This window comes from Heterodontus francisci, chromosome 14 (genome assembly GCF_036365525.1).
Source record: "Heterodontus francisci isolate sHetFra1 chromosome 14, sHetFra1.hap1, whole genome shotgun sequence".
NCBI classification, from domain to species: domain Eukaryota; kingdom Metazoa; phylum Chordata; class Chondrichthyes; order Heterodontiformes; family Heterodontidae; genus Heterodontus; species Heterodontus francisci.
The window spans coordinates 106792022-106936200 of NC_090384.1; the positions used below are offsets into that span (position 1 = coordinate 106792022).

Consider the following 144179-nt stretch of genomic DNA (forward strand, 5'->3'; position numbering starts at 1 on the left):
GAAAGAGAGTGGGGGGGGAAAGAGAGTGGGGGGGGAAAGAGAGTGGGGGGGGAAAGAGAGTGGGGGGGGGAAAGAGAGTGGGGGGGGAAGAGAGTGGGGGGGGAAGAGAGTGGGGGGGGAAGAGAGTGGGGGGGAAGAGAGTGGGGGGGAAGAGAGTGGGGCGGAAAGAGAGTGGGGGGGGAAGGGAGTGGGGGGGGGAAGAGAGTGGGGGGGGGAAAGAGTGGGGGGGGAAGGGAGTGGGGGGGGGAAGAGAGTGGGGGGGGAAAGAGTGGGGGGGGAAAGAGTGGGGGGGGAAAGAGTGGGGGGGGGGAAAGAGTGGGGGGGGGGAAAGAGTGGGGGGGGGGAAAGAGTGGGGGGGGAAAGAGAGTGGGGGGGGGAAAGAGAGTGGGGGGGGGAAAGAGAGTTGGGGGGGAAAGAGAGTGGGGGGGGGAAAGAGAGTGGGGCGGGGGAAAGAGAGTGGGGGGGGGAAAGAGAGTGGGGGGGGGAAAGAGAGTGGGGGGGGGAAAGAGAGTGGGGGGGGGGAAAGAGAGTGGGGGGGGGAAAGAGAGTGGGGGGGGGAAAGAGAGTGGGGGGGAAGAGAGTGGGGGGGGAAGAGAGTGGGGGGGGAAGAGAGTGGGGGGGAAGAGAGTGGGGGGGAAGAGAGTGGGGGGGGGAAGAGAGTGGGGGGGGGGAAGAGAGTGGGGGGGGGAAGAGAGTGGGGGGGGGGAAGAGAGTGGGGGGGGGGAAGAGAGTGGGGGGGGGAAGAGAGTGGGGGGGGGAAGAGAGTGGGGGGGGGAAGAGAGTGGGGGGGGGGAAGAGAGTGCGGGGGAAAGACAGTGGGGGGGAAAGAGAGTGGGGGGAAAGAGTGGGGGGGAAAGAGAGTGGGGGGGGTGAAGAGAGTGGGGGGGGTGAAGAGAGTGGGGGGGGTGAAGAGAGTGGGGGGGGTGAAGAGAGTGGGGGGGTGAAGAGAGTGGGGGGGTGAAGAGAGTGGGGGGGTGAAGAGAGTGGGGGGGTGAAGAGAGTGGGGGGGTGAAGAGAGTGGGGGGGTGAAGAGAGTGGGGGGGTGAAGAGAGTGGGGGGGGGTGAAGTGAGTGGGGGGGGGTGAAGTGAGTGGGGGGGGGGTGAAGAGAGTGGGGGGGGGTGAAGAGAGTGGGGGGGGGTGAAGAGAGTGGGGGGGGGGTGAAGAGAGTGGGGGGGGTGAAGAGAGTGGGGGGGGTGAAGAGAGTGGGGGGGGGTGAAGAGAGTGGGGGGGGGTGAAGAGAGTGGGGGGGGTGAAGGGAGTGGGGGGGGTGAAGAGAGTGGGGGGGTGAAGAGAGTGGGGGGGTGAAGAGAGTGGGGGGGTGAAGAGAGTGGGGGGGGGGTGAAGAGAGTGGGGGGGGTGAAGAGAGTGGGGGGGGTGAAGAGAGTGGGGGGGGGTGAAGAGAGTGGGGGGGGTGAAGAGAGTGGGGGGGGTGAAGAGAGTGGGGGGGGTGAAGAGAGTGGGGGGGGTGAAGAGAGTGGGGGGGGTGAAGAGAGTGGGGCGGGTGAAGAGAGTGGGGGGGTGAAGAGAGTGGGGGGGTTGAAGAGAGTGGGGGGGGTGAAGAGAGTGGGGGGGGATGAAGAGAGTGGGGGGGGTGAAGAGAGTGGGGGGGGTGTGAAGAGAGTGGGGGGGGGTGAAGAGAGTGGGGGGGGTGAAGAGAGTGGGGGGGGTGAAGAGAGTGGGGGGGGTGAAGAGAGTGGGGGGGGTGAAGAGAGTGGGGGGGGGTGAAGAGAGTGGGGGGGTGAAGAGAGTGGGGGGGTGAAGAGAGTGGGGGGGTGAAGAGAGTGGGGGGGTGAAGAGAGTGGGGGGGTGAAGAGAGTGGGGGGGGTGAAGAGAGTGGGGGGGGTGAAGAGAGTGGGGGGGGGGGGTGAAGAGAGTGGGGGGGGTGAAGAGAGTGGGGGGGGTGAAGAGAGTGGGGGGTGAAGAGAGTGGGGGGGGTGAAGAGAGTGGGGGGGGTGAAGAGAGTGGGGGGGGTGAAGAGAGTGGGGGGGGTGAAGAGAGTGGGGGGGGTGAAGAGAGTGGGGGGGGTGAAGAGAGTGGGGGGGGTGAAGAGAGTGGGGGGGGGTGAAGAGAGTGGGGGGGGGTGAAGAGAGTGGGGGGGGAGAAAGTGGGGGGGGGAGAAAGTGGGGGGGGAGAAAGTGGGGGGGAAGAAAGTGGGGGTGGAAGAAAGTGGGGGGGGAAGAAAGTGGGGGGGGGAAAGAAAGTGGGGGGGGAAGAAAGTGGGGGGGAAGAAAGTGGGGGGGAAGAAAGTGGGGGGGGGGAAGAAAGTGGGGGGGGCAAGAAAGTGGGGAAAGAAAGGGGAGAAAGAAAGGGGGGAAAGAAAGGGGGGGAGAGAGTGGTGGAGAAGAGAGTGGGGGAAGAGAGTGGGGGGGGAAGAGAGTGGGGGGGAAAGAGAGTGGGGGGGGAAAAGAGAGTGGGGGGAACGAAAGTGGGGGGAAAGAAAGTGGTGGGGAAAGTGGGGGGGTAAGAAAGTGGGGGGGGGGTAAAGAAAGTGGGGGGGGGGAAAGAGTGGTGGAGAAGAGAGTGGGCGGGAAAGAGAGTGGGGGGGAAAGAGAGTGGGGGGGGTGAAGAGAGTGGGGGGGTGAAGAGAGTGGGGGGGTGAAGAGAGTGGGGGGGGTGAAGAGAGTGGGGGGGTGAAGAGAGTGGGGGGGGTGAAGAGAGTGGGGGGGTGAAGAGAGTGGGGGGGTGAAGAGAGTGGGGGGGAAAGAGAGTGGGGGGGAAAGAGAGTGGGGGGGAAAGAGAGTGGGGGGGAAAGAGAGTGGGGGGGGTGAAGAGAGTGGGGGGGGGTGAAGAGAGTGGGGGGGGTGAAGAGAGTGGGGGGGGGTGAAGAGAGTGGGGGGGAAAGAGAGTGGGGGGGAAAGAGAGTGGGGGGGAAAGAGAGTGGGGGGGGAAAGAGAGTGGGGGGGGAAAGAGAGTGGGGGGGGAAGAGAGTGGGGGGGGGAAGAGAGTGGGGGGGGAAGAGAGTGGGGGGGGAAGAGAGTGGGGGGGGAAGAGAGTGGGGGGAACGAAAGTGGGGGGAAAGAAAGTGGTGGGGAAAGTGGGTGAAAGTGGGGGGGGTAAAGAAAGTGGGGGGGGGGAAAGAGTGTGGGAGTGGTGAAGTGGGGGGGGGGGTGAAGAGAGTGGGAGTGGTAAAGAGAGTGGGGGGGGTAAAGAGAGTGGGAGTGGTGAAGTGGGGGGGGGGGTGAAGAGAGTGGGAGTGGTGAAGAGAGTGGGAGTGGTGAAGAGAGTGGGGGTGGTAATGAGAGTGGGAGTAGTGAAGAGAGTGGGGACGACGACAGTGGGGGGGGGGTGAAGAGAGTGGGGGGGTGAAGAGAGTGGGGGGGGTGAAGAGAGTGGGGGGGGTGAAGAGAGTGGGGGGGTTGAAGAGAGTGGGGGGGTTGAAGAGAGTGGGGGGGTTGAAGAGAGTGGGGGGGTTGAAGAGAGTGGGGGGGTTGAAGAGAGTGGGGGGGTTGAAGAGAGTGGGGGGGGTTGAAGAGAGTGGGGGGGGTTGAAGAGAGTGGGGGGGTTGAAGAGAGTGGGGGGGTTGAAGAGAGTGGGGGGGTTGAAGAGAGTGGGGGGGTTGAAGAGAGTGGGGGGGGTTGAAGAGAGTGGGGGGGGTTGAAGAGAGTGGGGGGGGTTGAAGAGAGTGGGGGGGGGTTGAAGAGAGTGGGGGGGGGTTGAAGAGAGTGGGGGGGGTTGAAGAGAGTGGGGGGGGGTTGAAGAGAGTGGGGGGGTTGAAGAGAGTGGGGGGGTTGAAGAGAGTGGGGGGGTTGAAGAGAGTGGGGGGGTTGAAGAGAGTGGGGGGGTTGAAGAGAGTGGGGGGGGTGAAGAGAGTGGGGGTTGAAGAGAGTGGGGGGGGGTGAAGAGAGTGGGGGGGGTGAAGAGAGTGGGGGGGGGTGAAGAGAGTGGGGGGGTGAAGAGAGTGGGGGGGGTGAAGAGAGTGGGGGGGGTGAAGAGAGTGGGGGGGGTGAAGAGAGTGGGGGGGGTGAAGAGAGTGGGGGGGGGGTGAAGAGAGTGGGGGGGGTGAAGAGAGTGGGGGGGGGTGAAGAGAGTGGGGGGGGTGAAGAGAGTGGGGGGGGGTGAAGAGAGTGGGGGGGGTGAAGAGAGTGGGGGGGGTGAAGAGAGTGGGGGGGGTGAAGAGAGTGGGGGGGTGAAGAGAGTGGGGGGGGTGAAGAGAGTGGGGGGGGTGAAGAGAGTGGGGGGGGTGAAGAGAGTGGGGGGGGTGAAGAGAGTGGGGGGGGTGAAGAGAGTGGGGGGGGTGAAGAGAGTGGGGGGGGGTGAAGAGAGTGGGGGGGGTGAAGAGAGTGGGGGGGGGTGAAGAGAGTGGGGGGGGTGAAGAGAGTGGGGGGGTGAAGAGAGTGGGGGGGTGAAGAGAGTGGGGGGGGTGAAGAGAGTGGGGGGGGTGAAGAGAGTGGGGGGGGTGAAGAGAGTGGGGGGGGTGAAGAGAGTGGGGGGGGGTGAAGAGAGTGGGGGGGGGTGAAGAGAGTGGGGGGGTGAAGAGAGTGGGGGGGGTGAAGAGAGTGGGGGGGTGAAGAGAGTGGGGGGGGTGAAGAGAGTGGGGGGGGTGAAGAGAGTGGGGGGGGTAAGAGAGTGGGGGGGTTAAGAGAGTGGGGGGGTTAAGAGAGTGGGGGGGGGTAAGAGAGTGGGGGGGTAGAGAGTGGGGGGGGTAGAGAGTGGGGGGGGGGAAGAGAGTGGGGGGGAAGAGAGTGGGGGGGAAGAGAGTGGGGGGGAAGAGAGTGGGGGGGAAGAGAGTGGGGGGGGAAGAGAGTGGGGGGGGAAGAGAGTGGGGGGGGGAAGAGAGTGGGGGGGGGAAGAGAGTTGGGGAGCAAGAAAGTGGGGGGGGAAGAAAGTGGGGGGGAAGAAAGTGGGGGGGGGAAGAAAGAGGGGGGGGAAGAAAGAGGGGGGGGAAGAAAGTGGGGGGGGGAAGAAAGTGGGGGGGGAAGAAAGTGGGGGAGGGGAGAAAGTGGGGAAAGAAAGGGGGGAAAGAAAGGGGGGAAAGAAAGGGGGGAAAGAAAGGGGGGGAGAGAGTGGTGGAGAAGAGAGTGGGGGGAAGAGAGTGGGGGGGAAAGAGAGTGGGGCGGGGAAAGAGAGTGGGGGGAACGAAAGTGGGGGGAAAGAAAGTGGTGGGGAAAGTGGGGGGGGGAAAGAGTGGTGGAGAAGAGAGTGGGCGGGAAAGAGAGTGGGGGGGAAAGAGAGTGGGGGGGGAAAGAGAGTGGGGGGAAAGCGAGTGGGGGGAAAGAGAGTGGGGGGGAAAGCGAGTGGGGGGGAAAGAGAGTGGGGGGGAAAGAGAGTGGGGGGGAAAGAGAGTGGGGGGGAAAGAGAGTGGGGGGGAAAGAGAGTGGGGGGGAAAGAGAGTGGGGGGGAAAGAGAGTGGGGGGGAAAGAGAGTGGGGGGGAAAGAGAGTGGGGGGGAAAGAGAGTGGGGGGAAAGAGAGTGGGGGGGAAAGAGAGTGGGGGGGAAAGAGAGTGGGGGGGAAAGAGAGGGGGAAAGAGAGTGGGGGGGAAAGAGAGGGGGGGGAAAGAGAGGGGGGGGAAAGAGAGTGGGGGGGAAGAGAGTGGGGGGGAAAGAGAGTGGGGGGGGAAGAGAGTGGGGGGGGAAGAGAGTGGGGGGAAAGAGAGTGGGGGGAAAGAGAGTGGGGGGAAAGAGAGTGGGGGGGAAAGAGAGTGGGGGGGAAAGAGAGTGGGGGGAAAGAGAGTGGGGGAAAGAGAGTGGGGGAAAGAGAGTGGGGGGAAAGAGAGTGGGGAGGAAAGAGAGTGGGGGGGAAAGAGAGTGGGGGGGAAAGAGAGTGGGGGGGAAAGAGAGTGGGGGGAAAGAGAGTGGGGGGGAAAGAGAGTGGGGGGGAAAGATGTGGGGGGAAAGAGAGTGGGGGGAAAGAGAGTGCGGGGGAAAGAGAGTGCGGGGAAAGAGAGTGGGGGGGAAAGAAAGTGGGGGGGAAGAAAGTGGGGGGGGGAGAGAGTGGGGGGGAAAGAGAATGGGGGAAAGAGAGTGGGGGGGAAAGAGAGTGGGGTGGGGAAGAGAGTGGGGGGGAAGAGAGTGGGGGGGAAGAGAGTGGGGGGGAAGAGAGTGGGGGGAAGAGAGTGGGGGGAAGAGAGTGGGGGGGAAGAGAGTGGGGGGGAAGAGAGGGGGGGAAGAGAGGGGGGGAAGAGAGGGGGGGAAGAGAGGGGGGGGAGAGTGGGGGGGGAAAGAGAGTGGGGAGGGGGAAAGAGAGTGGGGAGGGGGAAAGAGTGGGGGGGGGAAGAGTGTGGGGGGTGAAGAGTGTGGGGGGGGAAGAGTGTGGGGGGGGAAGAGTGTGGGGGGGGGGAAGAGTGTGGGGGGGGGAAAGAGTGTGGGGGGGGAAGAGAGTGTGGGGGGGGGAAGAGAGTGTGGGGGGGGGGAAGAGAGTGTGGGGGGGAAGAGAGTGGGGGGGGGAAAGAGAGTGGGGGGGGGGAAAGAGAGTGGGGGGGGGAAAGAGAGTGGGGGGGGGAAAGAGAGTGGGGGGGGGGAAAGAGAGTGGGGGGAAAAGAGAGTGGGGGGAAAAGAGAGTGGGGGGGAAAAGAGAGTGGGGGGAAAGAGAGTGGGGGGGAAAGAGAGTGGGGTGGGAAAGAGAGTGGGGTGGGAAAGAGAGTGGGGTGGGAAAGAGAGTGGGGTGGGAAAGAGAGTGGGGGGGAAAGAGAGTGGGGGGGGGGAAGAGAGTGGGGGGGGGGAAAGAGAGTGGGGGGGGAAAGAGAGTGGGGGGGGAAAGAGAGTGGGGGGGAAAGAGAGTGGGGGGGAAAGAGAGTGGGGGGGAAAGAGAGTGGGGGGGGGAAAGAGAGTGGGGGGGGGGAAAGAGAGTGGGGGGGGAAGAGAGTGGGGGGGAAGAGAGTGGGGGGGGGAAGAGAGTGGGGGGGGGAAGAGAGTGGGGGGGGAAGAGAGTGGGGGGGGGGAAGAGAGTGGGGGGGGGGAAGAGAGTGGGGGGGGAAAGAGAGTGGGGGGGGGGGAAAGAGACCGGGTGGGTGAAGAGAGTGGGGGGGGGGGGGGCTGAAGAGAGTAGGGGGGGATGAAGAGAGTGGGGGGGGGGTGAAGAGAGTGGGGGGGTGAAGAGAGGGGGGGGGAGAAGAAAGTGGGGGGGGGAAAGTGGGGGGGAAAAGAGAGTGGGGGGGGGAAGAGAGTGGGGGGAAAGAAAGTGGGGGGGGAAGAAAGTGGGGGGGGAAGAAAGTGGGGGGGGAAGAAAGTGGGGGGGGAAGAAAGTGGGGGGGAAGAAAGTGGGGGTTGGAAGAAAGTGGGGGTTGGAAGAAAGTGGGGGGGGAAGAAAGTGGGGGGGGAAGAAAGTGGGGGGGAAGAAAGTGGGGGAAGAGAATGGGGGGTAAGGGAGTGGGGGGTAAGGGAGTGGGGGGTAAGGGAGTGGGGGGTAAGGGAGTGGGGGGGTAAGGGAGTGGGGGGGTAAGGGAGTGGGGGGGAAGGTAGTGGGGGGGAAGGTAGTGGGGGGGAAGGTAGTGGGGGGGAAGGTAGTGGGGGCGAAGGTAGTGTGGGGGGAAGGTAGTGGGGGGGGAAGGTAGTGGGGGGGGAAGGTAGTGGGGGGGGAAGGTAGTGGGGGGGAGAAGGTAGTGGGGGGGAGAAGGTAGTGGGGGGGAGAAGGTAGTGGGGGGGAGAAGGTAGTGGGGGGGAGAAGGTAGTGGGGGGGAGAAGGTAGTGGGGGGGAGAAGGTAGTGGGGGGGAGAAGGTAGTGGGGGGGAGAAGGTAGTGGGGGGGAGAAGGTAGTGGGGGGGAGAAGGTAGTGGGGGGGAGAAGGTAGTGGGGGGGGGAAGGTAGTGGGGGGGGGGAAGGTAGTGGGGGGGGGAAGGTAGTGGGGGGGGAAGGTAGTGGGGGGAGAAGGTAGTGGGGGGGAGAAGGTAGTGGGGGGGAGAAGGTAGTGGGGGGGAGAAGGTAGTGGGGGGGAGAAGGTAGTGGGGGGGAGAAGGTAGTGGGGGGGAGAAGGTAGTGGGGGGGAGAAGGTAGTGGGGGGGAGAAGGTAGTGGGGGGGAGAAGGTAGTAGGGGGGGAAGGTAGTGGGGGGGGAAGGTAGTGGGGGGGGAAGGTAGTGTGGGGGAAGGTAGTGTGGGGGAAGGTAGTGTGGGGGAAGGTAGTGGGGGAAGGGAGTGGGGGAGAGAGAGTACGGGGGAAGAGAGTGGGGAGAGAAAGTGGGGAGGAAGAGAGTGGAGGAAGAGAGTTGGGGGGAAAGAGGGGGTAAGAGAGCTGGGGGGGAAGAGCGGGCGGGAAGAGAGCGGGGGGGGAAGAGAGAGAGTGGGGGGGGGAAGAGAGTGGGAGAGCAGAGTGGGTGGGGGGCAGAGAGAGTGTGGGAGAGAGAAAGAGGTGGGGGACAGAGAGAGAGGTATAAAATCAACTCTGTTTTGATGGCTCTACATTTTATATACAGATTAATTGCCTTCAGTCAACAACTTTGTCAAATGTTCATGGTGCAACATGTTGGTGATGATCCCTGCTCTGAAATAGCCTAGCAAGCCACTCAGTTGTCAAGGGTAATTAGGGATGGGCAACAAATGCTGGCCTTGCCAACAACACTCACATCCAATTAAAGAACCAAAAAAAACAAGATTGAAAGATGTTTGTTGGTTTTTAGGGATACGGAACCAAGGTGGGTAAATGGAGTTAAGATACAGATTAACCATGATCTAACTGAATGGCCTCCTGCCTATCATCCTCCTGTCTTGTGAAGCCTGCAAGTCAGCCTTTTGTGGGTCATTCTTTCTTCTTTTGCTTGACTCGAGTCAGTGGGTTGCTTAACTGCAGCAGGCGCATTTGCCAAGCCTTGTAACACACCTCACCCGATCCGCCCAAGCACACACCATCCCAGTCAATCAACGATTTATAGTGCTGAAGAACTGCCTGCTTCCAGGGGGGGGGGTAATTCAGCAGTGATCAGGGATCAAACTGTCATGTGTGACTCAATCCACACACACCAACTAGTCTTTTCTTAAAACAAACAACCCACTTATTCAAGAGCAAACATTCATTTGAAATTAAACATTTATTTAACAAATGTTGTAAGCATTTCTTGGTTTACAAGGGTTTCCAAAAAAAAATCATAGGTCACATTTATCAATATCTATAATGCCTGTCCCCTAAAATATTGGCTCTTTTCTGATCAACATAAACCAGGATCTAGCCTGCACCAGTTTGACTGACTCTCTCGAAGCGCTTTATCATTAACAGCGCCTAACTGCCGTCAAACCTTGGGCCATCTCTGGAACGAAACAGAGTCAAAAATAATTTCACGAGTAGATATCACAATCCTCTGTCAAAGTATGAAAAGCCAGGTTTCACAGTTTCCGATAAAATAAATGACTTTTTTGTCTAAACTTCAGCATCAACTCAGTTCTCAGATTAACCAAACTGAGCCAGGATTTCGAGGCCAACTGAGAGTGAAGGAAATGTCGGAGCGATTGAGTATCAGTCGCTGTCATCGTCCGATCGTTCAGGAGATGCAGACGCATGGCGAGCGGCTCCATGATTGGATTCTTCCTCCGATTCAACAGCTGAAGCCTGGCCTGAACCTCCTTCGTCAGAAGACTGCGGGTCTGAATTGTTCGTGGCCCGTGAGGCAGGGCGAGACTCGTCCTCCCCCTCCGATGACGAGCTGGCCGATCTGCTCCTGCCCGAGTGATCTGACTGCGGCCGCCCGTTTGCCGAGTGCTCGCTGTCAGAGCCGGCAGCCGAACGCACGGTCCCCGATCTCGGGCTACTGCCTACTTCGCTCTCCGACTTGTCCTGGTTCCGTCCATCCTCTGACTCACTCTCGGACACGATCCGCTTCCTATGCTTGTCGGCTGATCCATCCTCATCCGAACCGCTGTCCCGCACGTTTCTGGAAAGAATGAACCAATGATTACACTGTGGTTTCGCTGCAGCCATGCTGCAGTTAAGCTTGTTTGCCTGTAAATGGCCCCTCAACAGTTACTGCACCCCAAGTAACCAAGGTTCAATATCAGGGTTCATAACAAATAGAAGCTGGAGTAGGTACACCATACGCCCCTTCAGCCTGCTCTCCATTTAATAAGATCATGGCTGATCCCCTACCTCAATGCCACCTTCTCACACTATCCCCATATTCCTTGATTCCCTTGGTACCCAAAAATGAATTGACCCCTGTCTTGAATATACTCAACAACTGAGCATCCACAGCTCTCTGGGGTAGAGAATTCCAAAGATTCCCAACCCTCTGAGTAAAGAAATTGCTTCTCATCTCAGTCCTGAATGGCCGACCCCTTATTCTGAGACCGTGACCCCGTTCTACATTCCCCAGCCGGGGGGAGCAGCCTCTCAGCATCTACCCTTTCAAGCCCCCTAACAACTTTATATGTTTCAATGAAATCCTTCCTCTGTACTCTAGAGAATATAGGCCCATTCTACTCAATCTCCCCTTACACGACAGCCCCCTCATCCCCAGAATCAGTCCCCCTCACCTCCAACAAACAATAAGTGCGAGGAGCTCATGGATTTGTCACGAAGAGGGAAACTATCTGATCAGCTGCCTCTGCCGTGCCCCTCCCTTCCACCAGCCCACCTGGCCAAGCTTCCTATAATGCTGCCCCTGCCCTAGCCCTGAATGCACATCTTTCTCTAGTTTCTCCTATCTCTTCTCATGCCCTCTCTGAGCTCATCCTGTCCATGAGATCCATAAAGATCATGGCTGATCTCCTACCTCCTGTTCCCCTGATCCTATTCCCACTGAAATGCTGACCAACCAACTTCACCTCTTGGTCCCTATGTTAGCCAATATTGTCAACGATTCTCTCTCTTCAGGTGTTGTCGCTCATCACCCCTCTCCTCAAAAAACCAACCCTTGACCCCACCGCCCTCACAAACTACCGTTCCATCTCCAACCTCCCAAAGTCCTTGAATGTGCGGTCGCCTCCCAAATCCATTTCAATCTTTCCCGGAACGCCATGTTTGAATCCCTCCATCAGGTTTCTGCCCCGCCACAGTACCGAAACAGTTCTCACATCCAATGTGACTGTGACAAAGATAAACATTCCCTCCTCATGCTGTCTGCAGCCTTTAACACAGTTGACCACACCATCCTCCTTCAACGTCTCTCCACTGTCATCCAGCTGGCAGGGACTGCTCTCACCTCATTCCCTTATTATCTATCTTATTGTAGCCATAGAATCACTCGCAATGCCTTCTCTTCCTGCTCCCGTACCGTTACCTCTGGTGTCCTCCAAGGATCTATCCTTGGCCCCCTAATATTTCTCACCTACACGCTGCCCCTTGCCGACATCATCCGAAAGCAGAGCGTTAATTTTCACATGTACGCTGATGACACCCAGCACTACCTCACCACCACCTCTCCACTCCTCCATTGCCTCTAAATTAACAGATTGCTGATCCGACATCCAGCACTGGCTACGCAGAAATTTCTTCAATTAAATATTGCGAAGACTGAAGCCATTGTCCTTGGTCCCTGCTCCAAACTCTGTTCCTCAACTACTGACTCTATCCTTCCCCCTACAACAGTCTGAGGCTAAATCAATCTGTTCGCAACCTTGGCGTTATATTGGACGTAGAGATGAGCTTCTGACTTCATATTCGTACCATCACTAATACCACCTACTTCCACCTCCATAACATCGCTCAACTTCGCCCCTGTCTCAGCTCATCTGCTCCTGAAACTCTCATTGATGCTTTCGTTACTTCTAGGCTTGACTATTCCAATGAATTCCGCTGGTCTCCCATATTCTACTCTCTGTAAACTTAAGGCCATCCAAAACTCTGTTGCCTGTGTCTTTATTCGCACCAAGCCCCATTCCCACATCACCCCTGTGCTCGCTGACCTACATCATCAAGCAACATCTTGATTTTAAAATTCTCATCCTTGTTTTCAAACCCCTCCATGGTCTAGCCCCTCCCTATCTCTATAATCTTCACTCTCCAAGATCTCTGTGCTCCTCTAATTTTGGCTTCTTGTGCATCCCCGATTTTAATCACTCCACCATTGGTGGCCGTGCCTTCAGTTGCCTTGGCCCCAAGCTCTGGAATTATCTCCTTAAACCTCTCCACCTCACTTTCCCCCTTTCGGACACTTCCTAAAACCTACCTCTTTGACCAAGCTTTTGTCATCTGATCCAATATCTCCTTATATAACTTGGTGTTCTACTTTGTTTTATAATGCTCCTGTGAAACTCCTTGAGAAGTTTTATTACATTAAAGCTGCTGCATAAGTGTAAGTTGTTGTTGTTGTAGCAAACCTATGTTGCACCTTCTCTAGGGCAAGTATATCCTTCCTTAGGTAAGGAGAAAAAAAACTGTGCACAGTACGCCAGATCGCCAGATGTGGTCTCAGCAAAGCCTTATATAAATGCAGCAAGACTTCCTACTCTTATACTGCAAACCCCTTACAGTAAAGGCTAACATACCATTTGCCTTGTGAATTGCTTTCTGTACCTGCATGTTAACTTTCTGTAATTCATGCAGAAGGTCCTCTAAATCCCCGTGAAACCCAACATTTACTAGTCTTTCACTTTTTAAAAAATATTTTGCTTTCCCATTCTTCCCACCAAGCTGGACCATATTGTACTCCATCTGCCACCTTGTTGCCCAATCACTTAACTGGTCGATATCTCTTTGCATCTTACGAACATACGAATTAGGAGCAGGAGTAGGCCACTCGGCCCCTCGAGCCTGCTCCGCCATTCAATAAGTTCATGGCTAAACTGATTTCTCCACATTACCACCTACCCCCGATAACCTTTCACCCCCTTGCTTATCAAGAATCTATCTACCTCTGCCTTAAGCAAATTCAAAGACTCTGCTTCTACTGCCTTTTGAGGAAAAGAATTCCAAAGACTCACAACCCTCAGAGAAAAAAATTTCTCCTCATCTCTGTCTTAAATGGGCAACCCCTTATTTTTAAAGTGACCCATGGTTCTTGATTCTCCCACCAGGGGAAACATCTTTTCCACATCCACGCTGTCAAGACCCCTCAGGATCTTATATGTTTCAATCAAGTCGCCTCTTACTCTTCTAAATTCCAGCGAATACAAGCCTAGCCTGTCCAATCTTTCCTAAGATAACCCACCCATTCCAGGTATCAGTCTACTAAACCTTCTTTGAACTGCCTCCAATGCATTTACATCCTTCCTTAAATAAGGAGACCAATACTGTACACAGTACTTCAGATGTGGTCTCACCAAAACTCTGTATAGCTGAAGCATAACCTCCCTACTTTTGTATTCAATCCCCCTCGCGATAAACTATAACATTCTATTAGCTTTCCTAATTACGTGCTGCACCTGCATACTAACCTTTTGCGATTCATGCACTAGGACACCCAGATGCCTCTGCATCTCAGAGCTCTGCAATCTCTCACCATTTAGATAATATGCTTCTTTTTTATTCTTTCTGCCAAAATGGACAACTGCACATTTTCCCACATTATACTCCATCTGCCAGATTTTTGCCCACTCATTTAACCTATCTATGTTGTAGCCTCCTTATGTCCTCTTCATAACCTACTTTCCTACCTATCTGTCATCAGCAAATTTAGCAACCATACCTTCAGTCCCTTCATCTAAGTCATTTATATAAATTGTAAAAAGTTGAGGGCCCAGCACTGATCCCTGTGGCACACCACTCATTACATCTTGCCAACCAGAAAATGACCCATTTATGCCTACTCTCTATTTCTTGTTAGCTAGCCAATCTTCTATCCATGCCAAGATGTTACTCCCCTACATCATGAGCTTTTATTTTTTGCAATAACCTTTGATGCAGCACCTTATCAAATGCCTTCTGGAAATCTAAGTACAATACATCCACCGGTTCCCCTTCATCCACAGCACATGTAACTCCCTCAAAGAACTCCAATAAATTGGTTAAACATGATTTCCCTTTAACAAAACCATGTTGACTCTGCCTGATTACCTTCATTTACCCTGCTGTAACATCTTTAATAATTGCTTCTAACATTTTCCCTAAGACATATGTTAAGCTAACTAGCCTGTAGTTTCCTGCTTTCTGTCGCCCTCCCTTTTTGAATAAAGGAGTTACGCTCGCTATTTTCCAGTCTAGCAGAACCTTCCCTGAATCTAGGGAATTTTGGAAAATTAAACACATCAACTATCTCACTGGCCACTTCTTTTAAGACCCTAAGATGAAGTTCATCAGGACCCGGGGACTTGTCAGCCCGCAGCTCCAACAATTTGTTCAGTGCCACTTCCCTGGTGATTGTAATTTTCTTGAGTTCCTCCCTCCCTTCCATTTCCTGACTTACAGCTAATACTGGGATGTTACTTGCATCCTCAATAGTGAAGACCAATGCAAAATATCTGTTCATCTGCCATCTCCTTATTATCCATTATTAATTCCCCAGACTCACTTTCTATAGGACCAACGTTCACTTTGTTAACTCTTTCCTTTTTATATTATCTATAGGAACTCTTACTATCTGTCTTTATATTTCTAGCTAGCTTTCTCTCGTACTCTAATTTTACCTTCCTTATCAATCTTTTAGTCAATCTTTGCTGTTTTTTATATTCTGTCCAATCTTCTGACCTGCCTCCCATCTTTGCGCAATTATATGCTTTTTCTTTAAGTTTGATACCATCTTTAACTGTTTTAGTTAACCACAGATGGCGATCCCCCCTCACTGGAATTTTTCTTTCGCATTGGATTGTATCTATTCTGCATATTCTGAAATATCCCCTTAAGTGTCTGCCACTGCATCTCTATTGACCTATCCCTTAACCTAATTTGCCAGTTTACATTAGCTAGCTCTGCTTTCATGCCCTCATGGGGCGGCGCAGTGGTTAGCACCGCAGCCTCACAGCTCCAGCGACTCAGGTTCAGTTCTGGGTACTGCCTGTGCGGAGTTTGCAAGTTCTCCCTGTGACCGCATGGGTTTCCGCCGGGTGCTCCGGTTTCCTCCCACAGCCAAAGACTTGCAGGTTGATAGGTAAATTGGCCATTGTAAATTGCACCTAGTGTAGGTAGGAGAATGGTGGGGATGTGGTAGGGAATATGGGATTAATGTAGGATTAGTATAAATGGGTGGTTGTTGGTTTGCACAGACTTGGTGGGCCGAAGGGCCTGTTTCAGTGCTGTATCTCTAAATAAATAAAAATAATTGCCCTTACTTAAGTTTAAAATACTTATCTTGGACCCACTCTTCTCTCCCTCAAACTGAATGTAAAATTTAATCATATTATGATCGCTGCTACCTAGGGGCGCCTTAACTATGAGGTCATTAATTAATCTCGCTCCTTCCCCATCTTGCTCTGTATCATTCAAAAGGGCGGAATACAAGTTTTCCTGGAATATGACTGGGAATGTCCATTTCTGCCTCATTTTCCTGGGAACTGCAGAGTCTGGTACTAGCTAAGTCCTTGGGTGGGAGTCTAAAACAGCTGATATCATGCCCTTTGCCTGGAGCACCTCCGATCAGTGGGTTTGAATTGTAGCATTCGGGGATGTGCTGTGCAGGGAACAAACAGGCTCCATTCAAGCAAAGGCCTTTTAAGATGTGTGCATGCGTGGCCGTGCATAGCAAACAGAAGTTAGAGGGAACCCAAGGTGCACACCAGCTAAAATCATAGAATCTTACAGCACAGAAGGAGGTCAATGGGCCCTTCATTCCCTGCTGGATCTTTGAAAGAGCTGTCCAATTAGTCCCACATCCAACTAGTATCTGACCTTAGCTGTTCATTAAAAGATTGATATTAAAATATTGAGGAAGTTACATACCCTTCCGCTATCTTCAATGCCCCTTCATCGGAAGAATCGTCGCTGGATGAAATTATCGCTTTTGACTTGATTTTACCCTTCATGGAAGGTGGGAGTCGTTCGGGTTTGAGCTACAGGATAGACAAATGTTTAATCCACCAAGTGATACATTACAAATAAATTCAGTAAATATGCAGGATTTTGTGTAACTGACAAGGAAGAAACAAACTGATAATTTAACAGTACGGATCAGAAGTTAGAAACTGCCATCACACAATAAACAACTATTTCCATACGATTGACACAAACCTTCTCTTTCTTCTTGCGCTCTCCTGCTTTTGGTCTGCGTGGTTTCTTGGCTCGTGACCCAGTTTCCTCATCATCACTGCCATCTTCAGCAGCTCTCTGGGGTCTGTTGAGAGGGAAGGAGGCAATAGAAAGAGAGGGAAGGGGGGACAGAGAAAGAGGGGAAGGGGGGACAGAGAAAGAGGGAAGGGGGGGACAGAATGAGTGGGAGGGGGGCAGAATGAGAGGGAGGGGGGCAGAATGAGAGGGAGGGGGGCAGAATGAGAGGGAGGGGGGCAGAATGAGAGGGAAGGGGGGGACAGAATGAGTGGGAGGGGGACAGAATGAGTGGGAGGGAGCAGAATGAGAGGGAGGGGAGCAGAATGAGAGGGAGGGGGGCAGAATGAGAGGGAGGGGGGCAGAATGAGAGGGAGGGGGGCAGAATGAGAGGGAGGGGGGCAGAATGAGAGGGAGGGGGGCAGAATGAGAGGGAGGGGGGCAGAATGAGAGGGAGGGGGGCAGAATGAGAGGGAGGGGGGCAGAATGAGAGGGAGGGGGGCAGAATGAGAGGGAGGGGGGCAGAATGAGAGGGAGGGGGGCAGAATGAGAGGGAGGGGGGCAGAATGAGAGGGAGGGGGGCAGAATGAGAGGGAGGGGGGCAGAATGAGAGGGAGGGGGGCAGAATGAGAGGGAGGGGGGCAGAATGAGAGGGAGGGGGGCAGAATGAGAGGGAGGGGGGCAGAATGAGAGGGAGGGGGGCAGAATGAGAGGGAGGGAGCAGAATGAGAGGGAGGGGGACAGAATGAGAGGGAGGGGGGCAGAATGAGAGGGAGGGGGGCAGAATGAGAGGGAGGGGGGCAGAATGAGAGGGAGGGGGGCAGAATGAGAGGGAGGGGGGCAGAATGAGAGGGAGGGGGGCAGAATGAGAGGGAGGGGGGCAGAATGAGAGGGAGGGGGGCAGAATGAGAGGGAGGGGGGCAGAATGAGAGGGAGGGGGGCAGAATGAGAGGGAGGGGGGCAGAATGAGAGGGAGGGGGGCAGAATGAGAGGGAGGGGGCAGAATGAGAGGGAGGGGGCAGAATGAGAGGGAGGGGGCAGAATGAGAGGGAGGGGGCAGAATGAGAGGGAGGGGGACAGAATGAGTGGGAGGGGGACAGAATGAGTGGGAGGGGGACAGAATGAGTGGGAGGGGGACAGAATGAGTGGGAGGGGGACAGAATGTGAGGGAGGGGGGCAGAATGAGAGGAAGGGAGCGGAATGAGAGGGAGGGAGCGGAATGAGAGGGAGGGCCGGAATGAGTGGGAGGGGGACGGAATGAGTGGGAGGGGGACGGAATGAGTGGGAGGGGGACAGAATGAGTGGGAGGGGGACAGAATGAGTGGGAGGGGGACAGAATGAGTGGGAGGGGGACAGAATGAGTGGGAGGGGGACAGAATGAGTGGGAGGGGGACAGAATGAGTGGGAGGGGGACAGAATGAGTGGGAGGGGGACAGAATGAGAGGGAGGGGGACAGAATGAGAGGGAGGGGGACAGAATGAGAGGGAGGGAGCAGAATGAGAGGGAGGGAGCAGAATGAGAGGGAGGGAGCAGAATGAGAGGGAGGGGGGCAGAATGAGTGGGAGGGGGACAGAATGAGTGGGAGGGGGACAGAATGAGTGGGAGGGGGACAGAATGAGTGGGAGGGGGACAGAATGAGTGGGGGGGGAGGAGGGGTTGAGAGAGGGGAGGAGGGGTTGAGAGAGGTGAGGAGGGGTTGAGAGAGGGGAGGAGGGGTTGAGAGAGGGGAGGAGGGGTTGAGAGAGGGGAGGAGGGGTTGAGAGAGGGGAGGAGGGGTTGAGAGAGGGGAGGAGGGGTTGAGAGAGGGGAGGAGGGGTTGAGAGAGGGCATAGAGGTGGGGGTGGGAAAGAAAACATTGGTTAAATTACCGCACTTTGCACCATCTTCTTGCTGTATTTCAGGGATGCTGAAACAGTTTATCTGTGTGGTTTGCACAGAGCCTTGGGGGAGATAAAGTTTCAGTCCCTGTCCCCAATCCAACAGCTTCATGGTCACTTTTACTTATACCAGCCTTTTACTTCCAATTTTTTTTATAATAAAAACTGAAATCAAATTCTCAAACTGCCATAATGGGATTTGAATTCATAGAAACATAGAAAAAATAGAAATTAGGAGTAGGCTATTCGGCCCTTCGAGCCTGCTCTACCATTCATTATGATCATGGCTGATCATCCAGCTCAGTAGCCTGTTCCCACTTTCGCCTCACACCCTTTGATCCCTTTAGACCCAAGAGCTATATCTAACTCCTTCTTGAAAACATACAATGTTTTGGCCTCAACTGCTTTCTGTGGTAGCGGATTCCACAGGTTCACCACTCTCTGGGTGAAGAAATTTCTCCTCATCTCAGTCCTGAAAGATTTACCCTGTATCCTTAGACTATGACCCCTGGTTCTGGACTCCCCCACCATCGAGAACATCCTTCCTGCATCGACCCTGTCAAGTCCTGTTAGAATTTTAGAGGTTTCCATGAGATCCCCCCTCACTCTTCTGAACTCCAGCGAATATAATCCTAATCGACTCAATCTCTCCTCATACGTCAGTCCCACCATCCCAGGAATCAGTCTGGTAAACCTTCGCTGCACTCCCTCTATAGCAAGAGCATCCTTCCTCAGATAAGGAGACCAAAACTGCACACAATATTCCAGGTGTGGCCTCACCAAGGCCCTGTATAATTGCAGAAAGACATCCCTGCTCCCGTACCCGAATCCTCTTGCTATGAAGGCTAATATACCATTTGCCTTTTTTACCGCCTGTTGCACGAGCATGCTTACCTTCAGCGGCTGGTGTACGAGAACACCCAGGTCTCGCTGCATATTCCCCTCTCTCAGTTTATAGCCATTCAGATAATAATCTGTCTTCCTGTTTTTGCTACCAAAGTGGATAACCTCACATTTATCCACATTATACTGCATCTGCCATGCATTTGCCCACTCACTCAACTTGTCCAAATCACCCTGAAACCTCTCTGCATCCTCCTCACAACTCATCCTCCCACCCAGTTTTGTGTCATCTGCAGATTTGGAGATATTACATTTAGTTCCCTCATCTAAATCATTAATGTATATTGTGAATAGCTGCGGTCCTAGCACCGATCCCTGCGGTACTCCACTAGTCACTGCCTGCCATTCGGAAAAAGACCCATTTATCCTTACTCTTGGTTTCCAGTCCACCAACCAATTTTCTATCCATCGCAATACACTGCCCCCAATCCCATGCGCTTTAATTTTACATGCTAATCTCTTATGTGGGACTTTGTCGAAAGCCTTCTGAAAGTCCAAATAAACCACATCCACTGGCTCCCCCTCATCAACTCTACTAGTTACATCCTCGAAGAATTCTAGTAGATTTGTCAAGCATGATTTCCCATTCGTAAATCCGTGCTGACTCTGCTCGATTCTATCACTGTTCTCTAAGTGCTCTGCTATAAAATCTTTGATGATGGACTCTAGAATTTTCCCCACTACCGATGTCAGGCTGACTGGTTTATAATTCCCTGCTTTCTCTCTACTTCCCTTTTTAAATAGTGGAGTTACATTAACTACCCTCCAATCTGTAGGAACTGTTCCAGAGTCTATGGAATCTTGGAAGACGATCACCAATGCATCCACTATTTCTAGGGCCACTTCCTTAAGTACTCTGGGATGCATACCATCAGGCCCTGGGGATTTATCGGCCTTCAATCCCATCAATTTCCCCAACACCATTTCTCTACTAATACTGATTTCTTTCAGTTCCTCTCTCTCACTAAGCCCTGTGTTACCCAACATTTCTGGTATATTTGTGACCCTAGCACCAGGGAGGCAACATACCATCCTGGAGTCTCTTTTGCAGCCACAGAAACACCTATCTATTCCCTTACAATTGCATTCCCACATTTTTTACTCCTCTGTGCAGCAGAGCCAACCGTGGTGCAACGAATTGGGCTGTTGCTGCTTTCCTGAGTGGCCATTCCCCCCAACAGTATCCAAAGCAGGATACCTGTTTTGCAGGGGAATACCCAAAGGAGATTCCTGAACTGCCTGCCTAGTCCTCTTGCTCTGCCTGGTAGTCACCCATTCCCCTCCTGCCTGTGGGGTCTGAGCCTGCGGTGTGACCATCTCTCTATACGTGCTATCCACAACACTCTCCGCCTCGTGGATGCTCCATAGTGTCCCCAGCTGCTGGTCCAGCTCCAAAACCCGGGATTCCAGGAGCTGCAGCTGGAGACACTTCCTGCACACATGCTGGTCCCAAGAACTGGAATTGTTCCCGGCTTCTGACATGGAGCACAAGGAGCACACCATGGCTTTGAGCTCTCCTGCCATGACTTAACCCTTTCAATTAAATTAAACCTTCTGGAAGATCTTAATGTCCAATAATATCAGTTATTCTAGGGCCTTCTTCCCTGGTCCTCAATACTACAGAATCCCTAAAAAAAAATACTACTTACTATATTTGAAATAAACTTTTCTTACCGGAGATACTTATCCAGCTTACTAGGGCCAGGACCACTATACTGTGCAACATCTAGACCCGGCTTTCACTAAAACACACGTCATGAACAGGTACAGAAAATAATCAAAAAAGCTAATGGAATGCTGGCCTTTAAATCTAAAGAATTAGAATACAAGGCAAAGCCCTGGTTCTATCACAACTGGAGCACTGTGAGCAGTTCTGGGCACCACACCTTAGAAAGATATAAAAACAAGAAATTCTGGAAATACTCAGCAGCTCTGGCAGCATCTGTGGAAAGAGAAGCAGAGTTAATGTTTCAGGTCAGTGACCCTTCATCAGAACTAGCAGATATTAGAAATGTAAAAGGGTTTAAGCAAGTAAAGGGGCAGGGGGGGGGTGGGGTGCAAGAGATAACAGAAGAGAAGGTGTTGTTAAGACAGAGAGTCACAGAGAATAACTGACCAGAAGGTCATGGAACAAAGGTAAACAGTATGCTAATGGTGTGCTGAAAGACAAAGCGGTAGTACAGAGAGGGTGTGAATAGACTGTAAAGCACAAAGCACTCCAAGCACAAACATTAAAAAAAACAGAAACAGTGGGTAGGCACAGTAGAAACAAACTAAAAAAAACTACAATACAATAAGCAAATTAAAAAGAAAAAATAACTAAACATAAAAAGGGGGGGCCCATCATGCTCTGAAATGATTTAACTTGATGTTCAGTCCGGCAGGCTGTAGCGTGCCTAATCGGTAAATGAGCTGTTCCTCGAGCAGGGGGTGGAAGGTGTTGAAATGGCCAGCAACCGGAGGCTCGGGGTTATGCTTACGAACTGAGTGGAGGTGTTCTGCAAAGCAGTCACCCAATCTGCGTTTGGACTCCCCAATCTAGAGGAGACCACATTGTGAGCAGTGAATACAGTATACTAAATTGAAAGAAGTACAAGTAAATCGCTGCTTCACCTGAAAGGAATATTTGGGGCCTTGGATAGTGAGGAGAGAGGAGGTAAATGGACAGGTATTACACCTCCTGCAATTGCAGGGAAAGGTGCCGTGGGAAAGCCACGAGGTGGTGGGGGTAATGGAGCAGTGGACGAGGGTGTTGTGGAGGGAACGATCCCTTCGGAATGCTGACAGGGGAAGATGCATTCGGTAATGGCATCACGCTGGATGTGGCGGAAGTGACGGAGGATGATCCTTTGGATCTGGAGGCTGGTAGGGTGGAAAGTGAGGACAAGGGGAACCCTGTCGCGGTTCTGGGAGGGATGGGAAGGGATGAGGGTAGAGGTGCGGGAAATGGGCCGGACACGGTTGAGAGCCCTGGCAATCACAGTGGGGGGGAATCCTTGGTTGAGGAAAAAGGAAGACATATTAGAAACACTGTCGTGGAAGGTAGCATCATCAGAGCTAGTTCTGATGAAGGGTCACTGACCTGAAACATTAACTCTGCTTCTCTTTCCACAGATGCTGCCAAACCTGCTGTGTATTTCCAGCATTTCTTGTTTTTATTTCAGATTTCCAGCATCTGCAGTATTTTGCTTTTATTTTACTTAAGATAGATATATTGGCCTTGTAGGGAGTAGATTTACCAGAATGATACTTGGATTCCGAGGGTTAAATTACGAGAAGAGATTACACAAACTAGGGTTTCACTTCCTGGAATTTCGAAAGTTAAGAGGTGATTTGATTGAAGTTTCCAAGATATTAAGGGGAACTGAAACTATTTCTGCTGGTTGATGAGTCTAGGACCGGGGGTATGGACTAAAATTACAGCCAGACTTTTCAGGAGTGAAATTCGGAAACACTCCAACACACAAAGGGTTGTAGAAGATTGGAACTCTCTTCTCCAAATGACAGCTGATGCTAGATTGAAACTGAACTTGAGGAGCCATATAAATAACGTCAGATGCTGGGAATCCTGTGGCGAGTAACTAACCTGACTGCCCAAAGTCTGTCTACAAGGCACATGTCAGGAGTGTGGTGGAATACACTCCACTTGCCTGGATGGGTGCAGCTCCAACAACACTCAGGAAACTCGACACCATCCAGGACAAAGTAGCCCGCTTGATTGCCAGCCGTCCACAAACATTCACTCCCTCCATTATGTCGTACAGTGGCAGCAGTGTGTACCATCTATAATGTCGCTGGGTCAAAATCATGGAACTTGCTTCCTGACAGCACTGTGGATGTACCTACCCCATATGGACTGCAGCATTTCAAGAAAGCAACTCACCATCACCTTCTCAAGGACAATGGTGGAGGGAGTGAATGTTTGTGGACGGGGTGCCAATCAAGCACTGCAGCAATGCACCAAGTCTCCTTAAACAGCAACTTCCAAACCCACAACCTTGGCCACCTAGCAGGACAAGGGCAGCAGATGCATGGGAACACCACCACCAGCAAGTTCCCCTCCAATCCACACATCATCCTGACTTGGAACTATATCGCCGTTCCTTCACTGTCACTGGGTCAAAATCCTGGAACTCCTTTCCTAACAGCACTGTAGGTATACCACCCCACATGGACTGCAGCGGTTCAAGAAGGCAGCTCACCACCACCTTTTCAAGGGCAATTAGGGATGAGCAATAAATGCTGGCATAGCCAGTGACGCCCACATTCCATGAATGAATAAAAAAAATTGTTAATTTTAAAACTGAGATTGATAGATTTTTTTCAAAGATATTAAGGGATATAGGGCAAAGATGAGTATAAGGAGTTAGGTCACAGATCAACCATGATCTCATTGGATGGCGGAGCAGGCTCGAGAGGCTGAATGACCTCTCCCCTGTTCCTATGTTTCCCTTTCTGATCTCTATAAAACGATTCCACATTAAACCTTCGGTCTTTTACACAAACACTGAGAAAGAACGCACAAAACATTCAGGTGTACAAAAAAGGTAAAACATTTTCTGTAAAGTTACAAACCCCTACATTCTCTTCAAAATATAGTAAAAGCTTTGTTATCCAGCACTTTACCGACCGCCAAGCTCTATTATCCAGAATTTCCAAAATCTCCCTAACCTTGTCTCCCAATGCTCTCCTGGGCCAAGTTTTCCCAAGTGCAGTCGATGGTTCTCGGCATTAGTTAGTGAAGCTGCCGATAGTCATCTTAATGGCTCTGCCGGCAGTCCATCTTGTTTGTGTCCGCCATCGTGTTGCATTGCTGTGCTTAGCTCAGTAGGCTAGACAGCTAGTGTATGATACAGATAGATGTTAACAGCACGGGTTCAATCCCTGTACCGGCTGTGGTAGTTCATGAAGGCCTGCCTCCTCACCTTGCCCATGCTTGAGGAGTGGTGACCCTCAAGCTATACATCACTAACTGTCTCTCTAATGGGGAGAGATGCCTATGCGACTATGGCTACAGCAACCAAATCTCACCACCCACTCATTACGGCATCCGATAAACCATCGACAGGAAAAGGGGATAAATGCAAAAGAGTTGTGTTGATACTAAACCAGAAAACAGACATTTGCAGGCGTCTTGAAAAAGGTGAAAATCGTAATGTGTTGATGAATTAATATAATGTTGGTTCGTCAACGATATATGACATCAAGGGTCAAAAAGAACAGTTGTTAAAATTCTTTGCTAGTTCCAAGACTAATAAAGCTGTAGAACAATGTCGTACTCTACATAAACCTAAATTAGAGCAGCTGTACAGTGTACTGCACAAATGTCCCAGTCTCGGGCTCAATACTCATTGCAAAGGCAAAAGACATTTTTAAGCAAATGGAATTGACTGCATTTTCCAATGGATGGCTTTCTTGCTTTAAACAGCAGCATGGCATAAGAAGTCTAGATGTAAACGGTGAACAAAAATCATCAGACCATGTGGCTGAAGAAAAGCATTGTGATTTCTTCAATAAATTAATTGCTGAACATGATCTATCTCCAGAATGAATTTATAATTGATGAAACAGGCCTATTTTGGCACTGTTTGCCTAATTCTACCCGAGCTGGTGCGAGTGAATCTAATGCTGCAGGTTTTAAGCAAAATAAAGAGGGAATAACTGTGCTTGCAAGTGCTAATGCCACGGGAACGCACCAAATGAAGCTTTTGGCGATCGGCAATTATAATCGTCCTACAGCATTTAAAGGTACAAAGCATTTACCTATTGATTACAAAGCACAAAGTAATGCTTGGATGGACAAAGACATTTTTTATGATTGGTTTCACTATGTTTTTGTACCTGCAGTGAAAGAGCATTTTAGAAAAATAAGAAAACCTGATGATAGCAAAGCTATTTTTTATTAGACAATTATCGAGCTTACCCTCATGAATTGGAGTTAATGTCCGTAACATTCTCACCATCTTCCTGCCTGCTAATGTTACCTTGTTGATTCACCACTGGACTAGGGCATCATCCAGATTATAAAATGGTTTTACAGAAGAGATTTCCTAAGAAAGTTAGTCAATCATGAAGGCACAATCCAAAAATTTCAATCTAATTATAACATTAAAGATGGAATTTTCAATGTGGCTTGTGGGTGGAACTCAGTTAAAGGTGAAACATTAAGAAAGGCTTGGAGAAAATTGTGGCCAGTGTGATGTTGGCAGAAGTATCTTCTGATGAGGAGGAATTTGAAGGCTTTAATGTTGGCTGTAAAAAATACAATATCACAAATCTTTGATATATTGAGGAATGTTCCTTCTACAAACCCAATCAACCAGCTTACTGAACATGATGTAGAAGATTGGGTAGAAGCTGACAAGGAGGTTGAAGTGACATGTTGTTCATGATGCAGAAATAATAATGTCCTGAATCCTGAGAAGTCTAAGGAAATGGAAAAAGACTTTGCAGAAGATGATTTCAGTGAGGAACAGAAAATAACCTGGGCTAATGCTGCTTCAGCATTTGATACGTTAATCAAATTTGCTGAAAGGCAGACTTGTTACTCTGGACAACAGGTTATGCAGCTACATAACTTGCACTCTACTTTCATGCAAAAAAGACAGGAGGCAACTAAGCAAACTGATATCCGAAATCTTTTCAAAAAAGCTTCCAATGCTTGCCATAGACTCAGTACAGATTCTGTCCCATCACCTTCTACATCTACACTTGAAGTTCAATTTGATGATCTTTTGAGGAAGATGACATAAGTTTAGTAATTTAATGTAATTTATACATTAAGTTTACTGTACCTCCAGAATTCTATGCACCTTTACTGCCTCAAGATGTCTGCATTGTACATCGTCTTGTACTTTGTATGTAATCATTTCTCTTCAATTTAAAACTATTGTATTGTACTGCCTTGGTAGCACAACTCTTGATTAACTGGAATTTTCAATTATCTGACATCTCTCAGGTCCTGCACATGCTGGATAACAAAGCTTTTACTGTATTAGTCTGTAAACAACTCGCGATGTCTGTAATCCTAGTGAACCCTTGGGTTTGTGCTTCCACATACCGTCTCCTCTTCTTCTTCCTTTTCTTTTGATCCCCGTCCTCGTCCCCACCCTCAGGTTCACTGCCGCTCCCTCTCTGCTTCCTCTTCTTCTTGGGCAGTGGCAAGTCATCATCAGAATCATCATTAACAAACTCTTCAAACTCTCCTTTCTTCCCTCGCTGTGAGCAGAAAACCAGATATCCATTCAGAGAAACTCATTAACAACATTATGGTAACAAATATACTGAGAGAAATACGGTAACAGAAATCCACTAAGAGAGAAGATAACCACTAAGCTACTGGATCTAATTAGGACTATTCGCTCGCACGGAGGGTAAATGCTGACATGGACTAGTTGAGCCAAATGATCTGTTTCCGTGTTTAAACTCCCGTGTTTTTATAGTGCTATGAAAGTGTGTGGCAGAACGTTAGAGCTTTCCTCTCACCTTTCCACCTCCCTTCTTCTTCTCCTTCGAAGTCTCCATCTCTTCATTGAACACCAACAAGTTTCTGGTTTTCTCCAAAAACTGGCTCCGCTGCTCCAGCAACTTACGTTGCTCATTTAACTCCTTCTGTTTCTTATCCTCCTGAAAAAACAGAACGAGAGAGAAAAAAGAGACCCATTGCATCAGCTGCTAAATAAATCGGTGCAGTTCATCTCAGAAACACTGGAGAGAGATTTCTGGTATAATCAAATAAACGTTTTTCTGCCTTGTATGTCGATCTTAAAGTTATCTTTAGTAACAGAGGTCTTTAAAATTGTGGAAGATTTTGATAGACAGAAAGAGAGTGTATTCACTTGTGGGGAAGAATAAAACTAGAAGCCATCAAAATAAGATAGTCACCAAGGAAGCAAATAGGGAAATCTGAAATAGAATTGTTGATAGAATTATTAATTGTCAGAATGTGGAACTCGCTACCACAGGGAATGGTTGAAGTGAATAGCATTTAAGGGGAAGCTAGATAAACACACGGAGAAAGAAATAGAAGGATATGCTGGTAAGAGGTAAATGAGGAAGGATGGGAGGGAGTGTGAGCGAAGCATAACTGTTGGCACGGACTAAATGACCAGTTTTGTGTTCTATATTCTATGTGACTCAACATACGATTAACTAAAAGATAGATCTTGGATTTAAGAAACAGAAATTTCTGTCGCACCTTTCATAACCGTACGATATTCCAAACTGCTTCACAGCAGCTGAAACGCTTCTGAAGTGTACTCATTGTTGTAATGCAGGAAACACAGCAGCCAATTAGTGCATAGTAAGCTCCCACAAACAGCAACGTGCTAATGACCAGATAACTGTTTTAATGATGTTGGTTGAGGGTTAACTATTGGCCCAGCAGACTGGGGAGAATTCCCATGCTCTTCTTAGAAATAGTGGCATGGCGTTTTCATATAGATTTATATAGAACTAGAAGTCTCTCATCTCCTGGTATTGTGGTAGCACTACAGTAATGTTCAAAATACTGGGCTGAGTTTGCATTGTGTTCTTTCACATTACTGACAGAGGATGATACTAAAACTGAGAGTTAAAGCTTTGGAATAGGTTGGAAATTTTTCCTCTGGAAAAGACTTAGAGACGACCTGATGGCAGTCTTTAAAATTATGAATGGGTTGAACAGGGTAAATGTGGGGAGAATATTTCCACTTGTGGGAGCATCCAAAACTCAGGGCCATAAATACAAGATAGATACTAACAAATCCAATCGAGAAATAAGGAGAAATGTCTTTACTCAGACAACGATTAGAATGTAGATCTCTTGACCACAGTAAGTGATTGAGGCAAACAGCTTACGTGTTTCTAAAAGGAAAGTAGCTGAATACATAAGAGAAAAGAGAATAGAAAGAGATGCTAAAAGGCTATGATGAGAGAAATGGAATGGGAGGAAACTCACGTGGAGTATTAACTAGTTGGGCCGAATGGCCTGTTTCTGTGCTGTGTACTCTAAGGTTCAAACTGCATGACTGCTCAGCTCATCACCTGTATCGTGAACTGCTTTAAATAAAGAGAGGCTCTGCACTTTCAACAGCAGTTTTAAAAGTCTTTAAAACAAAATTTGTCTCTTCACGTGATGAACTGACTGTTGCAACATGTCCCATCTACCAAGACCTCCAGACTAAAGACTGGCTGCTGTGCGCTTCAACTGGGGCTGAGTTAGACAATGCGCACAAAACATTGACAAAATATATGAGCAATGTGCCAGGTAGAGTTTTAGCTGTGAACAGGGGTAATCCAAACTGCAGCCTGGCTTCTGACCCCTGGCAATCGGGCTCCTAAATTCCAGTTCTAGCTGCTCTCCTATTTACATATGAGCATAAAACATTATCAGGCAGGAAAAGACCAGCGAACTCATCAAGCTTGCCCCACCCCATGATGGCCAGAGAAAACACTGCCTACCCGCAACTTCCCATGGAACACTGTAATCTCCTGGGAGAGGTTTAAAAATAAAAGAGGAAATCCCAGGTGAGACAAGAATTAGGGACCGTAATTTGTTTCAATGCGAGAAGTATAACAGGTAAGGCAGATGAACTTAGAGCTTGGATTAGTACTTGAAAATATGATGTTGTTGCTATTACAGAGACTTGGTTGAGGGAAGGACAGGATTGGCAGCTAAATATTCCAGGATTTGGAAGCTTCAGGCAGGATAGAGGGAGATGTAAAAGGGGTGGGGGAGTTGCATTACTGGTTAAGGACAATATCACAGCTGTACTGCGGGAGGACACCTCGGAGGGGTCATGCAGCGAGGCAATATGGGTGGAGCTCAGGAATAGGAAGGGTGCAGTCACGATGTTGGGGGTTTACTACAGGCCTCCCAACAGCCAGCAGGAGGTAGAGGAGCAGATATGTAGACAATTTTGGAAAGATGTAAAGGAAACAGGGTTGTAGTGGTGGGTGATTTTAACTTCCCCTATATTGACTGGGACTCACTTAGTGCTAGGGGCTTGGATGGGGCAGATATTGTAAGGAACATCCAGGAGGGCTTCTTGAAACAATATGTAGATAGTCCAACTAAGGATGGGGCCGTACTGGACCTGGTATTGGGGAATGAGCCTGGCCAGGTGGTCGAAGTTTCAGTAGGGGAGCATTTCGGGAACAGTGACCATAATTCCATAAGTTTTAAGGTACTTGTGGATAAAGATAAGAGTAGTCCTTGGGTGAAGGTGCTAAATTGGGGGAAGGCTAATTATAACAATATTAGGCAGGAACTGAAGAATTTAGATTGGGGCGGCTGTTTGAGGGTAAATCAACATCTGACATGTGGGAGTCTTTCAAACGTCAGTTGATTAGAATCCAGGACCGGCATGTTCCTGTGAGGAAGAAGGATAAGTTTGGCAAGTTTTGGGAACCTTGGCTAACGAGGGATATTGTGAGCATAGTCAAAAAGAAAAAGGAAGCATTCGTAAGGGCTAGAAGGCTGGGAACAGACAATGCCCTTGAGGAATATAAAGACAGTAGGAAGGAACTTAAGCAAGGAGTCAGGAGGGCTAAAAGGGGTCATGAAAAGTTATTGACAAACAGAATTAAGGAGAATCCCAAGGCTTTTTATACGTATATAAATTCTTTTGGGCTTCCTTATCTCGAGAGACAATGGATACGCGCCTGGAGGTGGTCAGTGGTTTGTGAAGCAGCGCCTGGAGTGGCTATAAAGGCCAATTCTAGAGTGACAGGCTTTTCCACAGGTGCTGCAGAGAAATTTGTTTGTCGGGGCTGTTGCACAGTTGGCTCTCCCCTTGCGCCTCTGTCTTTTTTCCTGCCAACTACTAAGTCTCTTCGACTCGCCACATTTTAGCCCCGTCTTTATGGCTGCCCGCCAGCTCTGGCGAACGCTGGCAACTGACTCCCACGACTTGTGATCAATGTCACAGGATTTCATGTCGCGTTTGCAGACGTCTTTATAGCGGAGACATGGACGGCCGGTGGGTCTGATACCAGTGGCGAGCTCGCTGTACAATGTGTCTTTGGGGATCCTGCCATCTTCCATGCGCCTCACATGGCCAAGCCATCTCAAGCGCCGCTGACTCAGTAGTGTGTACAAGCTGGGGATGTTGGCCGCCTCGAGGACTTCTGTGTTGGAGATACGGTCCTGCCACCTGATGCCAAGTATTCTCCGGAGGCAGCGAAGATGGAATGAATTGAGACGTCGCTCTTGGCTGACATACGTTGTCCAGGCCTCGCTGCCATAGAGCAAGGTACTGAGGACACAGGCCTGATACACTCGGACTTTTGTGTTCCGTGTCAGTGCGCCATTTTCCCACACTCTCTTGGCCAGTCTGGACATAGCAGTGGAAGCCTTTCCCATGCGCTTGTTAATTTCTGCATCTAGAGACAGGTTACTGGTGATAGTTGAGCCTAGGTAGGTGAACTCTTTAACGACTTCCAGGGCGTGGTCGCCAATATTGATGGATGGATAAATAGCAAGAGGGTAATCAGGGAAAGGGTTGGCCTACTCAAGGACAGAGAAGGGAATCTATGTGTGGAGCCAGAGGAAATGGGCGAGATACTAAATGAGTACTTTGCATCAGTAACCACAAAAGAGAAGGACTTGGTGGATGATGAGTCTAGGGAAGGGAGTATAGATAGTCTGGGTCATGTCATTATCAAAAAGGAGGAGGTGTTGTGCGTCTTGCAAAGCATTAAGGTAGATAAGTCCCCAGGGCCTGATGGGATCTACCCTAGAATACTGAGGGAGGCAAGGGAAGAAATTGCTGGGGCCTTGACAGAAATCCTTGCATCCTCATTGGCTACAGGTGAGGTCCCAGAGGACTGGAGAATAGCCAACGTTATTCCTTTGTTTAAGAAGGGTAGCAAGGATAATCCAGGAAATTATAGGCCGGTGAGCCTTACGTCAGTGGCAGGGAAATTATTAGAGAGGATTCTTCGGGACAGGATTTACTCCCATTTGGAAACAAATGAACTTATTAATGAGAGGCAGCATAGTTTTGTGAAGGGGAGGTCGTGTCTCACTAACTTGATTGAGTTTTTTGAGGAAGTGACGAAGATGATTGATGAAGGAAGGGCAGTGGATGTTGTCTATATGGACTTCAGTAAAGCCTTTGACAAGGTCCCTCATGGCAGACTGGTACAAAAAGTGAAGTCACACGGGATCAGAGGTGAGCTGGCAAGATGGATACAGAACTGGCTCGGTCATAGAAGACAGAGGGTAGCAGTGGAAGGGTGCTTTTCTGAATGAAGGGCTGTGACTAGTGGTGTTCCGCAGGGATCAGTGCTGGGACCTTTGCTGTTTGTAGTATATATAAATGATTTGGAGGAAAATGTAGCTGGTCTGATTAGTAAGTTTGCGGACGACACAAAGGTTGGCGGAGTTGCGGATAGTGATGAGGATTGTCAGAGGATACAGCAGGATATAGATCGGTTGGAGACTTGGGCGGAGAAATGGCAGATGGAGTTTAATCCGGACAAATGTGAGGTAATGCATTTTGGAAGATCTAATACAGGTGGGATGTATACAGTAAATGGCAGAACCCTTAGGAGTATTGACAGGCAGAGAGATCTGAGCGTACAGGTCCACAGGTCACTGAAAGTGGCAACGCAGGTGGATAAGGTAGTCAAGAAGGCATATGGCATGCTTGCCTTCATCGGTCGGGGCACAGAGTATAAAAATTGCCAAGTCATGTTGCAGCTGTACAGAACTTTAGTTAGGCCACACTTAGAATATTGCGTGCAATTCTGGTCGCCACACTACCAGAAGGACGTGGAGGCTTTGGAGAGGGTACAGAAGAGGTTTACCAGGATGTTGCCTGGTCTGGAGGGCATTAGCTATGAGGAGAGGCTGGATAAACTCGTATTGTTTTCACTGGAACGACGGAGGTGGAGGGGCGACATGATAGAGGTTTACAAAGTTATGAGTGGCATGGACAGAGTGGATCGTCAGAAGCTTTTTCCTAGGGTGGAAGAGTCAGTTACTAGGGGACATAGGTTTAAGGTGCGAGGGGCAAAGTTTAGAGGGGATGTGCGAGGCAAGTTCTTTACACAGAGAGTGGTGACTGCCTGGAAATTGCTGCCGGGATAGGTGGTGGAAGCAGGTACGATAGCATCTTGACAAATACATAAATAGGATGGGAACAGAGGGATACGGTCCCCGGAAGTGCAGAAGGTTTTAGTTTAGACAGGCATCAAAATCGGCGCAGGCTTGCAGGGCCGAATGGCCTGTTCCTATGCTGTACTGTTCTTTATAAACATAAAACTGTCACCAACAAATCCAATGAGGAATTCAGGAGAAATCTCTTTACCCAGAGAATGGTGAGAATGTGGAACTTGCTATCACAAGGAGTTGAGGCCAATAGCATAGATGGATTTAAGGGGAAGCTAGAATAAGCACGAGGGAGAAAGGAATAAAAGGATCTGATGATGGAACTAGATGAAGAAAGATGGGAGGAAGTTCATGTGCAGCATACGACCGGACTGGACTAGTTGGGCTGAGTGGCCTGTTTCTGTGCTATAAAGACATGTAATGATGCGATCTCTGCCCCAGGCAGGAACTGGTCCAGCCCCCTCTTGAACATGTCCAGAGAGACAGCTCCCATCGCACTAGCTGGTAACAGATTCCAAAGATTCAGTACTCTCTGGGAACGACACCTAACATCCAGTCTATTCTTACTCTTACATGTCCCCTGGTTGTCCCCAATCTGTTAAACTGAAATAATCCATCAATAAGTACCCTTTCCAGCCCTTTCATTATCTTATCGGCCTCTATCAGGTCGACGTTACCCTAAGGTAAAATCGATCAGGTCCTTAAGTTTATCTAAGTAACAAAGGTTCTTTAAGCTAAGAATCATTCTTGTACTGGCTGTTTGGATAGTGTGGATATGGGAGGTTTGAAAAGTGCTGTTAGCTAATAGGTGGATAAAACCTAAATCAGAACAAGGAGATCTGGCAGCATCACCAACATGGGACATCTGGGAATTGATAGTCAGCCCCACGAGATCCATGGGTTGGCCACAAGCCAGAACTCTCCTGCTCAATAAGGAATGGGGACACTGACCTGCTCTTTGACCATCTGCATCCGCAGCATTTCCTTATGCTGCTCCTGCTTGCAGCGTAGCTCGCGATCCTCTTCATCCTGCTTGCGTGCACGGGCCACATGATACTGGGCTTGGCTCATCAGATCGGAGCACTGCCTGAAACACACGCACAGACAAATCCCCCAAGGGGTCAATGAGCAAGCGCACAATGCTGAAACCCTCATCCATGCTCTTCTCACCTCCAGACTTGATTATTCCAATGATCTCTTGGCCAACCTCCCATCTTCCACAAACTCCAGCTCATTCAAGATTCTGCTGCCCCGTATCCTAACTTGAACCAAGTCCCATTCGTCCATCAGCCCAGTGTTCAGTGACCTACATTGGCTTCCAGACCAGCAACACCTCAATTTTAAAAGTTTCATCCTTGTTTTTAAATAAATTGGGCCTGTATTCTCTGGAGTTTAGAAGAATGAGAGGTGACCTCATTGAAACATATAAGACTCTAAAGTAGCTGGATAGGGTAGAAGCTGAGAGATTGTTTCCGCTGGTCGAGGAATCTAAAACACAAGGGCACAATCTCAGGATAAGGGGCCGATCATTTAGGACTGAGATGAAGAGAAATTACTGCACTCAAAGGATTGCGAATCTTTAGAATTCTCTACCCCAGAGGGTTGTAGATGCTCCAACGTTGAATATATTTAAGGCTGGGATAGACAGATTTTTAGTCTCTCAGCGAATCAAGGTGTATGGCGAGCGGGCGGGAAAGTGAAATTGAATCCGAAGATCAGCCATGATCGTTTTGAATGGTGGAGCAGGCTTGATGGGCCATATGGTCAACTCCTGCTCCTATTTCTTGTGTTCTTGTGCAAGTCCCTCCATGGCCTTGTCCCTCCCTATCTCTGAAACCTCCTCCAGCCCAATACTCCAATTCTTCAATTTTGGGCACATCTCCCACTCTCTTTGCCGTGCTTTCAGCTGTCTTAGCCCTAAACTCTGGAATTCCCTCCCTAAGCCTTTCATCTCTCTCCTCCTTTAAGATGCTCCTTAAAACCTACCTCTTTCAGCAGCCTTATGGTCACCTGTCCTCATATCTCCATGTGTAGTTCGGTGTCAATTTTTGTCTGATTATGCTTTTGTGAAACGCTTTGGGACGTTTTACTACATTAAAGTTGCTATATAAAATAAAGGGTATGATACTGTGGTGACCATGTTACTGGACTAGTAATCCAGAGGTCTGGACTAATCTAGAGTGAGTTCAAATCCCACCATAGCAGTTTGAGAATATGAATTCAGTTTTAACAAAAAGTGTGGGAATGAAAAATGAATAAAAGCTTTCGGTCCTCCATCCTACTATCTCCTTATGAGGATTGGTGTTCATTTTTGTTTAATAATGCTTCTGTCGGACATTTTACTATGTTAAAGGTGCTATATATTGCAACAACAACTTGCATTTTAATGTTCCTTAGGGAAGGAAACCAGCTGTGCTTATCCAGTCTTGGTCTATATGTGACTCCACTTCTACACTAACATGGTTGACTCTTAATTTTTATTTTATTTATACATTTTCATGGTCCTTGGGCATTGCTGGCAAGGTCAGCATTTGTTGCCTATCCCTGATTGTCCTTGAGAAGGTAAGCTGCCTCGGAAGTGGCCTAGCAAATTATTTGTTTCTATCAACACCTTCTCCAGGCAACTAAAGTTGGGCAATAAATGCCAGTCTTGCCCAAGAATGAAAGTAAAATGCAAGTTGTTGGTACTATCAGACACATACCTGGCCTCTGCAGCAGCTTGAGCCAAATCAAATCTCATCTTATCCCCGGCGTTACTGAGATACTTGAAATACCTGAAAGATGGAAAACTCAGGATTAGAGCTCAAGGCAGGATTGTATCCTGCGGTCATGCTGTTAACTCCAAGCACCGCATCTTACCGATGGGCGAGTTCCAGTTCTTTGACTGCGTTCAACACTGCCTTCAGGTTGCTCTTTTCATCTCGGAGGACAGAGGTGGCCAGTCTCTGTAGCACCAAGGCCATGTTAAACATAAGCACGGTGTCATTAGGGGCTGCGTGCCTGGCCTGTGAACACAAACCATTTCTTTACTTACTGAACTTCTATTCTTAAACGGAGAGTCTATCTGCTTCCCTAACTAGAGACAAATCACACGCAACCATTTCCATTCTCTATAACCATACAGATGCAAGGTTGCTGTAGCGGTGTAGTTTTAGATCACAGTATCTCAGCCTCAATTCCAGCCTGTTCCAAGTTGCTCTCAGTGGTTGGAGTGGGAACATGAGTGGATGCAACAACTGACCTTGTACACTTGGTGTCTGGAAGAGGGAAACCAGTGATCTACCAGACATTAAGTTGAAAATGTCCTTCATAATCTTAGAATTGGAGAAAGATTGGTTAAAAATGAATGTAAGCTAAACTTCTTCATACAAACTGAAGGCTGTGAGTATGCAGAATTCACTGTCACAGGCGGCTACAAATGGAAAGTCAACAGAGGTATTCAAAAACAAACCTAAGAAGCGAATTAAGGGTTATGAAATTGGGATTTTTTATATATTTGTTCCTGGGATGTTGGCATCGCTGGTTAGGCCAGCATTTATTGTCCATCCCTAATTGCCCTTGTGAAGGTGGTGGTGAGCTGCCTTCTTGAACCGCTGCAGTCTATGTGGGTTAGGTACCCCTACAGTGCTGTTAGGGAGTTCCAGGATTTTGACCCAGCGGCAGTGAAGGAACGGCGATATAGTTCCAAGTCAGGACAGTGTGTGGCTTGGAGGGGAACTTGCAGGTGGTGGTGTTCCCATGCGTCAGCTGCCCTTGTCCTTCCAGGTGGTAGAGGTCGCGAGTTTGGAAGGTGCTGTCTAAGGAGCCTTGGTGAGTTGCTGCAGTGCATCTTGTAGATGGTACACACTGCTGCCACTGTGTGTTGGTGGTGTAGAGAGTGAATGTTTATAGATGGGGTGCCAATCAAGCAGGCTGCTTTGTCCTGGATGGTGTCGAGCTACTTGAATATTGTTGGAGCTGCACCCATCCAGGCAAGTGGTGAGCATTCCATCACATTCCTGACTTGTGCCTTGTAGATGGAGATGGAGTCAGGAGGTGAGTTACTCGTCGCAGATTAAAACAATACAGCTGTCAGGGCTTACAAAATGGTAGGCAGTTTTGATGGACCAAATGCTTTAGAATGGTTAGAATGTGGGAACTTGCAACCACATGGAGTTGTTGATACAAATCGCATCTATGCATTTAGGGGGAAGCTGGATAGACACGAGAGAGAAAGGAAATAAAGACTATACTGATGGAGTTAGATGAAGCAGGGTGAGTGGGGATGTATGTGGAAAACAAAGAACAGTACAGCACAGGAACAGGCCATTCAGCCCTCCAAGCCTGCGCCGATCTTGATGCCTGCCGAAACTAACGCCTTCTGCACTTCCAGGGACCATATCCCTCTATTCCCTTCCTATTCACATATTTGTCAAGATGTCTCTTAAACGTCGCTATCGTATCTGCTTCCACCACCTCCCCTGGCAGCAAGTTCCAGGCACTCACCACCCTCTGTGTAAAAAACTTGCCTCACACATCCCTTCTAAACTTTGCCCCTCGCACCTTAAACCTATGTCCCCTAGTAACTGACTCTTCCACCCTGGGAAAAAGCTTCTGACTATCCACTCTGTCCATGCCACTCATAACTTTGTAAACCTCTATCATGTCGCCCCTCCAACTCCGTCGTTCCAGTGAAAACAATCCGAGTTTTTCCAACCTCTCCTCATAGCTAATGCCCTCTAGACCAGGCAACATCCTGGTAAACCTCTTCTGTACCCTCTCCAAAGCCTCCACGTCCTTCTGGTAGTGTGGTGACCAGAATTGCACGCAATATTCTAAGTGTGGCCTAACTAAGGTTCTGTACAGCTGCAGCATGACTTGCCAATTTTTATACTCCATGCCCCGACCGATGAAGGCAAGCAAGCCGAATGCCTTCTTGACTACCTTATCCACCTGCGTTGCCACTTTCAGTGACCTGTGGACCTGTACGCCCAGATCTCTCTGCCTGTCAATACTCCTAAGGGTTCTGCCATTTACTATATACCTCCCACCTGCATTAGACTTTCCAAAATGCATTACCTCACATTTGTCTGGATTAAACTCCATCTGCCATTTCTCCGCCCAAGTCTCCAACCGATCTATATCCTGCTGTATCCTCTGACAATCCTCATCATTATCCGCAACTCCACCAACCTTTGTGTCATCCGCAAACTTAATCAGACCAGCTACATTTTCCTCCAAATCATTTATATATACTACAAACAGCAAAGGTCCTAGCACTGATCCCTGCGGAACACCACTAGTCACATCCCTCCATTCAGAAAAACACCCTTCCACTGTTACCCTCTGTCTTCTATGACCGAGCCAGTTCTGTATCCATCTTGCCAGCTCACCTCTGATCCTGTGTGACTTCACCTTTTGTACCAGTCTGCCATGCGGGACCTTGTCAAAGGCTTTACTAAAGTCCATATAGATAACATCCACTGCCCTTCCTTCATCAATCATTAGCACAGACTAGTTGGGCTGAATGGCCTGTTTCTGTGCAGTAAATACTACATAATTTTATATATGCACTGAAGTGTTCAGATATCTTTCTAAAATGTATTAAGAATAACAGGGCCATAACCACCACACTACTGCAGACTCTTTATGGGGTTTATATATATGAAAACCAGTCTTGACCCTTCAACTGGATTTTTCTAAATTAAAACAAAAATTACCTTCAACAAAGTCTGTTTGCAATCCTGAAGCTTTCCACACTTGAAGTAAGCTCTTGCTAAGAACAGCAGTACCTCTGTGCTCTGGTGTTTGTAAAACTTCTTCAAGCAGTTCTCGTACTAGTCGAAACAAAAGCACATGTTAGTTGTCACAAAACCCTGCCATTTCTCTTCTGGGATCTGGGGTCCAATCGTACAGTACAATAGTAGCAACATTTCATTAGTTGTAAAGAGCTTTGGGATGTCCTGAGGTCACAAAAAGTGCTCTAGAAATGCAAGTTCTTTCTTCCCTTCAATTCAACACAGGCTGATGGGTTGAAAGTTCCTCTTCCTGTGGTTCCAAAAGTCCAAAGGGAAGTGAAATTTGTGCAGTCTCTGACTCTATTTCCTAGCTAAGAGTGAGTCTTTAATAAAAACAAATTGCCCGCAATTTGGGGCTTTTTACCAAGAAAAACCAGGTGCCTGACCTGGAAAATGTCCCTCTGACAGAGCACTGGGTGCTCCCCTGAGGTGAGATTAATTGGACAGAGTAGAGTGGGGTTTACTTTGTGCTATTTACGATCTGGAAGCGGTTTTCTGCAAAGAATGGAGAAATCTCATTCCCAGCACCAACCAGCCTCAGGCATTACACTTCAAAGGTTCACAACACATGAAAATGCAATTTAACAAACACATGGGGAGTTGGGAATCTCCTCTCAGACGAAAATGCAACCGTCAAAGACTGCAGGCACTTCCACACCAAATTCCAGCTTCTGCCCTTGAAGGGATAGTTAATTACCTTTTTATACAACCTTATGGTACAGATGGAGGACATTCAGCTCATCATGCCTATGCCAGCTCTTTCAAAGTGCAATAAAATTAGTCCCACTCTCCTGCTCTTTGCTCCATAGCCCTGCAAATGTTTCCTTTTCAAGTATTTATCCTGTTCCCTTTAAGAGTTATTATTGAATCTGTTTTCACCTCGCTTTCAGGCAGCGCATTCCAAATAATTAAAACTTACCGTGCTACTCCTAACATAATTATCTGGCTTAACCACCTGAATATAAAATTATAGATAATAAAAACAAGAAATGCTGGAACCACTCAGCAGGTCTGGCAGCATCTGTGGAAAGAGAAGCAGAGTTAACGTTTCGGGTCAGTGACCCTTCATCGGAGCAGTTCCAAAGAAGGGTCACTGACCCGAAACTTTAACTCTGCTTCTCTTTCCACAGATGCTGCCAGACCTGCTGAGTGGTTCCAGCATTTCTTGTTTTTATTTCAGATTTCCAGCATCCGCAGTATTCTGCTTTTATAAAATTATAGATGTTGTTTTACAATCAAATCAGACAATAAAAGGGAGATGGTGTAAAATAATTTTCATCTCCCATCTGGTTCTTTTGCTAACTATTTTAATTTTCTCTTTTCATTTATGAAGTCACTGGGTATAATTCCACAGAAACTTTCTGCTACTTCACCAAAGTCATCAGTGTGGTTCAGCCTAGAAAATGTTGGCACCGTATTCTGCCAGAGGATCACAGCCACGAATGACCCCTGACATTCCAATACGCTCCACAATAGTGTCACCAAACAGGGATCAGGGTTAGGGAAACCTTGGCTACACTTTCCCCTCACTAACAGTCATTGAGGCCAGTTATGTAGCCCAACCTGCCACAATTGAGCGAACTTGGCAAAGTCCAAGGACAGAGATTGGGACTTTCCGAGTCTGGATGGCTTTGTTTACGGCTTTGATTCATTTGCGCAGTTTAGTTTGGATTAAAAATATAAAGTCAGTGATATGTAAAAGAGGTATTTTTTAAATATAATGTAGGGGATTGCAATGGTCAGGTTAATCTTCTGAGCAGCAACGAATATAGCAAATGAGACTGTAAAACAACCTTATTTTTCTGTAGCTCAGTGGATAGTGCTCTTGCCTGAATCAGAAAATCATGTGTTCAAGTCCCGCCCCAGAGACTTGCACACATAATCCAGGCTAATACTGCCAATGCAGTACTGAGGGAGTGTGACACTGTTGGAGGCGCTGTCTTTCAGATAAGACTTTAAAACTGATGGATGTAAAAGATCCCAAGGCGCTGTTTTGAAGAAGAGCAGGGGTGCTCTCCGACCAATATTTGCCCCTCAAACTGCATCATTAAATTGATTATCTGATCATTATCAGAATAGTTTGTGGAATTGTGCTGTGTGCAAATTGTATGACACACATCCTACATGACAGCAGTGACTACACTTCAAAAGCACTGCACTGGCTATAAAGCACTTTGGGACGTACCGAGGTCATGAAAGGTGCTACAGAAATGAGAATGCTTTTTTGTAAACTGATCAAGTCATTACTGAGTAACTAACACCCCACATAAAACTGTACAGTCCGTTCAAAATTTAAGGGATTTTGATAAGGTGAGTTGGGAAAACTATTTCCACCAGTTAGAGAGGACATAAAAGTTCATTAGACGACTCCATTTCAAAGATGAATTTGAGTGCACAATGGAAGGCATTAAGGTATGCAAGGGAATTCTTACATGCAGCTGCAGATTCAAATGTAGCAAACATATCAACTTGCTCAGAAATAGGGCCCGAGCCATTTCCTCACCGTGCAAGCTTGACATCGAAATAGGCCCATCAAAGTTATCTTGCAGGATAATGGCTCCTCTGAGCAGATCATCGTTTGTTGTGTATCGTGCATACTCATGAACAGGCCTAAGGCTGCCACTTTCGGACCTGAAAAGTGCCCAGTCTACCTCAAATTACCCTGGAAGGGTAAGGTATCTCAAAACTTTTAGCAACAGGTAAAGCTAGCTGTTTCACACTGCTACTATGCAGTAACAACACAAATGGTACTTTCCAATAACAGGATGCTGCTGTCAAGCCAGAAAGATGTTCTGCCTACCGCATAAATGAGTAATGTGTTACATGAATTCCAGTTTCGGTGCAATGCAAGGTACGTAGGCCGTACATCCCAATGACCGGCGGATTGTATCAAACAGCACGTCCCTTCAGCTGTTTGCAATAGGCAGAGTATTGACCGTACTCAACCAGCTCGTACTTGCAAAATTCAGAACACAACATCTAACGTTAGATGTGATTCCGCGATTGGATAGCACTTACTGAACAATCCCGAGCATGCTAAGAATTACACTAACAACTAATTTAAGATTATCAGTCAGGCTCGCAATGTGCTCACTTGAAACTACTGTCATGCTAGGCCCCCACCTGCCAAGAATGAGGCACATTAATTTTGTCATGAACATTGATTTTAAACTGTTACTGAGTGCAGAAAGGACTTATTATATTAATCAGATCAGCTGTGGCTGGAAAAGACATTTGCATATTAACAGATGGTGATTGGAAGGACAAAGGACCATTCTCTGACACAGTCAACCCACAATGGAACTTGCTCACCAGGCATTGTGTGTAAGAGCAGCATTCCAGAGACTGCTAAGGTGATACAATCCACAAAGTGATTCCTGACAACGCTAGCCCCCACTGACGTCATCAGGCTGCGCCGCGGTGCGCACATGCGCAGACGGTCTCCTGCTCTCTGCGCATGCGCTGCGTTCCAGCTTGCCAGGACTGGTTAGCGCATGCGCCGATGACATCATCGCGTGATGCGTGCTTCTTCGGGCAACGCGCCTGGTCGGCCTCTGCACATGCGCTTTATGCAACGCCAACGGGTATTCACGCATGCGTCAGCCTTCAGATATTCACGCATGCGTCAAAGCTTCGGAGCGAGTTTCTGAAAGTGGAAGGAGGAAAGGTTTCGTCGGGTATTTTCTCGCAATTATTTAGTCGTTTTGGAGATTTCAGTCTGCTTCATTTTTATTAGAAAGAGGAGATTGCTCCAAGGTAAGTTGCTCTGCTGTTGTAAGTTGCTCTGAAAACATTTCCATTGTCTGGGCCACTGCATGCACTCCAGTCCCTGTTGTAAGTTGCTCTGAAAACATTTCCATTGTCTGGGCCACTACATGCGCTCCAGTCCCTGTTGTAAGTTGCTCTGAAAACATTTCCATTGTCTGGGCCACTACATGTGCTCCAGTCCCTGTTGTAAGTTGCTCTGAAAACATTTCCATTGTCTGGGCCACTGCATGTGCTCCAGTCCCTGTTGTAAGTTGCCCTGAAAACATTTCCATTGTCTGGGCCACTGCATGCGCTCCAGTCCCTGTTGTAAGTTGCTCTGAAAATGCTTAATGTACTTAATAAAACTTCTCAATAATTAAACCCAGAATTGTTGAGATTTTGGATGCTATTTTCACGACTTTGCAACTGCACTTCAGATATTCAACTGTGGTGGAGGGGTGGGTGGGGTAGAGGGAGGGGTGTGGGAAGAGGGAGGGGTGTGGGAAGAGGGAGGGGGGAAGAGGGAGGAGGAGGGGGGAAGAGGGAAGGGGAGGGGGGGAAGAGGGAGGGGGGAAGAGGGAGGGGGAAAGAGGGAGGGGGTGGAAGAGGGAGGGGGTGGAAGAGGGAGGGGGTGGAAGAGGGAGGGGGTGGAAGAGGGAGGGGGTGGAAGAGGGAGGGGGTGGAAGAGGGAAGGGGTGGAAGAGGGAAGGGGTGGAAGAGGGAAGGGGTGGAAGAGGGAAGGGGTGGAAGAGGGAAGGGGAGGGGGGGGAAGAGGGAGGGGGGGGAAGAGGGAGGGGGGGGAAGAGGGAGGGGGGAAGAGGGAGGGGGGAAGGGGGAGGGAAGAGGGAGGGGGAGGGGGGAAGAGGGATGGGGAGGTTGTGGGAGCATCAAAGGACAGGGACTAGACAGTGGCAATGCCTGAAGTACAGTTGAGAAGTATGGGAGAAAGCGGCTGGATTGGGGATCCGCAGCTGGAGAGAACGGCTGGATGGATTGGGCCGGAAGCAAGTGGCCGTGGAGAGCGAGCAGCCGAAGACCTTGGTGTCGCCCGAGTGCGGGCAGCGGCAGGTAAGTCTTTTGCTGTTGTAAGTTTATGGCGCATGCACAGAAAAACACGCTTCTCCTCCGCTCCGCTGCTCCCTCCCCACCCCCCTCCCCCCCGTTGCTCTCTCTGGCCACTCTGCTCCCCCTCCCCGCTGCTCTCCCCACCCCCTGCTCTCTCCGGCGGCTCCGCTCCCCCGGCCCCGGCCCACTCGCTCTCTCACTCCGGCCATTGTATGCTGCCACGTGTTTGTTAGGTTGCCTGTGTGTGATTCTTTGAGCAGCGCCATCTTTAGTCCTGGCAGCTGCTAAAGTCGCAGACTGTGACGTTTTAGTGGCACATGCTGCATTTGCGCATGTGCCACAGCAGCGCCACCTACCAGTAGCGTTGTCAGCAAATGCGGCCTACAATCCAAGATGTGGTCAGACTAGCTAGTCACATGACTAACCTCCTTGGCAACCTGAGTTTTTCTGAATCGTACAAACAGTTTGAACTCAGAGTGTCTGTTTGCTCCTGGACTGAGATCTCACCTGTCTGCTCCCATCTCTTTCTCACAAGCCTCTGAAGATACATAAACCCCAAGACAGAAAAGTCTCCTACAGCGAACAAGATTTAAGAATAATACTGGGCCCCAATGAAAGGCAAGATCTACCTACAATCAAGGACTCTACAGTGAGCACGAAGAACTGTAACAAACTCTTCAGATATTGCCTCAAACTTTTCCACTTTATTTTTTCCTTCTGCTCTTTTGTGTCTCTATTGTTGCGACTAGGTGAGAAAGATGTCTGGGGTTCCCTTTCAGCCTTCACCTGGTCTTACTGTAACATGGTTTAATTTTAAACACATCGTGTTTTTTTAGCTCCTCCTTGGTGAATCCTTGTTCACTGCTTTCCAAATATAAGGCAAATAAACCAGCAGAAACAGGCTTCCTTAAGTTTAAAGAAGAAAAGTTTAAATTTATTAAACTTAAACTCTAATTTGGTTAACACTTACGAATACACGAAGCGCCCCACGCTAGCATGCATACGCAATACACACATGCAAATAAGAGACAGAAAAGAGAAGAAAAATGAAGTGGAAAAGTTTGAGGCAATATCTGAAGAGTTGTTGTTACGGTTCTTTGAGCTCACTGTCGAGTCCTTGAATGTAGGTAGATCTTGCTTTCTGTTAGGGCCCAGTATTCTTCTTAATCCTTGTTCGCTGTAGGAGACTTTTCTCTCTTGGTGTTCGTGCATCTTCAGTGGATTCAGAGGCTTGTGAGAAAGAGATGGGAGCAGACAGGAGTGACATTCTCAGTCCAGGAGCATTCTACTTTCTGCCCAAACTCTTTGTACAAATTCAAAAAACTCAGGTTGTCCAGCAGGTTAGTCATGTGACTAGCTGGTTTGACCATGTCCGTTTGTGTATTTGGCCATCTTAGCAGTCAACGTGTAATGCGACCTCCTCCACCTTCAACATCGGCCGATCAAAAGTTCATTGTGGGTTGAATGTGTCAGGGAATGGTCCTTTGTCCTTTCCAAGCAGTCTGTTAATATGCAAATATCTTTCCAGCCAAGTTCTGGCTACTTTTTTTTTAAAGCAAGTCCTTTCTTCATTCCAGTAACAGTTTAAAATCAATATTCATGACAAAAGTAATGTGCCTTTCTTGACAGGTGGGGGCCTAGCATGCTATTTGCATGTGTGTATTGTGTATGCATGCTAGCATGGGCGTGTAGTGTATCCACAGGCATCAAGTTTAAGTTCAAGTTTAATAAATTTCAACTTTTCTTCTGCAAACCTAAGAAAACCTACTTGTGCTGGTTTCCTTACCTTATGATTGGAAAGTGGTAAACAAGGATTCACCAAAGGGGGAGCTAAAAACGTGGTGTGTTTAAAATTAAACCCTGTTACGATAAGACCAGGTGAAGACTGAGGGACCCCAAGACACCTTTCTCACTGGGTCGTAACACTACAAATATTCATACCCCGGGACCTGTCCTCCGCAGGCAAAAGAAATATGTTTAGGCATTGCACCTTTTTTGAATTAAACAAAAGCAAGGGGAACAGTAGTTCTCTGGTGCATTCTCCATGGCAACGCCTCAACCAGAGTCAACTTGCCAACCAATCAGCACCCTTTTCTGATTCTGTAGAAATTGTTGCTCCCTTTCAAATTTGGCATTCTTGCGCCTGTCCCAATGAGTGCAATGTGCCTCTTTTTTCAGCTATCAATACCTCTTTGTAATTTTATGCTTCCATCTACACTGTTTACAATGCCAATTATCTTTGTGTCATCTGCAAAGCTAGATATGTGGTGTTCTATCCCATCATCCAAGTCGTTAATAAGTACGGCGAATGGTTTAGGCCCCAACACAGATCCTTGCAGGACACCACTAGTCACATCCTGCTAATTCGATTAACTGTCCTTTATCCCTACTCTGTCTCCTGCCACTCAGCCAATTTCTTAATAAGTTCAATAATTTTCCTTCAATTCCTGAACTTCAACTTTAGCTAACAGTTTCTTATGAGGAACTTTATTAAATGCCTTCTGAAAGTCTACAGATCTGGAACCGTGAGAAAATTATAGTTAGGGCATCTGCAATTTAGATTAGATTAGAGATACAGCACTGAAACAGGCCCTTCGGCCCACCGAGTCTGTGCCGACCATCAACCACCCATTTATACTAATCCTACACTAATCCCATATTCCTACCAAACATCCCCACCTGCCCCTGTATTTCCCTACCACCTACCTATACTAGTGACAATTTATAATGGCCAATTTACCTACCAACCTGCAAGTCTTTTGGCTTGTGGGAGGAAACCGGAGCACCCGGAGAAAACCCACGCAGACACAGGGAGAACTTGCAAACTCCACACAGGCAGTACCCAGAATCGAACCCGGGTCCCTGGAGCTGTGAGGCTGCGGTGCTAACCACTGCGCCACTGTGCAGTGCAAGGTTTTAAAACCTTGGAATGGAAATTGTCTGGTCCTGGGAATTTGTCACTCTTTAGTACAATTACTTTCTTCATTATGTTATTTTGCTGATGTTTATTTTTGCAAGTTCCCATCCCTGATTTAATATAAGTTTCCTTGGAATGACTGGCATGACGACCTTCATTGACAATAGCACCGTTGTCAGTTTTCAAGGGGCCTACATTGTTCCTGACCACACTCTCTTTCCTAACATAACTGTAAAAATATTTAGTGTTGTTTTTGATATCCTTTGAAAGTTTCTTTTCACACTCCCCTTTTGTAGCTCTTACTATCTGTTTTGTCATCTTCAGTTGTTCTTTGTATCTTTCCCAGTTTCCAGGACCATGCTAATTTTTCCATGCATGCTTTCTTTTTTGGTTTTACGTCATTCTTTACCTCTTTAATCGTCCATGGCTATATCTTTTTTTTTGGCAAGTAGTGCTTTTGCCCCTTAGGGGGCAAACTCAAACATGACAGGCCAGCAAGTGAGAAATAGAGGGGCAAAGAAACAGAGTAGGTGAGGTTTTGAGAGGCAGGATTGTAAAATGCAGCTCCCGAGCCCAGGAGTCAACAGCACAGTCAGTTGAACAGGTCTGTGCGTGTTTATTATCAACACAAGCCTCCACCCACCCTTTCTCATCGAACCCCATCAAGATATCCTTCTATTCCTTACTCCCTCATGTGTTCATCTCGCCTTCCCTCAAAATACATTTATGTTATTCGTGTTAACTACTCCTTGTGGTAGCAAGTTCCACATTCTCACCACTCTCTGGGTAAGAATGTTTTTCCTGAATTCCCTACTGGAGAGATTAGTGACTATCTTCTAATTATGGCATTAGTTTCAGACTCCCCATAAGGAGCCCATGGACTGCAGGTTAAGCACACTTAAATCAAAATTGAGTATAAGACTTATCACATCGCTCAGCAACATGACAAAGTTTTATAAATTCTGCAAATCACAATGAAATTCAGCACTGTTATGTGTTCAGTTGTGATAACTATTTTGTACACAGCAAGATCCCACAAACAGATCAATGACCAGTTCTGTTGTTGCGCTGCTGGTTGAAGAACACCCTGTTCTTCTTTGAGCAATGTCAATGGGATCTTTAGCTTCTGCAAGAACAGGCAGACTGGTAAGTTCCGCTCCCTCAGTACTGAATCATTGAGGTCTACAATAACAACTCTACTGCAATAAAAGCAAAATACTGCAGATGCTGGAAATCTGAAATAAAAGTGCTGGAAATGCTCAGCAGATCAGGCAGCATCTGTGGAGAGAGCAGAACTCTGCTTCTCTCTCCACAGATGCTGCCCGACCCCAGTATCTACAGCTGCAAGATCATTTAACTTTAGACTTTGTTATAATATATTGTTACATAATTAAAAATTAGCATAGAGGAGCAAATCAAAATACAAACACTTTACATTGAACATTTACTTGTCCTTTAACTAGCCTGTGCTCTATGTCTGTTTAGCCTTTAGTTTGACATTCATCCAAATTGATAAAATTGCCATTGAAAATATCTGAATGAACACAATTATAAAGTGTATATAAAATGTACATTTGAGACCTACCATCTGGACGGCACTTATGTACTGTTTCTGTTCCACGTAGATATGCGCCAGGTTTAGCCAGACGTCACTTATTTCTGCTGTAGCCTCCCTCACCTGGGCAAATACATCACGAGCTTCACGGACATATCCTTTGTGCGCCAATACAGCACCTATTGAGAAACAAGGTTTTAAGAACATTTGCAAATCACTGTAGCACTATTCACACATTAACAAAGCCATTGATAAAACGCAAGGGATCCTGGGCTTTATAAACAGAGGCTTAGAGTACCTTTATAAACACTAGTTTGGCCCCAGTTGGAGTATTGTATGCAATTCTGGGCACCACACTTTAGGAGGAATGTGAAGACTTTGGAGAACGCACAGAAGAGATTTACTAGAACGGTTCCAGGGATATAGCATTGCAGCTACCAAGATAGACTGGAGAAGCTGGGATTGTTCTCCTTAGAGTAGAGGAGGCTAAAATGGGATTTCATGGAGGTGTTTAAAATCATGAAGGGTTTAGATAAAGTAAAGAAAGAAAAACTGTTTCCAATGGATGAAAGGCAGATAGCTTTATGGTGATTGGCAAAACAACCAGTAACGACATTAGCAAAACCTTTTTTGAATGCAGCAAGTTATGATCTGGGACAGACGGCCTGTAAGGGTGGTGGAAGTAGATTCAATAGTGGCTTTCAAAAGAGAACTGGATAAAAACTTGAAAGGGAACAAATTGTAGACAAATGGGAAAAGAGCAGGTGAGTGGGACTAACTGGATTGCTCTTTGAAAGAGCCAGCACAGATTTGATGGACCCAATGGATTCCTTCTGTGCTATACTGTTCTATGATTCTATATAAACCATAGTGTACCAAAGTGATGGCATGTGCTCCTTTATGAAGTCCCTTTATAAGAAAGGGAGAGCCCGCATTGAGGACAACTAAGAGGCTGCAGATCTTCTTGCTTTGTAATTACATGCACTCCCTTTCTTTCTTTCTAGGATCAGGAGGAGGGGTCCATTCAGCGCTCCTGATCTGTATCTTAACTTCATTAACCTGCCTTTGCTCCATATTTCTTGAAACCCTTACCCTAGGAAAACCTACTGATCTCAGCCTACATTGTATTACCACTTTAATGTGTAAAGTGTATTAGTATGGTAAATTGCCCATTACCACCAATTCTTCTAGTCACGCAATACCAGAGGACTCAGCAACTCTACCCCAATAACCATAGAAAAATTATGGCACAGAAGGAGGCCATTCAGCACATTGTGTCCGCGCCGGCCGAAAAAACTAGCCTCCCAATCTAAGTCCACCTTCCAGCATCTGGTTCATAGCCTTGCAGTAATTCAGGTGCATGTCCAGCTACCTTTTAAAAGAATTGAGGGTTTCTGCCTCCACCACCATTCTTGGCAGTGAATTCCAGACACCCACCACCCTCTGGGTGAAGAGGTTTTTCCTCATGTCCCCTCTAATCCTTCCATCAATCACCTTAAATCTGTGCCCCCTGGTAATTAATCTCTCCACTAGGGGAAACAGGGCCTTCCTGTCTACTCTATCTAGGCCTCTTGTAATTTTGTACCCCTCAGCCTCCTCTGTTCTAAGGAAAACAACCCTAGCCAATCCAATCTTTCTCATAGCTGCAACTTTCAAGCCCTGGCAACATTCTTGTAAATCTCCTCTGTACTCTCTCCAGAGCAATTATGTCCTTTCTGTAGTGTGGTGACCAGAACTGTACACAATACTCCAGCTGTGGCCTAACCAGCGTTTTATACAGTTCCAGCATTACATCCCTGCTTTTGTATTATATACTTCAGCCAATAAAGGAAAGCATTCCATATGCCTTCTTCAACACTCTATCTACCTGTCCTGCCACCTTCAGGGACCTGTGGACATGTACTCCAAGGTCTCTCACTTCTTCCACCCCTCCCATTACTCTCCCGTTTATTGTGTATGGCTCACTTTATTTGCTCTCCCTAAATGCATTACCTCACACTTCTCTGGATTGAATTCCATTTGCCACTTTTCCGCCCACTGAACCAAACCATTGAAATCATTCTGGAGTCTGCAGCTATCCTCTTCACTATCAACTACACATCCAATTTTTGTGTCATCAGCAAATTTCCCAATCATACCTCCCACATTTAAGTCCAAATCATTAATATATACCACAAACAGCAAGGTACCCAACACTGAGCCCTGTGGAACGCCACTGGAAACAGCTTTCCATTCGCAAAAACATCCGTCAACTACTCCCCGTTGTTTCCTGTCCCTGAGCCAATTCTGGATCCAACCTGTCACATTCCCCTGTATCCCATGGGCTTTCATTTTACTGACCAGTCTGCCATGCAGGACCTTGTTTTTTTTTAGTTTTTAGAGATACAGCACTGAAACAGGCCCTTCGGCCCACCGAGTCTGTGCCGACCATCAACCACCCATTTATACTAATCCTACACTAATTCCATATTCCTACCACATCCCCACCTGTCCCTATATTTCCCTACCACCTACTTATACTAGGGGCAATTGCTAATGGCCAATTTACCTATCAACCTGCAAGTCTTTTGGCTTGTGGGAGGAAACCGGAGCACCCGGAGGAAACCCACGCAGACACAGGGAGAACTCGCAAACTCCACACAGGCAGTACCCAGAATTGAACCCGGGCCGCTGGAGCTGTGAGGCTGCGGTGCTAGCCACTGCGCCACTGTGCCGCCCCGTCAAATGCCTTACTAAAATCCATGAAGACCTGTAGACCACAACCAATGCACTACCCTCATCAATCCTTCTGGTTACTTCCTCAAAAAACTCAATTAAGCTAGTAAGGCATGACCTTCCCTTAACAGATCCATGCTGACTATCTGTGCCTTCCTAAGTGGCAGTTTATCCTGTCCCTCAGACTGACCAGCCTATAATTGTTTGGCCTATCCCTCACACCCTTTTTAAACAATGGTACAACGTTTGCAGACCTCCAATCCTCTGGTACCTCGCCTGTATCTAGTGAGGATTTGAAGAAGATCCTCAGCGCATCCGCTATTTCCTCCCTGGCTTCGTTTAACAACCTGGGATGCAATCCATCCGGCCCTGGCAATTTATCCACTTTCAAGGATGTCAGACCCTCTAGTACTTCCTCTCTCATTATGCTTATCGTATCTAATATTTCATACTCCCCCTTTTTAACTACAATGTTTACATTAACCCTCTCCTTTGTGAAGACAGAGATAAAAAAACTCATTAAGAACCCTGCCCACATCTTCTGCATCCACGCATAAGTGCCTTTGTACATCTCTGATAGGCCCTACCCTTTCCTTAGTTATCCTCTTGCTCTTAATGTAGATAAAACATCTTTGTGTTTTCCTTGATTTTACCTGCCAATAATTTTTCATGTCCTCTCTTTGCTTTTCTAATTTCCTTTTCTACTTCACCCCTGCACTTTTTATACTCCTCTAGGCTTTCTAAAGTATTAAGATTTTTGTGATCATCATAAGCTAACAATCAATCTGTTTCATTCAAAAAAGTTCCACTTCAGATAGGAAGAACCATTTTTGAGTCTTAATGCATACAACTTAAATTTTGGCATGTTTGTTACATACCAGATTATCTGTCTCGCAAAAAAATCCCAAGAATCAAAGCCCATTTATTTCATTCCGGGGGAATGGAACTGAGGGAATTGCTCTTTCAGACAACCAGTGCAGACACAATGAGCTGAATGGCCTCCTTCTGCACTGTAATGATTCTGTGAAAACATCCTTTAGAAATTTCTTTCCAACTTTTACAGTAGCCATGTCCACCCATTCCCCAGCGCATAGCCCATCCAACAACAGAATTTCTGACTTATTTTGTGAAACACCAGAATATTTAGCAAAACAAAAGCACAGTAATTTCAGGCAGTTGAAACCCGCATCCGATTTACCCTCCTACTTTTCCTGTTTCCCACCAAGAGGTTTCCTTTTGTTTTCAAAATTCAACTTTAAAAAAAATCAAATTAGGAATAGGGGGCTATTCAGCCCCTCAAGCCTGTTCCACCATTCAATAAGATCATGGCTGATCTGCGACCTAACTCCATTTACCTGCCGTTGCCCATATCCTTTAATACCTGCTGTTGACAAAAATCCATCAAAGATTGAAAATTAACAATTGATCTAGCACCAATTGCTGTTTTCAGAAGAGAGTTACAAACTTCTACCATCTTTTGCATGAAAAAGCATTTCATTTCATTCCTGAAAGGTCTGGCACAAATTTTTAGACTATGCCCCTAGTCCTATACGCCCCAACTAGCAGAAACAGTTTCATCCAATTGACCCTATCTGGTCCCCTTAACATCTTAAATATTTCAATCAAATCACCCCTTAACCTACTAAATTCTAGGGAATACAACCCCAGTTTGTATGCTCAACAGGTCAGACAGCATCTGTGGAGAGAAAAACAGTGTTAACACTTCAGGTCGATGACCTTTGTGTAATCTCGCTTTATGCTGCACTCCCTCCAAGGCCAATATGTCCTTCCTAAGGGGTGGCGCCCAGAATTGCTCACAGTAACTCCAGGTGTGGTCTGAGCAAAACTTTGTACAGCTGAAGCATAACTTTTACTCCCTTGTATTCTATTTCTCTTGATATGAAGGCCAGCAATCCACTCGCCTTTTTGATTATTTTCTGTACCTGTTCACAACATTTTAATGATGTGTACCTTTTTTATGACCAAAGTGGATGGCCTACATTGAAATCCATTTGCCAGTTTTGCATTCATTTAATCTATTGTTATCTGTTTGTAATTTTACACTTCCATTTACACTGTTTAAAATGCCACCTATCTTTGTATCATCCGCAAATTTGGATATGTGGCTTTCTATCCCATCATCTAAGTTGTTAATGAATACAGTGAAAAGTTGAGGCCCCAACACAAATCCTTCTTGCAGGATTCCACTAGTCTCACCCTGCCAATTAGAGTACCTGCCCATTATCTTTACTCTCTGTCTCCTTCCGCTCAGCCAATTTCCTAACCACATCAATAATTTGCCTTCAATTCCATGAGCTTCAACTTTAGCTAACGGTCTCTTATAAGGGACTTTATCAAATGCCTCTGGCAGTCCATATAAATGACATCCATAGACATTCCCGTCAACTTTAGTCACCTCTTCAAAAAAACTCAATCAGGTTCATCAGGCATGGAGTACCCTTTATAAATCCATGCTGGCTCTCTCTGGTCAGCTGAAAATTTTCAAGGTGTTCAGTCACCCTATCCTTAATTATAGACTCCAGTAATTACCCAAAAACAGATGTTAGGCCAACTAGTCTATAATTCCCTGATTTTCCACTGTCGCCTTTCCTAAACAGCAGAGTGACAAGCGCAATGGTTCTGAATCGAGAGAACATTGGAAGATTAAAGTTAGGGCATCTTCAATATTGTCACCTACTTCCTTTAAAACCCTGGGATGGGAACAGTCTGATCCTGTAGTAGAATTCAAAAAGACACTCTCTCTCCCTCTTTGTTAAAACCACAGGCAGTACCTACCTATGCCGTTAGCAGCATACAGATTCTTGGGATCATTCCTCAGCACTTGTTTGTAGATTGCCAGTGCTCGGTCCTGGTGGCGTTTCTCCTAGTAAAGCGGAAAACAGACAAATTATAAACAAATAGAAGTCTCGTGTTGCTTAGGTGCTGCAGAAAAAGAGACTCATGCCTCAATTCAACATCAACTTCCATTTATATAGCACCCGAAAGCACTGAATTAATTATTCTGCTATGGATTTAAAGCTTTACAGATATTCTCAGGTATCACCTGCAACATTGCACCTAGGCTCTGGAACTCTGCTCAAACGGCATGGGGCTTTGTCGTCAACCTGGCCTGAACCCTTTAAAAGGCATTCTCTCCTTCCCTCTTGGGGAGGACTCCCCCATCGCCCCTGCCAAAGTGGTCTAAATAGTCTCATCGAGGAAAATTAGCTGCTCATGATCTCTCGCGCTGAATTTGGGGATTGTTGTATCAAGTTCCATTCATTGCCTTCATAAAAATGCAACACAAAATGGCTGCCTTAGATTGCGTTGCACCTCTGTGATGTTTGGAATGCAAAGGACTTGAGCTAAATTCAATATTTCAAATTATACAGTTAATGTTCTGTAGTGTTTCTCATGGTCGGTCAGACAATACATTATTTTGCAACAGCAGCCTTATACCATGCCAACCTAAAAGATACTATTTTGCTGCTAAAATGTTACTTTAGCAACTTGCATTTATATAGCATTTTTAACGTAGCAAAATGTTCCAAGGCACTTCACAGGAGCATTACGGGAGGCACAGTGGCATGGTGGTTAGCACTGCAGCCTCACAGCTCCAGCGACCCGGGTTCAGTTCTGAGTACTGCTTGTGCGGAGTTTGCAAGTTCTCCCTGTGTCTGCGTGGGTTTCGGCCGGGTGTTCCGGTTTCCTCCCACAGCCAAAGACTTGCAGGTTGATAGGTAAATTGGCCATTGTAAATTGCCCCTAGTGTAGGTAGGTGGTAGGAGAATGGTGGGGATGTGGTAGAGAATATGGGGTTAATATAGGATTAGTATAAATGGTTGGTTGTAGGTCGGCACAGACTTGGTGGGCCGAAGGGCCTGTTTCAGTGCTGTATCTCTAAATAAAATAAATAAATTTGATACCGAGCCACTTGAAGGGAAATTAGGACAGATGACAAAAAGCTTGGTCAGTTTTTTTTTATTCGTTCACGAGATGTGAGCATCAATGGCAAGGTCAGCATTTATGGCCTATCACTAATCGCCCTTGAAAACATGGCAGTGAGAGATAAGTTTTATGGAGAAGTTCGAGGTGGAGAGGTTTAGTGAAGGAATTCCAGAGCTTAGGGCCCAGGCAGTTGAAGACACAGCCACCAATAGTGGGACAATTAAAATTGGGGATGCACAAGAGCCCAGAATTGGAGAAATGCAGGGATCTCAGAGGAATAGAGTCCTATATAACACAGAAGGAAGCCATTCGGCCCATCAAGTCCATGCCAGCTCTCCATGGAGCTATGCAGTCAGTCACACTCCCCGGCTCAATCCCTGTAGCCCTGCAAGTCTACTTCTCTGTAGGGCTAAAGGCAGTTACTAAGATAAGGAGGGGCAAGGCTATGGAGGAATTTGACTACAAGGACAAAAATCGTAAATTTAAAGCCCACAAATTCTAACCGTTGTCAAGTAAATACTGCTGAGTTCAGAATTCAATTACTATTCCGCCTGTAACACAGTAAAGTGGTTTGTTTGTCTATATTTTATGTGGGATTGGTAAGAGCAATACTTAGCGTGCAGACATATTGACCATTGTTTTGTTCAGGGGAATTTCCCTGTTCACTCAAAAAGACTTCTTTCCTTTCTTTAATACCTTTAGTTTAACAGAATGACGTAGGAATCTGACTGACGAACAAATAAATGCTAGATATACTTTTTCTTTATACCATTTTACTGGTGAATCTACCATGGGATTTCTCACAGAAATACAGAGGGTGTGCTGTTTATAAGGGCAGGAACATTATATTGTGAAACACAGGGCCTCAAACGTTGTAATCTCTGGATTACTCCCAGTGCCACGTGCTATTGTGTATAGGAATAGGAGGATAGAGCAGATGAATGCGTGGCTGAAGGCATGGTGCAGGAGGAAGGGCTTTAGTGCTTTAGTTATCTGGATCACTGGGTCTGTTTCTGGCGAAGGTGGGACCTGCACAAGTTGGTCGGATTGCACCTGAACCGGAACGGGACCAACAGCCTTGCTGGGAGGTTTACTACTGCTGTTGCTGGGGGTGGGGGTTAAACTTATTTGGCAAGGGGATGGGATACAGAGTGGAGGAACAGTAGTGGGGGATGCACAGCCAAATAGTGAAGAAAAATTAAGTCAGTCTGGAAGGCAGAGCAAATATAGACCTGTTAAGGAACAAGCGAATAATGCAAGGCTGGATTGCATCTATTTTAACCCAAGGAGTCTTACAAGTAAGGCAGATGAATTGAGGGCATTGATTAACACATGGGAATATGATATTACTGATATCACAGAGACATGGTTGAGGGAAGGGCAGGTCTCGCAGCTCAATATTCGAGGATATAGAATCTTCAGGCGTGAGGAGGGATGTAAAAGAGGAGGTGGCATTGCACTGTTGATCAAGGAGTCAATTACTGCAGTGAGGAGGGATGCTATCTTAGAAGGTTCCTCAAATGAGGCCATATGGATAGAACTTAAAAACAAAAAGGGGGCAATCACTTGGCTGGGTGTGTACTACAGGCCTCCAAATAGTCAGGGAGAGATGGAGGAGCAGATATGTAGGCAAATCTCAGAGAGGTATAAAAATAGGGTAATAATAGTAGGGGATTTCAACTTCCCCATTATCAACTGGGATAATCTTAGTGCTAAAGGCTTAAAGGGGGCGGAATTCTTAAAGTGCATCCAGGAGAGCTTTTTGAGCCAGCACATAGAAAGTCCTACAAGAGAAGGGGCGGTGCTGGGCCTTATCCTAGGAAATGAAGCCGGACAAGTGGTATAGATGTCAGTGGGGGAGCATTTTGGGGATAGTGACCATAACTCTGTAAGATTTAAGGTAGTTATGGAAAAGGACAAAAATAACCAGAAATAAAGGTACTGAATTGGGGGAAGGCCGATTTCAATATGATAAAACAGGATCTGGTCAAAGTGAACTGGGAGCAGCTACTTGCAGGAAAGTCTACATCTGACCAGTGGGAGTCATTCAAAAAGGAAATAGTGAGAGTTCAGGGCCAACATGTTCCCGTAAAGATGAAGGGTAGGACAAACAAGTCCAGGGAATCCTGGATGTCAAGCGATATAGAGGATTGGATCAGGAAAAAAACGGAGGCTTATGGCAGATTCAGGGGGCTGAAAACAATGGAGGCCCTAAAGGAGTATAGAAAGTGTAGGGGGGTACTTAAAAAAGTAATTAGGAAAGCGAAGAGAGGGCATGAAAAAACACTGGCGAGCAAGATAAAGAAACATCCCAAGGTGTTTTATAAGTATATTAAGGGTAAGAGGATAACCAGGAAAAGAGTAGGGCCCATTAGGGACCAAAATGGCAATGTGTGCGTGGAGCCAGAGGACATAGGTGAAGTTTTAAATGATTACTTTTCATCGGTGTTCACTATGGAGAAGGACGATGTAGGTGTGGAGATCAGGGAGGGGGATCATGATATACTCAAACAAATTAGCATTGAAAGGGAGGAGGTATTAGCGGTTTTAGCGGGCTTAAAAGTAGATAAATCCCCAGGCCCAGAAGAGATGTATCCCAGGCTGTTATGTGAGGCAAGGGAGGAGTTAGCAGGGGCTCTGACACAAATTTTCAAATCCTCTCTGGCCACAGGAGAGGACTGAAGGACAGTGAATGTGGTACCATTATTTAAGAAGGGTAGCAGGGATAAACCAGGTAATTACAGGCCAGTGAGTCTAACATCAGTGGTTGGGAAACTATTGGAAAAAATTCTGAGGGACAGGATTAATCTCTACTTGGAGAGGCAGGGATTAATCAAGGATAGTCAGCATGGCTTTGTCAGGGGGAGATCATGTCTAAATAATGCCACTGAATTTTTCGAGGAGGTGACTAGATGTGCACGAGGGCAAAGCAGTTGATGTAGTCTACATGGACTTCAGTAAAGCTTTTGATAAGGACCCGCATAGGAGATTGGTTAAGAAGGTAAGAGCCCATGGGATCCAGGGCAATTTGGCAAATTGGATTCAAAATTGGCTTAGTGGTAGGAAACAGAGGATGATGGTCGAGGGCTGTTTTTGCGAGTGGAAGCCTATGAACAGTGGTGTACCGCAGGGATTGGCGCTGGAACCCTTGCTGTTTGTAGTGTACATTAATGATTTATACGTGAATATGGGAGGTATGATCAGTAAGTTCGCAGATGACAGGAAAATTGGTGTCGTAAATAATGAGGAGGAAAGCCTTAGATTACAGGACGATATAGATGGACTGGTAAGATGGGCAGAGCAGTGGCAAATGGAATTTAATCCGGAGAAGTGTGAGGTGATGCATTTTGGGAGGACTAACAAGGCAAGGGAATATACAATGGATGGTAGGACCCTAAGATGTACAGAGGGTCAGAGGGACCTTGGTGTACTTGTCCATAGATCACTGAAGACAGCAGCACAGGTAGATAAGGTGATTAGGAAGGCCTATGGGATACTTGCCTTTATTAGCCGAGGCACAGAATATAAGAGCAGGGAGGTTATGATGGAGCTGTATAAAACACTAGTTAGGCCACAGCTGGAGAACTGTGTACAGTTCTGGTCACCACACTAGAGGAAGGATGTGATTGCACTGGAGAGGGTGCAGAGGAGATTCACCAGGATGTTGCCTGGGCTGGAGCATTTCAGCTATGAAGAGAGACTGGATAGGTTAGGGTTGTTTTCCTTAAGAGCAGAGAAGGCTGAGGGGGGACCTGATTGAGGTATACAAAATTATGAGGGGCATAGATAGGGTAGATAGGAAGAAACCTTTTTCCTTAGTGGAGGTGTCAATAACCAGGGGGCATAGAGTTAAGGTAAGGGGCAGGAGGTTGAGAGGGGATTTGAGGAAAAATGTTTTCACCCAGAGGGTGGTTGGAATCTGGAAGGGGTGGTAGAGGCAGGAACCCTCACAATATTTAAGAAGTATCTAGAGGAGCACTTGAAAAGCCATAGCATACAAGGCTACAGGCCAAGTGCTGGAAAATGGGATTAGAATAGATAGGTGCTTGATGGCTGGCACGAACACGAGGGGCTGAAAGGCCTGTTTCTGTGCTGTTTAACTCTATGACTATGACAGTGCATTATTCTGCTGCCAAGGTGTAGTGGTGTGCTACAGAATCAAACTGATATTAAGGGAATACTGAATGAGTTGTTTCATAGGTAGGTTGCTGTTCAGGCCACAAATCAAAACCCTGGTTTGTTTGTGGAAAGATCAAGAAAGAGCCCGCAGACATTATGGTTCTGGTGCTGTGTGCACTGTATGTGTGTAGACTAGAGTCTTAACAGTGATCATTTTATATTTTTCATATACTGTATATTTTATAATAATGAATCACTCAGGACCTTCCTGGTCTCTGCATCTCAGCTGCTCACTGGATAAACTTGCAGCAAGTATTTCATCCTGTAAAGCAGGAGTCTAGGTAATGTATAATGATATTTTCTGAGCCTTCGGGCAATTGCTGTGTTTATTTTAAGCAATACTGGTACAGTGTGGTACAACCTGTCCGGGCACAACTCCATGGGTTTCTGTTTAACTCGTGACCAAACAATCACTGGCTTCATGGCTCCAATCTTCATCTTTTTAAACAGCCTTTCAAGTCCATTAATACTGTGTGGACCCGGCTCGACCCGACCCAAGCCCGAAAGCCGGACCCGGAAGAGCGACCCGACCCAACCCGAACCCGACACATGTTGTTGGGTTCGAGTCGGGTAGCAGGCCTTTACCTGCAAGTGTCTAATAATTATTTGCTTTGGAATGGGTATGACCTCTCAAGGGTGACAGACAGGAAGTGCAAGCACTTATCAAGAGTTTAATATATATTAGCAATGTCTCCCACGACATTGCTCACTGAGAGAAGGAGCCATTTTATTCATTTCCTTTTATGAGTAAAACTTTCTGCCCAACCTTGGCTCAGAAGGCTCTGGGTTCGAATTCCAGTCCAAAGATTTGGCTATGATACAGGCTGACATTCCCAATGCCAGCACTGAGGAAATTCTCCACTGTTGGAGGTGCCACCTTTTGGATGAGATATTAAACCGATGCCTTGTCTGCCCTCTCAGGTGGATATAAAAGATCCCACACCATTATTTCAAAGAAGAGCAGGAGAGATCTCCCCAGTGTCCTGACCAATATTTATCCTGCAATCAACATCACTGAAACAGATTATCAATTTATTTAATTGCTGTTTGTGGGATCATTCTGAGTGCGAATTGCCTGCCATTTTCCTACATTACAACAGTGACTACACTCCAAAAGGACGTCAATGGCTGTAAAATGCTTTGGCACGTTCTGAGGTTGTGAAAGGAACAATTCTGTTATTCTGTGATAAAAATGCAATTCCTTTCCTACCTTCTCTCTGTCCCTGGTTGGCTGGTGCAAGGTCTGAAGCCAAACATTACCCAAGGCCAACATGGAATAAGTGTCATTCTGAGTGGACGGCTGTTTCAGGATTCGTTCAAACTTCTTCTGTCCTGGACCCCATTCCTGCTTAGCCAAGTGAAGATTCCCAATCAACGACCATGCGTCTGGATGATCCTGAGGACAAAATTAAACAAATGGTTAACTTAAAAATGTTGTTATTGGGCGCTGTTTACTAGTAGGCATCTTTCAGCATTTTTCCTTGATAGTCGCAGCTTGAGATTCAGGTGCGTTATCAGGAAGGAGTGAGAGAGAAAACAAACAAATGCAACATGGCAGCCAATGAACTCAATTCAAACTGCTGGACACATCCCAGTGCAATATAGAACTGTGTGCAGGCTGTCACCCCTTTCATCTTGGTTGGAAACGCAGTGCATAATGCATGCATATGTGTGAACGTGCATGCACGTGTGGGTTTGCGCACATGCGTGCATGTCGGTCGAGACTCAGGGTATAAGGAAATCTAGTCCAGCAACCTCTATCTATAACAAAAGTGTAAACTTAGCAAAGGGGTTTCATAACTTGTGAGGAAGACTCTAAATATAAAACAGTCATAATAAATCCAACAGCGATTCAAGAAAAACAACTTTACCCAGACAGTGGTGTGAATGTGGAACTCGCGACCACAGGGAGTAGTTGAGGTGAATAGGATAGCTGCATTTAAGGGGAAGCTAGATAACCATGAGAAAAGAATAGTAGGATATGTGAGATGAAGCTCATATGGAGCATATACAATGGCATGGACTTGGGCTGAATGGCCTGTTTCTGTGCTGTAACGTCAATGTAATTCTATGTAAAACTGGTTAAATTTAGTGAGGTACAAAAGCTCATGGTAAGGGGTAACTGTATAAATCAAGATCAGGATGTCATCAAAGTAGTGGAGTGGAAGAGAAAGTAGAACGTGTAACTGAGTACAGCAGCCGAGCCGGTATGATACAGGATTAGTATTATAATATTACATCATGACAGTGAATTCAATAAATCTTCTATACGATGGGCTAGCACAAGGATCAACAACAACTTGCATTTATATAGCATCTTTAACATGGTAAAGCATCCCAAGAGGTTTCACAGGAGTGTTACTAAGTACAAATTAACCGAGTTGAAGAAGGCGACACTACCTATGAGAATATGGAACTTGCTACCATATGGAGTGGTTGAAGGGAATAGTATACATGCATTTAAGAGGAAGCTAATTAAGCATAAGAGTGAGAAGGGAACAGAAAATTGATACAGCTTAGATGAGGAAAGAGAGGAGGAGGCTCAAGTGGAGCATAAAAGCTGGCAGAGACTGGGCTGCTGTAAAACTCCAAATGGTTAACTAATACCCCTCAGGGATTGGGTTTACCTTATGTGGTTAGCTCCTAAAACCCTCAGGACAATCAGATATGGGGAATAAATCCTGCCTCACCAGTGTCAGTCCACATCCCAAGGACACATTAACAAAAAAGAAAAATACTGGAACTGCACCACAGCCGGCAAGTTTTAATAGAGGATATATGCCTGCAAAGAATAAACCATTTGACTGTATATCCAGCATGCGTTTTTACTTGCGAGAGTAGATGGTGTTAGTGAGGTTATAAAATGTGTTTTAAAATTCTCATCCTTATTTCCAAATCCCTCCATAGCACTCACCCCTCCTTGTCTTTATACATAGAAACATAGAAATTAGGAGCAGGAGTAGGCCATTCGGCCCTTCGAGCCTGCTCTGCCATTCATTATGATCATGACTGATCATCCAACTCAGTAGCCTGTTCCCGATTTCGCCCATACTACATAGATGTACCTCCCCCAGCTTTACAAACCTCTGCAATATCTGTGCTCCTCCAATTCTGGTCTCTTGTGCATCCTTGATTTTCATCACTCCAACATACTTTCAGATGCTTGGGCCCTAGCCTCTCCACCTGTCTCTCTTGCCTCCTTTAAGATGTTCCTTAAAATCTACCTCTTTGACCAAACTTTTGGCCACCTGCCCTCATATCGCCTTGTGTGGCTTTTGTTAACACTGCTGTGAAGCACCTTGGGATATTTTTGACATTGAGGCACTATGTAAATGCAAGTTGCTATTGTTGTTATAAAAGACTTGGTTTATATTTAGAGGTGGCTACAAACTCCTTTGTTGATTTCACTTGAACCAACCTGGTTGATTTGTAGAGCTTCTTTAAACCAATCGGAGGCTTCATAAAAATTCCCCTTGTCTCTAGCCATACACCCCAAGCGTAGGTAACCTGTGTGGAAATTGTTCAGAGAGAAAAATAAGGTATAAATCTTTCCCATTCCATTCTATGCTGCAAAGGAGACTATTTGTGAAGGAACCGTTGCTGTGGAATAATCACAAGGGGAAGAGAGATCCGGTTCTTCGTTACCTCCACATGGCCACTCTTGCGAACATTACAAAGCAAGGAAAAATCAAGAAGGATTGTTTCAACACTAAGTGCAATCAGCCACCATGCTAGCAGCATATATTAACGCATCCTAACCTTACCCAATACTGTACAGCCCTTTCAAGAAACTAGTTCCCTGCAAAACATAACACAGAACTTAGATCTCGTAATGCTTACACAATATTCTTGCAAATGTAGCTTACATAATTATTTCAGGAACACAAGTCTTAATCCCAAGAAGCTCAATGCAAATTCTGAGAAGTCACATTGCCAAGCAGGCTGCAATTTATGTACTTCTGTAAGCATGAGTATTTTAATCAGTCCTTAGACATACTTTCTACATAAACAGCACCTCTATTAAGTTTATACTTTGCTGTGGGTGTTGCTGGCAAGGCTGGCATTTATTGCCCATCCCTTATTACCTTTAGATGTTGGGTGGTGGGTCTTCTTATTGAACTGCTGGTAGCAGGTTTGATACAACTTAGTATTTCTCTGAAGAAGGGTCACTGACCTGAAACGTTAACTCTGCTTCTCTCTCCACAGATGATGCCAGACCTGCTGAGTATTTCCAGCATTTGTTTTTATTTCAGATTTCCAGCATCCGCAGTATTTTGCTTTTATTTTAGTATTTCTCTAGGCTACTTCAGAGGGCAGTTAGAGCTAGTCAGATCAGAGTGGACGTGGACTCTCATATAGGTCCAGACCGGGTAAGGATGACAGGTTTCCCTCCCCGACGGACATTCATTAATCATCTGCATTTTTACAACAATCCAAAAGTTTCATGGTCACTTTTACTGAGACTGTTTTTTTTATTGCCAGATTTTTAAAAAACTAAATACAAATTCTCAAAGTGCGATGGTGGGATCTGAACTCATGTTCTCTGGATTATTATTTCAATGGATTTAAAGCCCATGGCTATCCAAAGAAGTGCAAGGGAGGTCTCCACAGTTTTTTTTTCATTCCTGGGATGTGGACATCACTGGCTAGGCCAGCATTTATTGCCCATCCCTAATTGCCCTTGAAAAGGCAGTAGTGAGCTGCCTTCTTGAACCGCTGCAGTCCATGTGGTGTAGGTACACCCACAGTGCTGTTGGGAAGGGAGTTCCAAGATTTTGACTGAGTGACAGTGAAGAAACGGCGATATAGTTCCAAGTCAGGATGGTGTGTGGCTTGGAGGGGAGCTTGCAGATGGTGGTGTTCCCATGCATCAGCTGCCCTTGTCCTTTTAGGTGGTAGAGGTTGTCCTGGATAGTGTCGAGCTTCGAGTATTATTGGAGCTGCACCCATCCAGGCAAGTGGAGAGTCTTCCATCACACTCTTGACTGGTGCCTTGTAGATGGTGGACAGGCTTTGGCGAGTCAGGAGGTGGGCCAATATTTATCCTTCCACCAACAACACTAAAAATAGATTATCTGGTTATTTACCACACTGGTGTTTGTGGGAGCTTGCTGTGTGCAAATTAGCTGCTGCATTTCCTACCACAGTTCAAAAGTACTTAATTGGCTGTAAAGCACTTTGGGATGTCCTGAGGTCATTTCTTTTTCTCAAATCACTTGCCATCTTCTCATGGTCACAATCCGCATGGCAGTTAAGTAGACAATTGGCCTATACAAGCAACAGTACCAACAAACACGATTCAAAACCTACCAACCAGGTTCACTTCCATTCTTGACCAAATACGTAAAGTGTCAATTATCCCTCACCCTAGAAAAAAAAGGACTGAGGCTTGACTTACAGTCCACGTAATTTGGATGTTCTCTTAAAACATTCTTGTATAGTATTTCTGCCTCATGGTATTCACACAGGGCCTCGTACAGCCTGGCCAGGTTATAGGAGGTGGTGACTGAGATTGCGTTGTAGTAATGCTCATCGTGCTCCGCTTCCGCCTTGGCACGCTCGAGTGACGCCAGGAAGTATTTCTGTCATGACAGAGCAATTCACTTTATTCACAACATAGAAAGCTTTCAGAGAAGTGGGACAAAGGGGCCAATACTACAGTATGGAGTGGGTCAGAGCTATTTTAAAAGGAGGAGGAGGGGGGGCGCAAGGGCGAGGTGGAAAAGAGGGTGAGGGGGGAAGAGGGCGAGGTGGAAAGAGGGTGAGGGGGGGAAGAGGGTGAGGGGGGGAAGAGGGTGAGGGGGGGAAGAGGGTGAGGGGGGGAAGAGGGTGAGGGGGGGAAGAGGGTGAGGGGGGGAAGAGGGTGAGGGGGGGAAGAGGGTGAGGGGGGGAAGAGGGTGAGGGGGGGAAGAGGGTGAGGGGGGGAAGAGGGTGAGGGGGGGAAGAGGGTGAGGGGGGGAAGAGGGTGAGGGGGGGAAGAGGGTGAGGGGGGGAAGAGGGTGAGGGGGGGAAGAGGGTGAGGGGGGGAAGAGGGTGAGGGGGGGAAGAGGGTGAGGGGGGGAAGAGGGTGAGGGGGGGAAGAGGGTGAGGGGGGGAAGAGGGTGAGGGGGGGAAGAGGGTGAGGGGGGGAAGAGGGTGAGGGGGGGAAGAGGGTGAGGGGGGGAAGAGGGTGAGGGGGGGAAGAGGGTGAGGGGGGGAAGAGGGTGAGGGGGGGAAGAGGGTGAGGGGGGGAAGAGGGTGAGGGGGGGAAGAGGGTGAGGGGGGGAAGAGGGTGAGGGGGGGAAGAGGGTGAGGGGGGGAAGAGGGTGAGGGGGGGAAGAGGGTGAGGGGGGGAAAGAGGGTGAGGGGGGGAAAGAGGGTGAGGGGGGGAAAGAGGGTGAGGGGGGGAAGAGGGTGAGGGGGGGAAGAGGGTGAGGGGGGGAAGAGGGTGAGGGGGGGGAAGAGGGTGAGGGGGGGGGAGGGTGAGGGGGGGGAAGAGGGTGAGGGGGGGGAAGAGGGTGAGGGGGGGGAAGAGGATGAGGGGGGGGTGAGGGAGGGGAAGAGGGTGAGGGGGGGGAAGAGGGTGAGGGGGGGGAAGAGGGTGAGGGGGGGGAAGAGGGTGAGGGGGGGAAGAGGGTGAGGGGGGGAAGAGGGTGAGGGGGGGAAGAGGGTGGGGGGAAGAGGGTGAGGGGGAAGAGGGTGAGGGGGGAAGAGGGTGAGGGGGGGAGGGTGAGGGGGGAGGGTGAGGGGGGGAAGAGGGTGAGGGGAGGAAGAGGGTGAGGGGAGGAAGAGGGTGAGGGGGGAAGAGGGTGAGGGGGGAAGAGGGTGAGGGGGGAAGAGGGTGAGGGGGGAAGAGGGTGAGGGGGGAAGAGGGTGAGGGGGAAGAGGGTGAGGGGGGAAGAGGGTGAGGGGGGAAGAGGGTGAGGGGGAAGAGGGTGAGGGGGGAAGAGGGTGAGGGGGGAAGAGGGTGAGGGGGGAAGAGGGTGAGGGGGAAGAGGGTGAGGGGGAAGAGGGTGAAAGGGGAGGGTGAGGGGGGAAGAGGGTGAGGGGGGGTGAGGGGGGAAGAGGGTGAGGGGGGAAGAGGGTGGGGGGGGAAGAGGGTGGGGGGGGAAGAGGGTGGGGGGGAAGAGGGTGAGGGGGAAGAGGGTGAGGGGGAAGAGGGTGAGGGGGAAGAGGGTGAGGGGGAAGAGGGTGAGGGGGAAGAGGGTGAGGGGGGCAGAGGGAGGGGGTGGAAGAGGGATGGAAGAGGGTGGAAGAAGGTGGGTGAGAGGGGAAGTGGGTGAGGGGGGCAGAGGGCGCGGGGGTGGGAGAGAGCGAGGGGGTGGGAGTGAGCGAGGGGGTGGGAGAGAGCGAGGGGGTGGGAGAGAGCGAGGGGGTGGGAGAGAGCGAGGGGGTGGGAGAGAGCGAGGGGGTGGGAGAGAGCGAGGGGGTGGGAGAGAGCGAGGGGGTGGGAGAGAGCGAGGGGGTGGGAGAGAGCGAGGGGGTGGGAGAGAGCGAGGGGGTGGGAGAGAGCGAGGGGGTGGGAGAGAGCGAGGGGGTGGGAGAGAGCGAGGGGGTGGGAGAGAGCGAGGGGGTGGGAGAGAGCGAGGGGGTGGAAGAGGGTGAGGGGGTGGAAGAGGGTAAGGGGGGAAGAGAGCGAAGGGGGAAAGTGTAAGGGGAAAGACGGTGAAGGGGGAGAGGGTGAAGGGGGAAGGGCGAGTGGGAGGGAAGGGCGAAAGGCGAGCGGCGGGGGGGAGGAGGGCGAGCGGGGGGAGGGGAGGAGGGCAAGCGGAGTGGGGGAGGAGGACGAGCGGGGCAGGGGAGGAGGACGAGCGGGGCGGGGGAGGAGGAGGGCGAGCGGGGGGTGGGGGGGAGGAGGGCAAGCTGGGTTCAAGAGGGGGAAGGACAAGAGGGGGAAAAGGGGGAAGGGAAGGGGAAAGGGCACGGAAAGGGGTAGGGAAGGTGGAATTCTATATGACGCTATGGTTAGTTGTCGAAGTGCTATGGGGCAAAATGGAAAACTACCGTTTAAAATGTCTGAAGAGGATTACCTTGGCTTCTCCCAAATTTCCCAGTCGGAAGTGAAGTGCCCCGACATTGTTGAGGATTTCAGGAGGTACATCAGCCTGCACCTTCTCCTGAAGGATGCGTGTGGCTGTCCCATAGGCTGAAAGGGCACCCTACAAACGGAATTCAACAAGATCCCATCACTAAATATGGTCGTGCCAGCAAAAGGTGTGTGTGTAGATACACTGTAGGAATACAAGGGAAACCAAGGACAAGAAAAGGCCATTTGGTCCACTGAAGTCTATCCTGCGTCACTGATAATGTGCCTGGCAGCTCATTGCTTAAACTTCTGTCTACTATCTTACCTAAATGTTGATTTCGATTAAATGCCCTGGAGTTGAGTATATAGAGCATATTTTTCAAGTTTGCAGATGACACAAAGCTTGGAAACGTGAGGGGGATAATAGAGGACTTTAAGGGGATAAAGACAGACCAGTGAAATGGGCAGGCGCAGAGCAGATGAAAATTTAACACGGAGACATCAAGCTTGAACATCTCCACCCTACCGCACGCTTCCTGACAGAGGCACTCTCATTCTATCAAAGCTTTATGGCAGCTTGCGCTAATTGCTCTCCCTTGTTGCCATCATTGACAGGAGCCCAACTTTCTATATTAAGCAGTCACAAATAACTGTTTCTTCTGCGTTCAAGGGGATGTGGGCGTCACTGGCAAGGCCAGCATTTATTGCCCATCGCTAATTGCCTTGAGAATGTAGTGGTGAGTTGCCTTCTTGAACGGCTGCAGTCCATGTGGTGTAGGTACACCCACAGTGCTTTTAGAGAGGGAGTTCCAGTCGGTAAAGGTTGCGAGGTTGGAAGGTGCTGGCGAAGAAGCCTTGGCGAGTTTACCTCATGCAGCAATTTGTTTCCATGTCAAGGTTCACTATACTAGTGTCAGTTTGAGATACAGAAGGTTGTTGGGATTTGAGCACATAATCTAGGCTAACACTTTCTGTGCAGTACTGAGGAAGCACTGCATGGCTCATGTAGCCATTCTTGCGAATGTTAAACTGAGGCTCCGGCTACCCATTCAGGTGAATGTTGATGACCCCACAGCACTATTCGAAGGGTGGTGGGGGGGGGGGGGGGATGGGGGGAATGTTTTGGGGAAAAAAATCTTTCTGCAATAAACAAATGAGCTGGTCATGTATTCTCTTTTTGGGATCTTGCAGTGTGCAAACTGGCTGCTGCATTTCCCTACATTACAACAGTAACTACACTTCAAAAGTACTTCACCGGCTGTAATGCACTTTGGGACACCATGAGGATCTGACACGGTGATATATAAACACAAGTTCTTTCCTTTTCTAGTAACTAATTGCTGAAACAGATGCACCTGAATATTGATCACAGATCTATCTAAGTAACTTCAGATCATAACCATTGCTCCCATTTTTTCAGACAGCTCTATTGGTAATGATCCTGCTGTTGTTATTTACACCTCCAATAGACCTGTCTTTTGTTTCTTTATTTGTTCCATTCCCATCTCCTTTTGCCTTGCCCTATCATTCATTTTGTCATTTAATCACTCCTTCTTTCTGCCCAAAGAGCTTCCCTTTTGTTCCTTCCTCCCCTCCTGTCTTTCCCCGCCTCTGCACTTGCTTCAAACCGGTTACATCTCTAACTTCTTCCACTTCTGATGAAAGGCCATCAATCTGAAACGTCAACTCTATTTCTCTCTCCAAACACGCTGCCTGACGTGCTGAACATTTTCCAGGCTTTTCTGTTAGCTCAGATTTCCAGCATGCGCAGTATTTTGCTTCTGTACCTGAATATCCGATTGTTCAAGGATCTGAGCCAGTTCAATCCAGGCCTCCACGTCATCTGGGTACTGTTCAGTCACTTTCTTTAGATGTCCCTTAAAAATAAGAGGATGCATTTTAAGAGTTTTGCAGCTATTATGTGATGCACCAACTAAGTTCACAGGGCAGACAAGTGGCAAATCAGTCATAGAGAGATACAGCACTGAAACAGGTCCTTTGGCCCACCGAGTCTGTGCCGACCATCAACCACCCATTTATACTAATCTTACATTAATCCCATATTCCTTACCACATCCCCACCTTCCCTCAATTCTCCTCTCACCTACCTACACTAGGGGCAATTTACAATGGCTAATTTACCTATCTATCTGCAAGTCTTTGGCTGTGGGAAGAAACCGGAGCACCCAGCGGAAACCCACGCGGTCACAGGGAGAACTTGCAAACTCCGCACAAGCAGTACCCAGAACCGAACCCAGGTCGCTGGAGCTGTGAGGCTGCGGTGCTAACCACTGCGCCGCCCAAACAAAATTTAATAGAGAAGAGTGAGGTGATGCATTTTGACAGAAGGGTTAGGGAGAGGCAATATAGACTTAATGGCATATTTTTAAAGTGTGCAGAGTCAGAGGGACTGGGGGCGGGTGTTGGGGTGAGGGTGCATGTACATTGATCTTTGAAAGTGGCAGGACATATTGAAGGAGTAGTTAGCAAAGCATGTGGGATCTTGGGCTTCATAAATAGAAGTATTGAATGCAAAAGCAGGGAAGTTATGCTGAACCTTTATAAAGCTCTGGTTAGGCCACAACTAGAATATTGCGTCCAATTCTGGTCACTGCATGCTCGGAAGGATGTGAGGGTCCTTGAGAGGGTGCAGAGGAGATTTACCAGAACGGTTCCAGGGATGAGGGATTTTAGCTACAAGGTTAGGCTGAAGAAGCTGGAGCTATTCTCCTTGGAGCAAAGGAGATTGAGGAGAGATTTGATAGAGCTCTATAGGATTATGACAGGTTTAAATAAGGTAGGCAAGGAAGAACTGTTCCCATTAGCTGATGGTACAAGGACTAGGGGGTTGAACCTTGAAGGTTTTGGGTAAGAGATGCAGGGAGAATGTAAGGAAGAACCTTTTTACACAGTAAGTGGCAATGACCTGGAACTTGCTGCCCACAAGGGTGGTGGAAGAAGGAACAATCAAGGATTTCAAAAGGAAATTGGATGGGTGCTTGAAGGAAATAAATTTGCAGGGCTATGGGGATAGAGTAGGGGAATGGGACAGATTGGATTGCTCTAGGGAGAGCTGGCATAGACTTGATGGGTCGAATGGCCTCCTTTTGTGCCGTAAATGACTGTAACTCCAAGTTGATAAAATCAACAATCCGAAGTTGTATACCTTTGCAACTTCCCTCTTCTCCTGCTCATCTGAGGTGGCATAGAGTGAACCTAGAATCTTCATAGTTTCATAATTGTTGGGATAGGCCTTGAGAACTTTCTCGAAGCATTGTGCTGCGTTCTCCTTGTCCCCTCGATAAATGTACATCTGCCCAAGGCCAAAGAAAGGCAGGACGAAGGTGGTGGAAGCAAACTGCGTGGCTTGATAGTAGTACTGAAAAGCCTGGTCGTAATCACCCTGCGGACACAAGATGAACAAGTATGATTGTGCTACCAGCAATGGCGAGATCCCAAGCTTACGCTCATGTTCCAGGTACTCAACAACCCACAATGAAAGAGCCATTGAATTAAAGGCCTGCTCGGGTCTGCAAATGAGACCCAACCTGAGCCCGACAGAACCCCATCCCACCCCAAGCCCGACCCAGTCCAAGTCCTTCCATTTTTTCCTGTGCCCGACCCGACCATCAGTTAACTTACCTTCCGTTTTTCACTTTGTTCCTTACCTGCACAAGCTTAAAATAACTGCAGCAAAACCACCTTTAAAGTTCAAACAGTAAATTAACATTAAAGTCACTTACCTGAGGCGGTGATAGATCCGGCCCGACCCGAGCCGAGCCCGAATGCCGGACCCGGATGTGTGACCCGACCCAACCTGAACCCGACACATGTTGCCAGGTCCCGTCAGGTTCGGGTGGGGTAGCAGGCCTTTACTTTGAATGTGCACTTACGTACAGAAATTGAGCCACGTTTTTTAAGTTATAAAGTGTGACACATGGACAAGTGATCCGTGGCCTAGTTCACAAAAACTGGAGAATAGACCTGACCTATGATTTTCAGAATCCTAGATGTTGTGGGAAGGGGCCAGTCAGCCCAATGGACCTAGTTCTTTAACCAGAGTGAAATAATCCCTGTCCTCTTTGACGACTTCTGCAAGAAGTTTTAGAAACAGCAAAAGGCTCATTCGGCCCAATGAATCTCTTTTCCCCTTTGCTATTGATCCCCATCCAACCTTCTTTCATCCTGACTAAAGGTTATCGATTTGTCGATTAAACCAGTTTATAATGTGAATTCCACTGGCCTTCTACTCCACAATTCTGTGCCTTTATGTGCAAAAATGTTCACCAGCTTTTTCAGTTTTAAACTTATGTCCCCTGCACTTTGAACCTGATAATCATAGTGAACAATCCATCTGATGGTCTTTATAAACTGGAAGATTGTAACAGGGCTGTCTTGAAATCTCCTATTTACCAAAAACAAGCCAGATTTCTTTCAAGCATTCCTGATAACTCAGACAACTCCCGGCCCTGGAATTAAGACTTCAGAGATTTGCTGTGTAAGGGTATTAAGGGATACGGAACCAAGGTGGGTAAATGGAGTTATGATACAGATCTAATTGAATGGCGGGACAGGCTCCAGAGGCCACATGGCCTCCTCCTGTTCCTATCTTTCTGTTTGTTAATACCTCAGTCCACGCAAGTTAATATCCCTATTGCTATGGAACACAATGGCTGGATTGAAAAGCTCCCATTAACTCACCTGGACATGGAAGGACCTGGCCAGCTGATAGCAGCTCTCCGCTTGCATTGCCTCCACCTCAGTGTTATGGAAGGCGTGAAGAGCCAGGTGCTGTACTTTGCTGTAATCCTAAAAAGGGACATAAAAAGTGGAATCAAGAATCTGAACTCCATGGTACTGTAATTTTTTAGTTTTTTTAGTTTTAGAGATACAGCACTGAAACAGGCCCTTCGGCCCACCGAGTCTGTGTCGACCATCAACCACCCATTTATACTAATCCTATATTCCTACTACATCCCGAACTGTCCCTATATTTCCCTACCACCTACCTATACTAGGGGCAATTTATAATGGCCAATTTACCTACCAACCTGCAAGTCTTTTGGCTGTGGGAGGAAACCGGAGCACCCGGAGGAAACCCACGCAGACACAGGGAGAACTTGCAAACTCCACACAGGCAGTACTCAGAATTGAACCCGGGTCGCTGGAGCTGTGAGGCTGCGGTGCTAACCACTGCGCCACTGTGCCGCCCCGTAATGTTTAAACAAACCATTTACATGAGACGAATAAAAACATCAGTCCTTATTTCTTCCCACTCACTGGTTTGAATTTTGGAGGGTGCCTGGAAGTTTAGAAAGGGTAGTTTTTAAACCCTCAATCAGAACATCAAGGTCTGTTAGTACCAGCAACTTGAGACATCTGTAAATTAGAAGGAATGTAGATATATACTTCAGTGTAGCTCTTGATGTTCCATGGAACGCACCTATGTAACTTTGAGACAATAAACTTGGAACATTCCTAACCTGAGAGAGAAACAGGATCAAACAGAATTGAGAACCATTTACAAAAAGGTTGAAACTGTTGCCCATGGAAAACTGTAGGTATCATTTTTATTTAACAAAACGCTTCTTTCAATGCACGCCTCAAAAATATCTTACAGCATAAACCATATATCGCTCTCATTCTTAGACTTCTCTAACCTCCCTGTGCTGCTCAACAAATGGTACATCAAGGTGCAAGACACAACAAACTGAAATAGCTCGGAAGAAAAACCCATCAAGAAAGGAAGTCACATATAGGCTCAGACTAGATAAGGACAACAGGTTTCCTTCCCTAAAAGGACATAACTGAACCAGTTAAGCTTTTACAACAATCTTACAGCCTCATTGTCACTTTTACTGAACTCAAATTCTCAGAAACTGCCATAGTGGGATTTGAACTCATGTTCAATGGATTTTTAAAAAATTCTTTCTTGGGATGTGGACGTCACTGGCAAGACCAGCATCTGTTGCCCATCCATAATTGCCCTTGACAACTAAGTGACTTGCTAGACCATTTCAGAGGGCAATTAAGAGTCAATCACATTGCTGTGGGTCTGGAGTCAAATTGTAGGCAAGACCAGGTAAGGACAGCAGATTTCCTTCCCTAAAGGACATTAGTGAACCAGATGGGTTTTTATAGCAATCAATGATAGTTTCATGGCACCATTATGAGACTAGCTTTCAATTCCAGATTTTTATTAATTAATTGCATTTAGTTTCCACCAGCTGCCATGGTGGGATTTGAACCAGTGTCCCCAGGGCATTAGCCTGGGCCCCAGGATTATTAGTCCCCAGGTCCTTACATTAGTAGTCTGGTAACATCACCACTACACTACATACACATATATTGCATGAGTTTGTACCTTTTTGAAGAAGAAGTGGTTGGCCAGGTGATTTAACACCATGGGGTTGCTGGGGTCGATTGTGTAAGCTCTCGAGAGTAGCTGCACGCCATTTTTGATGGAATCAGCCTAGGGAAACAACAAAGGGTTTGTAAGTTCACTTTATTCACCATTCAGTACATAATGATCGCAAGTACATTTAGCTGGGCCACATCACTGGCATAAATCAAGATTCACCAGCAGTGGTTCTACCTGCCTCTCATTTCCACCAGCAGAATACCACGTTTTCAGGGTATCCTGCAAATTCAATTGAAGGACACAAGAGAATATGAATTTTCAGGAATTGGAAGAGACCATGAAACCAAATCTGTGCCCCCTTAGAACCAACTCACCTGCCTGTTTAATCACCATCTCTCTCAATCCATTCTCCCTAAAAACATGTCTCGTTGTACTTTGAACCCTTTGTTTTCCATTAATTAGTCCCACAGCAAAACTACGAGGGGTTTTGATACAGTAAATAAGGAGAAATTGTTCCCACTGTCAGGAGGGTTGGTAACCTGTGGGCACAGATTTAAAGTAAAAAGAAAAAACTTGCATTTATATAGCGCCTTTAACAACCTCAGGATGTCTAAAGAACTTTACAGACAATGAAGTACTTTTGAAATATAGTCACTGTAGCAATGTAGAAAATGCAGCAGTCAAATTGTACACAGTAAGATCCCACAAACAGCAATGAGATAATGACCATATAATCTGCTTTAGCAGTGTTAGTTTATGGACAAATATCAGCCCAGGGCACTGGGGAGTACTCCCCTGCTCTTCTTCGAATAATTCTGGCAGCATCTGTGGAAAGAGAAGCAGAGTTAACGTTTCGGGTCAGTGACCCTTCTTCGGAAGGGTCTTCCGAAGAAGGGTCACTGACCCGAAACGTTAACTCTGCTTCTCTTTCCACAGATGCTGCCAGACCTGCTGAGTGAATCCAGCATTTCTTGTTTTTGTTTCAGATTTCCAGCATCCGCAGTATTTTGCTTTTACTTCTTCGAATAATGTCAGGGAACCTACTGCGTCCACCACGGGGCCTTGGTTTAACTCCTCATCTGAAAGACGGCCAACAGCGTAGCAATCCTCCAGTACTGAACTGGGTGTGTCAGCCTAGATTATGTGCTCAAGTCTCCAGTGTGAGACTTGAACCCAGAAGTTTCTGATTCAGATGTGACAGCACTATCTATTGAATCATGGCTGAAGGTAAATGGCAAAAGAAAGAGGAGAGCAGATGGAATTCTTTTAAACAGCGAGTCATTATGATCTGCAATGCACTCCTTGGAAGAGGGATGGAAGCAGATTAAGTAATTTTCAAATGAGCATGGGACAAAAGACTTAAAAAGGAAAAATTTGCAGGGCTATGGGGAAAGAGCCGGGACATTAGGAGTAACTGGAAAGCTCTTTCAATGGCATGCTGGATGAAATGGCCTCCTTCTGTGCTGTATGATTCTATGCAGGGCTATGGTCTGCCTTCAGGAATCTGACAATGTCTTTTAGGGTTAGGACGGGGGTCTTGTGGGAGCCCCCCGCGCAGAAAGCTTTGACTATCACTGCATTGCATTATGTTGCCAGTAGAGACACTTCTAAATTGTACTCCATGGGAAGTTTTCCTATGTTAAAGGCGCTGTATAAATGCCAGTTATTGCTGCGCCTGTTTTAAATTCAATGATAAAAGTAACCATGTTTGATGGGAGATTTGCTGTATCTGTTCTATGTCAGCCCTGCTCCATCTCCAGATTAGAATACAATTACAGGCAGGTAACTCACCTCTTTGTTGTTCAGTTCCAGGACAGCCAGCCCCACCAACGCCCCTACACATTTAGGGTTAAGATCCAGAGCCCTTCCAAATGCCAGCCGAGCTTTCTCCAGCTTACTCAGCTTCACAAAGCAATGGCCCATTCCCAGCCGTACCTCAGCTGTGGAGAGAAGGAACAAGAGTCACAATCCGATAAATTTATCGCATCAAATTCTTGCTCGGTTTTTCAAGTTGGAAGTGTTGCATTTAAGGGATTTTGACAAGGCAAATCCAGCATTTTCTGCTTTTAACTCAGATTTCCACCATCCGATATCTTGCTTTTGTATCAATTAGATCACCCCTTAATCTTCTGCATTCAAGGGACTACAAGCCTAGTCTGTGCAACCTATCCTCATAATTAACCACTTTAAGCCTGGTGAATCTGGGCTGCAGCCTCTCCAAGGCCAATCTATCCTTCCTAGGGCGTGGCTCCCAGAACTGAACTTGAGCGCTGCTTTGATGTGGTCAAACCATAGCTTTAATGGGGAAATAGAGTAATTAAAAAAAAAAATTTAAACACCATCAGTGCATAACCACTGACAGAACACATGTACAGAAGATACTGTAAGCTACCTGATTGGTTTTACTAAATAAAGTTGTGATTATTTTTACTGTCAATGTGATTCCCACACATTAATGTAGAAATCTGCATCAAATGATGTACAACACATACTACAATCCAGCTTTTGGGACAGCTGAAGATTACTAGCTGAAACCACTTTTACCGCAAGACAATTTCACAAATGGGCAAAACACTGGGGGAGGGAGGCATGGTTGAAGAGGGAGGTTTCATGGTGGTGCTGGAAGGTCAGGGAGAGGTAGCAAAGAAGAGTTCCAGATTGCAGGGCAAGTTGGTAGAAGGTTGTGCCGGGTTGTTGCGCGGCGGGTGGGAAGAAACAGTGGATCAGAATCAGAAAGGACACAAGGCGGTTGCAGAGGCAGAGCTTTTCCTCATATATATTAATGACTTAGACCTTGGTGTGCAGGGCACAATTTCAAAGTCTGTGGATGATAAGAAACTTGGAACCATTGTGAACTGTGAGGAAGATAGTGTAGAACTTCAAAAGGACAGAGACAAGTTGGTGGAATGGGCAGACAAGTGGCAGATGAAGTTCAACACAGAGAAATGTGAAGTGATTCATTTTGTGAAGAAGAAAATGAACAGACAATATAAAACAAAGGGTACAATTCTACAGGGGGTGCAGGAGCAGAGGGACCTAGGTATATATGTGCATAAGTCATTGAAGGTGGCAGGACAGGTTGAGAGAGCAGTTAATAAAGCATACAGTATCCTGGGCTTTATTAATAGGGGCATAGAGTACAAGAGCAAGGAGGTTATGTTGAACTTGTATAAGACACTAGTTTGGCCTCAGCTGGAGTATTGCGATCAGTTCAGGGCGCCACGCTTTAGGAAGGATGTGAAGGCATTAGATAAGAGTACAGAAAAGATTCACAAGTATGGTTTCAGGGATGAGGAACTTCAGTTATGAAGATAGATTGAAGAAGTTGGGACTGTTTTCCTTGGAGAAGAGAAAGCTGAGAGGACATTTGATAGAGGTATTCAAAATCAAGAGGGGTGTGGACAGAGTAGATAGAGAGAAACTGTTCCCAGTCATGAAACAATCGAGAACGAGGGGACACAGATTTAAAGTATTTGGTAAAAGAAGCAAAAGTGACATGAGGAAAAACTTTTTCACACAGCAAGTGGTTAAGGTCTGGAATGCACCGCCTAAGAATGTGGTGGAGGCAGATTCAATTCAAGCATTCAAAAGGGAATTAGACTGTTATATGAAAAGGAAGAATGTACAAGGTTATGGGGAGAAGGCGGGGGGTGACACTAGCTGAAATGCTTATTAGGAGAGCTGGTTCAGATACGATGGGCCGAATGGCTTTCTTCTGCGCTGTAACAAATTCTATGATTCTGTAAATTTTAAAAATTAGTTCTCGGGATATAAACATCACTGGCAAGGCTGGCCATTTATTGCTAATCCCTACATGTCCTGAGAAGGTGGGTCTTATTCAATGGCTGGTAACAGTTTGATACCACTGAGTGATTTGCCAGACCATTTCCAAGGGTAGTTAAGAGTCAACCTCATTGATGTGGGACTGGAGTCACATATAAGCCCAAAGTCACATATGAGCCCTAAGCAGTCAGGACAGTAGTTTTCCTTTCCTAAAGGACATGAGTGAACTAATTGGTTCGTAAAAATTCGACAGCTTTGTGGTCACTTTTACTGATTCTAGTTTTTAATTTCCAGATTATTTGAACTGAATACAAATTCACAAACTGCCATGGTGGGATTTGAACTCATGTTCTCTGGATGATTAGTCCAATAACATAATCACAATACTGTACCTGCCTGTGGGTGGGAGTTTGTGAATGAGGGTTCTGAAGTTGATACATTTGGGAATAGGTAGCCAGGAGAAGTTGGCAAGGACAGGTGTGACGCTAGTTATAGTGCAAGATGTTTCAACACAGCTGATACTTGATCTTAGAGTTCTACTAGCACTGCAATTCATGTTTCAAACCCGTATATTTCATTACAGTCTAAACCCTTGAACAACAATCGTTGAAGGCAAATTCAATGGCATCTTTAGGAGAAGACCGTTGGGGGTTACGCTGCTGTTAATCAAGTCTATGAATTCTCACTGAGTCTATAGCTGGGTGCATGGAGCCACTCCTCACCTGGGCATCCAGGATTGGTCCGAAGGGCTTTTTTGTAATAGGCCAAAGCACCTCTGTAATCTTTCTTGTTAAAGGAGATACAAGCTTTACCTGCAGAGGAAAAATAAGGAGACATTCAACAGGTCAGACAATTAACTTGATTATTCAACTCAGAGGGTGTTCAAACTGTGGCTCCTGAGTCACCTGAGGCTCAGCAATCCAGCCACTGAAGCCCCATCAACTCGTGTTTACTACTTTGCTGGTTTGTCCGTCCGTGTTTGTGGGCCGGAGATTTAAGAAAAGATGCTCTCAACACCTTTGCCTCATTGGCAGCTAAATCCTGAGTCAGATAAATCCTAAACCAGAACAGCAAGATCTCTTAGTACCAACAGCTGTGGCTCTGTGGGTAGGACTCGTGCCTCTGAGTCAGACGGTTGTGGGTTTGAGCACGTAATCAAGGATTACACTCCCAGTGCAGTACTGAGGGAGCACTGCACTGTTGGAGATGCTGTCTTTTGGATGAAGCATTGTACTGAGGACCTGTCTCTCCTCTCAGGTGTGTTCCAGAAAGCCAGGTGGTAAATGATAGAACTGGAGCCAATATTTACACACTTTTTATAAGTATTAGTTTGCAGAAAAACACATTCCAAACATGCACTGTTAACCTACCAACCAGTTTGTCTGGTCCTATTTATAGGAGCACAATTGAATCCCTAGTTAATGCCCACCACCTGTGCATAAATACAATTAATAAACAAATAACGAGATGGACATAAAAAATTCAACAATACTATTTAAATGGCGCAGGGAGTTCTCCTTGGTGTCCTGGCCAATATTTATTCCTCAATTAAAACCTAAAACAGATTATCTGGACATTTATCTCATTGTTGTTTGTGGGAGCTTGTGAGCAAATTGGCTGCTGTACTTCCTACATTACAACAGTAGCCACATATCAAAAGTACTTAATTGGTTGTGAAGCACTTTGAGACTACCAGAGGATGCAAAAGATGCCACATAAATGCAAATTCTTTTCATAACAGCTAGAATCAACTGCAAATTAGTAAGTTTTACATGTAGCCCCTTGGGGCTCCACAGTAGGCACTTTCGCGACTCACAAAGACAAAAAGCTTGGACAGTGGTCAATCTGGAAAAGTTTGAGATAATGCATTTGGGTAAGGCTAACAAGGCAAGGGAATACACAATAAATGGTAGGATATGGAGAAGTGTACAGTAACAGAGGGACCTTGGGGTGCATGCCCAAAGATCCCTGAAGGTGGCTGGACAGGTAGATAAGGTGGTCAAGAAGGCATACAAGATACTTGCCTTTATTCGCCGAGGCACAGAAAAAAAAGAGCTTGGAGGTTTTGCTGGAACTGTATAAAATACTAGTTAGGCCACAGCTAGGGTACTGCATGCAGTTCTGGTCACCGCATATAGTAAAGACATAATTGCACTAGAGAGGGTAGAGGAGATTTACGAGGATGTTGCCTGGATTGGAGAATTTTAGTTATGAGGAAAGACTGGATAGGCTCGGGTTGCTTTCTTTGAAACAGAGGAGGCTGAGTGGAGGCCTAATTGAAGTGTATAAAATTATGAGAGGTCTAGAGAGAGTGGATAGGAAGGCCCTATTCCCCTTGGTTGAGGGGTCCATAACTAGGGGCATAAATTTAGGCTAAGAGGTAGGAGGTTGTTACAACCAGGTGAAAAAGAGGTCTAGGGTTCCCTTCCAGCCTTCACCGGGTCTTACCGTAACAGGGTTTAATTTTAAACACACCATGTTTTTAGCTCCCCCTTGGTGAATCCTTGTTCACCGCTTTCCAATTATAAGGGAAAGAAACCAGCACTAACAGGCTTTCTTAGGTTTAAAGAAGAAAAGCTGAAATTTATTAAACTTAAACTCTAATTCGGTTAATGCCTACAGATACACGACGCGCCCACGCTAGCATGCATATGTGATACAAACATGTAAATAGAGACAGAAAAGAGCAGAAGAAAAATAAAGTGGAAAAGTTTGAGGCAATATCTGAAGAGTTTTTGTTATGGTTCTTCGAGCTCACTGTAGAGTCCTTGATTGTAGGTAGATTTTGCTTTTCGTTGGGGCCCAGTATTCTTCTTAAACCTTTTTTGCTGTAGGAGACGTTTCTCTCTTGGGGTTCATGTGTCTTCAGTGGATTCAAAGGCTTGCGAGAAAGAGATGGGAGCAGACAGGAGAGATCTTCTCAGTCCAGGAGCAAACAGACACTCGGAGTTTAAACTATTTGTACGATTCAGAAAAACCCAAGTTGCAAAGCAGGTTAGTCATGTGACTAACTGCTCTGACCACGTCTTGGATTACAGCAGTCTCTGGAATGCTCCTCTTACACACAATACCTAGTGATCAAGGTCCATTGTGGGTTGAATGTGTCAGGGAATGGTCCTTTGTTCTTCCAATCACCGTTTGTTAATATGCAAATGTCCTTTCCAGCCACAGCTGATCTGTTTAACAAGTCCTTTCTTCACTCCAGTAACAGTTTAAAATCAATGCTCATGACAAAATTAATGTGCCTCATTCTTGGCAGGTGGGGGCCTAGCATGACAGAGGTTTAAAGGGATTCGAGGGGAAATCTTTTCATCCAGAGGATGGTGGCAATCTAGAACACTCTGCCTGAAAGGATGGTAGAGGCAGAAACCCTCATAACATTTAAAAAGTACTTGGGATTGCATTTGAAGTGCGTAACCTACAAGGGTACGGACGAAGAGCTGGATAGTAGGATTAGACTGGATGGCTACTTGTCTGCCAGTGCAGACACGATGCGCCAAAGTGCCTCCTTCTGTGCTGTAAACTTCTATGATTCTAGGACATTTCCCTGACTTAACTGCTCAATAACTAATTTTAATTCTTTTGTTCTGTAGTGCGAAGGACCTGCCTCTTCTCTCATTCAGAAACAAGATCCTATTGTATACCTCGCATTCAGAGAGTTCTTACCCAGGAGTGCAGGGATGTTATTTGGCGACTGATTCAGCACAAAGTTGAACTGTGCCTCAGCTTGGTCCATTTTATCCCCCTCCAGCAGGCAGAAGCAGGCTCTTCCCAGCAAATGGTTCTAAAGACAAGCATAGAGAAGATGATCAAGTAAAACACCTTTCAAGCAGAGAACAAATTCATTCCATAGAATTTACAGCACAGAAACAGGCCATTCCACCCAACAGGTCCATGCCGGTGTTCATGCTTCACTTTATCTCACCCCATCAACATATCCTTCATTTCCTTCTCCCTCTAGCTACCCTTAAATGCACTTATGCTATTCACCTCAACTACTCCCTGTGGTAGTAAGTTCCACATTCTCATCACTCTCCGCCTAAAGATGTTTCTCCTGAATACTTTATTAGTGGCTATCTTATATTTATGGCTCCTAGTTCTGGTCTCCCTCCACAAATGGAGGCATCTTCTCTACATCTATAAAACCTCTTCATAATTTTAAACACTCCTCAAATGGGGATATAGTACTAAACTTTCAGAATAACCAGGACAAGTATTTCTCAACCTCATTCCATGACTGGAAACAGTTGGTGTTGGTTCATTCAAATGTAAATTAGAGATTCCTTTCAGAAAGTAATATTTTGGGATCCAGTCTATGAATAATTTGAGACATGATGTATGGTGAGTGTAACTGGCTTGCGAAGAACAGGTGACTTTGGACCTATAGCTCCCAAAGCTCTATCACTGGGGATTTTCCTCACCTCATGTCTGAGTCTGTTGTAGACTCATTGATAAGAGATTGATTAATCAACAACACCATTATCGTTGGATCACGTGACTACCAGAATGGTAGGTGAACCAGATGGACCTTGGGTCTTTTTTAAGCAGCAATTCCAATATTCCTAGGAGGCCCAGTTTTGCCCAGAGTAATCTTTGTAAAACTGGACCAGATTTTTCCCCCCCAAAATATACTTTATTCATAAAAATCTGTAAAAATTACATTCCCAAACCGTTTAAAACAGCATCAAGTCAAAAAATACAAACAGTGCAAAGGTGATCAGTTTCCTTCTATACAATCATGAGTTGCCTCACAACTCTTCCATTTCATTGTCATGCCATATACATTTTTACATTTACAGCACACAAAATTTTCCCGATACAGTTTGAGGGGTTTCCCATGGATCCAGCCCCTCAGTTCAGCTTGGTGGGGGGACCTTACACTGTGGTCTTTCCCCATTGAGCCTCTGCTGCGGCTGCCCCAAGCTTTAGTGCGTCCCTCAGCACGTAGTCCTGGACCTTGGAATGTGCCAGTCTGCATCATTCGGTGGTGGACAACTCTTTGCGCTGGAAGACCAGCAAGTTTCGGGCAGACCAAAGGGCATCTTTCACCGAATTGATAGTCCTCCAACAGCAGTTGATGCTTGTCTCGGCGTGCGTCCCTGGGAACAGCCCGTAGAGCACAGACTCCTGTGGTACAAAACTGGACCAGATGAGGAAACAAACTGTGGATTCTAAACCCAACCTGTTGCACTGCTCGACCCAAGAGGCAAGACACTGTTGAGACTGCAACACATTTAGTTAATTATGACCAGAAGGTTCTGGTTCGCTAGTTATCGCAAAGGCGGTTGAATCAATTAGTATTACAATACTAAGTTTTGCTAATTGGTATATTTTTTAAACACTAACATTTACCTGTTTTAAATAAACTGCTAGCAGCAAGATATAGAGCAGGAAACCCAAGCTTGTGTGTTTATATAGACAGTGCAATGGCACAGTACTAACCTAACACAATGTGTCACTAGGCAGGGTAGTCACTGACAATTGGAAATTCTAAAGCATTATTGTAGCCTTGGGCCTTAGAAGAGTTGACACAGGTGATGGCCAAATGGGGAAAGGATAGGGAATGGGACTAAGGGGAGAACACTTTCAGAGAGAGGGCACAGGGCGATGTACATTGTACCATGCCATATCGTACCTCGCTGAGTTGCTTACTATACCTTGCCATATCGCCACTATACCACGCCGTTACCCCACCACAATGCACCAGCAACACACCAAGGCTCCTTTGACAGCACATTCCAAACCCGCGACCTCTACCACCTAGAAGGACAAGGGCAGCAGATGCATGGGAACACCACCACCTGCAAGTTCCCCTCCAAGCCACACAGCATCCTGACTTGGAACTATATCGCTGTTCCTTCACTGTCGCTGGGTCAAAATGCTGGAACTCCCTTCCTAACAGTACTGTGGGTGTACCTACACCACATGGACTGCAGCAGTTCAAGAAGGCAGCTCACCACCACCTTCTCAAGGGCAATTAGGACGGGCAATCAATGCTGTCCTAGCTAGCAACGTCCACATCCCATGAATGAATAAAACAATGAACCTCACCGCAGTATACCTCACATCGCTGTAACATGACATACCTAACTTCACCATAACATTCCATACCATCCCTCACCTCACGTCTGCTGTGACCTTACCTGGTCGTACATGATGATTTTGTCGGCCATGGTGTACAGCAGGGTGGCCTGCGTGATGAGCTCTTTCTTCGCATCTTTGTTCTTTTCTTTCCGAGCCTGCTGTACATAGTAAGCGGCGAGAGTGTCCAGACAGGTCATCTGGTCTTTCTCATGATCTCGGTAATCCAAATTTCCATCGATACGAGCGGCTTCCAGCAGCTTCACGAAATCTTCCGTCTTGCCTTGCTTGAAGTACTCGAGCTTTAAGATATGAATATTTTCAATTTGCATGCAAGAAAAGACTTGCAGGTTGATAGGTAAATTGGCCATTATAAATTGTCACTAGTATAGGTAGGTGGTAGGGAAATATAGGGACAGGTGGGGATGTTTGGTAGGAATATGGGATTAGTGTAGGATTAGTATAAATGGGTGGTTGATGTTCGGCACAGACTCGGTGGGCCGAAGGGCCTGTTTCAGTGCTGTATCTCTAATCTAATCTAAAAAACCAAAAAAGAGCTTTGAGATTTACAAGTCTGAGAATCACACTGAGAGCAGCACACTTGGAACATAGGAACAGGAGGAGGCCATTCAGCCCCTTGAGCCTCTGCCATTCAATGAGATCATGGCTGATCTGCATCCTCACTCCATCTACCTGCCTTGGCGTCCAATCCCTTAATACCCTTGGCTAACAAAAAAAATCTACCAATCACAGGTTTAAAATTATTAAATGAGCTAGCATCCACTGCCTTTTGTGAGATAGAGTTCCACACTTCTACCACCCTTTGCATGAAGTGCTTCCTAACCTCTCTCCTGAATGGTCCAACTCTTGATTTTAAGGTTATGTCCCCTTGTCCTAGATTCCCGCCACCAACAAGAGCAGTTTAACTTTAGTGAGCTCCTCAAGCAATTTAGTCAGACATGACTTATCCATCAAAAATCCATGCCAATTCTCTCTGATCAGGTACTTGTCCACTTTCTCACTCTGTCTCCGATGACAGATTTCGGTTATGTCCTCACAAGTGATGTTAAAATGGGCAGATGCTCCCAACTTGCCTGACCAAGTACAGCTTCGACAACACTCAAGAAGCTTGACACCATGCAGGATAAAGTAGTCTGCTTGATAGGCACCCTATCCACCACTTTAAACATTCATTCATCCCATCACCACACACAGTGGCAGTAATGTGTACAATCTACATGACGTACTGCAGCAACTCTCCAAGCTGCCTACGACAGCACCTTCCAAACCCGTGGCTTCTACCACCTAGAGCAAGAAGGGCAGCACATACACGGGAACAGCACCATCTGCAAGTCACACACCATCCTGACTTGGAAACATATCACCGTTCCTTCACTGTCACTGGGTCAAAATCCTGGAACTCCCTTCCTAAGAGCACTGTGAATGTACATACACCACATGGACTGCGGTGGTTCAAGTAGGCAGCTCACCACCACCTTCTCAAGGGCAATTAGGGATGGACAATAAATGTTGGCCTTGCCAATGACACTCACATCCCAAGAACGCATTAAAAAACTATTAGAATCATACAGCACAGAAGGAGGCCATTCAGCCCATTATACCTGTGCTGACTTTTTGAAAGAGCTATCCAATTAGTCCCACTCCCCTGTTCTTTCCCCATAGCCCTGTAAATATTTCCTTTTCAAGTATTCATCCAATTCTCCTCTGAATGTCACAACTGAATCTGCTTTCATCACCCTTTCAGGGGCAGTGCATTCCAGATCACAACTCACTGTGGAAAAAAAAGTCTCCTCATCTCCACTTTGGCCTTTGTTCCAATTAGCTTAAACTTGTGTCCTCTGGTTATGGACCCCTCACCAACTGGAAACAGTTTCTCTTTATTTACTCTATCAAAGCCCCTCAATTAAATCTCCCCTTAACCTTGCCTGCTTGAAGGAGAACAACCCCAACCTCTCCAGTCTTTCCACATAACTGAAGTCCCTCAACCCTGGTACCATTCTATTAAATGTCCCTTCCATCCTCTTCAAGACCTTGACATCCTTCCTAAAAATATATCACTTTACATTTCTCTGCGTTAAAAATGTCATCTGTCATGTGTCTGCCCATTTCACCAGCCTATGTCCTCCTGAAGTCTGTTTTCTGCATTGCCAAGTTTTGTGCCATCTGCAAACTTTGAAGTTATGCCCTGTATACCCAAATTCAAGTCATTAACAGGTATCAAAAGAGCAGTGGTCCCAACACAGACCTTTGGGAAACACCACTGTATACTTCCTTCCTGCCTGAAAACAACCATTCACCATTATTCTCTGCTTTCTGTCTCTTAGCCAATTTTGTATCCAAGCTGCCACTGTCCCTTTAATCCTATGGGGTTTAATTTTACTAACATGTGGTGCTTCTTCAAATGCCTTTTGACCCTCACCACCCTCTCCATTACTTCATCAAAGAATTCAATCAAGTTAGTCAAACCCAATTTGCCTTTAACAAATCCACGCTGGCTGCCATATATTAACACACATTCTTCCAAGTGACAATAAATTTTGTCTCGGATTATGGTTTCTAGAAGTTTCCCTATAACCAACCTTAGGCCTGACAAGCCTGTAGTTACCAGGTTTATCTCTTTTTTTAAACAGATGTCTGACCTTTGCAATCCTCCAGTCCTCTGGCACCACCCTCATATCGAAGGGTTGGAAGAGCCTCTGCAATGTCCACCCTTACTTCCCTCAGTAACCTCAGAGGCACCCCATCCAAACCAGGTGACTCTTCTACTGAGTGCTGCCAATCCTTCAGGTTCTTCCCCTTTATCTAATTTTATCCTTTCGATGGTCAGATTATTGTTGTGTATTTATAACTGTGCTGCTTTGCATCTCTGTAACAAATAGTGAAATACAAACCGCCAAGGCCATCCATATGTGAAGCTGGGTGTGTTCCTGCTTGAGAATACTGATGACTTCATCTCCCTCTGGTAGCTGATCAAAGTCAAGTTCAATGACCTAAAAAACACCGATAAAATGTAGGTTAGCCTTGACTATCCACCATTCCTTCACAAGACATCAACTTTGGTATGGTAGCATAGTGGTTATGTCATTGGATGAGTAATCCAGAGGCCTGGACTAAGGATCCAGAGACATGAGTTCAAATCCCACCACGGCCGGTGAAAATTTAAATTCAATTAAATAACTCTGAAATAAAATACTATTATCAGTAACTACCAGATTGTCATGAAAACCCATCTGATTCACTAATGTCCTTTAGGGAAAAAAATCTGTCACCCCCTACTATCATTATGTGACTCCAGACCCACAGCAATTTGGTTGACTCTTAACTGCCCTCTGAAATGGCCTAGCAAGTCACTGTTGTATTTAAAAAGGTTGCTCACCACCACACCTTCTCAAGGGCAATTAGAGGTGGGAGATAAATGCCGGTCTTAGCAGTGACAGCCGCATCTCACGAATTAATTCAAATAAAAACAACTGCCTCAGAACTAGATTGCTCTGCCACAGAGATATTGCTCAAATAAAACTATTGGCAAATCCTTTGCCTTCCTAGTGAAGGATTTTTGGAAAGAAGAGGGTTTCCTTCAATTTAATTAATAGAGGAAAAAGGCAGGAAATCTGAAACAAGTACAGAAAACCATAGAAATTTAGTTACGTTGTTACCTGTAAGGGTACAAGACGGGAGAATGTTTTAGATGGGGTACATTTCTTCACAACAATTTGCATTTATAGAGCACCTTTGTCAAAGAGAAACATCCTAGGCTATTCCATAGATATGTGGAAAACTGACAATCAAAAATTAGGATATAATTAGTTAGAGAGAGAGAGAACAACAACTTGCATTTGTATAGTGCCGTTAACATAGTAAAACTTCCCATGGCGCTTCGCAGGAGCAATTATAAAACAAAATTTGACATGAGTAACATAAGGAGCTATTAGGACAAGGTGACCAAAAGCTTAGTCAAAGAGGTAGGTTTTAAGGAATGTCTTAAAGGAGACCAGAGAGAGCCAGAGATTTATGGAGGGAATTCCAGATCTTAGGACCCAGGCAGCTGAAGGCACGGCTGCCAATGGTGGAGTGATTAAAATCAGCGATGCTCAAGAGGCCAGAATTGGAGGAGCACAGAGATCTTGGAGGGTCGTGGGGCTGGAGGAGATTACAGAGCCATGGAGGGATGAGGCCATGGAAGAATTCAAAAACAAGGGTGAGAACTTTAAAAATCGATACATTGCTGGACAGGGAGTCAATGCAGGTTAGTGAGCAGAGGAGTGATGAGTCAACGCAGACATACCAATTTTTGCAAATCATGCAACATGATTTTTAAGCAAAATTAAGCCTCACTCATGATCTCATGATGGAACTCTCAAATCTCAGGACTTTTTTGTATGGAAATCATCCGATCCGCTACCTGTCGCTGTCTCCTCGCCATGCCTCCCACCAGATTAAGATAAATAAATAAAATTAAGTCTAGTAAGGGTGGCAGATGAGCAAAGAGCCGATTACACTCCCCCACCCAAGTTGTAATTCTTAAAGGGACAATGCACACATGCAATGCTCAAGAAACAATGTGCATTACCGTAGTTGCAAGTTGCATAAGATCTTTTATTGTTGCTTTTTCTAACAAACAAATAAGAAGACATCCGGTTCTCCCCAAACAAAAGTGTCCCATTTCTTAGAGGGAAACAACTAATAAAGATAATAAACTAGAAAACAATTGGAAACTTATAAAATCACCTTTGTCCAGCTGTCACCCCAATCACTGCCATTATAACCTTAAACTGAGATACATAATAACGTTGAAAAAGCTGGAAATACTCAGCAGGTAAGCTGGCAGCATCTGTAGAGAGAGATACTTAGTTAATATTTCAGGTCTGTGGCCTTTCATCAGAACCTGACCTAAAACATTAACTCTGTATCTCTCTCTAAAGATGCTACCTGACCTGCTGAGGAATTTCCAGCATTCTCTGTTTTCCTTTCAGATTTCCAGTAGCAGCAGTATTGTGTTCTAGGACTTTTTTTAGAAGCTTTCTGTAAAGCATTTTCAGATGTAGTAATATAGATTCTGTAAAGAGCTCTCACCTTGTTACAGATCAAATAAACCACTGATGAGGTTCATAAACCAACTGTTAATTGCAACATATAAAATTGTTAAAGAGCTTGGCAGGGTAGATGCTGAGAAAATGTTTGCCCTGGCTGGGAAGTCTAGAACAGGGAGTCACAAGTTCAGAATGAGGGGTCAGCCATTTAGTACTGAGATGAGGAGAAATTTCTTCACACAAAGGGTTGTGAATCTTTGGAATTCTCTACCCCAGAGAGCTGTGAATGCTCAATCATTGAGTATATTCAAGACAGAGATTGATAAATTTTTCGGAATTAAGGGATATGGGGATAGTGCAGGAAAGTGGAGTTGAGAAAGATCATCAGCTATGAACTTCTGAATGGCGGATCAGGCTCGATGGGCTGAGTCGTTGACTCCAACTTTACACAGGAAATCTTCTAATTTTTAAGAATTTGTATCTGCTTTATGAGACGGTGCAGTTGGCATTACTGCAAAACGTGTTGGGACACAAATGGCAGAGCTTTGTATGACCTCCGGTTTATGGAGGGAGGGAGGCCAGCCAGCCAGGAGCTCGATGGGACAGTTGAGCCTGGGCGCAACAAAAACAAGAGGAAGAACTTACATTTGTATAGCACCTTTCACAAACTCAGGACGTCCCAAAGCCCTTGAAAGGCAATGAAATTCTTTTTGAAGTTTTGTCCCTAATGTAACATAAGAAATGTTACAGCCAACTTGCACACAGCGAGATCCCACGGCCAATCCGCACACAGCGAGATCCCACGGCCAATCCGCACACAGCGAGATCCCACGGCCAATCCGCACACAGCGCGATACCACGGCCAATCCGCACACAGCGAGATCCCACAACCAATCCGCACACAGCGCGATACCACGGCCAATCCGCACACAGCGCGATACCACGGCCAATCCGCACACAGCGAGATCCCACGGCCAATCCGCACACAGCGCGATACCACGGCCAATCCGCACACAGCGAGATCCCACAACCAATCCGCACACAGCGCGATACCACGGCCAATCCGCACACAGCGAGATCCCACAACCAATCCGCACACAGCGAGATCCCACGGCCAATCCGCACACAGCGAGATCCCACGGCCAATCCGCACACAGCGAGATCCCACAACCAATCCGCACACAGCGAGATCCCACAACCAATCCGCACACAGCGAGATCCCACAACCAATCCGCACACAGCGAGATCCCACGGCCAATCCGCACACAGCGAGATCCCACGGCCAATCCGCACACAGCGAGATCCCACAACCAATCCGCACACAGCGAGATCCCACAACCAATCCGCACACAGCGAGATCCCACGGCCAATCCGCACACAGCGAGATCCCACAACCAATCCGCACACAGTGAGATCCCACGGCCAATCCGCACACAGCGAGATCCCACAACCAATCCGCACACAGCGAGATCCCACGGCCAATCCGCACACAGCGAGATCCCACGGCCAATCCGCACACAGCGAGATCCCACAACCAATCCGCACACAGCGAGATCCCACAACCAATCCGCACACAGCGAGATCCCACGGCCAATCCGCACACAGCGAGATCCCACAACCAATCCGCACACAGCGAGATCCCACGGCCAATCCGCACACAGCGAGATCCCACAACCAATCCGCACACAGCGAGATCCCACAACCAATCCGCACACAGCGAGATCCCACGGCCAATCCGCACACAGCGAGATCCCACAACCAATCCGCACACAGCGAGATCCCACAACCAATCCGCACACAGCGAGATCCCACGGCCAATCCGCACACAGCGAGATCCCACGGCCAATCCGCACACAGCGAGATCCCACAACCAATCCGCACACAGCGAGATCCCACAACCAATCCGCACACAGCGAGATCCCACGGCCAATCCGCACACAGCGAGATCCCACAACCAATCCGCACACAGCGAGATCCCACAACCAATCCGCACACAGCGAGATCCCACGGCCAATCCGCACACAGCGAGATCCCACAACCAATCCGCACACAGCGAGATCCCACAACCAATCCGCACACAGCGAGATCCCACAACCAATCCGCACACAGCGAGATCCCACAACCAATCCGCACACAGCGAGATCCCACAACCAATCCGCACACAGCGAGATCCCACGGCCAATCCGCACACAGCGAGATCCCACGGCCAATCCGCACACAGCAAGATCCCACAACCAATCCGCACACAGCGAGATCCCACGGCCAATCCGCACACAGCAAGATCCCACAACCAATCCGCACACAGCGAGATCCCACGGCCAATCCGCACAGTGAGATCCCACAACCAATCCGCACACAGCGAGATCCCACGGCCAATCCGCACACAGCGAGATCCCACAACCAATCCGCACACAGCGAGATCCCACGGCCAATCCGCACACAGCGAGATCCCACGGCCAATCCGCACACAGCAAGATCCCACAACCAATCCGCACACAGCGAGATCCCACGGCCAATCCGCACACAGCAAGATCCCACAACCAATCCGCACACAGCGAGATCCCACGGCCAATCCGCACAGTGAGATCCCACAACCAATCCGCACACAGCGAGATCCCACGGCCAATCCGCACACAGCGAGATCCCACGGCCAATCCGCACACAGCAAGATCCCACAAACAGCGATGTGATAATGAGCAGATCATGTTTTTAGTGATGTTTGTTGAGGAGTAACTATTAGCCCCGGGAATACCGGGGACTCTCTCCCCACCACCCCCTGGATCTCTACACCCTCCCGTCAGGGCCTCGGGGTAACGCTGCTGATTTCAGTTCGGAGCCGGAGCCCAAGCCAGAGGCCGCGGGTGTTTTCCCCGCTCCCACCTTCCCGGCTCCACTCCCCGGCCACGGTGCTCCTGTCCCCGGGCCCCGACCCGTCCCCGCACTCCATCCCCCCCCGGCCCCTGGCCCCGGACCCCGGGCTCACCTCGTCCGTGTCCCGCAGCGGGATCTCGATGGAGCCGCGCGACAGCATCGCGGCCTCAGTGACCCCGGCCCGGGTCCGGCGTCAACTTCCGGGGCACGGAGCTGGCAGCGGAAACCAGGGGGGAGGGAGGGAGGAGCAAGACAGGCATTGATGGGAGAGAGGGTGGGAGAGATGGGGGAGGGCACCCAGTGGGAGAGATGGGGTAGGGCACCCAGTGGGAGAGAGGGTGGGAGCGATGGGTGAGGGCACCCAGTGGGAGAGATGGGGTAGGGCACCCAGTGGGAGAGAGGGTGGGAGCGATGGGTGAGGGCACCCAGTGGGAGAGATGGGGGAGGGCACCCAGTGAGAGAGATGGGGTAGGGCACCCAGTGGGAGAGAGGGTGGGTGCGATGGGGGAGGGCACCCAGTGGGAGAGAGGGTGGGAGCGATGGGGGAGGGCACCCAGTGGGAGAGAGGGTGGGTGCGATGGGTGAGGGCACCCAGTGGGAGAGATGGGGGAGGGCACCCAGTGGGAGAGAGGGTGGGTGCGATGGGGGAGGGCACCCAGTGGGAGAGATGGGGGAGGGCACCCAGTGGGCGAGATGGGGGAGGTACAATGGGGGAGGGCACCCAGTGGGAGAGAGGGTGGGTGCGATGGGTGAGGGCACCCAGTGGGAGAGAGGGTGGGAGCGATGGGTGAGGGCACCCAGTGGGAGAGATGGGGTAGGGCACCCAGTGGGAGAGAGGGTGGGTGCGATGGGTGAGGGCACCCAGTGGGAGAGATGGGGGAGGGCAACCAGTGGGAGAGATGGGGGAGAGCACCCAGTGAGAGAGATGGGGTAGGGCACCCAGTGGGAGAGAGGGTGGGTGCGATGGGGGAGGGCACCCAGTGGGAGAGAGGGTGGGAGCGATGGGGGAGGGCACCCAGTGGGAGAGAGGGTGGGTGCGATGGGTGAGGGCACCCAGTGGGAGAGATGGGGGAGGGCACCCAGTGGGAGAGATGGGGGAGGGCAACCAGTGGGAGAGAGGGTGGGTGCGATGGGGGAGGGCACCCAGTGGGAGAGATGGGGGAGGGCACCCAGTGGGCGAGATGGGGGAGGTACAATGGGGGAGGGCACCCAGTGGGAGAGAGGGTGGGTGCGATGGGTGAGGGCACCCAGTGGGAGAGAGGGTGGGAGCGATGGGTGAGGGCACCCAGTGGGAGAGATGGGGTAGGGCACCCAGTGGGAGAGAGGGTGGGTGCGATGGGTGAGGGCACCCAGTGGGAGAGATGGGGGAGGGCAACCAGTGGGAGAGATGGGGGAGAGCACCCAGTGAGAGAGATGGGGTAGGGCACCCAGTGGGAGAGAGGGTGGGTGCGATGGGGGAGGGCACCCAGTGGGAGAGAGGGTGGGAGCGATGGGGGAGGGCACCCAGTGGGAGAGAGGGTGGGTGCGATGGGTGAGGGCACCCAGTGGGAGAGATGGGGGAGGGCACCCAGTGGGAGAGATGGGGGAGGGCAACCAGTGGGAGAGAGGGTGGGTGCGATGGGGGAGGGCACCCAGTGGGAGAGATGGGGGAGGGCACCCAGTGGGCGAGATGGGGGAGGTGCAATGGGGGAGGGCACCCAGTGGGAGAGAGGGTGGGTACGATGGGTGAGGGCACCCAGTGGGAGAGATGGGGTAGGGCACCCAGTGGGAGAGATGGGGGAGGGCAACCAGTGGGAGAGAGGGTGGGTGCGATGGGGGAGGGCACCGTGGGAGAGATGGGGGAGGGCACCCAGTGGGCGAGATGGGGGAGGTGCAATGGGGGAGGGCACCCAGTGGGAGAGAGGGTGGGTGCGATGGGTGAGGGCACCCAGTGGGAGAGATGGGGGAGGGCACCCAGTGAAGGAGATGGGGGAGGGCAACCAGTGGGAGAGAGGGTGGGTGCGATGGGGGAGGGCACCGTGGGAGAGATGGGGGAGGGCACCCAGTGGGAGAGATGGGGGAGGGCACCCAGTGGGAGAGAGGGTGGGAGCGATGGGTGAGGGCACCCAGTGGGAGAGAGGGTGGGTGCGATGGGTGAGGGCACCCAGTGGGAGAGAAGGTGGGTGCGATGGGCGAGGGCACCCAGTGGGAGAGGGTGGGTGCGATGGGGGAGGGCACCCAGTGGGAGAGAGGGTGGGTGCGATGGGTGAGGGCACCCAGTGGGAGAGATGGGGAAGGGCAACCAGTGGGAGAGAGGGTGGGTGCGATGGGGGAGGGCACCCAGTGGGCGAGATGGGGGAGGTGCAATGGGGAAGGGCACCCAGTGGGAGAGAGGGTGGGTGCGATGGGTGAGGGCACCCAGTGGGAGAGATGGGGGAGGGCACCCAATGGGAGAGAGGGTGGGTGCGATGGGGGAGGGCGCCAAGTGGGAGAGATGGGGGAGGTGCGATGGGGGATGGCACCCAGTGGTTGAGATGGGGGAGGGCACCCAGTGGGAGAGAGGGTGGGTGCGATGGGTGAGGGCACCCAGTGGGAGAGAGGATGGGTGCGATGGGGGAGGGCACCCAGTGGGAGAGATGGGGGAGGGCACTCAGTGGGAGAGATGGGGGAGGGCACCCAGTGGGAGAGAGGGTGGGTGCGATGGGGGAGGGCACCCAGTGGGAGAGATGGGGGAGGTGCGATGGGGGAGGGCACCCAGTGGGAGAGATGGGGGAGGGCACCCAGTGGGAGAGATGGGGGAGGGCACCCAGTGGGAGATAGGGTGGGTGCGATGGGGGAGGGCACCCAGTGGGAGAGATGGGGGAGGTGCGATGGTGGAGGGCACCCAGTGGGAGAGATGGGGGAGGGCACCCAGTGGGAGAGAGGGTGGGTGCGATGGGGGAGGGCACCCAGTGGGAGAGAGGGTGGGAGTGATGGGGGAGGGCACCCAGTGGGAGAGATGGGGAGGGCAACCAGTGGGAGAGAGGGTGGGTGCGATGGGGGAGGGCACCCAGTGGGAGAGATGGGGTAGGGCACCCAGTGGGAGAGATGGGGGAGGGCACCCAGTGGGAGAGAGGGTGGGAGCAATGGGTGAGGGCACCCAGTGGGAGAGAGGGTGGGTGCGATGGGTGAGGGCACCCAGTGGGAGAGAAGGTGGGTGCGATGGGTGAGGGCACCCAGTGGGAGAGAGGGTGGGTGCGATGGGGGAGGGCACCCAGTGGGAGAGAGGGTGGGTGCGATGGGTGAGGGCACCCAGTGGGAGAGATGGGTAAGGGCACCCAGTGGGAGAGAGGGTGGGTGCGATGGGGGAGGGCACCCAGTGTGCGAGATGGGGGAGGGCACCCAGTGGGAGAAGGCACCCAGTGGGAGAGAGGGTGGGTGCGATGGGTGAGGGCACCCAGTGGGAGAGATGGGGGAGGGCACCCAATGGGAGAGAGGGTGGGTGCGATGGGGGAGGGCACCAAGTGGGAGAGATGGGGGAGGTGCGATGGGGGAGGGCACCCAGTGGGAGAGATGGGGGAGGGCACCCAGTGGGAGAGAGGGTGGGTGCGATGGGTGAGGGCACCCAGTGGGAGAGAGGGTGGGTGCGATGTGGGAGGGCACCCAGTGGGAGAGATGGGGGAGGGCACCCAGTGGGAGAGAGGGTGGTTGCGATGGGTGAGGGCACCCAGTGGGAGAGATGGGGGAGGGCACCCAGTGGGAGAGAGGGTGGGTGCGATGGGGGAGGGCACCCAGTGGGAGAGATGGGGAGGGCACCCAGTGGGAGAGATGGGGGAGGGCACCCAGTGGGAGAGATGGGGGAGGTGCGATGGGGGAGGGCACCCAGTGGGAGAGATGGGGGAGGGCACCCAGTGGGAGAGATGGGGGAGGTGCGATGGGGGAGGGCACCCAGTGGGAGAGAGAGTAGGAGCGATGGGGGAGGGCACCCAGTGGGAGAGAGGATGGGTGCGATGGGGGAGGGCACCCAGTGGGAGAGATGGGGGAGGGCACCCAGTGGGAGACAGGGTGGGTGCGATGGTGGAGGGCACCCAGTGGGAGAGATGGGGAGGGCACCCAGTGGGAGACAGGGTGGGGGCGATGGGTGAGGGCACCCAGTGGGAGAGATGGGGGAGGGCACCCAGTGGGAGAGAGGGTGGGTGCGATGGGGGAGGGCACCTAGTGGGAGAGAGGGTGGGTGCGAATGGGGAGGGCACCCAGTGGGAGAGAGGGTGGGTGCGATGGGGGAGGGCACCTAGTGGGAGAGAGGGTGGCTGCGATGGGGGAGGGCACCCAGTGGGAGAGAGGGTGGGAGCGATGGGGGAGGGCACCCAGTGGGAGAGAGGGTGGGAGCGATGGGGGTGGGCACCCAGTGGGAGAGAGGGTGGGAGCGATGGGTGAGGGCACCCAGTGGGAGAGAGGGTGGGTGCGATGGGGGAGGGCACCCAGTGGGAGAGATGGGGGAGGGCACTCAGTGGGAGAGAGGGTGGGTGCGATGGGTGAGGGCACCCAGTGGGAGAGATGGGGGAGGGCACCCAGTGGGAGAGAGGGTGGGTGCGATGGGGGAGGGCACCCAGTGGGAGATGGGGGAGGTGCGATGGGGGAGGGCACCCAGTGGGATAGATGGGAGAGGGCACCCAGTGGGAGAGATGGGGGAGGTGCGATGGGGGAGGGCACCCAGTGGGAGAGATGGGAGAGGGCACCCAGTGGGAGACAGGGTGGGTGCGATGGTGGAGGGCACCCAGTGGGAGAGATGGGGGAGGGCACCCAGTGGGACACAGGGTGGGTGCAATGGGTGAGGGCACCCAGTGGGAGAGATGGGGGAGGGCACCCAGTGGGAGAGAGGGTGGGTGTGAATGGGGAGGGCACCCAGTGGGAGAGAGGGTGGGTGCGATGGGGGAGGGCACCCAGTGGGAGAGAGGGTGGGTGCGATGGGGGAGGGCACCCAGTGGGAGAGATGGGGGAGGGCACCCAGTGGGAGAGAGGGTGGGAGTGATGGGGGAGGGCACCCAGTGGGAGAGATGGGGGAGGGCACCCAGTGGGAGAGATGGTGGGTGCGATGGGGGAGGGCACCCAGTGGGAGAGAGGGTGGGAGTGATGGGGGAGGGCACCCAGTGGGAGAGATGGGGGAGGGCAACCAGTGGGAGAGAGGGTGGGTGCGATGGGGGAGGGCACCCAGTGGGAGAGATGGGGTAGGGCACCCAGTGGGAGAGATGGGGGAGGGCACCCAGTGGGAGAGAGGGTGGGAGCAATGGGTGAGGGCACCCAGTGGGAGAGAGGGTGGGTGCGATGGGTGAGGGCACCCAGTGGGAGAGAAGGTGGGTGCGATGGGTGAGGGCACCCAGTGGGAGAGAGGGTGGGTGCGATGGGGGAGGGCACCCAGTGGGAGAGATGGGTAAGGGCACCCAGTGGGAGAGAGGGTGGGTGCGATGGGGGAGGGCACCCAGTGGGCGAGATGGAGGAGGGCACCCAGTGGGAGAAGGCACCCAGCGGGAGAGAGGGTGGTTGCGATGGGTGAGGGCACCCAGTGGGAGAGATGGGGGAGGGCACCCAATGGGAGAGAGGGTGGGTGCGATGGGGGAGGGCACCAAGTGGGAGAGATGGGGGAGGTGCGATGGGGGAGGGCACCCAGTGGGAGAGATGGGGGAGGGCACCCAGTGGGAGAGAGGGTGGGTGCGATGGGTGAGGGCACCCAGTGGGAGAGAGGGTGGGTGCGATGGGGGAGGGCACCCAGTGGGAGAGATGGGGGAGGGCACCCAGTGGGTGAGAGGGTGGTTGCGATGGGTGAGGGCACCCAGTGGGAGAGATGGGGGAGGGCACCCAGTGGGAGAGAGGGTGGGTGCGATGGGGGAGGGCACCCAGTGGGAGAGATGGGGGAGGGCACCCAGTGGGAGAGATGGGGGAGGGCACCCAGTGGGAGAGATGGGGGAGGTGCGATGGGGGAGGGCACCCAGTGGGAGAGATGGGGGAGGGCACCCAGTGGGAGAGATGGGGGAGGTGCGATGGGGGAGGGCACCCAGTGGGAGAGAGAGTAGGAGCGATGGGGGAGGGCACCCAGTGGGAGAGAGGATGGGTGCGATGGGGGAGGGCACCCAGTGGGAAAGATGGGGGAGGGCACCCAGTGGGAGACAGGGTGGGTGCGATGGGTGAGGGCACCCAGTGGGAGAGATGGGGGAGGGCACCCAGTGGGAGAGAGGGTGGGTGCGAATGGGGAGGGCACCCAGTGGGAGAGAGGGTGGGTGCGATGGGGGAGGGCACCTAGTGGGAGAGAGGGTGGGTGCGATGGGGGAGGGCACCCAGTGGGAGAGAGGGTGGGCGCGATGGGGGAGGGCACCCAGTGGGAGAGGGTGGGAGCGATGGGGGTGGGCACCCAGTGGGAGAGAGGGTGGGTGCGATGGGTGAGGGCACCCAGTGGGAGAGATGGGGGAGGGCACCCAGTGGGAGAGAGGGTGGGTGCGATGGGGGAGGGCACCCAGTGGGAGAGAGGGTGGGTGCGATGGGGGTGGGCCCCCAGTGGGAGAGGGTGGGAGTGATGGGGGAGGGCACCCAGTGGGAGAGAGGGTGGGAGTGATGGGGGAGGGCACCCAGTGGGAGTGATGGGGATGGGGGAGGGCTCCCAGTGGGAGAGAGGGTGGAAGTGATGGGGAAGGGCACCTAGTGGGAGAGAGGGTTGGAGCGATGGGGGAGGGCGCCCAGTGGGAGAGGGTGGGAGCAATGGGGGAGGGCACCCAGTGGGAGAGAGGGTGGGAGCGATGGGGGAGGGAACCCAGTGGGAGAGAGGGTGGGAGCGATGGGGGAGAGCACCCAGTGGGAGAGAGGGTGGGAGCGATGGGGGAGGGCACCCAGTGGGAGAGAGGGTGGGAGTGATGAGGGCACCGAGTGGGAGAGAGGGTTGGTGCGATGGGGGGGCACCCAGTGGGAGAGACGGTGGGAGTGATGGGAGAGGGCATCTAGTGGGAGAGAAGGTGGGTGCGATGGGTGGGGGGCACCCAGTGGGGGAGAGAGTGGGAGTGATGGGGGAGAGCACCTAGTGGGGGAGCAGGTGGGAGCGATGGGGGAAGCACCCAGTGGGAGAGGGTGGATGCAATGAGGGAGGGGCACCCAGTGGGAGAAAGGGTGGAAGTGATGGGGGGGGCACCCAGTGGGAGAAAGGGTGGGAGTGATGGGGGGGGGTCACCCGGGAGGAGATGGGGTAGGAGTGATGGGGGGGGCACCCAGTGGGAGAGAGGGTGGGAGTGATGAGTGAGGCACCCAGTGGGGGAGAAGATGGGAGCGATGGGGGGAAGCACCCAGTGGGAGCGATGGGGTGTGCACCTAGTGGGAGAGAGGGTGGAAGCGATTCGGGGGATGGGGGGCACCCAGTGGGAGAGAGGGTGGGTGCAATGGGGGAGGGCACCCAGTGGGAGAGAGGGTGGGAGCGATGGCGGAGGGCACCCAGTGGGAGAGAGGGTGGGAGTGATGGGGGAGAGCTCCCAGTGGGAGAGAGGGTGGGAGTGATGGGGGAGGGCACCCAGTGGGAGTGATGGGGATGGGGGAGGGCTCCCAGTGGGAGAGAGGGTGGAAGTGATGGGGAAGGGCACCTAGTGGGAGAGAGGGTTGGAGCGATGGGGGAGGGCGCCCAGTGGGAGAGGGTGGGAGCAATGGGGGAGGGCACCCAGTGGGAGAGAGGGTGGGAGCGATGGGGGAGGGAACCCAGTGGGAGAGAGGTTGGGAGCGATGGGGGAGAGCACCCAGTGGGAGAGAGGGTGGGAGCGATGGGGGAGGGCACCCAGTGGGAGAGAGGGTGGGAGTGATGAGGGCACCGAGTGGGAGAGAGGGTTGGTGCGATGGGGGGGCACCCAGTGGGAGAGACGTTGGGAGTGATGGGAGAGGGCATCTAGTGGGAGAGAACGTGGGTGCGATGGGTGGGGGGCACCCAGTGGGGGAGAGAGTGGGAGTGATGGGGGAGAGCACCTAGTGGGGGAGCAGGTGAGAGCGATGGGGGAAGCACCCAGTGGGAGAGGGTGGATGCAATGAGGGAGGGGCACCCAGTGGGAGAAAGGGTGGAAGTGATGGGGGGGGGCACCCAGTGGGAGAAAGGGTGGGAGTGATGGGGGGGGGGCACCCGGGAGGAGATGGGGTAGGAGTGATGGGGGGGGGCACCCAGTGGGAGAGCGGGTGGGAGTGATGAGTGAGGCACCCAGTGGGGGAGAAGATGGGAGCGATGGGGGGAAGCACCCAGTGGGAGCGATGGGGTGTGCACCTAGTGGGAGAGAGGGTGGAAGCGATTGGGGGATGGGGGGCACCCAGTGGGAGAGAGGGTGGGAAGAACAGGAAAAAGAAGGGGGAGAGATATGATATCATACCTCGGAACCACATGGATAAGAACAGCAAGGGATAGGGATAAATGGAAAAGGCATGAGGCAGGTTACATCCTGTAGTGGATGAACACACCTAAATGATGCTGATGAACCCTCTCTGAACTGCTGCCAATGCCAGTATAGCCCTCCTTCAATAAGGAGACCATAACTGTACACATTACTCCAGGTGTGGTTTCGCCAATGCCCTGTACAGTTGTAACAAGACTTCCCTATTTTATACTCTAACCCCTTGCAATAAAGACCAACTTTCCATTCGCCTTCCTAATTACTTGCTGTACCTGCATGTTAACGTTTGTTTTTCATGTACGGGTCACCTATATCCCTCTGTACTCCAGCATTCTACTGTCTCTCTCTATTTAAATAATATTTTACTTTTCTTTTACTAGCAAAATGGATAACCTCACATTTTCTCCATGTGAATGAGGTCGACTGCAACAAGATGTAGATAGGCCAGCAGAATGGGCAGCCAAGTGGCGTATGAAATTTAATACAGAGAAGACTGAGGTGGTGCATTTTAGCAGAAGAGAAAGGGAGAGGTAATATAGACTTAGTCTTTAGAATTTATATAGAATTATAGTCTGCTCTCAATCGACAACGAAGTGATGGAAGGTATCATTGACAGTGCTATCAAGCAGCACTTACTCAGCAATAGCCTGCTCACTGATGCTCAGTTTGGGTTCCGCCAGGGCCACTTGGCTCCAGATCTCATTACAGACATGGACAAAAGAGCCGAACTGCAGAGGTGAGGTAAGAGTGACTGCCCTTGACATCTAGGCAGCATTTGACCAAGTATGGCATCAAGGAGCCCGAGGAAAATTGAAGTCAATGGGAATCGGGGAAAACTCTGCAATGGTAGGAGTCATACCAAGCAGAAAGAAAGTTGGTTGTGGTTGTTGAAAGCTAATCATCTCAGTTCCAGCACATCACTGCAGGACTGGCTCAGGGTAGTACCCTAGGCCCAGCCCTCTTCAGCTGCTTCATCAATGACCTTCCCTCCCACCATAAGGTCAGAAGTAGGGATGTTTGCTGATGATGGGACAGTGTTCAGTATCATTTGTGACACAGATATTCAAGCAGTCCATGCTCCATGCAGCAAGACCTGGACAACATTCAGGCTTGGGCTGATAAATGGCAAATAACATTTGTGCCACACAAGTGCCAGGCAATGACCAACTTCAACAAGAGAGAATCTAACCATCTCCTCTTGACATTCAATGGCATTACCATCGCTGAATCCCCCACGATCAACATACTGGGGGTTACCATTGACCAGAAGCTGAACTGGACCAGCTATATAAATACTGTGGCTACAAGGCCAGGTCGAGGCAGGGAATTCTGTGGTGAGTAACTCACCTGACTCCCCAGAGCCTGTCCACCATCTACAAGGCAAAAGTCAGGAGTGTGATGGAATACTCGCTTGGATGAGTGCAGCTCCAACAAAACTCAAGAAGCTCAACACCATCCAGAATAAAGCAGCCTGCTTGATCAGCACCCAATCCACCTCCTTAAACATTCACTCCCTCCACCCCTGAGGTGCAGTGGCAGTCGTGTGTATGAGAAACAAAATGCATTGCCGCAACTCGCCAAGCTTCCTTCAACAGCACCTTCCAAACCAGTGACCTCTACCAACTAGAAGGACAAGGGCAGCAGATGCATGGGTAGAGTGCAACCTGCAAATTCCCTCCAACCACCCACTATCCTGACTTGGAACTATATCTCTGTTCCTTCACTGTTGCTGAGCCAAAAGCCTGGAACTCAGGACAGAAATTGATGGATTTCTGGATACTAATGACGTGAAAGGATATGGGGATGGTGGGGAATTTTTTTTTAATTTGTTCATGGGATGCAGGCATTGCTGGCTAGGCCAGCATTTACTGCCCATTCCTAATTGCTCTTGAACTGAGTGCCTTGCTAGGCCATTTCAGAGAGCATTTAAGAGTCAACCACATTGCTGTGGGTCTGAAGTCATATGTAGGCCAGTCCAGGTAAGGATGGCAGATTTCCTTCCATAAAGGACATTAGTGAACCAGATGGGTATTTTTTTTTACAACAGTGGTTTCATGGTCTTCATTAGACTAGCTTTTAATTCCAAATGTATTAATTGGATTCAAATTTCACCATCTGCCGTGGTGGGATTCGAACACATGTCCCCGGAACATTAGCCTGGGTCTTTGGATTACTAGGCCAGTGACATTACCACTACGCCGTTGCTTCCCCTCTATGGTATAGAGGTAGGTGATCAGCCATGATCTGTTTGAATGGTGGAGCAGGCTCAATGGGCCGAATGACCTACTCCTGCTCCAATTTCCTATGATCCTAACAACTCTGTAGGTGTACCTACACCAGATGAACTGCAGCGGTTCATGAAGGCAGCTCACCACCACCTTCTCAAAGACAATTAGAGATGGGCAAAAAATGCTGGCCTTGCCAGCAATGCTCAGATCCCATGAAAGAATAATAAAAAGATTGTTTTAATTTTCTCCATCCTTTTTGCCCCCTGATTTTCAACTATTATTGGGATGCTTTTTGTGACTTCTACTGTAAAAACAGATGCAAAATATTTCTTCAAAGTCTCTGCCATTTCCTTGTTTCCCATTATTAATTTCCCAGTCTCATTCTCTATGGGACCAATGTTTACTTTAGCTACTATCTTCATTTGTATACACTTGAAGCTTTTACTGTCTTCTGATATTTCTTGCTAGTTTACTCTCATAATCCATTTTCTCCCTCTATTTATTTTTGGTCATTCTTTGCTGTTTTCTAAATTTTTTTCCCAATCATCTGGCCTACTGCTAATCTTCACCACATTGTATGCGTTTTCTTTCAATTTGAAACCATCCTTAACTTCCTCAGTTAGCCACAGACGGTTCAGCCTTTTCATAGTGTTATAAACAGGTAGGAAATGATAGATAAAAGCAAAATACTGCGGATGCTGGAAATCTGAAACAAAAACAAGAAATGCTGGATTCACTCAGCAGGTCTGGCAGCATCTGTGGAAAGAGAACCAGAGTTAACGTTTCGGGTCAGTGACCCTTCTTCGGAACCCTTCCGAAGAAGGGTCACTGACCCGAAACGTTAACTCTGCTTCTCTTTCCACGGATGCTGTGTAGGAAATGATAGAGGTGGTTTTCCTTTCACCTCTCAACTGACTGCAGACAGTGTTTTTATTTAGAATGGTGCTTTAACCCTCGAGTGTTTTAATGGTCAATAAACAGACAAACGGCAGGTTTTCTTGTAGGTTTAAAGAAAGATAGATGTTTATCTTTGAGCTCATGCAAGGTGCAATTATGAACTATAAAAAATGAACTGATGAATTAACCTTCCAAAAAATGGACACACTTTTGTTACCAGACAAGTTGGAATAAGAGCTCAGGTCATAGAGTCATCGAGTTATACAGCACAGAAACAGGCCCTTCGGCCCATCATGATCCCTCCTGTACTGCGAATATACATAGTGACTGCTGGAGACTGAAACCGTCATGATGTCTGGATCAGCCTTGAAGAAAGCATTAGAATGTTAATAGCTACCTTTTCAACCAGTTGGACTAACAATAACCTTTGCAGTGGCAGGCAAACCCTACCTGCCAAGACTGAGGCACACATTATTTCGCCACATGAACATTAAAACTTAAAATTGCGAGCCCTGACCAGAATGACATTTCCATGGTAACAGACAATGTTGAAACAATGGGGATCCAGCAGCTGCTTCTCCACTACACAGTAGTGGTCAGGCCAGTTTTGGCCACATGACTAGCTGGCTGGAGTTTTTGAATTTGAACTTCCATCAAGGGGATTTGAACTCAGAAAAAGCCATGTGCTCATAGAGTAAAGACTTTCCCCTGGGACTGAGAACTTATCTCCTGTCTGTCTGCCTTCATCTCTTCCTACGGAACTGAATCTCATGAAAACACGTGAAACTCAAAGAGAGAAGGGTTTGCCACATGAACAAAGTTTTAAGATGATTACTGGGCCCCAACGAATTGCAAAACAGTAACAAGATATTGCCTCAAACTGTTCTACTTATCTTTTCTTCTCTTTTCTATTCCTATCTGCATGTTTATATCGCGTGTGCATGCTAGCATGAGCGCGTCTAGCTGTAGGCATGAACCATATTAGAGTTTAAGTTCAAGATTTTAATAAATTCCCTCTTTCTGCTTTATACCAAAGAAAGGCTGTTTGTGCTCAGTTCTTTACCTTATAATTGAAAACTGTGAACATGGATTCACAAGAAGGGGGGGGGGGGGGGGCTCAAAACACAGTCTGTTTAAAATTAAACCCTGTTACAATAAGACCAGGTAAAGACAGCCAAAGACCCCTAGACACATTGCTCACCTGGTCGTAACAGCAGACATAGTCTCCAGACCCAAACTCTGGATAGTAGGTGTGACCAAACACCACTTTATCAAGATGAGCAACATTCAAACAAGCCTCTGAGATCTCTGCATTAGAAGGTTAAAGGGTGATCTAATTGAGGTGTTTAAGATGATTAAAAAGAGTTGATAGGTTGAGATAGAGAGAAACTATTTCCACTGAGGCAGATCAGGGTTCCGGGGGGGAGGGCGGTGGGTGGAGGGGGCGGGGAGTTCAGGACAAAGGGGCATAACCACAATGTTAGAGCTTGGCCATTCAGGGGTGATGACAAGAAGCACTTCTTCATGCAAAGGATAGTGGAAATCTGGAACTCTCCCCCCCCAAAAAGCTGTAAAGGCTGGGGATCAATTGAAAATTCAAAACTGAGATTGATAGATTTTTGTTGGGTTAAGGGGATTAAGGGTTATGGAACCAAGGCGGGTAGATGGAGTTAAGATACAGATCTTCTTTTTTTTTTTCTTTTGGGCCTCCTTATCTCGAGAGACAATGGATACGCGCCTGGAGGTGGTCAGTGGTTTGTGAAGCAGCGCCTGGAGTGGCTATAAAGGCCAATTCTGGAGTGACAGGCTCTTCCACAGGTGCTGCAGAGAAATTTGTTTGTTGGGGCTGTTGCACAGTTGGCTCTCCCCTTGCGCCTCTGTCTTTTTTCCTGCCAACTACTAAGTCTCTTCGACTCGCCACAATTTAGCCCTGTCTTTATGGCTGCCCGCCAGCTCTGGCGAATGCTGGCAACTGACTCCCACGACTTGTGATCAATGTCACACGATTTCATGTCGCGTTTGCAGACGTCTTTATAACGGAGACATGGACGGCCGGTGGGTCTGATACCAGTGGCGAGCTCGCTGTACAATGTGTCTTTGGGGATCCTGCCATCTTCCATGCGGCTCACATGGCCAAGCCATCTCAAGCGCCGCTGACTCAGTAGTGTGTATAAGCTGGGGATGTTGGCCGCTTCAAGGACTTCTGTGTTGGAGATATAGTCCTGCCACCTGATGCCAAGTATTCTCCGAAGGCAGCGAAGATGGAATGAATTGAGACGTCGCTCTTGGCAGGCATACGTTGTCCAGGCCTCGCTGCCGTAGAGCAAGGTACTGAGGACACAGGCCTGATACACTCGGACTTTTGTGTTCCGTGTCAGTGCGCCATTTTCCCACACTCTCTTGGCCAGTCTGAACATAGCAGTGGAAGCCTTACCCATGCGCTTGTTGATTTCTGCATCTAGAGACAGGTTACTGGTGATAGTTGAGCCTAGGTAGGTGAACTCTTGAACCACTTCCAGAGCGTGGTCGCCAATATTGATGGATGGAGCATTTCTGACATCCTGCCCCATGATGTTCGTTTTCTTGAGGCTGATGGTTAGGCCAAATTCATTGCAGGCAGACGCAAACCTGTCGATGAGACTCTGCAGGCATTCTTCAGTGTGAGATGTTAAAGCAGCATCGTCAGCAAAGAGGAGTTCTCTGATGAGGACTTTCCGTACTTTGGACTTCGCTCTTAGACGGGCAAGGTTGAACAACCTGCCCCCTGATCTTGTGTGGAGGAAAATTCCTTCTTCAGAGGATTTGAACGCATGTGATCTAATCAGCTATGATCTAATTGAATGGCAGAGCAGGCTCAAGGGGCTGAATGGCCTCCCCCTGTTCCCATGGTTTGGAACCATAATTTATTTTGGTAGCCTTAACCCAGAAGGATTGGCTGGAACAAGAGAGAGTGGAGCTGTCCTTGTCAGCTGGTTTTGAAGTGAGGTTTGATTCATTCAATACGACACCTGCATTCATCGACAAATGCAGTACAATCATCAATCCTGGCAACTTTCTTTTAATAATAACCGATATATGTTCCGAACAAGGAAGACTTGTGCTAAAATTGTAATGTGCTATATTTTGTTAATGTTAAAAATTATTTTAATTTGAGAAAATTCATAAGCCTGGAGTTGAGTGTTGTTTTCGGGAGATCTGTGACGTTTGTGGCCTGAAATGTATTTAAAAGGTAAAAGCCTCTTAATGTCTCTTGTTATGTTTTTGCTTATCTCAAGAGTATATAGATGCTTGTTGACAGTAATATCCCAATCAAGTCTCCAGAGACCTTTAGCTCTTGCAACAGGTCTGCTTACCTGGGTGTATTTTGTACAGAGGTGTCACAGACCAGCTGAACGGTGAGGGAGTGGAAGCCCTTCCTGTTGATGAATTTGACTGGCCGGTCACTGGGTCCCTTGTTGGCCGCATGGGTGCAATCAGTGCTGCCCTGCACCTCTGGGAATCCAGTGGTGGAGGTGAAATCCACTGCCCTCTGTGCCTGCCAGGCCACATCTGTCTGGAATTGAATGTGCTGTCCAGCTCTCGAAAGTAGGGCATCAGTGACGTGCGAGATTCAGTGGTGTGCAGCCGTTACGCGATGCCACCAAGATCCGCAGCTGATCCTTGGAAGGAGCCAGAAGTGAAGAAGCTCAAGGCCGCTGTGACTTTGATGGCTACTGGCAGGGCATGGCAAGCAGTGCAACAAAGCCCCAGATCTCTGTAACCATCTCCCTGGAGAGTCACAGTCTCCTGCGGCACTGGTTCTCGGAGTCGCTCTGTCTTCAGCAGTAGATCCGATGGTGGGGATATAGCCTCCGTGTCCTTCTTGTCCCTTGTTCCTCTCCTCCACTCTCCTGATGCCCTTCCTGCGGAGGATGTTGCTCCTCATCGCCATTGGACCAAAATCTGAGTCGTGCACCCATTGCCAGTTGCTGCCTTCCTTGTGCTAAGGCGGCCTCCCCAATTGTGTTTGGTAGCTTTGCCTCCTCCTCTTATGCCCCCACAATGGCAGGAGAGTGCTGACCCCCTGCATTGTCCAAGGGCTTACTCTCCCCGCAACCTGCGCTGACCCGATGGCACCTGTGCACCAATGGCCAAGTCCCCCTCTGCGCTGCTCACCCTTTCATGGGACCCACCTAATTCTCTATGGTGCCCATGACTGTGTGTCTGCCTCCATTCAGCTGGTCTGCCCCAGCCGGTGTGTGCAGCCCATGCGCCCGGTCAAAATCAGAACATGCCCCTTAAGGAGCTCTCATTGAGCTCTTCAACAATGTTAATTGGTCTTCTTAGTGGATCGGCGGGATTTTGGGGCTGCCCTTCCCCTGCCCTGATGAAACTCACCGGTGCCAGGAACAGCATTGGAGAAATCAGTATGCCGGCCGGCGCTGGTATTTTTGACCCACCACCCGCCTCTGTTTCCCCGTACCCCCCCCCCCCCACCCCCAACCCCACTCCCTGACAGGACCTGAAAATTCAGCCCTTGGTCTGTGTGATCTCCTGGACTGCGTTTCAATCCCTGAAAGGGTTGGAGAGGAATTTTTCAGTCTTTTTCCCCTTATTGGCCCTGGGATTTTATCTGTTTTCTTTTCCTCTCCCAGGAGATTACAAGGCTGCGAGCTGGGAGTAGGAAGTGTTCTAGTCACAATACTCTGGCTATCATAGGCTCCATGGACCAGTTGGACATTTTTTGCCCTCAGTTTTGTATGTTCATATGTGCACAGAGGCTAGTCCTTTCATTATTTTAAAGACCTATATCAGATTTCCCCAAATTCTGTGTTGTTATAAAGTAACAGGCCTCAATTTCTTAGCTTACTGTGGTAATAAGGGCCTTTCAGCTTGGTATTAATCTACCAACCTTCCTTTGAAACTATTCCAGAGCCTCAATATCACCCATCATATGACAGCGGCCAAAACTGGACCAATATCTTCAACTATCAGACCAGGCATTGAGTCCAGTCTTTCCCAGATCTGGACCATTGGAACAGGAGGCGGTCATTCAGTCCCTTGAGTATAAGGCATAGCTGATCTGTATCTTAACTCAATCTACCTGTCTTGGTTCTATATTTCCTTTTACAACAAAAGTCTCAGTTTTGGAATTTTTAATAGAGCCCCAGACTCAACAGCGTTTTGGTGGAGAGAGTTCCAGACTTCCACAACCTCTTATGTGAAGAAATGTCATAGAGTGATATAGCACAGAAACAGGCCCTTTGGCCCATCGTGTCCATGCCGGCCATCCAGCACCTATCTATTCTAATCCCATTTTCCAGTACTTGGCCCGTAGCCTTGTATGCTATGTCATTTCAAGTGCTCATCTAAATACTTCTTAAATGTTGTGAGGGCTCCTGCCTCTATCACCCCTTCAGGCAGTGTGTTCCAGATTCCAACTACCCTCTGGGTGAAAAAAGTTTTCCTCAAATCCTCTCTAACCCTCCTGCCCCTTACCTTAAATCTATGTCCCCTGGTTATTGAAACCTTTGCTAAGGGAAAAAGTTTCTTCCTATCTATCCGATCAATGCCCCTTATAATTTTGTATACCTCAATCAGGTCCCCCCTCAGCCTTCTCTGCTCTAAGGAAAACAACCATAGCCTATCCAGTCTCTCTTCATAGCTGAAATGCTCCAGCCCAAGCAACATCCTGGTGAATCTCCTCTGCACCCTCTCCAGTGCAATCACATCCTTCCTATAGTGTGGTGACCAGAACTGTACACAGTTCTCCAGCTGTGGCCTAACTAGTGTTTTATACAGCTCCATCATAACCTCCCTGCTCTTATATTCTATGCCTCGGCTAATAAAGGCAAGTATCCCATAGGCCTTCCTAATCACCTTATCTACCTGTGCTGCTGCCTTTAGTAATCTATGGACAGTCCACCAAGGTCTCACTGACCCTCTGTGCTTCCTGATATCGCCCCTAAATGACCTAACTCTAATTTTAGGGTTATGCTCCCTTGTTCTGGACTCTTCCCACCAAAGTCCCGTGATAAGAGGTTGAGTAGAATGGGTCTATACTCTCCGGAGTTTAGAAGAATGAGAGGTGATCTCATTGAGACATATAGTATTCTGAAGGGACTTGACAGGGTAGGCACTGAGAGGTTGTTTCCCCTGGCTCAAGAGTCTAAAACATGAGGGCACAGTCTCAGGATAGCGGATCGATCATTTAAGACTGAGATGAGGAGGAATTCTTTATTCAGAGGATTGCGTCTCTTTGGAATTCTCTACCCCAGAGAGATGTGGATGCTCAGTCATTGAGTATATTCAAGGCTGAAATAGATAGGTTTTTGGATTCTTGGGAATCAAGGGATTTGGGGATCAGGCAGGAAAGTAGAGTTGAGGTAGATCAGCCTTGATCTTATTGAATGGCAGAGCAGGCTCATGGGGCCGATTGGCCTACTCCTGTTCCTATTTCTTATATAGGGTAAAAGGTTTTATCTACGCTATCAAATCCTGTATCATCTTAAACTCCTCAATTAGATCTCCTCTTAATCTTCGAGGGAATACAAGCCAGGTTTATGCAACCTGTCCTCTTAATTTAACCCTTTTAACCCCAGTATCATTCTGGTTAATCTGGACTGCAGCCCTCTAAAGCCAGTATATTCCGTGGTTCAAATTGTGCGACAAACTTCATATCATGGCTTGATATTTGGAGCTGTTGCAATTGATGATACTAATGTATTTCCAGTTAGACCTTCTTGTTGTGCAGTGTTGCAGTTCTGGACATCACTCTGCTACTGAACAAAACTTACTCATACATTTTGGAAATGTCATTTACATAATGTACCCTCCTCTCCTGGTTAATTTTTTGCAGGTTTTCTGAAATTAAAATGACTTCCAAAATACAGCCCGATAACATTCAGTATTCTACGTGTCACAACAACTTGCCATCTCTCCTGAGGAGCCAAGCGGTTGATCACGAACACAGAGAGATCCAGGGCTTGAATTCTGTCTTACGTTTAGACTCAGGATTGGGTGATGGGACAGTTTGTTCGTCTGTGAATGTGAATGATGACACCAATGTGACTGAATGTCTCTCATTTACCATGAGCTTGCATAAGCCAGGAGGGGGTTCAGTTTGTGAAGCCTTTGGAGGACGAATGGAATTCATCAATAAAGGCCGTAAGTCACTCGAACACGCTCAGCGGACTGGAGACGATGAGATTACATCCATGGGGATTGGGTGGGAAAGTGGAATTGAGGCAGAAGATCAGGCACAATCATATTGAATGATGTAGCAGGCTCAAGGACTGAATTGCTCCTATTTATTATGTTCTTATGACAAGTTAATGAAGCTGTATAAAACATTTTGGTATCCTAAGATTTATAAATGGAGTCATAGAGAATAAAAGCAACAAGGCAATGCTAAACCTGCACCAATCATTGGTTGGAATATTCTGCCAGTGTTTGGCCACCACACATTAGGAATGATGTAACAGCCATGGTGAGGGTGCAGAAGTGATTGACTGAGGTGACACCAGGAATGTGAAGCTTTAGTGCTGAGGAAAGAGACTGAGTCTCCTTTAATGAGTTCAAAGGAGATCAAGAGGATATCTAATAGAGGGGTTTTGATACAGTAAATCAGAATAAACTAGTTCTGCTAGTTGGTAAATGGCTAACTGGAGGGCAAAAATTTTTAAATCGTCAGAATTACTACACTCATGAGACCAAGATCTATCAAAACCTCAATTTTAAAATTCTCATCCTTGTTTTCAAATGGGCTCGCCCCTCTCTATCTCTGTAAACTCCTCCAGCCCTACAACCTTTTGAGATCTCTGCAGTCCTCCAGTTCTGGCCTCTTGTGCATTTCTGATTTTAATAGCTCCACCACTGGTGGCCGTGCCTTTCGCTAGTTAGGCCCAAAGCTCTGGAATTCCGGCCCAAAGCTCTGGAATTTCCTCTCGAAATCTCTCTATCCACCTATAACATACTCCTTAAAACCTAACTCTTTGACCAAGCTTTTGGCCACCTGCCCTAATATTTCCTTATGGGGCTCGGTGCCAAATTTTGTTTGATAACACTCCTGTGAAGTGTCTTGGGAGGTTTTACTATGCTACAGATGTTATAAATGCAATTTGTTATTGTTGTTGTAGTTCGCCTTCTACTATCCTGGTAGTCACATGTTCCAATGATAGTGGAGTTATTGCCCAATCACAGCGATCAATCTCTATCAATGAATCTAGAACAGACCCAGACATGAGGTGAGGCAAACCCCCAGTGATAGAGAACTTTAGGGAACCTTAGTCCCAAAGTCACCTGATCCTCCCAAGCATGTTACACTCACCACACATTTGGCTAAAATTTATGGGCACCCCACCCTGAGGCTGGCCAGAGGATCATGAAGAATCACGACAGAGGGTGGAGGGCCTGTCGTCAAGCGAGGTGGGGGGGGGGGTGGTGGGGGTTCCTGCGCCATACTGAGGCCACCTTGTAACACAAGGCGAACTCCCTGCGGGCTTGGGGGCGGGGTCTCTCCTCCGTAGGCAATCTGTGAGCCACTTCACCCACCCCAGGATCCCCCTCCCTCTGGATTGCATGACCACCCCCGTCACTCGCCCCTCCCACCTCGCCAGAGCCTTCCGAACTGGCCCTGGCAACCCCGCCTCACCTATCTCTGGTCCGGGGTTCCAATGTTGGGTCTGGTTCTGAGGCCTCTGCAGTACCGGCAGTGGCCACTGCTCCCAGTGACACTGCCAGTACTGCTGAGCTGCCAGCCTCAGATCGGCCAGCAGCTCATGGAGGCGGAATCCCCGTCTTTAAAGGGACAGAGATCCCGGCTCCAGAAACTTTGGTCGAAAAAGACTGGAGGATCACTCGGGGTTGGGGGAGGGGTGGGGGCAGGAAAAAGCAGAGGCAGGGTTCCCCCTACCTTTTCAGCCTGAGATCTCTTGGGACATTGGGATCTCTTCAGGGACAGATGGGACCTGTACAAGAAGGACGGGTTGCATCTAAACTGGAGGGGCACAAATATCCTGGCTGCAAGGTTTGCTAGCGTCACTCGGCAGGGTTTAAACTAGTGTGGCAGGGGGGTGGGAACCAGAGCAGTAGGACAGCAAGTGAAATAAATGAGGGGGAACTAGTAAATAAGGCCAGTAAGACTAAGAGGAAGAGCAGGCAGGGAGATGTTGCGGAGAACAGCGGGACTGGTGGTCTGAAGTGCATTTGTTTCAATGCGAGAAGTATAACAGGTAAGGCAGATGAACTTAGAGCTTGGATTAGTACTTGGAAATATGATGTTGTTGCTGTTACAGAGACTTGGTTGAGGGAAGGACAGGATTGACAGCTAAATGTTTCAGGATTAGAAGCCTCAGGCGGGATAGAGGGGGATGTAAAAGGGGTGGGGGAGTTGCATTACTTGTTAAGGGGAATATCACAGCTGTACTGCAGGAGGACACCTCGGAGGGATCATGCAGCGAGGCAATATGGGTGGAGCTCAGGAATAGGAAGGGTGCAGTCACGATGTTGGGGGTTTTCTACAGGCCTCCCAACAGCCAGCGGGAGGTAGAGGAGCAGATATGTAGACAGATTTTGGAAAGATGTAAAGGTAACAGGGTTGTAGTGGTGGGTGATTTTAACTTCCCCTATATTGACTGGGACTCACTTAGTGCTAGGGGCTTGGATGGGGCAGAATTTGTGAGGAGCATCCAGGAGGGCTTCTTGAAATGATATGTAGATAGTCCAACTAGGGATGGGGCCGTACTACTGGACCTGGTTTTGGGGAATGAGCCCGGCCAGGTGGTCGAAGTTTCAGTAGGGGAGCATTTCGGGAACAGTGACCATAATTCCATAAGTTTTAAGGTACTTGTGGATAAGGATAAGAGTAGTCCTCGGGTGAAGGTGCTAAATTGGGGGAAGGATAATGATAATAATATTAGGCAGGAACTGAAGAATTTAGATTGGGGCGGCTGTTTGAGCGTAAATCAACATCTGACATGTGGGAGTCTTTCAAACTATCAGCTGATTAGAATCCAGGACCAGCATGTTCCTGTGAGGAAGAAGCATAAGTTCGGCAAGTATCGGGAACCTTGGATAACGCGGGATATTGTGAGCCTAGTCAAAAAGAAAAAGGAAGCATTTGTAAGGGCTGGAAGGCTAGGAACAGACGAATCCCTTGAGGAATATAAAGACAGTAGGAAGGAACTTAAGCAAGGAGTCAGGAGGACTAAAAGGGGTCATGAAAAGTCATTGGCAAACAGGATTAAGGAAAATTCCAAGGGTTTTTATACATATATGAAGAGCAAGAGGGTAACTAGGGAAAGGGTTGGCCCACTCAAGGACAGAGAAGGGAATCTATGTGTGGAGCCAGAGGAAATGGGCGAGGTGCTAAATGAGTACTTTGTATCAGAATTCACCAAAGAGAAGACTTGGTGGATGATGAGCCTAGGGAAGGGAGTGTAGATAGTCTCAGTCATCTCATTATCAAAAAGGAGGAGATGTTGGGTGTCTTGCAAAGCATTAAAGTAGATAACTCCCCAGGGCCTGATGGGATCTACCCCAGAATACTGAGGGAGGCAAGGGAAGAAATTGCTGGGGCCTTGACAGAAATCTTTGCATCCTCATTGGCTACAGGTGAGGTCCCAGAGGACTGGAGAATAGCCAATGTTGTTCCTTTGTTTAAGAAGGGTAGCAAGGATAATCCAGGAAATTATAGGCCGGTGAGCCTTACGTCAGTGGTAGGGAAGTTATTAGAGAGGATTCTTCGGGACAGGATTTACTCCCATTTGGAAACAAATGAACTTATTAGCGAGAGGCAGCATGGTTTTGTGAAGGGGAGGTCTTGTCTCACTAATTTGATTGAGTTTTTTGAGGAAGTGACGAAGATGATTGATGAAGGAAGGGCAGTGGATGTTATCTATATGGACTTCAGTAAAGCCTTTGACAAGGTCCCTCATGGCAGACTGGGAAAAAAGGTGAAGTCACACGGGATCAGAGGTGAGCTGGCAAGATGGATACAGAACTGGCTCAGTCATAGAAGACAGAGGGTAGCAGTGGAAGGGTGCTTTTCTGAATGGAGGGATGTGACTAGTGGTGTTCCGTAGGGATCAGTGCTGGGACCTTTGCTCTTTGTAATATATATAAATGATTTGGAGGAAAATGTAGCTGGTCAGATTAGTAAGTTTGCAGACGAGACAAAGGTTGGTGGAGTTGTGGATAGTGATGAGGATTGTCAGAGGATACAGCAGGATATAGATCGGTTGGAGACTTGGGCGGAGAAATGGCAGATGGAGTTTAATCCGGACAAATGCGAGGTAATGCATTTTGGAAGATCTAATGCAGGTGGGAAGTATACAGTAAATGTCAGAACCCTTAGGAGTATTGACAGGCAGAGAGATCTGGGCGTACAGGTCCACAGGTCACTGAAGGTGGCAACGCAGGTGGATAAGGTAGTCAAGAAGGCATACGGCATGCTTGCCTTCATCGGTGGGGGCATAGAGTATAAAAATTGGCAAGTCATGCTGCAGCTGTACAGAACTTTAGTTAGGCCACACTTAGAATATTGCGTGCAATTCTGGTCGCCACACTACCAGAAGGACGTGGAGGCTTTGGAGAAGGTACAGAAGAGGTTTACCAGGATGTTGCCTGGTCTGGAGGGCATTAGCTATGAGGAGAGGTTGGATAAACTCGGATTGTTTTCACTGGAATGACAGAGGTGGAGGGGCGACATGATAGAGGTTTACAAAGTTATGAGTGGCATGGACAGAGTGGATAGTCAGAAGCTTTTTCCCAGGGTGAAAGAGTCAGTTACTACGGGGCATAGGTTTAAGTTGAGAGGGGCAAAGTTTAGAGGGGATGTGCGAGGCAAGTTCTTTACACAGAGGGTGGTGAGTGCCTGGAACTTGCTGCCGGGGGAGAGGGTGGAAGCAGATACGATAGCGACGTTTAAGAGGCATCTTGACAAATACATGAATAGGATGGGAACAGAGGGATACGGACCCCGGAAGTGCAGAAGGTTTTAGTTTAGGCAGGCATCAAGATCGGCGCAGGCTCGGAGGGCCGAATGGCCTGTTCCTGTGCTGTACTGTTCTTTGTTCTTTGAGACCATGAGCCCTGCCTCCTACACAAAATCCAGCCCATCATGTCTCAAATTACTCAGAGACTGGATCCCAAAATTTTATTTTCTGAGAGAAATAGTTCTCATTTGAATGAATCAACAGTAACTGCCTCCACCGTTTCCCTCATCAAGGGATAGGTTAGGAGAAATTCTTTTACACGGTCGTTTGTTAGGACATGGAATGCCCGACCAGAAATAGTAGACAGAAACAGAATTCTTAATCGTCTTTACAAGGCATATGGATGAATATTTGAAAAAAGCAAAATGATAAAGGTTGTGGGGTAAAGGTAGGAGAATGGAACTGAGTGGGGAGCTCTTTTAGTGAGCTAGCCCAGACATAATGGGCTGAATGATGAAAGGACAGGGGAATGCGACTCTTTCAAAAGGGAACGCCGGAACAGGAAGAGGCCATTCATTCCCTAGAGACTGTCCTTCTGTTCAATTGGATCATGGCTAATCTGTATCCTAGCTCCATATCCCACAGGTACAATGGACTTAATGACCTCCTTCTGTTTTGTGACATTCTATGGTACACAATGGAATTTGATCTTAACATTTTGTTTGACTAGCATGTTGCAGTTGATTACAGATGTAATCGGATAAATGGCTTCCTGTGGATGCTGGAAATCTAAAAAAAAAGCAGAAAGTGCTGGAAATACTCAGCAGATCAGCCAGCGTCTGTGGACACAGAAGTAGAGTTAATGCTTTCATCAGAACTGGAAAAAGATAGAGAGATTTAACAGGTTTTGAACCAGTACAGAGGCAGGGAAAGTGGGAGAGGGAGAGAGACCTTCCCTAAATTTGAACTCAGTTACAACAGGAAAAACTGGTATCAGTAAAAGTGACCATAAAATTCCCAACTGGTTCACTAATGTCTCTTTAGGGGGGGAAGCTTTACTCAGTCTTGGCCTATATGTAACTCCAGCCCCAATGGGGTTGACTCTTACCTGCTCTTTGAAGTGGCCTAACAAGCCTCTCAGTTATATCAAGCTGCCCAACAGTTCAAAAAAAAACACTACCCACTTTCTCAGGGCAACCAGAGATGGGCAGTAATTTCCAGCTTCGCCTGGCCACACCCACATCCCAAGAAAGAATTTTAAAAATGCCTTGTGACTGGACAGGGAAATTTTGGATCTGGTTAAGTGTCAGTTTATACTGTGGATGAAAGGCCACTGACCTGAAACATTAACTCTATTTCTCTGTCCACAGATGCTGCCTGACCTGCTGAGTATTTCCAGCATTTTCTGATTTTTAGATTATTGGGTCATTGATTTTATTGCATTTTTTTAGTTCCTCCTCAGGATGTGCGAATCGTTCGTAAGGCTGTCCCTGAGAAGGTAGTGGCAAGCCTTCCTTTTGACACACTCCAGTCTTTGAGATGACTGTGTTACCATGGTAGGGAATGGGAGGTTGTGAGCAACATGGTTGCTGGATTTGCATAACAAGCAATGGCAGTTCAAGGTGCTTTGAAACATCCTGAAAGATGCTATATAAATGCAAATTCTTTGTTTGAAGGGGGGTAATTGGCTTTCACTGGTTGAAAAATCATAGAATAATACAACACAGGAGGAGGCCATTCAGCCCATCGAGTTTACACCAGCTCTTTTGAAGAACAGTCCAATTAGTCTACTCCCTTGCTCTTTCCCCATATTCCTGCAACTTATTTCTTTCAAGTATTTATTCAATTCCCTTTTGAAAGGAACAATTAATTGAAAATGGAAAATAAGATGATGTAGTGGTTTGGGAACATCCATTATTGCTTTATTGCACAGAAGGTAAGTTTGAACACCAAATAATCAAGAACCAGATTGGTTCAAAACTGAACTGTGATTCTGCCAATGGGTACAACAGAATGCTACTCAGTGGCTGGTTTGGTACTGAGTGGCAGGATGTAAGTCTGCATTTGTAATTCCTCACCTGGTGAAGTACACATCTCAGACGTTGGGCCAAGGGCTTTGCTACGGGAGAGAACAACAGTCGCAGGACACTCTTGTGATTAGATGATCAGGAACTGATGGAGCAATGGGGCAATGCCTCAAATGTTGATGTTCTGTGGAGGAGACACATTAGAGAGCCACATTAAAGGGCAGTTAAGAGTCAATCATGTTGGTGTGGGACTGGAGTCACATCTAGACCCAGACTGGGTAAGGACGGCAGGATTCCTTCCCTAAAGAAAATTAAGGAACCTGTTGCATTTTTACGACAATCTGACAGCTTCTTGGTCACTTCTACTCAGACCAGCTTTTTATTTCCAGATTTTATAAATTGAATTCAGATTTTCAAAGTGCTATTTCTTAAATGGCGAGAGATTGGGAAGTGTTGATGTCCAAAGGGACCTGGGTGTCATTGTTCATGAGTCACTGAAAGCTAACATGCAAGTGCAGCAAGAAATTAGGAAGGCAAATGGTATGTTGGCCTTCATTTCAAGAGGATTTGAGTACAGGATTACAGATGTCTTGCTGCAATTGTATAAAGCCTTGGTGAGACCACACCTGGGGTATTGTGCACAGTTTTGGTCTCCTTACCTAAGGAAGGATATACTTGCCATAGAGGGAGTGCAACAAAAGTTCACCAGACTAATTCCTGGGATGGCAGGATTGTCCTATGAGGAGAGATTGAGGAGAATGGGCCTGTATTCTCTAGAGTTTAGAAGAATGAGAGGTGATATAATTGAAGCAACAAAATTCTTACAGAGCTCGACAAGGTAGATGCAGGAAGGATGGTTCCCCTGGCTGGAGAGTCTAGATCCAGGGGACACAGTGTCAGAATAAGAGGTCAGCCATTTAAGTCTGAGATGAGGAGGAATTTCTTCACTCAGAGGGTGGTGAATCTTTGGAATTCTCTATCCTAGAAGGCTGTGGAGGCTCAGTCATTGAGCATGTTCAAGACAGAGATCGATAGATCTCTAGGTATTAAAGATATCAAGAGATATGGGAATAGTGTGGAAAAATGGCATTGAGGTAGAAGATCAGTCATGATCTAGTTGAATGGCGGAGCAGGCTCAAGGGGCCTATTCCTGCTCCTATTTCCTATGTCCCTATGGTGGGATCTGAACTCACGTCCTCTGGATTGTTAGTTCAGTAACCTAATTCATTACATGCCCACACTGTCATTCACAAATCAGAGAATATTGCTGTACATGGTTTAAGGAGCATGGTATTACTATTCCTATTCCTTTCATTCCTTTCTATTTCCTCATATGTTTATCTGTTGTTATTAGTCCAGTTATATAATTACCACACTTCCATTCCCTTAATCTTCTCCAGATTGCAGAGACCATTTTTTGAAGTCTCTCCCTGAATGGTATGATTTTGAACAATGTTGCCATGTTTTAAGGCAGGTTTGAGAAGTGGCTTGCTCTAATTTAGTGCAAAGAGTTCATTTAGCAAATCAGATGTGTAACTTATTTTTTTAACTTTTGAAAAACTTCCAACAGGCAGCTTTGAAACCCTACCTTCAGACGAAGTGGCGGAAAGCTATGACCAAGTTTCTGTCTGTTCTGAAGAGGATGTGCTGAACTTCACCTTCGAAGTTTGCAACACTGAGGGCACAGGTACGTCATCCCGAAGCATTAGAATCCCCTTTTGGTGCAATTGTGTGAAATGTTCCTCTCTCTCTGTCTCCTTCACTCCATCTCTCCCTCTGTCTCTCCCCCTGTCTGTGTCTCTCTCTGCCCCTGTCTCTCCATCTCTGTATCTCTCTGTCTTTCTCTCTCTCTGCCTCTCTCCTGTTTCTCTTTCTCTGTCTCTGTTTCTCCCTCATAGTATATTGGCACTCTCTTCCACATGTGCCAGTTGATGCCAGGTCAATTGTTAATTTTAAATCTGAGATTGATAGATTTTTGTTAACCAAAGGTATTAATGGATATGGGGCAAAAGCGAGGATATGGAGTTAGGTCACAGATCAGCCATGATCTCACTGAATAGTGGAGTAGGCTCGAGGGGCTAAATGGCCTCTTCCAGTCCATGTCTTCCTTATCAAAACCCCTCAGCATTTTAAAAACCTCTATAATATTGAAAAAAACCCCAAACTGATTAGAACATAAGTAATAGGAGCTGAAGTTGGCCATCCAGACCCTCGAGTCTGCTTTACTATTCAATAAGTTCATGACTGAATTATATTAGTTCCACTTTCCTGCCCTATCCTCATATCCCTTAATTTTCTTAGTGTCCAAAAATCTATCTGTCTCTGACTTTAACATTCTCATCAACTGAGCATTCACAGCTGTCTGGGGAAGAGAATTCCAAAGGTTCATGGCCTTTTAAGTGAATAAATTTCTCTTCGTCTCAGTTCTAAATGCCCGACCCCTTATCCTCCAGTCAGGGGAAACCCTAACAAACTCTCGGCATCTAAATTGGCAATCACCCAAATTGAGAACGTGCTCACGATGCAGTTCTGCTGGCCAGGTTAAGGCACTGTATTGGAGGGAGCTTCACTTTACATCTGACTGTGCTCCCAATATGGAAATGCTTGAGACTGAGCCTGCAAAGTGGAGATATATTCCAGTCTCACTGACATCCCATACCTTGCTAACATTTACAGAATTACATGAGGTTAAATATGACCAGATTTCATAATGGGTGTAAATTGTAGCCTGTCCTACACAGGAAGGAAGAGATGTATTTTTAGTCCCAAACCTGTGGTTTATATTTACAAGCCAAATGCACATTCCAGCAGGGATCATCAGTTGTCAGGAGTGCTACTGGGGCTAAAGAGTTTAAATTATGAGGACAGTTTGCATAGACTCAGCTTGTGTTCCCTTCTCTTGAACAAGTGTGGATTAATTAAGGAAAGCCTGCAGGGATTTGTTAAGGGCAAATCATGTTTAACTAACTTGCTTTGAGTTTTTTGATGAAGTAACAGAGAGGGTTGTTGAGGTTAATGTGTTTTTAAAAATCTTTTTACGCAGCGAGTGGTTAGGATCTGGAATGCACTGCCCGAGAGTGTGGTGGAGGCAGATTCAATTGTGGCTTTCAAAAGGGAATTAGATATTTACCTGAAGAGAAAAAATTTGCAGGGCTATGGGGAAAGGATTAGGGAAGTGGGATTAGCTGAGCTGCTCTTGGAGAGAGCTGGCATGGACATGATAGGCTGAATGGCCTCCTTCTGTGCTGTAGCCATTTTCTATGATTTTATGAATAGACTAAGGGGTGATCTAATTGACATGTTTAAAATGATCAAAGGATCTGATAGGATTGAGAGATTCCTCTGATGGGGGGAGTCCAGATCAAGGAGGTACAAGCTTAAAATTAGAGGCAGGCCGTTCAGGGGCGATGTCAGGAAGCACTTCTTCACACAAAAGATAATGGAAATCTGGTACTCTGTCCCCCAAAACGCTGTTGAAGCTAGGGATTAATTGAAATTTTAAACAGTGAGATTGATATATTTTTGTTGGGTAAGGGTATTAAGGGTTACAAAACCAAGGAGGGTAAATGGAATTACAATTACCTTCATCTAATTGAATGGCAGAACAGGCCTGAGGGGCTGAATAGCCTCCTCCTGTTGCAACGAGTGCATTTCAGGATAGTACAGGTGTGCTGCTCCTTGTGATTTGCCATCCATACCCACGATTCTCGAATGGTACTTCCAGTGGAAGAGGCTCCCGTGGGAGTGTGTTTCTGTGGATCCAGGCTTTGAATGTTATTCTGATATCCTTTGAGCTACAGAAGGTCTACCTGTGGGAGTGCTGGTCTGAAGGCAGGTCTTTTTATCTTCTCCGACAGGAGGTGTTCCCGCATCAGTGATCGTTCGGTACCTGCAGGAAATGACGGGACAAAGCTACAAGTATGGCAGGTTGCACGTACTGCACAATATGCTTGATCCGGACAGAAGGGATGTTGCTATCGACCGTGAAAGTTTCCATTCCACAATGAAAAGATGGATTGCAACTTGCTCTCAGGAAGGGTAATCTGGAAAAAAAAATCCTTAAAAATGGAAGGTAGAAGCCACTGTGTTGAGTGAGCCAGCTGTGGGGCAGTATATTAGCACACTCATCCCTGATTCATGAGGTTGTGGGTTCAAGTCCCAGTCCAGTGACTTGAGCTTATCCTCCAGGCCAACAACTCTAGTGCTGCATTGAGGGAGTGCTGGACTGTGCGATCTTTCAGATGAGACGTTTGCTCTCTCGGGTGGATGTAAAAGATTCCATGGCACTATTTTGAAGAAGAGCAAGGGAGTTCTCCCCAGTATCCTGGCCAATATTTATCCCTCAATCAAAAATACAGGTTATTTGGTCATAATCACATTGCTGTTTGTGGGAGCTTGCTGTGCACAAATTGGTTGCTGCATTTCCTATCCAATTTCCTTTTAAAATCATTGATTGTCTCCGCTTTCACCACCCTTGTAGGCAGCGAGTTCCAGGTCATTACCACTTGATATGTAAAAAAGTTCTTCCTCACATCCCCCCTGCATCTCTTGCCCAAAACCTTACAGCTTTGTCCCCTAGTACAACAGGGACTATAATTCAAAAGTACTTCATTGGCTGTGAAGTGCTTTGGGATGTCATGTTGTTATGAAAAGCGCTATATAAATGCAAGTATTCCTTTCTTTTGACAATAGTGGACACATGTTTAATAGATGTGTGTGATGGCCCCTATTTTGACACGGGTTGCTACAACCAGCCCCACAACCCTCCGAGATAGCTGCGCTTCTCCAAGTCTGTCTTCTTGAGCATCCCCTATTTTAATTACTCCACCATTGGAGGCTGTGCCTTTAGCTGATGAGCCATAAGCTCTGGAATTCACTCCCTAAATCTCTCCACCTCTTTATCTCTCTCTTCTCCTATAAGACATTCATTAAAACCTACCTCTTTGAGCAAGCTTTGATCATCTGCCATTTCTCCTTCTGTGCATCAGTGTCAAATTTTGTCTGATAATTGCTCCTGTGAAGTGCCTTGGGGTGTTTTACTGTGTTAAAGGTGCTATAGAAATGCAAGTAATTTACCATCAGCTGAGCTAGCACATTGGATTTGGTGGTGTACCTCTTCATCAATGTCAGCTTTTTGGTATAGGTAGACTCCAAGATGTGGGCAGTGAGCGACATTTTCCAACACTTCACCATGAATCTCAATTGAAGGTATTGGATTTGATCCATTTGGTGTGGGCTGGTAGAGGACTTTGGTCTTCCTGGTGTTCAGGAAAAGTCCCAAGCTCTTGTAGGCCTCAGTGAATGTGCCAACTATCTGTTGTAGTTTTTCTTCAGAGTGAGCACTAACTTGTGCGTCGTCAGAATACTGTAGTTCTATTACACAAGTGGTTGTTGTCTTGGTTTTGGCCAATTGCAGTTGAAAGGTTTACCATCAGTCGATAAGTTATTACAGGTTGGACGCCCAGAATCTGGCTGTCCGAAAACCGGACATTTTTGAAAATAGTAGTTATGGTTAGTAAACCAAATGATTGGAGTTACACCATCTTCTACAATGGTGTATGTGGCTCCCTCGGGAAGCATCCAAGCTCAGCAAGTGGCCTGGACACCCGAAGAGTTTGAAATTACTTTTAAAGATTTTTTTCCCAGATTAACTCCTTGCTTAGTTTTAGGAGTTTTAGCTTACGATAGTTATTTGCACTTACTGTCCCCTTGTTAGTCACACTTGCCATTCCAAGAATACTGCAGCCTGCATATTATATAAAAAGACATTTCCGGACATATCACTTACTATCTTGACAATTTCATACACCGTGAATCCTCTTATAGAGCACCTTACTTTTAGGAATTAGATTTTTGAACACAGCCAGAATTTGAAGAGAAAAGGAGATAGTGACAGTACTTTTTTTTTATTATTCGTTCATGGGATGTGGGTTCATAGGGATATTGCCCATCCCTAATTGCCCATTTTAAGCTGTGGATCTGGAGTCACATATAAGCCAGATCAGGTAAGGATGGCAGACTTCACTCCCGAAAGGACATTAGTAAACCAGATGGGTTTTTACAACAATTGACAATGGTTTCATGGTCACACTAGACTAGCGTTTTAATTCCAGATTTATTAATTGAATTCAAATTTCACCATCTGCTGTGGTGGGATTTGAACCCATGTCCCCAGACTATTAGTCTGGGCTACCAGTCCAGTGACATTACCACTACCCCACCGCCTCCCACACTGAACGGAGCCTTTAGAATCAGGCACAGTGGAAGCTCACTTGTTGCAGGGGAGATTTGTCCTAGGTTAGGCTACCTGATTTTATTGTCCAAAATCTGGAAAAATCCAAAATCTGGCACAATCTCGGTCCCAAGGGTGCTGGAATTTGGACGTCCAACCTGTACCGCACCAGGGAGGAGCCTGTCATTAATAAGCTGCAGCATTGCTGCAAGAAAGATTGATGCCTGTTTTGACAGGGAAGGGGTCTGCAATGGAGCCAATTGCATTGTACTGTTATTTGCTTATTGTCACATCGGAGAGGGATGATGTTTGTGAACTTAGATGGACATCCACATTGCTGTAGCACCTTCCAAAGGGCAGGTCGATTCACCAAGTCGAAGGCTTTGGTGAGATCGAAGAAAGCCATGTACAAATGGATGTTCTGCTCTCTGCACTTTTCCTGAAGTTGGCATGCTGTGAAGATCATGTTGGTTATTCCTCTGGCGGGTTGGAAGCCACACTGGAGCTCTGGAAGGATCTCCGCTGCAATTGACAAGAGGTGATTAAGAAGTATCCTAGCTAGGATTTTGCCAACAGTTGAGAGCAATGCTTTACCCCTGTAGTTGCTCCATTCTGACTTGTCTTTTTTCTTGAAGATTGTGATCATCATGGTGTCTGAAAGGTCACTTGGAATTTCTTCATCCTGCCAGAGCTTCACAAATAGGGCATGTATCCGAGAGATCAGTATGTCTCCTCCTTGTTTCCATACTTCCACAGGGATATTGTCTGTGTCTTGGAAGATGCTCATGTTTGTCCTTTTGTCCTCCCACTTGATTTGTAAAATCCTTCTCAGAGAACATTGATGATGTTGTTCTATGATGCTGAAGCTTGGATAACTTATGGACGTCATATCAAGGTCCTAAAACAACATCATCAACACTGTCTTAGAAGGATCTTGCAAATCTAGTGGGAGGACAAAAGGACAAACATGAGCATGCTGGTTCTCTGGACGGGCAAGTCCCAATTCCCCAACCTTTTCCCCATAACTCTGCAATTTTCTTTCCTTCAGGTGCTTAAACAATTCCCTTTTGAAAGCCACGTTTAAATCTACTTCCACCACACTCTCAGGCAGTGCATTCCAGATCATAACCACTCGTTGTGTAAAAAATGTTTTTCCTCATGCCGCCTTTGATTCTTTTGCCAATCACTTTAAATCAGTGCTTTCTGGTTCTCGACCCTTCTGCCAATGGGAACAGTTTCTCTCTATCTCTTTATGTGCCTATGCTTTATATCCTTAACACACTTACCCAGCAAATATCTATCGATCTCAGTTGTGAAAGCCTCAGTTGACTCCTAGCATTCACAGCCTTTTAGAGTCATAGAGTCGTACAGCATAGAAACAGGCCCTTCGGCCCACCGCGTCCATGCCGACCATAATGCCTATCTATACTAATCCCACCTGCCTGCATTAATTCCATATCCCTCTATGCCTTGCTCATTCAAGTACCTATCCAGATACCTCTTAAATGTTGCTGCTGTTCCTGCCTCCACCACCTCCTCTGGCAGCTCATTCCAGATACCCACTATACTTTGTGTAAAGAAGTGCTTCATGATTTTACTCCTAATTTTAAGGTCATGCTACCTTGTTCTAGATTCTGCCCCCCACCCCCCCCCCCCCCCCACCCCACCAGAGGAAGTAGCTTCTCTGTAACTACTCTGTTAAATCACTTTGGTCAGATCTTTGGGCAGCACGGTGGTGCCGTGGTTAGCACCGCAGCCTCACAGCTCCAGCGACCTGGGTTCGGTTCTGGGTACTGCCTGTGAGGAGTTTGCAAGTTCTCCCTGTGACTGCGTGGGTTTCCGTTGGGTGCTCCACTTTCCTCCCACAGCCAAAGACTTGCAGGTTGATAGGTAAATTGGACATTGTAAATTGCCCCTAGTGTAGGTAGATGGTAGGAGAATTGAGGGAAGGTGGGGATGTGGTAGGGAATATAGGATTAATGAAGGATTAGTATATAAAAAAATGGGTGGTTGTTGGTTGGAACAGACTTGGTGGGCCAAAGGGCTTGTTTCAGTGCTGTATCTCTCGATGACTCTATCTCCCATCAATCTCCTAAACTCAAGGGAATTCTAGCCAAGGACTGTTTAGGCTGACACTTGAAGACTATTATAAAAGCAAAATACTGCGGATGCTGGAAATCTGAAATAAAAACAAGAAATGCTGGAAATACTCAGCGGGTCTGGCAGCATCTGTGGAGAGAGAAGCAGAGTTAACGTTTCAGGTCAGTGACCCTTCTTCAGAACTGGCAAATATTAGAAATGTAAAAGGTTATAAGCAAGTAAAGCGGGGGTGGGGCAAGAGATAACAAAAGCGAAGGTGTAGATAGGACAAGGTCACAGAATAGCTGACCAGCAGGTCATGGAGCAAAGGCAAACAATATGTTAATGGTGTGTTGAAAGACAGTACAGATAGGGTGTTAACAGACTGAAAATTGAACAGCTGCAAGTACAAACATGAAAAAAATGGTTGGTAAGCAAACTGAACAAACTAAGATAAAATAAAAAAACTAAAAAAATAACTAAAAATAAAAGTAAAATGGGTGTCCCTTCATGCTCTGAAGGCTATTAACTTATTTCAGGGGCTGGAGACACTCAATAAAAGGGGGAGGCGGTGGCGTAGTGGTATTGTCACTGGACTAGTAACCCAGAGACCCAGGGTATTGCTCTGAGGACATGGGTTCAAATATCACCACAGCAGAAGGTGGAATTTGAATTCAACTGATAAAAAAAATCTGGAATTAAAAAGCTAGTCTAATGATGGCCATGAAACCATTGTCGATTGTTGTAAAAATCCATCCGGTTCACTAATGTCCTTTAGGGAAGGAAATCTGCTGTCCTTACCTGGTCTGGCCTACATGTGACTCCAGAGCCACAGCAATGTGGTTGACTCTTACATGCCCTCTGAAATGGCCTAGCAAGCCACTCAGTTAGGGCAATTTGGGATGGGCAATAAATGCTGGCCTGGCCAGCGACGCCCACATCCCATGAATGAATAAAAAAAAAATCTTCAGTACACTAACCCAGTATCCTTCAGTACATTCCGGGGCAGAGTGGGGTGCAGTGAGGTACAAAACTGGGAGAAAATAAAAACTAGTATTATTACAGCACAGGAACAGGCCATTTGGCCCATCTGCTCTGTGCTGGTGTTTATGCTCCACACGAGCCCCCTCCCACCCCTCTTCATCTCACCCTATCAGCATCTCCTTCTATTCCTTTCTCCCTCATGTGTTTATCCAGCTTCCCCTTAAATGTATCGATACTATTCATCTCAACCACTCCCTGTGATAGCGAGTCCCACATTCTCACCACTCTCTGGGGAAAGAAGTTTCTCCTGAATTCCCTATTGGATTTATTAGTGAATATCTTATATAATCCGGCTGTGTTTTATGTTTTACAGGACATTTGATGATAACGCACATGCGGATATGAGAGATCAGCCTTATATTCAATCAATAGACGGTAAGTAAAACTTTGTAGATGCCACTGTGCTCACATTAACTGGGACTTTTTTCAAAGAAGGTTAAGTGAGGATCTAAGTGAGATTTACTAAATTATATAAAAGGTTTTCAGATAGCAAATGCTAAAAGATTGTTTTCATGTGGTTGACAAATTCACACGGGCACGGATTAACACTGGTTTTTAGAATATGGAATTAAAAGCCGGCTACCTGACGGGACCCGACAACATGTGTCAGGTTGGGGTCGGGTTGGGTCGCACTTCCAGATCTGGCGTCCGGGCTCGGGTCAGGTCAGACACACTCTATCACAACCTCAGGTAAGTGACTGCAATGTTAATTTAATTTTTGGACTAGAAAGGTGGGTTTCTTACAGTTATTTTAAGCTAATGCAGATCAGCAACAAAGTGAAAAACAGAAGGTAGGTTAACTGATGGTCTGGTTGAGTCAGGTCGGGCACGGGAAAAAATGGAAGGACACGGGCTCGGGGTCGGATGTGGTTCTGTCGGGCTCGGGTCAGGTTTCGTTTGCAGACCTGAGCCGGCCTTTATATGGAATGCTTCACCACAACTGGCAGCTCATTAAAGGACTGCATCCTTCATCATTCATATCCCACCAGCCCACTTCTTTCACTGTCAGCATGGCTCAGTGGGCAGCACTCTCATCTCTGGGTCAGAGGTTTGTGGGTTCAAGTCCCACTCCAGAAATTTAAGTGTATCATCCAGGCTAACACTACAGTGCAGTACTGAGGGAGTGCTGCACTGTTGGAGGAGCAGTACTGCAGGAATGCTTCACTTTTGGAGTGGCAGTACCAAGAGAGTGCTGCACTGTCGGGATGGGGGGGGGGGGGGGGGGGGTGGGGGGCGGGGGGGCAGTGCTGAGGTGCCATCTTTCCGATGAGATTTTAATCTAAGGCCTCGTCTGCTCTCTAAGGTGGACATAAAGGATTCCATGGCATCTATTCCCTGGAAACACTCCCAACAAAATCTTGCACTTGTATAGCACCTTAAACATCCAAAGATGCTTCACAGGAGCATTAGCAAACAAAACTTGACACTGAGCCACTTCGAGGGATATTAGGACAGCTGGCCAAAACTTGGTCAAAGAAGTAGGTTTTAAGAAGCATCTTAAAGGACGAGAGGTAGAGAGATGGATAGGTTTAGGGAGGGAATTCCAGAGCGTTGGGCCCAGGTTGCTAATAGAGGAGCAATTAAAAGCGGGGAGGCATAAGAGTTGGAGAATTGGAGAAGAACAGATATCTCAGAGGGATGTGGGGCTGGAGGAGATTATAGAAATAGGAACAGATGAGGCTATGGAGGGATTTGAAAACAAGAATGAGAATTTTAAAATTGAGGGTGGGTTTCCTCCGGGTGCTCTGGGTTTCCTCCCACATGCCAAAGACTTGCTGGTTGATAGGTTAATTGGCCATTATAAATTGCCGCTAGTATAGGTAGGTGGTAGGGAAATATAGGGACAGGTGGGGATGTGGTAGGAATATGGAATTAGTGTAGGATTAATATAAATGGGTGGTTGATGGTCGGCACAGACTCGGTGGGCCGAAGGGCCTGTTTCAGTGCTGTATCTCTAAAACTAAAAACTTTCAACTTTATTTAAGTAACCATCTGCTCCCTAGTTTCTTGCAGTGCCGCCAAGACACAGTTGTCAGTTGGTAGACAAGAGTAGGCCATGGTTGACTGTCTCCTGATTGACGTTCTCCCATCCTGTGGAGACGATTTGCATCTCTGATGGAACCTTCCCGTAGCAGCATCCTGAGACTGCAAAACACAATCGACCATGTGATCCAACCTTGACGGCCCACTTTTGCTGTGCCTCAGCAGGTCATAGAATAATATAGCACAGAAGGAGGCCATTCAGCCCATCATGCCTGCACCAACCCTTTCAAAGAACTATCCAATTAATCCCACTCCCCCTACTTTCTCCCCATTACCCGACCAATTTTTCTCTCCAAGTATTTAGTCACTTCGCTTTTAAAAGTTATTATTGAATCTGCTTCCACCATCCTTTCAGGCAGTGCACCTCAGATCACAACGGCTCACTGTGTAAAAATATTTCTCTTCATCCCCCCCCTCTGGTTCTTTTGCCAGTCCTTTAAATCTGTGTCCTCTGGTTACTGACTCTCGTGCCAGTGGAAAAAGTTTTTCTATCGAAATGCTTCATAATTTTGAACACCTCCATTAAATCTCCCCTTGACCTTCTTTGCTCTAAGGAGATCAGTCCTAGCTTCCCCATTTGCTCCACATCCCTGGTACCATTCTGGTAAATCTCCTCTACCCTCTCAAAGGCATTGATGTCATTCCTAAAGTGTGGTGCCCGGAATTGGATACAATACTCCATAATTTCCTTGTGTTTGTACTCTATGCCTCTCTTTATAAAGCCCAGGATGCTGTATGATTTTTTAAAATCTCAACTTATCCTGTCACCTTCGAAGATCAGCGAAACCAATTTTTCCATGAAGGATGAATTAGTTTTCCAGCACATAGTTGTGGGAAGCCAAAAGATGAAACATATTGATAGTAATTAATAAATGTTAGTCATGATAACCCACGGAAATAGCAGTGTTGTAAAGTGTTAGATTGTGGCATTTAAATAGTCCTGTTGGCCAGTTTCTGTTTGAAGGGTATAATTTCAGAGGTTCATGAACAGTCATATTAAAATGTTTTAAGGCCAAGCTCCAGGAACTATTCAATTTGCACAAACTAATTTGAAGTTTATGGTTTGGTGTCTCCTCTGAATTTTTATAACTTTTTTTTCTTAAAAGGAGATGAAATTTCTCATGTGGTGCCAGGGGCACTGGAGGAAGAAATGGGCAGCACTAAAACGTACGTATTTATTCAACTAAAAGGTTTAAGAAGTAAAATCAGGCAAAACTTCTATAAACAGTCTCCATGTGTAAGTATTTTTGTTTCAAGAGATTACGAATCCTGTGTTATTTTGCAGCAAACTGGAAACGGTCTGCTTTTTACTTTTTCTCCCTCAGATGGTAGCCCTCTCATTATAATTCTGACTGGAATGGATCGGGAATGGGATCTGAGTATCGCAGGCCACACCTGAGATATTCCTAACTGGTCTTGGGGGCTTTTAGTTACGATGAAGAAACTTTGATTTTTCATTGACAAGCGATAGAGTTTGCGGGAATATGATTGAGGTTGCTAAAATGATGAAGGGAATCTGGAATGCGCTGCCTGAAAGGGTGGTGGAAGCAAATTCAGTAATAATTTTCAAAAAGGAATTGGATGTGTATGTGAAGAGGAACAATTTGCAGGGGTATGACAAAAGACCAGGAGGGGATTGAGGCTAATTGGAAGCCAGCACAGGCATTGTTCTGTGTGATTCTATGATTCTATCAGTAGTTTTGGTTTCCAGTCAGATGCAGGGAGATGTGCACATTATAGACAAAAACAGGCACCATTTATTGCACAATTTAAAAAGAAGTCAATAAATCTACAAGGGAACTAGAAATGAGAATAGCTTTTAACCATGAACTGAGAAATTAATGCAAGCAATTTTTTTTTTTAGAATACAACAAGGCTTTTAAAGATTTGCTGTGAGCTTCTGTCATCCTCCAAGGGCTCTGTCCACTTCTAATTCCGGACTCTTGAGTATTCCTGATTTTAATCGCTCCACCATTGGTGGCCGTGTCTTCAGCTGCATGTCCCTAAACTCTGGAATTCTCTCTTGAAACCTCTCCACTTCTCTACATTTCTCTCCTCCTTTCAGATGCCTCTACTTCTTTGAGAAGGACTTTGGTCACAATTCACCCCCTCCAATCTCTCCTCCTTAGTTCAGTGCCGAGTTATATATTTATTTGTGTTAAGAGCACGTGTAAGTGCAAGTTATTGCTGAGGAGTAACCAGAATGCCAGTTTCTGTGCTGTACCATTTTATGTTTCCATGAATTGTGTCTTAATCTGCTCTCTGACCATGTGTGACCCCATGTCACATCACTGGCATGTATATTATCTGCCCTTCTCGCAATTCATGCTGATTATGAAACTGGCTGAAGAAGACATTAGTCCAAATATGCTCAACTCATGATGTCCTCATGCGGTGCGTGGTCCTGCCAGTGCGGGAGTTTTTAAATGGCTAAACTGAGGTAAAGGATTTACCATTTTGTCTGTGTTTTTGTCCATAATGTGTGCATCTCTCTGTATCTGACTGGAAACCAAAACTACTGATACAACCATAGAATCACACAGAACAGGAAATCATTCTGCCCATCAGGCTGCCAGACCTGCTGAGGATTTCCAACACCTTTTGTTTTTATTTCAGATTTCCAGCGTCTGCAGTATTTTGCTGTTATTAAAGGATTTAGTGATGTTTTGTGCACAGCTTACTGTAACACAACTCAATTCATAGAATCTTAGAGCACAGAAGAAGGCCATTCAGCCCATCGTGCCTGCACTGTCTCTTTGAAAGAGCTACCCAATTACACTCACTCCCGAGCTCTTTCCTTATAGCCATGCAAATCTTTTTCAAGTATTTATACAATTCTCTTTTGAAAGTTACTATTGAATTTGCTTCCACCGCCCTTTCAGGCAGCGCGTTCCAGATCACAACAACTCGCTGTGTGATAGAAATCCTCCTCATCTCCAATTTCCTTAAATCTGTGTCCTTTTGTTACCATTCCTCCTGATTTCAAAATTTGCCTATGATACCAAACTTGGAGGAGTGGCAAACAGTGAGGACGATATAAACCGCCTGCAACAGGACATAGATAGGCGAGAGGAATGGGCAGACAAGTGCCAGATGGAATTTAATACAGTCAAGTGTGAGGTGATGCAGTTTGGCAGAAGGGATAGGGTGAGACAATATAGACTTAATAGCACAGTTTTAAAGAGTGTGCAAAAAGAGAGGGACCTGGGCGTGCATGTGCGGCGATGTTTGAAGGTGGCAGTGGAGAGACTGGTTAGCAAAGCATGTGGATCTTGAGTTCTATGAATAGAGACATTGAGTACAAAAGCAGAGAAGTTATGCTGAACCTTTATAAAGCTCTGTTAGGCCCCAACTAGAGGATTGCATCCAGTTCTGGTCACCACACTTTGGGAAGAATGTGAGGGTCGTTGAGAGGGTACAGAGGAGATTTACCAGAATAGTTCCAGGGATGGGGGATTTTAGTTACAAGGTTAGGTTGGAGAACCTGGGGTTGTTCTCCCTGGAGCAAAGGAGATTGAGGGGAGATTTGATAGAGGTGTATAAGATTATGACAGACTTAGATAAGTTAGACAAGGAGAAAGTGTTCCCATTAACTAATAATACAAGGACTAGGAGACACAGATCGAAGGTTTTGGGGAAGAGATACAGGGAGAATGTGAGGAAGAACTTTTTTACACAGCGGGTGGTAATGTCCCGGAACTTGCTGCCCACGAGGGTGGTGGAAGCGGAGACAATCAATGACTTCAAAAGGAAATCGGATTGGCTGTTGAAGGAAATAAACGCAGGCCTACGGGGATCAAGAGGGGGAGTGGGACTGAATGAATTGCTCCGCAAAGAGCCAGCATGGACTCAATGGGCCGAATGGCCTCATTCTGTGCCATAAATGATTCTATGATTTATTCTATCAAAACCATTCAGGATTTTGAACACGTCTAGTAAATCCCTTAACCTATTATAGATCGATATGGCTCCTCTTTGTAACATTGTAAGCTCACAGTTCTCAAAGTAAGGTATGTTTCTTGTTTTCTATTGTGTTTACTCTGTGAACTTTTCTACTGTTTTTGTAGATACTTTCAAAGTGATCACAGTTGTGCCAAGAGAACTGGATCCTTTTCTGCCAGGTAAGAAAATAGATGGAATTTTGGGATCAGCCCATTGTAGGATGCTCTTCCCAGAGCGTGCCTGATGGATCAGGCATTCCGGTCTCTCCTGGCCCTTTGCTCTCCTCATGGTGGAGAAGATCCCAATTCCAGGCGCCTGAGCTAAGGTTGAGAGACGGGTGCTACTTGACATTCCAAGGAGGGGAAGATTATGTGTTTCGGAGGACGAGCTCTGAGTGCTCTGGATTGAGTCATGTGACCTGTCGAGCCTGCTGATTCTTTGCAATGGTGACACTGTGAGGAGGTCAGGTGGCCATTGTTCTGACCTCACTCTATGGGCTGCACTGTACAGGTTCCCACCACGGTGGGGTCAGAGGCAGGGGGCATGGAGTATCGCGACGGGTAGCAGAGGGATTGGCAGGCTGGAGGGCCTGTCGCCCAGCGATCCTCCCGGGGGCGGGAGAGGCTGACAACAGCCTTCATGCCCAGAGGCCAATTGAGGCCTTTAAGTGGCTTATTAACGGCCATTTTGGGGCTGTTCCAGATGCCGCTGTGATCTTACCAGCGGCTGGGGATAGCCTCCGCCACACGGGGAGGACTCCTTGTAAACCGAGGTGCCCTCCATGTGGGCGTGGTGGGGTTGGGGGGGGGTCCCTCCTCCATGGCAACTTGTGGCCCATGGAGGACCCCCACTAGGAACCAATTCACCCTCCAGGACACCCCTCCCCCAGACTGCAAGAACACCCTCCCTCACCCGCACCCGCCACACTATCTCTTCTCCGGGGTTCCAGCGCTGGACCTGGGTCCGAGGCCTCTGCAGTGTCGGCAGTGCCCATCCCTTCCGGTGGCACTGCCGATACTGCTGAGCTGCTGGCCCTCTGATTGGTCAGTAGCTCATGGAGGTAGGATCCCGGTCCCACCTCCTGAAACTTACATTTAAAAGCACTGGAAGATCGCTCCCGGGGGGGGGGGGGGGGGGCGGGTGCAGGGGGCAAAAATGCAGAGGTGGGATATCCCCTGCCTTTTTGGCCTGGCGTCTAGGCCCCACCTCCTGCATAAAAGCCAACCCTTTGTTTCAGTCACACCGCTCGATATGGCAGAGACACAATCGCTGCTCAGTTTTTTTCCCTGTCTACACGCAAGACATTCCAAGTCTGCGATGTGTTACTGGGAACGGTGAATCTTGGGAAACCTGGCATCACTCCGACTCACCTGATTCTGTGATATTCACAGGTGACTCAGGTCTGGACCCAAGATGGGGAAAATCCCTTCCACCCATATCTGTCTAAATACTTGTCTGAAAGTATGGTGTGGTTTTTGTGATCAAGTTCGGTTCATCTACATTGCAAGAGAAAAAGAGACTCATGTTGAAAAGTTTTCTAATGCAATGAAAGGACGTTCCCTCAGTTTTATTTTTCCATTCTTGGGATGTGAGAATCACTGGCAAGGCTGACATTTAATGCCTATCTCTAGTTGCCCTAATAAAGTGGTAATGCAACTGAGTGTCTTGCTTGGCCACTTCAGAGGGTAGGTATGAGTCAGTCATGTTTGTGTGTGAGACTGGAGTCACATATAGGCCCAGACTGGGTAAAGACTGCAAATTTCCTTCCCTAAAGGGCATAAGTAGACCAGTTGGGTTTTTAAGACAATTCAACAGCTTTATGATCACTTTTACTGATCTTAGGTTTTTATTTCCTGATTTAAAAAAAAAACTGAATTCAAATTCTCAAACTGGCCTGGTGGGATTTGAACTCGCATTCTCTGGATTATTAGCCCAGGCCTCTGGGTTAACTGTACCTCTATTTGAAATTGAACAAGAATGGTACCAAGAATGAGGTTCTTCAGTTAAGTGGAGAGACTAGAGAAGCTGGGATTGTTCTGCTTAGAGCAGAGATGGTTATGAGGAGATTTAATAGAGGTGTTCAAAATTATGAAGGGTTTTGATAGAGTAAATAAGGAGAAACTGTTTCCAGTTGCTGGCTGGTCAGTAACCAGAGGACACAGATTTGGCAAAAGAACCAGGAGGGAAATGAGGAGAAATGTATTTACAAAGTGAGTTGTTATGATCTGGAATGAATACAGCATAGCAGGAGGCAATTTGACCATTGTGCCTGTGCTGGCTCTTTGAAAGAGCTAGCCAATTAGTCCCATTCCCCCTACTCTTTCCCCATAGCCTTGCAAATGTTTTTCCCTTCAAGTATTTCTCCAATTTCCTTTTGAAAGTTGCTATTGAATTTGCTTCCACTGCCTTTGCAGGCAGTGCATTCTAGATTATCATAACCCATTGTGTAAAAAAGGTTTTCACTGATTCTTTTGCCAATCACCTCAAATCTAAGCTCTGCAATCCTTCCACATCCAGTCGTGAGTGGTGGTGGACAATTAAACAACTGACAGGAGGGGGAAGAGTCTCCACAAAAATCCTCATCCTCTACAATGGGGGAGCCCAGCACATCAGTGCAAAAGACAAGGCATTTTCAGCAAAAGGTGCTGAGTGGATGATCTCCAGCCGATCTGATTCACTCCGTGTGATATCAAGAAAGGGCTGAAGGCACTGGATACTGCAAAGGCTATGGGCCCTGACAATATTCCGGCAATAGTACTGAAGACCTGTGCTCCACAACTTGCCACGCCCCTAGCCAAGCTGTTCCAGTACAGCTGCAACACTGACATCTACCCAGCAATGTGGAAAAATTGCCCAGGCATGTCCTGTACACAAAAAGCAGGACAAGTCCAACCCAGCCAATTGCCACCCCATCAGCCTACTCTCAATCATCAGTAAAGGGATGGATGGTGTCGTTGACAGTGCTATCAAGTGGCACTTGCTCAGCAATAACCTTCTCACTGACTCTCTGTTTGGATTCCACCAGGGCCATTCAGCTCTTGACCGCATTACAGCGTTTGTCCAAACATGGACAAAAGAACTGAACTCCACGAGTGAGGTGAGATTGACTGCCCTTGACATCAAGGCAGCATTTGACCGAGTATGGCATCAAGGAGCCCTAGCAAAACTGCAGTCAATGGGAATCAGGGGAAAACTCTCTGCTGGTTGGAGTCATACCTACAGCAAAGGAAGGTGGTTGTAGTTGTTGGAAGTCAATCATCTGAGCTCCAGGACATCACTGCAGGAGTTCCTCAGGGCAGTGTTCTGGGCCCAACCATCTTCAGCTGCTTCATTAATGACCTTCCTTCAGTCATAAGGTCAAAAGTGGGGGCGTTCACTGATGTTTGCACAATATTCAGCACCATTCGCTACTCCTCAGATACTGAAGCAGCCCATGTCCATTTGCAGCAAGACTTGGACAATATCCAGGCTTGGGCTGATAAGTGGCAGGCAACATTTGTGCCACACAAGTGCCAGGCAACGACCATCTCAAAGAAGAGAGAATCTAACCATCTCCCCTTGACATTCAATGGCATTATGATTGCTGAATCCTCCACTATCAACATCCTGGGAGTCACCATTGACCACTGAACTGGACCAGCCACATAAATGCTGTGGCTACAAGAGCAGGTCAGAGGCTAGGAATTCTGCGGCGAATAACTCACCTCCTGTTTTCCCAATGCCTGTCCACACGTACAACAAGGCACAAGTCAGTGTGTGATGGAATACTCTCCATTTGCCTGGGTGGGTACAGCATTCTATAACCTGTTGCTAATAGACTCCAACAACACTCAAGAAGCTCGACACTATCCAGGACAAAGCAGCCCACTTGATTGGCACCCCATCTACAAACATTCACTCCCTGCAAAACAGACGCACAGTTGCAGCAGTGTGTACTATCTACATGATGCACTACAGGAACTTACCAAGGCTCCTTCGACAGCATCTTACAGACCCCTGTCCTCTCCCACCTAGAAGGACAAGGGCAGCAGATGCATGGGAACACCACCACCTGGAAGTTCCCTTCCAAGCCCCACACCATCCTGACTTGGAACTATATCGCCGTTCCTTCACTGTCGCTGGGTCAAAATCCTGGAACTCCCTTCTTAACAGTGTACCTACACCCCAAGGATTGCAGTGGTTCAAGCAGGCAGCTCACCACCATCTTCTCAAGGGCAATTAGAGATGGGAAATAAATGCTGGCCTTGCCAGCAGCACCCACTAGAGCACAGCTACCCGACCCGAACCTGACGGGACCTGAAGACATGTGTCGGGTTCGGGTCGGGTTGGGTCTCTCTTCCGGGTCCAAAATTTGGGCTTGGGTCGGGTCGGGCTGGACGTGGATAGAGATCAGGACAAACAGAAATCAGAGGTGAGAAGGTTGGGGGCGGGGTGGAAGGAGGGGAAAGAAACAGCTACAAGTTCCAACATAAAACACCCGAGTGAAATTAACCCAACCCCTTACACTCTGAAATCTATCAAGTCCAGGAAAAACTGACAAGCCCGGGGAAGATACCGGTAACTGCAGTAAGTACAGAAACATCAACAGAACTCCTGCTTTAATCGATACTTGGCCCAAGGATTTAAAATGATCTGGAAATAGGGAGATTAAACTTCCCAACCTGAGTTCTCCGTGGAGATTTTTTTTGTTAATGACCTTGGAACTCGATACAGTTCAGAAGCTTGTTTGCTATATTGCATGATTTCCTGAAGCGGATACTTTTTTTCCCGCACGTGCTCAGGTTTGTGGAGCTTCATCTGTTTGAAATCAGTGGTTTAAAAAAATTTTTATGCTGTTAATTGAACACGTGTACATCAACAACTGGCACCAATACTTGATCACTGGTCTAAAGCCTGGCTCCCTGACCACACACGAATACATGTGCCGGGTTTGGGTCGGGTCAGGCATTTAAAAAAATTAAAGGACTTGGGCTTGGGTCGGGTTGGGGTTGGCTGTTGTCGGGTCGGGCCCGGATTGGGTTTTAATTTTATACCCGAGCCAGGCTTTAGCACCCACATCCCATGAACGAATAAAAAAAAAATTTGAGTCCTGATTACCGATCCACTTGCCACTGGAAACAAGTTCTCTTTATTTATTACATTTGTAATTTTGAGTGCCTCTATCAAATCTTCTTTTAATCTTCTTTGCTCTAAGGAGAACAACCACAACTGATCTCTCTACATTAACTCTCCACATCCCTGGTAGTATTCTAGATAATCTCCCTTGCACCCTCTCCAAGACCTTAACATCCTTCCCAAAATATGGTGCCCAAAATTGGACACAATGCTCCCTAGTTGGTGTTTTATAAACCCTAATTTAAACAATTTCCTCCAAGTATCCTTGAGTACTAGCTCAGGTCATTCACTGTTGGTCTAAATGTTCATATATTTCTCTTCGTTTCTTTAAAGAGAAACCAATGAATTAATCAGTAATGTTGCGGATCTGAAATATGCAAACCAGAAGTTGCGAGAGCAAAATGCCAGCCTCCAGAAGGCCATGGAGATGTCTGATGAGACAAACTTGCAGCTGACGAAAGAACTTTCAAAGCTGAAGAACCAACTGACAAAGTACGTCAAGGAAAATGTTTTCATTCTGAAGTTGAAATGAATCCGTTTGTATTGGGTTGAAAGTAAGAAAAGAAGATCTTGCATTTCTATAGCATCTATTACAACATCAGGATGGCTCGTTGTGCTTTCCGGCCAATGAAGTACTTTTGAAGTGTAGTCACTGTTGTAATATAGGAAACGCAGCAGGCAATTTGTACACAGCAAGCTCCAAAAAACAACAATGTGATAATGACCTGATGGTCTGTTTTAGTGATGGTGATTGAGAGATAAATGTTGGGTAGGACACTGGGGAGAACTCGCCTACTCTTCTTTGAAATGGTGCCGTGGGATCTTTCACATCTACCTGAGAGGGCAGATGGACCTTGTGTCTCATCCAAAAGACAACACCTCCAACAGTACGGCGCTCCCTCAGTACTGCACTGGGAGTGTCAGCCTGCATTAGGTGCTCCAGTCTGTGGAGTGGGACTTGAACCCGCCACCTTCTGACTCAGATGCAGGAGTGCTACCCGTTGAGCCAATTGAAAGGGAGAACAGAACAGGTTCATTAGCAGCTGAAAGCAGAAAAGACAGGTTGATGTTTGGTTGAAGTCACTTCGTCAGCAAGTAAATCCACCATTAAATATGGTACTAAGTCTTAGCTTACAAAAAAAGCTCAAGATCGATCTCTATAATATGTTTAGTCGAGGCAATGGTTCAATTGTCATAACTGACCTCAATATCTAGGGCGAGCCAAATGAAAAATAATCCATGGTTCCTTTTCTGGTCAATAATCAAACGTTCTTTTGGAAATGGGTTGTGGACATTACCAAACTTGACTGCATTGCCATCTATAGAGGAACTGTAGGAGGGGCATTCAGTCCCTCGCGCCTGTTCCATCATCCAAATAGATCATTGCTCGTCTGTATCTTAACCCCATCTACTCGTCTTGGTTCCGTAATCCTTAATACCCTTACCCAACAAAAATCTATCGATCGCAGCTTCAACAGTTCAAATTGACCCCCAGCCTCAACAGCTTTTTGAGGGAGAGAGTTCCAGATTTCCACTACCCTTTGTATAAAGAAGTGCTTCCTGACATTGTCCCTGAATGGCTTAGCTCTAATTTATTATGGTTTTGCCCCCTTGTTCTGTACTCTTCCACCAGAGGAAATAGTTTCTCTCTATCTACTCCATCAACTCTTTTGATCATATTCAACATCTCAATTAGTTCACCCCTTAATCTCCTATGCTCAAGGGAATTCAAGCCTAGTTTATGCAACCCCTCCTCATAGCTTAACCTTTTTAGCCCCAGGATCATTCTGGTGAATCTGTGCTGCACCCTCTCCAAGGCTACTATATCCTTCCTGAGGTGCAGGGCCCAGGACCGAACACACCTACATTCAGGTAGTCCATCTACATTCATGAACCCAAGCTCACACATGAGGGATGGCCATCCTGGGACCAGGGAATCTTAATTTCAAACATGGGTCACCATCTCAGGATTGGATGGGAGTACAGTGTCCATGATTAAACAAATGGATTTGAGATTCTTCAAACTATAAAATATTAAAATTGTGTGTTGTGATTTTCAGTTCTCAAAGGACACATCGCAGTGTAAAAACTATGATGGAAGATTTGGAAGATGCGAGGAGCAGTGCAAGTGATGCACAGGAGAAAGTTTGTCAGTTGCAGATACGTTACAAAGAACTGGTATGGACAGAACCGATCCAATATTTGGATCACAGCACCACAAACGGTTCATAAATTGACACAAATTGGCAGTCTTAATCAGTAAAAAGCAGATCTTAGCAACTTGCTTTGTAACAAAAGTCCCCTCATCTTCTCAATGTTTCTTTTGCCAATTATAAAGACACATTTCTTCACTCAGAGGGTTGTGAACCTTTGGAATCTTTGGAGAGCTGCGGATGATCAGTCGTTGAGCATATTCAAGACTGAGATCAATAGATTTTTTGGCACTAAGGAATATGGGGATTGGGAGGAAAAGTGCAGTTGTGATCGAAGATCCGCCGTGGTCTTAAAGAATAGCAGAGCAGGCTCGAGGGGCCGTATGACCTACTCTTGCTCCTAGCTCTTATATTCTGTTCTTATCTTAAATCTGTACTTTCTGGTTACCAATCCTTCTTCCACTGAAAACAATTTCTCCTCATCTATTGGCAACAAATGCTGGCCTTGCCAGCGATGCCCAAAGCTCATGAAAGAATAATAAAAAAATTCTATCAAAACCCCTCATAATTTTGAAAGTCTTTTAAATCTCCCCTAAATCTATCCACATAACTGAAGACCCTCATCATATCACTCACTATGTGAGTAAGTTCCATTTGTTAACGAGCTTACAGCACAGTCCTGTCAAAAAAGCTTGTATCTATTTAAAAGATACGATTTTCAACAAGTTGTTGATTGAATATTTAAAAGGTGGGCGAGGAGTGTCTTTGCATTCTGAGCTGAATATAACCACGAGATGCCCACCAGTTTGGGCACTGCAGGTAATCCATTGTTTTACAGCCTCAACTTGTTGTGTGAAGATCTTATTTAATTCTCGAGATATGAGTGTCGCTGGCTAGGCCAGCATTTATTGCCCATCCCTAACTGCCCTTGAGAAGGTGGTGGTGAGCTGCCTTTGTGAACTGCTTCTGCCCATGTGGTGTAGGTAGACCCACAGGGATGGAGTTCCAGAATTTTGACCCAGCGACAGTGAAGGAACGGTGATATAGTTCCAAGTCAGCATGGTGTGTGACTTGGAGGGGAACTTGCAGATGGTGCTGTTCCCGTGTATCTGCTGCTCTTGTCCTTCTAGTTGGTAGAGGTCGCGGGTTTGGAAGGTGCTGTCGAAGTAGCCCTGGCAAGTTGATGCAGTGCTTCTGGTAGATGGTACACACTGCTGCCACTGTGCATCAGTGGTGGTGGGAGTGAAGATTCTTAATGGTGGATGGGGTGCTGATCAAGTGGGCTATATAATTCAGGATGGTATCAAGCATCTTGAGTGTTGTTGGAGCTGCACTCATCTAGGCAAGTGTAGAGTATTCCATCACACTCCTGACTTGTGCTTTGTAAGTGATGCACAGGCTTTGTGGAGTCAGGAGGTGAGTTACTCACTGCAGAATTCCCAGCCTCTGACCTGTACTTGTAGCCACAGTATTAATATGGCTGGTCTCCAGTTAAGATTCTGGTCAATGATGACCTCCATGAAATTGATGGTGGGGGAATTCAGCGATGGCAATGCCATTGGATGTCAAGGGGAGATGGTTAGATTTTCTCTTGTTGGAGATGGTCAGTGCCTGCGTCATGCAGACCCCACCTGCCAAGAATGAGGCATATTAATTTTGTCATATGAAAATTGATTTTAAACTGTTGCTGGAGTGAAGAAATGACTTTGTTAAAGAGATCACCAGACATTTGGACTGGAGGACATTTGCATGCTAAGAGACAGTGCTTGGAGAGACAAAAAAATTGCTCACTGATTAATTAACAGAGATTGAGCTGGGCAATGATGATCCACATCTTGTCGGGGTAACAAAAAAATCCACAAATGCAGGAGTGGTTAAACCAGCTGGTCACGTGACTAACCGGCTGATGCAGGTTTTTGAATGAGACACAGGACAGTTTTGAATTCAGACTAGAGTTTGCAAAAGAAGCTGGAACAAGGAAGCCTCTCTCCAGGCTATCTCTCTCTCACTTTCTCCCAAGCCACCGGACCCACGGAAGACACGTAAACCTCAAGAGAGAAAAGACTCCGACATCGAAATAAGTTGAAGTATGCACTGGGCCCCAACAAATTGCAGGACCTACCAGCAGCCAAAGACTCCACATTGAACTTAAAGGACTGTAATTATAATCCCGATATTGCCTTAAAATTGTCCCCTTTATTCTTTTCTTCTTTTTCTGTCTCTGTCTGCGTGTCTGTTTATCACGCATGCCTGCTAGTATGGTCGTCTAATTGGATTAGAGTTTAAGATTAATAAACTTCTATCTTTCTTGTTTAAATCTAAGGAAACCTGTCTGATTTATTTGCCTTACAATTGGAGCAGTGAACAAAGATTCACTGAGGCAGAGCTAAAAACACGGTGTTTAAAAATTAAACCCTGTTACGGTTAAACCAGGCAAAGGCTGAGAGGGAACCCCTAGACTCCTTCTAACCTGCTCATAGCAGAAATTTGGGGGCCAGTGTCCTGGATTTGACCCACAGACAAACAAGAAATTGGAAGTGGGAAGGCAAATTGATCCCAAACAAAGAGAAAAGATTTCAATACAGGTTTTCTCGTGGTTGTGTGTGCTAGAGCACTAACATGTCCGAGACTGAAACTAGTAGCTCCCCAAGCAATGGTGAAATAACTTGGGATAAGGTAAAAGCACTGTCTATGGAGCAGTTGAGGAAAATGGCAGAGCAGTGTGGGATCACTGTATGTGGCAAGGCTAGGAAGTCTGACCTCCTAAAACGAGTGGCCAATCATTTTTCCCTTGAATCTGAAGAGGCAGAAACAGGGTTAGAAGCAGAATCTGACAGGGTATTGTTAGCAAAGATACAATTGGAACAGAGGAAACTTGAATAGAAGACAGGGAAAGAGAAAGAGAGAGACAGGAGAGAGAGGAAGAATGAGCCTTCCAGAAGGAACGCGTGCAGATACAGAGAGAGAGGAGAGAGAGAAAGCAAGACAGGAGAAAGAAAAAGAGAGGGAGGAGAGAGAAAGTACCTTCCAGAAAGAATGCGAAGCTGGTCGGCTCTAGTTAACTAGGGGGCGACAGAGTAACCCCAGTGAAAGCATGGTCGATATGGAGGAGAGTAATTCAGGGCTGGATACAGAATTGTTAAACCTTTCCCAACTGATCCCAAAATTCAATGAGGGAGACGTGGAAGCGTTTTTTGTGTCTTTTGAAAAACTGGCAAGGCAGTTAAAGTGGCCAGTTGAGGCTTGGACTCTCCTGCTACAATGTAAGCTAACAGGAAAAGCCCATGAGGTTTATTCCATGTTGCCAGATGAGAGTTCATCAGATTATGAACTGACAAAAAAATGCTATCCTCGGGGCATATGAGTTAGTACCGGAAGCCTATCGCCAAATGTTTAGAACCCTCAAGAAGCAAGCTGATCAAACTTATCTGGAGTTTGAGAGAAATAAGCAGCTGGCTTTTGACTAGTGGCTGAGGGCTCTTAAAGTGCAACTCAGCTATGAAAATCTCAGAGAAGTAATTTTGCTAGAGGAATTTAAACACCCTCTCCCACTCTCCATAAAGGCACATGTAGAGGAACAGAAAGTTCATAGAGCCCGGCAGGCAGCAGTCCTGGCCGATGAATTTGCTCTCAATTATAAGTCGGTTTCCCAAGGGGAAACCTTTCCTAATCACCCCCACAAATCCGAAAAGGACAAAGGGTGGGAAAGTGATAGAAGCCCAAGCAGTCCTGGGAGGGGAAGAAAAACAGGAGACACAGGGGGCCCTCCTCCAGCCAAAAAGGAAGGTGCTGTAAGTAGGAGTGAGACCAGGAGACCTGTGTGCTTCCATTGTAATAAAGCAGGGCATTTAAGAGCTGACTGCTAGAAACTAAAGGGAAAACCTGTAGTGTTAATCAGGGCACACCCGCTCAGTGAAGAAGGGACCCTGATGGAAAGAACAGCAGAACAAGCTGTGGCTTTAACTGCAATAAGAGTGAGACCCAGGAAGCCTAGTGCAAGTGCAGGAAAATTTAATAGGATTCCTGAAGTTTATCAGGGTTTTGTGTCTGAAGGGAAAGTACCCCATTCCGCTCGAGTGGGGCGAGCAAGCCCATAGTAATTCTCAGGGACACAGGGGCCACTAGATCCTTTTTACTGGGAAGAGGCCTGACCTTTCCTCCAGAGAGTGCAGTAAACTCCAGAATGGTGGTGAATGATATTGGAGGGCAGTGTGTGCCTGTACCTTTACACCGGATGCACTTGGAGTGCGACCTAGTTGCGGGACCGGTGACTGTAGGGATTGTGCCTAGTTTGCCTGTGGACGGGGTTGACCTGTTCCTCGGTAATGATCTGGCAGGGATGAAGGTGGTAGCTTCTCCAGTAGTGAAAGAGAAACCGCAGGAGGTCCAAGAGAGACAATGCAGTGGCAGGAGACGGTCTCCTGCAGAGTCCCTGAATGTGTAGTGGGTCAGGCCATGATCAAACCAGCTCCGCCAAAGGAGACTGCAATGACACTGCAGGCAGATGACTATGAGGTCTGTCTATCCAAGACGTTCTTTGGAAAGTTAGGAGACCCAGGGAATGAATTAAATGGATTTTCCCTAGCTGAGGCTCAGCGAGCCGACCCAGTATTGCGAGAGTTAGCACAGGCTGCCCAGTCTGAAAGTGAAGCAGAGGGAGTCCCTGATTGCAACTATTTAAAGAATGAGGTACTGATGAGGAAGTGGAGTTCTCCTCATAGACCTGAGAGCAAGGAGTGGACAGTGGTTCACTAGTTAGTGGTGCCACAGAGGTACCAGATAGAAATAGTAAGAATGGCCCATGAGATTACAGTGGCTGTACATGCCGGTATACGAAAAACCAAAGCCAGAATAAGACAGCAGTTTGACTGGCCAAAACTCAACAAAGATGCGGTGGAATACTGCAGGAGTTGCCACATGTGCCAGGCTGAGGGGAAACCCCAACCTACAGAGAAATCTCCACCCCTAAGTCCTGTATTGGTGTTTGGTGGATCCTCCAACAGAGGGCTGGTGAACTGTAAGGGACTCCTGCCAAGAACAAAAGGGGACAGACAGGCACAGGGCTGGCAACAGGTTAGAAAGGAAAGGGGAAAAAGGGACCAAGAGGGCAGGTTAAAGGAAAACCCCTATTGTCCAGTCAGCCAACCCCAAAACGTTTGAAAAGTTAGACCCTATATCCTCTTATATAAATGCAGACACTAGAAGCACCAGAGTGACTAACAGCATTTACAGGAACCTGCAGAGATAAAGAATGTCCTCAAGAGGGCAGAGAAACCAAGAGCGTGATGCCTCACCTAGTCAAAGTGCCGCAGGGGAGTGCAGCAGAATCTGGACAAATACCTGCAAGCAGGAGTGTCCCAGAGGACAAAGGGAAGATTAGCAAAGAATCCACCCCACACTCAGGAAAATAGGGAACCAGCCATCTCCTATGGTGAAAAGCCCTTGCATGATTCACCAAAGCACTGAAAGAGAGTTCAGAGTGGAACCACCCACTGCTGCCACCCCTGAGCAGAACTCCAACCTAGGGCTAATTAAATCTAACCCTCCCCCTGCAGACATCAACAAGAACAAAGAGACCCTAGGCAGTCATGGAAATGTGCAAACTGAAAAAAACTCCCCCAAAAACCACATGTTTATTGGGATGCCAAAAAGGGCCATTTAAAGCAACACTGCTACCAAGAAAAGACAGACAGTAACAATTGAATGAATGAGAGAAATGCATGTGTGTTTTCCTGTCCTTATTTTCTCTCTAGTCCCTTTTAATGAAATGCTGTTTTACAAATGGCATTTCATTCCGCTGGGTTTGGAGGTGTCATGCTGACCCCCACCTGCCAAGAATGAGGCATATTAATTTCATCATATGAACATTGATTTTAAACTGTTTCTGGAGTCAAAAAATGACTTGTTAAAGAGATCACCAGACATTTGGGCTGGTGGACATTTGCATACTAACAGACAGTGCTTGGAGAGAAAAAATAATTGCTCACTGATTCAATTAACAGAGATTGGGCTGGGCAATGGTGATCCACATCTTGTTGGGATAAGAGACAGCCCTACACCTTCCCCACCCCCCACCGAGGACTTTGAAATCCACAAACGTAGGAGTGGTTAAACCAGCTGGTCACATGACTAACCAGCTGATGCAGGCTTTTGAATGAGATACAGGACAGTTTGAATTCAGACTAGAGTTTGCAACTGAAGCTGGAACAAGAAAGCGTCT

General features: G+C 47.7%; 1 protein-coding gene across 1 annotated transcript; it reads right to left on the bottom strand.

The window, feature by feature from the left end:
- Nucleotides 1-8944: 8944 nt before the first annotated feature.
- ctr9 (CTR9 homolog, Paf1/RNA polymerase II complex component) lies at nucleotides 8945-90121 on the bottom strand. Its single transcript, XM_068046701.1, has 25 exons — nucleotides 90037-90121; nucleotides 84915-85013; nucleotides 82065-82304; nucleotides 79588-79705; nucleotides 76644-76733; nucleotides 73930-74078; nucleotides 72142-72249; nucleotides 70479-70586; nucleotides 68944-69180; nucleotides 67565-67654; nucleotides 65782-65910; nucleotides 63171-63354; nucleotides 61191-61279; nucleotides 58983-59168; nucleotides 52442-52529; nucleotides 46961-47109; nucleotides 37569-37685; nucleotides 34729-34874; nucleotides 34572-34643; nucleotides 32821-32956; nucleotides 26259-26399; nucleotides 25834-25991; nucleotides 15961-16063; nucleotides 15673-15782; nucleotides 8945-9796 (listed from the first exon to the last, which is right to left on the bottom strand). The coding sequence occupies exons 1-25, from the start codon at nucleotides 90082-90084 to the stop codon at nucleotides 9382-9384; spliced, it is 3510 nt and encodes a 1169-aa protein (XP_067902802.1). The 5' UTR covers nucleotides 90085-90121; the 3' UTR covers nucleotides 8945-9381.
- Nucleotides 90122-144179: the final 54058 nt, after the last annotated feature.

What these genes read in the sequence shown, in the direction of transcription:
- ctr9 (XM_068046701.1), bottom strand. Translation starts at nt 90,084, where the DNA reads ATGCTGTCGCGCGGCTCCATCGAGATCCCGCTGCGGGACACGGACGAG. An exon ending in TAACATCCCTGCACTCCTGG is followed by an intron (nt 76,734 to 79,587) that starts GTAAGAACTCTC and finishes TTTCCTCTGCAG; the next exon opens with GTAAAGCTTGTATCTCCTTT. An exon ending in ACATAAGTGCCGTCCAGATG is followed by an intron (nt 37,686 to 46,960) that starts GTAGGTCTCAAA and finishes TGTTTCGACTAG; the next exon opens with TACGAGAACTGCTTGAAGAA.